The 144,179-nt window shown below is 35.9% G+C and overlaps 8 protein-coding genes and 1 long non-coding RNA gene across 62 annotated transcripts; 4 read left to right on the top strand and 5 right to left on the bottom strand.

Moving 5' to 3' along the window:
• Positions 1-10,095: 10,095 nt before the first annotated feature.
• Positions 10,096-12,433, bottom strand: LOC126690819 (uncharacterized). Its single transcript, XM_050385946.1, has 2 exons — positions 10,836-12,433; positions 10,096-10,747 (listed from the first exon to the last, which is right to left on the bottom strand). The coding sequence occupies exons 1-2, from the start codon at positions 12,431-12,433 to the stop codon at positions 10,096-10,098; spliced, it is 2,250 nt and encodes a 749-aa protein (XP_050241903.1).
• Positions 12,434-17,681: 5,248 nt separating this feature from the next.
• Positions 17,682-27,482, top strand: LOC126691888 (uncharacterized). 5 transcript variants are annotated; one of them, XM_050387203.1, is made up of 3 exons: positions 19,110-19,592; positions 20,326-20,630; positions 25,773-27,482. In XM_050387203.1, exons 1-2 carry the CDS (start codon positions 19,245-19,247, stop codon positions 20,590-20,592), a joined length of 615 nt encoding a protein of 204 aa, XP_050243160.1. In that variant the 5' UTR covers positions 19,110-19,244; the 3' UTR covers positions 20,593-20,630; positions 25,773-27,482. The 5 variants fall into 5 exon arrangements, with proteins under 5 accessions (XP_050243161.1, XP_050243160.1, XP_050243158.1 ...); XM_050387201.1 differs by lacking the exon at positions 25,773-27,482 and adding an exon at positions 21,265-23,672; XM_050387202.1 differs by lacking the exon at positions 25,773-27,482 and adding an exon at positions 21,248-23,672.
• An 11,281-nt stretch (positions 27,483-38,763) lies between these two features.
• LOC126691875 (putative disease resistance protein RGA4) lies at positions 38,764-87,590 on the top strand. 50 transcript variants are annotated; one of them, XM_050387180.1, is made up of 23 exons: positions 71,584-75,443; positions 75,566-75,644; positions 75,762-75,806; positions 76,665-76,859; positions 76,999-77,104; positions 77,666-77,972; positions 78,689-78,874; positions 79,016-79,121; positions 79,225-79,373; positions 79,594-79,690; positions 79,825-80,161; positions 80,876-81,112; positions 81,240-81,366; positions 82,065-82,135; positions 82,264-82,325; positions 82,848-82,899; positions 82,978-83,007; positions 83,790-83,864; positions 84,027-84,093; positions 85,855-85,931; positions 85,964-86,014; positions 86,669-86,780; positions 86,890-87,590. In XM_050387180.1, the coding sequence occupies exon 1, from the start codon at positions 71,730-71,732 to the stop codon at positions 75,429-75,431; it is 3,702 nt and encodes a 1,233-aa protein (XP_050243137.1). In that variant the 5' UTR covers positions 71,584-71,729; the 3' UTR covers positions 75,432-75,443; positions 75,566-75,644; positions 75,762-75,806; positions 76,665-76,859; positions 76,999-77,104; positions 77,666-77,972; positions 78,689-78,874; positions 79,016-79,121; positions 79,225-79,373; positions 79,594-79,690; positions 79,825-80,161; positions 80,876-81,112; positions 81,240-81,366; positions 82,065-82,135; positions 82,264-82,325; positions 82,848-82,899; positions 82,978-83,007; positions 83,790-83,864; positions 84,027-84,093; positions 85,855-85,931; positions 85,964-86,014; positions 86,669-86,780; positions 86,890-87,590. The 50 variants fall into 50 exon arrangements, with proteins under 50 accessions (XP_050243101.1, XP_050243142.1, XP_050243144.1 ...); XM_050387144.1 differs by lacking the exon at positions 86,669-86,780 and adding an exon at positions 38,764-39,253 and having other exon boundaries at positions 72,033-75,443; positions 85,855-86,014; XM_050387185.1 differs by lacking the exon at positions 86,669-86,780 and adding an exon at positions 38,764-41,338 and having other exon boundaries at positions 74,133-75,443; positions 85,855-86,014.
• LOC126691887 (uncharacterized) lies at positions 47,816-48,068 on the bottom strand. The gene is made up of 2 exons (XR_007644858.1): positions 47,907-48,068; positions 47,816-47,874 (listed from the first exon to the last, which is right to left on the bottom strand). It is a non-coding gene; the product is annotated as an uncharacterized LOC126691887 (long non-coding RNA).
• A 9,197-nt stretch (positions 87,591-96,787) lies between the features above and the next one.
• Positions 96,788-97,555, top strand: LOC126691883 (auxin-responsive protein SAUR32). The gene has a single exon (XM_050387197.1). It carries the CDS (start codon positions 96,861-96,863, stop codon positions 97,272-97,274), a length of 414 nt encoding a protein of 137 aa, XP_050243154.1. The 5' UTR covers positions 96,788-96,860; the 3' UTR covers positions 97,275-97,555.
• Positions 97,556-102,235: 4,680 nt separating this feature from the next.
• On the bottom strand, positions 102,236-105,390 carry LOC126691882 (thylakoid lumenal 15.0 kDa protein 2, chloroplastic). Its single transcript, XM_050387196.1, has 6 exons — positions 105,105-105,390; positions 104,745-104,848; positions 103,094-103,184; positions 102,851-102,919; positions 102,663-102,772; positions 102,236-102,527 (listed from the first exon to the last, which is right to left on the bottom strand). Exons 1-6 carry the CDS (start codon positions 105,268-105,270, stop codon positions 102,435-102,437), a joined length of 633 nt encoding a protein of 210 aa, XP_050243153.1. The 5' UTR covers positions 105,271-105,390; the 3' UTR covers positions 102,236-102,434.
• A 2,121-nt stretch (positions 105,391-107,511) lies between these two features.
• Positions 107,512-109,626, bottom strand: LOC126691885 (uncharacterized). The gene is made up of 3 exons (XM_050387199.1): positions 109,391-109,626; positions 107,877-107,955; positions 107,512-107,741 (listed from the first exon to the last, which is right to left on the bottom strand). Exons 1-3 carry the CDS (start codon positions 109,540-109,542, stop codon positions 107,673-107,675), a joined length of 300 nt encoding a protein of 99 aa, XP_050243156.1. The 5' UTR covers positions 109,543-109,626; the 3' UTR covers positions 107,512-107,672.
• A 9,846-nt stretch (positions 109,627-119,472) lies between these two features.
• LOC126691881 (transcription initiation factor TFIID subunit 8) lies at positions 119,473-121,551 on the top strand. The gene has a single exon (XM_050387195.1). The coding sequence runs from the start codon at positions 120,125-120,127 to the stop codon at positions 121,259-121,261; it is 1,137 nt and encodes a 378-aa protein (XP_050243152.1). The 5' UTR covers positions 119,473-120,124; the 3' UTR covers positions 121,262-121,551.
• Positions 121,552-125,102: 3,551 nt separating this feature from the next.
• Positions 125,103-137,143, bottom strand: LOC126691884 (membrane magnesium transporter). Its single transcript, XM_050387198.1, has 4 exons — positions 136,877-137,143; positions 136,689-136,741; positions 136,468-136,568; positions 125,103-125,584 (listed from the first exon to the last, which is right to left on the bottom strand). The coding sequence occupies exons 1-4, from the start codon at positions 136,947-136,949 to the stop codon at positions 125,491-125,493; spliced, it is 321 nt and encodes a 106-aa protein (XP_050243155.1). The 5' UTR covers positions 136,950-137,143; the 3' UTR covers positions 125,103-125,490.
• Between the last annotated feature and the right edge of the window lie 7,036 nt (positions 137,144-144,179).

Raw genomic sequence — 144,179 nt, 5'->3', positions numbered from 1 at the left:
TTCAATGTGGAGGGCATCTATTAAGTATTTATATTTTATAGACATTTTTGTTCATAGAGAAAGAAGAGAATTAATGCTAAGCAATGATCTAGCTCTCTTGAAAGTTGAAACTCCATTTTTTTCCAATTGTTTTAAGTTTTGATATAAAATGTTGAAAATCCATTCTTATTTCTTTTCTAACGTGAGTTATGACTCATACTGACATAACACTTATTTTTTATTCTATTTATTTTAATTAATTTTTTTTATAACAAATTATACACGCGCGTCTTTATTTTTTTAATCCAAAATTTGTTAATAATAAGAGAAGAAAATGTAGACGTAAAGCACATGAATGTCATGTAGCATGCAAAACAGTACCTAATTTATGTCATTTATTTCTTCTCTTTTCCGCTAAAAGATTTGTATTATATGTTAACATACCCCACAAGGTTGATTCTCTAATCATGCCACTAATTCTCAAATCCTCAGAAGTTGAGGAAATAATACACAAAATTGACTTCAAAAACCATTGCCCAATGCCATTGTGGTTTTTACTTTATATTCCACGCAGCCATTGAGTCCCTCTTTCACAGTCCATAGTCTTTTGTTTGAATTGATCTTATCTCTTCCTATAAAATGTTTAATTTGACAAAGTACAAAAGCAAAACTCGGAATATAAGGATTTTACATGTTATAAAACATAAAAAGTCTAAAAGTGGAACCTTGAAAAAAAAAAAGGGCAAGACTGTTCTTATTCATAGTCCACGTGCGTCCATGTTCTTCCTCTTCCATTTGTCATCATTAACATTCAACCCTACGCATTCAAAGACATACTAATTAAATTTGGTTAATACTTTGAATATTTCGGAAAGTTTGTTTGAAATTTTTGAGTAAATTTGACCTTATAGGCATTCCAACATTAGGAAGCAAAGACCATGTCTTGTTTCATTCTGATTTTGACTTTGGGGGCCACATTGTGGATAAGCTTTTGAAGGTTGCTTGCACAACTTGCTTTCTCTTGGTCCCTTTTTAAATAAATGCCTCACAAAATGTGTAGCCACTTGGTCTCCAATTTGGATTATAGGACCATAGATTCACTGCTTGGGGTCTAGTCTAACAATTTTAGGCCTGGAGGTGAGGCCCAATAGCAGCCCACGAATTTTGCATATGAATTATGAATAATTAGAAATGTTTATTTGTGCTTCATAATATTCATGACATCTTGGGTTGAAACTTGTTGTCAACGTCTTAGAATTACCTTCAAGAAATTCTTCTATATAATAACTTTGTGTGTGTAGGATGGAAACTTTACATACCAAGAAAATAGTCAAAGATTCAAAGAAGTTTAGATACTATTATTTGTATTAAAAAAGAAAAAAAATGTTTATTTTAAATAGTTATATGAACCATAATTTTTTTTTCCATGACATAGGTTTTAGCAAAAAAACTGGATGAATACAAGTCCGTATTAAAGAAAAAAGAAAAAGCAAAATAAAACTTATTGTAACAAAATAATGGAAGAAGCAAATGGGGCCACGTGAGAGGGAGGGACACTAACACTATCCCAGTATTGTCACTATTTGAATTTCACATATGAATTATGAACAATTAGAAAGGTTTATTTTGGCTCATGATATCTACGAGATTTTAAGTTCCGAAATCTTTTGTCAATATTTTAGTGTTACTATCAAGGAATTCTTCCGTATAATTACATGGTGTGTGTGGGATGAAAGACAGTACAAATCTAAGACAATAGTCAAATACTTAAAGATGTTTGAATACTCTCGTTTGTAAATTTATATAAAAAAAATATTTGAAATATTTATATGAACCACATATATATATATATATATTTTTTACGGCATATATATAACGTAGGTTAATTACCAAATCAACCTAAAATGGTTCACAACACAGTGAAAAATAAAATGATACAAAAATCAACCGTCCAATCCAATACAAAATATAACCATCCAAAATAATTAAAGATACCATTAGCTACATAATTATAACCCTCATTATGCAGTTTGGGCAGAAAAATGTATTAGAAAATTTTGTATAGCTTTTTAGATCGGTGAGTTTCAATGAGCTCAGTTGGTAAAACCTTTTATAATCATCATGAAACAGATTTTATAGGTTGAATTATCAATCAAACAAAAAATCAAAAAAAGGTTATTTAGAATGTCAAAATCATATAAATCACGTTTTCTTAGTCCTTCGATCCAATAAGAATAAAGACTCATTCATAGAAATAACAATGACATTTGAGTTGTTTTCAAATTTCTAGTAATATTATTTGTTGTTGTTGGATTGAGTAAATTGAGAAGTAACAATGACATTGAGTTGTTTTCAGATTTCTAATAATCTTATTCGTTGTTGGATTGAAAAAATTGATACAATTAGTGTCTTTATTCTTGAAAATAATAATGACATTGAGTTGTTTTCAAATTTCATATAATATTTTTTGTTGTTGGATTGAATAAATCGATACAATTAATATTCTTCATCTCTGTCATCTCCCTCTCTCTCTATCTCACTGTAATTGGAAACTTACTGGGATTGTATGAACATTGTTGAGGTTGAGGCCTGAGGGGCATAGGAATAGGGCTCGTCTCTGGTCTTTAAATTGAGGTTAAAAGCCTGTTTTTTTTTTTTTTTTGGTTGGGCCTTGATTTCCAGGTCCAAGGTCTATTATGATTTTCTTTAGGAGAAAATCGGTTGGGGCTTCAGAGTTTCCACATATGCTAGTTTTGTAGGCCAGAATATTTGTAGAGAACAGTTATTCAACTGGGGCTAGCCTAAGCATATGACTAATTGGCATTGCAATCCATCTCATCTCTCAACTAAGTTTTTCTGAAGCCCTGAGTCGATCTCCTACGTATCTCTGTTTTGTCTTCAATGAATTGATTTCCATTTAACCAAAAAAAAAAAAAAAAAAAACCTGCAACCTTTGCCCTAGCCTTTCCAAAATGTTGAAGTTTATTTCCTTAACTTTCCAAATGTAGCTCTAAAAGGATCAATATTTAAGAAGGAGACTAAAAATATACCCACATACTCATATAAAAGAGCTAGAAGGCCTAGAACTTTCTCTTTTTTTCAATGTGTAAATAGGATAGAATTTAAAGTGATGTCAGTAATGAACCATGTAAAAATCAATGACAATTTGTCATCTCAATAGATTGTAAAAAGGTAATGTCCTCCCCTTGTCCCTTCGGACCATCCCTAGGCATTTTTAGGTATTTTTTGGCATATAAACGTAACTTTATATTGTTATACATGAATGAACTGTAAATCAAGGACAAGTAGCTCAATAGAGATTAGTCATTAGATTAAATTTGGATTAACTTTTTGTTAAGAGTTGGTGAAAGTATAATTGTACATTAAAAAAAAGGTTAAGGTTTTAAAAAGCTTGATAAAGTATCAAACATCACATGATCAACTCAGGATAAGGATGGTTCAACAAAATACCTATGATGATGATAATAATATTACTCAAGGGGGCACCAATGTGATGCTTACTTAAGTTTCTCTAATGTCTAAGTCAATGCTCACAGTACTCTCGACGGTAGGAATATTATGACTGTGAATTTCTCATACCTTGGCTAGATGAGGAAGGGTTGCTTTTATAAGGCTCTTAGGCGCCTTGATTCTAGCCATTACCAACGTTATGAGTTTCATGCCTATAATGGAGTTTATAAGTGTCATATGAGGAGATCACAATAGCTAAGGACACAATTTTAGGTGCTTATCTTGTAATTGTTTGATACCCAAAAAAGTATGTGGCAAATCAAACTTATTCTGTATGATGAATAAATGATGGCTGAATGTATATATTTTTTAAAATATTTTTTGGTTTATTGAAATAACAAAACACTTAGATATTAAAATGATAAATAAGTTCACAACCAAAGCAAACCCAAAGGAATACATATATCACCTCCCAAAGAAATTTAGCTAAGAATACATAATTGAATTGACTCAGCACAATGGGATACAGAATATCACCACCCAAAGAGATTCAAAAACTGAACTTGCCACCCGAGGATAAGAGTTAATTAGAAGAAAGCTAAAAGGATAATTTTTTTAAAACACTATCTTTTTATCTTATTCATTTCAGCGAAATGGCTTAATAGAACAACCCTCTAAGCCTAGGAAAACAAAATTGCAATTTAATTCATCCGCTTGAAGAAGTCACATTAGCAACAATGATGATAGAGCGAAGTGGAAGATTATGTGGCAGCCATGTAGGCAACATGTGTCATCTATTATATGTATCCAAACGTCCTTATATTCAATCAAAAGTAATGTTACAGTCACAAACTATTTAAAACATTTTTATAAACTATTGATGTGGAAAATTCTTATTAGTTCTAATATGGGTTCATCACTAATATCATATTTATGTTTACCAATAATTATTTGAAAAGTACTAAAACCACACCTATAATTTGTAAAAATGTTATAAATTAGTTTGTGTCTGTAGTATTACTCATTCAATCAAAGCTATTTATGGAATTTGTGGGGGGTAAAAGACCTGGGGGCCCATGTTAATGTCTACATTGGGCCAAGAGCCGAGCCCAAAGAAAAACCCCTCCTCGACCATGGGGAGAATCCTCCTCGGCATGGATGTAGCCGAGGATAAAGGAGGCAACCTGCCACTGGCAATGACACTCCAGATCATTCCACGAAACAGGACAAGTACCAAAGCAGAAAAGGACAACGAAGAAAAGGGAAATGTCTGAGGGAAAGGCTGTCATTATTACATTCAGTGCCTTGTGCCTGACATGGCCATACTTTTCTACCTTTACAACCACTCCCAACAACTTGAGGGAAGGCCTGATGAGACAAATACCTACCCTAGGAACCCCATCCAGGAGGAAGGAAACTATTATAAAAGGGAATGGAGGGAAATAGAAGGAAGGGGACCCCTCCCAACACACCGGAGGCACCAGAAAAAGCTCTCCGGACCGTGCCGAGGACCAATCCTCTCTGGTAAACTTAGTCCACCTCAGCTTGATCATGAAGAACACTGTGTTAACTGTTGTCCATACACTAAAACCTAACTCTTTGGCCCATTCTCTACAAATTCATTATACCGGGCTCATTGGTCAAAGGTCTCATACATTTTGGGCCAAGAATGAAAAACGTGACCCTACAATTGGTGCTGTCTGTGGGAAGAGCTTGCGCGTTGGCGAATGCAACGGTTAATCACGGTCAAGTTCCTATCAGCGAGAGTCCCTCGAGAGGACCACCTTGGCGGTGATGCAAGCTACACGAAAGCCACCCCCCATTTTTTCCAAGAACACACTGTCATTGTTGTTACTCAGCTTCCACTTTGGTCTACACTCCGAAACGTTGACTACGTGAAGAGGATTGCTAAACGGAGTACGGTTCTAGGGGCTTCTGATGTCAAATGTGTGCCCCGTGCACTTATCAAGGGGCTAACTCTCACGGGCCTAGTAGTCCGGTTCGCTGAACTTCCTTCGGAGAAAGAAGCTGAGGGCCAAACCAGAATCTTTTGAAGCGGTTAAACAAAACCTTAGCTATGTCGAGTCCACGGACCTCCGGCTTTGGGGAAATTGACGCGCACTGACAACACTCCAAGAGTCTAAGTGCTAGACAGAACCAAGGTCTTGCATGGTCCTCGAATTCAAACCTATGGGAAAACTAGTCACTCCCAAAGTCTAAGTGCTAGACAGAACCAAGGTCTTGCATGATCCTCGGACTCAAACCTATGGGGAAACTAGTCACTCCAAGAGCCCAAGTGCTAGATAGAACTAAGGTCTTACATGGTCTTCGGACTCAAATTTATGGGGAAACTAGACATTCCAGAAGCCTAAGTGCTAGACAAAACCAAGGTCTTGCATGGTCCTTGGACTTAAACCTATGGGGAAACTAGTCACTCCCAAAGCCTAAGTGCTAAACAGAACTAAGGTCTTGCATGGTCCTCGGACTCAAACCTATGGGGAAACTAGACACTCTAGAAGCCTAAGTACTAGACAGAACCAAGATCTTGCATAGTCCTCGGACTCAAACTTATGGGAAAACTAGTCACTCCAAAAGCCTAAGTGCTAGACAAAACCAAGGTCTTGCATGGTCCTCAGACTCAAACCTATAGGGAAACTAGACACTCTAGAAGCCTAAGTGCTAGACAGAACCAAGGTCTTGCATGGTCCTCGAACTCAAACCTATGGGGAAACTAGTCACTCCAGAAGCCTAAGTGCTAGACAGAACCAAGGTCTTGCATGGTCCTCGGACTCAAACCTATGGGAAAACTAGTCACTCTAGAAGCCTAAATGCTAGACAGAACTAAGGTCTTGCATGGTCCTCGGACTCAAACTTATGGGAAAACTAGTCACTCCCAAAACCTATGGGAAAACTAGTCACTCCCAAAGCCTAAGTACTAGACAGAACCAAGGTCTGCATGATCCTCGGACTCAAACCTATGGGGAAACTAGTCACTCTAAGAGCCCAAGTGCTAGACAGAACCAAGGTCTTGCATGGTCCTCGAACTCAAACCTATGGGGAAACTAGACACTCCAGAAGTCTAAGTGCTAAACAGAACCAAGGTCTTGCATGGTCCTCGGACTCAAACTTATAGGAAAACTAGTCACTCCAAAAGCCTAAGTGCTAGACAAAACCAAGATCTTGCATGATCCTCGGACTAAAACCTATGGGGAAACTAGTCACTTCAGAAGCCTAAGTGCTAGACAGAACCAAAGTCTTGCATGGTCCTCAGACTCAAACCTATGGAAAAAATAGTCACTCCCAAAGCCTAAGTGCTAGACAGAACCATGGTCTTGCATGGTCCTCGGACTCAAACCTATGGGAAAACTAGTTACTCCAAAAGCCTAAGTCCTAGACAGAACCAAGGTCTTATATGGTTCTCGAACTCAAATCTTTGGGGAAACTAGTCACTCCAGAAGCCTAAGTGTTAGACAGAACCAAGATCTTGCATGGTCCTCGGACTCAAACTTATGGGAAAACTAGTCACTCCAAAAACCTAAGTGCTAGACAGAACCAAGGTCTTGCATGGTCCTCTGACTCAAACCTATGGGGAAACTAGTCACTCCAGAAGTCTAAGTGCTAGACAGAACCAAGGTCTTGCCTCGGTCCTCGGACCAGACGCCTAAAGCAAGTTAAAACTATAAATATCATCGGAAACATGGAGAGGAACCCTAGTACCCGACGACCCCCTCGGACAGTTTACTTTAGGTTACACGTCCTCGGGCGGTCACCCTATTCGCAGTACAGAACACTCGGTTATTTTCCTGGTTAGTCTTATATAGTTGACTTACTTAAAGTAGACGTTGTTGTGCCTGTCAGTTTTGATAAGTTCAAAGTGACAACTCTTTACTATCAATGGCATCGGTTCTAAGTACTATTCGAAAGAAAAGACACCAGCACATCCATTCACAAAATAATTATTGCAAAAAAGAAAGGATACGCAAAATGAAGTAAAATCGTCTTTTTATTAGATAAAGAAGAAATACAATGTAGATAAAAGGGCTTGGACAAGCCTATATTAGAAGCTAACTATAAAAAACGGTACACGGGAATGATAAATCTTCAATCTTGCTCCATTAGCAATCAAGCAAGTATGGAGGACACCGGCGGTGGAAGAGAAGAAGAAGCGGAGACGCCCAATCCACAATCTTGCTCTAGCAGCAACCAAGCAAGTCTGGATGGCACCGATGGTGGAAGAAAAGAAGAAGCAGGAACGCCAAATCCCCATACTTGCTTTAGCAGCAATCGAGCAAGTATTGCTCTAGCAGCAATCGAGCAAGTATGGATGGTACCGGCGATGGGAAACCCGGACCCTCACATGCGTGACACACGGCATCGGATGAAAGTCCCAATTTTGTCGCACCAAAAATCTGATGCGACCTACACCTGCTTTGGATTTTGGCTGAAAGAAGAGAGACTTCTTTCTCGTCCAATTAAGGAGAAGAAATATCTTTGGCCTTTGTCTCCCTTGCCTTGACTGGGCCATTCTGAATCTCCAAGACACCCGAGGCTTCTGAAGAGGGTTTGGTTCCTTCACCCTTACCCTCACCCTATCCTTGACCATTTCACTCCCTAAATCTCAGTCACTCTCACAGTAGGGACTTTGGGAGCATTTGGAGAGTTAGAAACCTGAAACCTCAAGGGTCTGCGAACAAAGGGGAATGATCTCCCACCATGCGTCTTACATAGGGGCAAACTTGGTGGCAATCAATTCACCCAAATCTCCAAGAAGGAATTACAAGCGAGATAAATCTCGCTCAATTTCCAAAGTAGTCTTCAACCGTTGGATTTATGTCGCCTCATGAAGAGACCCTAATTAAAGCACGCCTCGTGCACCGAAACTACTGGAGCGCGATTTGGATAGACTAAAAGAATGTCTCACAGCTAGGAACGTGCCACAAGCAAGCGAAAAGACTCTGGCATTAATGGAGGACAAAACTTGGCAAGCTGTGACAAAGGCCCAATGCCACCAAAACCCTCATCTCCGTCCGAGGAGCTAAACAATAGGATTTTGAAGGGCTATTGTGGGAGGTAAAAGACCCAGGGGCCCATGTCAATGTCTACATTGAGCCAAGAGCCCAGCCCAAAGAAAAACCCCTCCTTGGCCATAGGGAGAATCCTCCTCGACATGGATGTAGCCGAGGATAAAGGAGGCAACCTGCCATTGGCAATGACACTCCAGATCATTCCACGAAACAGGACAAGTACTAAAGCAAAAAAGGACAACAGAAAAGGACAACGAAGAAAAGGGAAATGTCTAAAGGAAAGGCTGCCATTATTACGTTCAATGCCTTGTGCCTAACATGACCATGCTTTTTTGTCTTTACAACTACTCCCAACAACTGGAGGGAAGGGCTGATAGGACAAGTACCTACCCTAGGAACCCCATCCAGGAGAAAGGAAACTACTATAAAAGGAAGTGGAGGGAAACAAAAGTATGGGGACCCCCCCCCCCCCAACACACCGAAGGCACCAGAAAAAGCTCCCTAGACCGTGCTGAGGACCAATCCTCTCTGGTAAACTCAGTCCATCTCAGCTTGATCGTGAAGAACACCGTGTTAACTGTTATCCATACACTAAAGCCTAGCTCTTTGACCCACTCTCTACAAATTCATTGTACCGGGCTCACTGGTCAAAGGTCCCGTACATTTTGGGCCAATGCTGAAAAACGTGACCCTACAGAATCTTATTGGCAGTTGTTTCAACCATTATAAGTCCAGCAGCCAAAGAAGAGACATCTTTTATTTTGTTTCTACCGGGTCATAGTCAATGATTGATGTGTAATTCAAGATTTGATAAATGTAGATCATTTTACGTAATCGTCCAAGCAATTTTGGCAAGCCACCATCTTTTACCTTATCAAAATTGTATATAAACAAATAAACTAAAAATTTTTTAAAAAATGTATATTTTTTTAAAATTTATTTGACAACAAGAGATTTGACGAATTGAACAAATTGAAACCCAAAAAAAGAAGAAGAAAAAAACATGGCACTTACATTTTGATTTTGAGAGTTTATAAGGAATTAAATGGAATAAGTAAGTAAATTATAAAGGAATGAAATGGAAAAGAAATGAAACATAAAATTGGACACCACACTTTCTATTAACTTATGCTACTTTGCGACCTTGGGGTGGGGGTCTATTGATCAAGCATTTCATCTGCCTCGCTTTAGAGCTTAGGTTTGAGTAGTGCGGGATGCATTAGTACCTTGGTTAGTGAGGTTATCTAACACCGTGGTTTAACTCGTTATGGTGAAAAGTGATTGCTTCTAAGATTCCACATTTTTTATATATATTAAAAGGGTTATGTTAACGATTGCCCTTATGACACTGGTTAAGAATCCAGTTAAAGAAAGTTTTGACAGCACTTTTATGGGAAATGAAAAAAACTGTCAAAACATTAATTGTTTTTTTTCTTCTCCCATAAAAACTTTCTTTAACTAGATTCTTAACCAGTGCTCTAAGGGTACTCGTTAGCATTTCTCATATTAAAATCCAAGCTTCCTCGCTAAAAAAGAAACTACTTGGGCAGCAATAGTCTTCACTTTCCAGCAGCCTCAAGAAAAATGAACACTGATATTATCAGAAGTAAAAGTCATAGCCTCAAGAAAAATGAACACTGATATTATCAACATCAATAGCTTCACTTCGAACTTCACTTTCACTAGTAGTAACACTAGTGTTAGCATTTCCAATAACCATAGCCTCCAACTCTAGCTCATCAAGTGTAAGGGCTGCATTCTCAAGAATGCCAGCTCCTCCATGTATGTCACTCTCATTCCAAGAGTCTCCTGCAATATCCCACATCTTTGTTGATGTATTTACGTACTCCTCATTGCGCCTTGACAAGAGTCGAAGATTAGAATGCACATAGACCAAATCTTCAGCGCGTGCAGGAGCCATTTTGTTTCTTTTTAAGGAATGAATGAATTTGTATGTGCTCCAATTCCTCTCAGCACATGAGGATGAACAAGGTTGTCCAAGAAGTTTAAAGGCAAGGGATTGAAGAATTGGAAATGCGGAGCCATGGTATTGCCACCAAATCAAAGGTAGTAAGTCCCACCTATCTGTCAAGGCATCTGGTGAAGGAAACCTCCCTCCTGAGAATGAAGCAAACTCACACTTCACTGCCTTTAATTCACTCTCATCTTCAAAGTATCGATCCAAACACTTGCTCCTTTCCATAGAAATTTCATGATCCCGATGTGGCGAGATGCGTTTTGGATTCTCCGAAAGCCATTCAATGGAGTAATACCTAGTTAAAGAGTAAAAAAAAAATATAGATGAAACGTATGTTTTACTAGAAGAGGAAACTAAGGAAAATAGAAAATAAATGTACTTACTTAGGATTTAAGGAATGAGCCAAGCAATGTAGTGGTGTACAATTTTTAGTCCATCGATCAATGAGTATATCATACACCACACTCCAAAATGACCTATACTCATCATCTTCCAAGCCTTCGTACCGATATATTGCTGTCTTCACATTCTCTATCATTGAATCCCACATCTCATACACAAGATGAAGACAAGGCTTATCTGTGTCGGCTACTCGTAGCATATCATAAATAGGTGCTGTGAATTCAAGGATATAGTCAACTTTATCCCACCAAAGATCACTTAGAATCATATCTTTCACCTTTACAGCTTTTCCAACATCATCCTCCCTATAAGAAGCCCATTGCTCACTAATAGCCATGGCTTGAAGGCATCTTTTTATCAACTTCAACCTTTTCAGCATTATAACAATTGAAGCAAATCTAGTATCAGCAACTTGGAGCAATTTTAATGGACTAAATTCATTAAACATTGCCAACCTCATTGAATGGTTCATAATAAAAACACGTATGAAAGATGCATCATCAGCAATACGTGTAATCCAACTACATTCCTCATATGTAACTTCATTCTTTTCAGTGTTTTTTGCTGCACAAATATTCTTCAAAGCTAGATTGAGAGTGTGGACAACACAGGGTGTCCAAAATATTTTAGGATACTCACCTTCAATAAGAGCTCCAGCAGATTTCATCACATTAGCATTATCAGTGATGACTTGGACAACTTTTTCATGTCCAATCTCTTTTATAGCATCCCTCAACACCCCAGCAATATAATGCTTGTCTTTGAACTCACCCGACCCATCAATTGCCTTTACAAACACCGGACCCCCATCTGATACAGCCATAATATTAATAAGAGGCCTTCTTTGTGGATCTGACCATCCATCAGAAACTATGCTTACACCATTTTCAAGCCAAGAATCCTTAATTGGCTTCAAGAGTCTTTCAACATGAGCTCTTTCCTTTTGCAAAAGTGTTGTTCTCAAGGCATTGTATCCAGGAGGAACATAACCTGGGATGTTATGAGTAGCAGCATATGCATAGGAATTACGATAATGTGGGTTCCTTGCAAAGTTAAATGGAAGCCCACCAGTGTAAAACATCCTAGCAATTCTACTATCCAATTCATATCTAGTAGTATTCTGGAATGCTTTCTCAATAGGAGAAATCCCAGCCACCTTCCTCCTCTTACCATCAATCGGATTTGTACTATCACTCCCTTCCTGTCTCCGAAATGGGGAAATAGGTATAGGCCCACGGCCTGGGATAGGTGGGGGTAAGGGAATTCGACTTCTCTGTTCACTCTCTAACTTATCCTTCTCAACTTGATCATGCATTCGCTGCATTTCCAACCTATGGCTCGGTGTCACATTAGGACATGCTTTAATACCTTTATTAGTAATTTTTAACAAATGAGCCTTAACCCTAGAATAGGATCCCAAATAAACCACACCACAATAATTGCACTTAAAATATGTGTTTCCCCCTTTTTTAACGGTAGCACCCGGTGGTTTTTCTACTTTAGTCACATACTGCCAAAGAGGACATTCAGCATTTGGCATCTCTTGAGATGAAGTTTCTGAGCTAGTAACTTCATCCATTGAAAATTCAATAGATTCAATTTAACCTACAAATAATAACTATTAAGTATTAAGTATTAATTAAATAAATTATACATAAATCAAACCCAAGTTCATTCACAAAACAGATTCACCATTCACAAAACAGATTCACAAAACATATTCACAAAACAAATTCACAAAACAAATTCACAATGAGTAATAAGTACTAACTTAACTAAGATAAAATCAGTCTCACAAATCAGTCTAAGATTGAAAACTAAGAGTCTAAGATTCACAAATCAGTCTCACAAATTCACAAATCAGTCTCATTGAAATCAAAGATCAAACTAAGATTAAAAGGTACCTGAGTTAAGAATGCGTGAGAGAGAGTTAAAGAAAGAATGAGCTGAAGAACAAAGTCACAGCAACCAGCCAAGCAGAGAGCCAGAGACAGAGGAGAGTCGCAGAGATCAGAGCAAGAGAGAGTGAGACGGAATGAGAGAGAGGTAGTGATGAGAGAAGTCAGAGAACTAACGAAAAAGAAAAAGAGGCAGAGAGGCAGAGAGCTAATGAGAGTGAAAGAAAACCGAGTGAGTAGGGTTTAGTGTTACGGTGCGTTCTGTGTGTTTTTTTTTTTTTTTTTTTAAATTTCGGCCGTTTCGGCCGAATCGGCCTGAATCGGCCGTTTCGGCCGATATCGGCCGATATCTGCCGATACGGCCCGAGTCGGCCCGATTCGGCCCGAATCGGCCCGAGTCGGAGCCGCATCGGCGCGAGTCGGCGTGAGTCGGCTCAGATCTCGAGCCTGCCACGTGGCAGGACTCGGTCGGACACGGCCGGACGCGCGGGCAACGGCGTCCTTCGCGCGACGCCGCGTCCGACGCGGGTGCGGCACCTCCGATGCCGCGTCCGTGCTTCATAGGCCATCACAGAACAACAACAACCAGATTCCTCATATCTCGGAACCTAGCACATAAATGAATCACCACAAACAACAACATAATCATAATCTTCGTTATGTGATTTGGCAGACAACTGTTTTAGAAAATTTTGAATAGTTTTTAGATTAATGAGTTCGAGTGAGCTCAATTGGTAAAATCTCTTACAATCATAGTGAATGTCATAGGTTGAATTATCTACCAAACAAAAAAAACATAAAAAGTTATTTAGAATGTCAGAATCATATAAATCATGTTTTGTTAATCCTTCGGTCCAATAAGAATAAAGACTTATTCGTAGAAATAACAATGACATTTGAGTTGTTTTCAAATTTCTAATAATATTATTTGTTCTTGGATTGAATAAATTGAGAAGAAACAATGACATTAAGTTGTTTTCAGATTTCTAATAATATTATTCGTTGTTGGATTGAATAAATTGATACAATTAACATTCTTCATCTCTGTCATCTCTCTCTCACACTGTAATTGGATACGAACTGGGATGGTATGAACATTTTTGAATTTGAGGTTGAGGCCTGATGGGCATTGGATTAGGGCTCGTCTCTGGTCTTTGAATTGAGGGTAAAAGCCCTTTTTTTTGTTGGGCCTTGGTTTCTAGGTCCAAGGTCTATTATGATTTTCTTTTGTGGGCTAAGCGGCCTGATCAGAAAATCGGTTGGGGCTTCAGAGTTTCCACACCTGCTAGTTTTGTAGGCCAGAACATTATTAGAGAACAACAGCAACTCATCTGGGCCTAGCCTAAGCCCATGACTAATTGGCATTGAAATTCATACGAGTCTCAACTAAGTGCAAGTAAATGTATTTTGAGAGGTGCTTGTTCAACTGGATTCTAAGGGAAGTAAATGTAAGCAGCTCATGAAATTGTTACAAAAATATTGCAGTTCATTTCTTGTCTTTCCAAATGTAGCTCTAAAAGGATCAGTATTTAAGAAAGGGACTAAAAATGTACCCCCATACTCATATAAAAGAGTCAGAACAGTAATTTTTTTAAAGTGTAAATATGATAGACTTTAAAGTGATGTTAGTGATGAATCTTATAAAAATCAATAACAATCTATCACCTCAATGGATTGTAAAAAAGTTGTGTCCTTCTCTTATCCCTATCTGGGTAATTTGTGGCATATCAAACATAGCCTTATACATTAATGAACTACAAATCTAGGACCAAGCAGCTCAATAGAGATTAATCATTAGTGTGAATTTGGATTAACTTTTTGTTGAAAACTTATTTGTTGAAAGTTGGTTAAAGTATGATTATGCATTAAAAAATAGGTTTTAAAAAGCTTGATAAAGTATCGATGATCACATGATCAACTCAGGATAAGGACAATTTAACAAAATACTTACAATGATGAGAATCATATTACTTATGGGGGGCACCAGTGTGATGCCTACCTAAGCTTCTCTAATGCTTAAGTTAATGCTCATAGTATTCTTGACTGTAGGAATATTATGACAGTGGATTTCTCATACCTTGGCTAGATGAGGAGGAGTTGCTTTTATAAGTCTCTTAGGCGCCTTGATTCTAACCATCACCAATGATATGAGTTTCAGGGCTATAATGAGGTTTATAAGTGTCATATGTGGATATCACATTTGTTAAGGACATGATTTTAGGCGCTTATCCTGTAAATGTTTGATACTGAAAAAGTATGGGGTAAATCAAACTTATCCAATATAATGAATAAGGGATGGCTAGATGTGTATATATGTATATATTTTTGGTTTATTGGAATAAGAAAACACTCAAATATTAAAATGATAAATAAGCTCACCATCAAAGCAAACTCAAAAGGATACAAATATCATTGCCCAAAAAAATTTAAATAAGGATACAAAACTGAATTAGCTCACCACTCAATGGGATACAAAATATCACCATAAAAAAGATACAGAAACCGAACTTGCCACCCAAGAATAAGAGTTAATTAGCAGAAAGCACAAAAGTTAATTTTTTGAAAACACTATCTTTTCATCTTATTCATTTCAGTCAAATGGCTTATATAATGCTTAGAACAACCTCTAAGCATAGGAAAACAAATTCACAATTTAATTCATTACATTTTCAAGACTAGAGTCATAGTCCAATTTGACTCATAGAAAGTTAGAAACTAGAAACAAAATAAAAGACGTGTCTTCTTTGGCTATTGGACTAAAATGGCTGAAACAACTACCAATAAGACTTTGTAAATAGCTTTGATTGAATATAAAGACATTTGGACGTATAACATAGATGATACATGACACCTACATAGCTGCCATGTAATCTACCACTTTTCTCCGACATCATTGTTACCAATGCGAATTCTTCAAACCATCCATCAGGTTGTAAGTCGATGATTGACGTGTAATTCAAGATTTGATATACGTAGACCATTTTACATGATCATCCAAGCAATCTTGGCAAGTCATAATCTTTTATCTTATTAAAATTGTATATAAATAAATAAACTAAAAAAAAATTGGTAATTTTTATTTATTTATTCAACAATAACAGTTTTACTGGTTGAACAAATTGAAATCCAAAAAAGCGGAAGAAAAATCTGGCAGTTACATTTTGATTTTGTGAGTTCATAAAAGAATTGAATGGAATGGGTAAGTTAATCATAAAGGAAATAAGATATAATGGAAATGAAACATAAAAGGGAAATGTTAACGAAAACACTATGAACATTTGTTTATGAACTATTTTTAAAAACATTTTATGAAAAAATGATAAAGTAACTAGTAATATTTTTGACAATTTTTTATATCTATATCTACATATATAGATATATATATATATATAGCTGAAGCGTGGCGTTTAATGTTGTTGTGCTCCTATTGAGCTACATTGACACTACATCATCAACTTATTTTTATTATTTTCTCTCTCATTTTTAATTATTTTTCTCCTTATTAATTTTTCACTTTACAATTACACCTTCTCCAACATTTGCTTGTTTCTACCTTTTTATCTCCCCATTACTCTATACTTTAACCTTACAATTTTTCCATCCCTTCATCTTCCTTTTATTTTGACTCTTCTTCTCTCCATTTGTTTAACTATAAAAATTTGTTATTTTCTCTTCCATTCAATCCATATTTTTCTCACACAAAAGGTGAATATTCTCTCTCTCTCTCTCTCTCTGTCTATATATATATATATATATATATATATATTCTTTCTCTTGATGGATTTTTAATTCTTTTAGACTGATGATTTTTTATGATTAACTCTACTTTAGGTTAATATGATTTGGTTATATTTTAATTTTTTTATCTTTTTTATTTTATTTTTGTTGTTTGTTACATGCTATCCGATAAAATTATAGAATGATTCAATGTTATTCTAATACATAACATGACTTGGATAATTTGGTGTTTATAACTATACATTTTCTTTTGAATATTCTTTTACTCATCTTCTTTTATATAATTTTGTTATTGTCTCACATTCTCTTCAAAACAAAGGGTGATTTTTTTTTTCACTCTCTCTCTCTCTCTTATTAATTATTTCTTGCAACTCTACTTTGAATTGATGATTTTTTGTTTTTGCTTTTGTTTTTGTTTTTGTTTTTGTTTTTGTTTTTGTTTTTGTTTTTGTTTTTGTTTTTTTTTTTTTTTTTTTGTCTCTACTTTTGGATGATACACTTTGGTGGTGTGTTTTTTGAGTTATTTATCACATGTACACTCTATCCCTCTTATATTTTTTATTTGAGTTAATTTTTAGATATTTTAGAAGTAGGAATTTGAGTTTATATCAAAACACAATTTACATGATTATGTATTTGAATGTGTCTATAAATTATTTGAGTAATATTAATTGTAAATTTGTGATGAGGTTTGGTAATCATGATAATCTTCTTAAGAGAATGAAAAATTCAAATGATTAGTTGTGGAACTTAAATTGTAAAAAAATAAAAATAAAAAAACCATAACAAACTATAAAAAAGTTTGAATAATATAGATCACTTGAAAAAAAGAATAGCATTTCTATCTTTTATCACCAAAAAAAAAAAAAAAAGGAATAATATCAATCAAATTAATGCACCTAAGTTTTTCCCCAAATTTTTTTTTTTTTTTTTTTTTTTTTTTTAAGAATCAATAGAATGATACATTTGGAAAGATAAATCCTACATTATACTAGGTTACAAAAGTTGTATATTCACAAACATCACATGATTTTGTAACTATTTTTCAATAAAATTGGTGTCAAATCGTAAAATCGGACACCTCACTGCTAAAAAGAAACTAAGTAGGCAGCAATAATCTGCACTTTCCAGAATAAAATTGGTGTCAAATCGTAAAATCGGACACCTCACTGCTAAAAAGAAACTATGTAGGCAGCAATAGTCTGCACTTTCCAGAAACCTCAAGAAAAAATGTTACAGCATCGGAAGTAAAAGTTGGCCCAATCGAATGGCGTCAACAATTCCACAAACACTTAAGGCCACTGTTAAGCCAGCACAGAACAACAACAGCAACAGCCAAATCCCTCATATCCCGCAACCCAGCACATACATGGACCAACACAAACAACAACAACAACAACAACAATGCTCTCAGTTCTCCTAGACTCACCTATTTCCATCGTCCTCATCCTCACCTTATTCCTGATCATCTTCCTCTTTCGCTTTGCCATCGTTTTCTTCTTCTTCGTCATCCTCTTCGTCTTCTGCGCCGGCTTTGTTCACCTCCTTTTAGAATTTCTCTGACCCTTATGACCACTTCTCAGGCCACCGCGTCAGACTCCACACAGCCCTCAAACAAAACGGTATCCCATTTCTCTATCTATATAGCTTTATATTTCATCTGTGAGTAATGGGTCTCTCAAGCTTTGCATAAATTTTTGTGATAATTGGCTAACTCTCTAGAATGTAAACCAAATATGAGGTTTGTTAATCATGATAATTTTATTGAAAGAATGAAAAATTCAAAATAATTAATTATGGAACAAATTCATCATATATATTTAGATTGAGTATGAATTTTGAAAATCTAACCGTTAAATTGTATGTTCTTATCACATATTTATAAAGTTTCAAGAAAATTAAAGATTAATTGTTATGTCATCAAATAAATGTTATAATTTTAAATTTTTGTAATCTAAAGTTATATAAAAAAATTAAGTTAATTGATCAAATAGTAAATAATATCTGATTTGAATAAATGTTATAATTTTAAATTTTTGTAATCTAAAGTTTTATAAAAAAGTTAAGTTAATTGATCAAATAGTAAATAATATCTGATTTGAATGAAATTTGATGTGCATATTAAGAACATAAAAAATATGAAATTTAACTGTTAGATTGTCAAAATTCACAAATATATATATATATATATGAAAAGTTTGGAGAAAAATTTTATTCTTAATTGTGGAACTTAAAAATTTTAGTTGTCTTATACAAAAAAAAATTATTTGTAAAAAAAAAAAACATAATAAACTATAAAAAAGTTTGAATAATATAGATCACTTGAAAAAAATAATAGCATTTCTATCTTTTATCACAAAAAATGGAATAATATCAATCAAATTAATGCACCTAAGTTTTTCAAAAAAAAAAACTCAAAATAATAGAATGATACATTTGTAGAGATAGAGAGATAAAAAAAAATATTTGCAGTAATTTTTGAAAAATAAATCTTACCTTATGCCAGATTACGAAATAGCTGTATATTTACCGAAATTGCGTGATTTTTTAACTAGTTTTCAATAAAATTGTTGTCAAAATTTTTCTAATACAATATATTAACAATTGAGCAAGAGCACCGTCCATCGTAAAATTGGACACCACACTTGCTAAAAAGGAACCAAGTGGGCAGCAATAGTCTTCACTTTCCAGAAACCTCAAGAAAAATGAACACTATGATGTTACAGCATCAGAGATAAAAGTCAGCCCAATCGAATGGCGTCAACAATTCCACAACCACTAAGGCCACTGTTTAGCCAGTACAGAACAACAACAACGACAGCCAAATTCCTCATATCTCGCAACCCAGCACATAAATGGACCAACACAAACAACAACAATAACAACAACAATGCTTATAGTTCTCCTAGACTCACCTATTTCCATCATCCTCACCTTAATCCTGCTCATCTTCCTCTTTCGCTTTGCCATCGTTTTCTTCTTCCTCGTCATCCTCTTCGTCTTCTGCGCCGACTTTGTTCACCTCCTTTTCGACATTCTCTGACCCTTATGACCACTTCTCAGGCCACCGCGTCGGACTCCACACAGCCCTCAAACAAAACGGTATCATATTTCTCTATCTATATAGCTTTATAATTCATCTGTGAATAATGGGTCTCTCAAGCTTTGCATAAATTTTTGTGATAATTGGCTATCTCTCTAGATTGTCAACCAAATATGAGTGATGAGTGATTGTATGTTCATTCAGTAAATTGCTATACTGGGGTTTTCCTGGGCTGTTTTAGGTTTTTCAGTCCTATCTGAGGAATGGGTCACTGTGGAAACCTGAATTTGTTAATCATTTGTGCTAATTTTAGCTGTTTCTCTTGGTCTATCTGTGACGTCACTGATGTGTGTAATAGGTCTCTCTAAATGGACTAATAATGTATGACTATTGGCTGTGCTCTCGGTTTTTAAGTCATATGGGACTATGGGAGTGATGGGTTGCTCTATATTTTATTGATGATAGCCAAAACTTAGGTACAGTTTCATAGGTTCTCAAATTGAATTCAACTATGGTATATGGTTGTATTGACCAATGCAGGAAATAGTCTTTACAAGGACAATTATATTCAATCAGGTGGTTCATTGATATATGGAACCACATGGTTTAATTTAATTGGAACTTAAGGTACAACACGTAAGGAATTGTATTTCTATGAATGATAGCTTTTGATTCAGTCATGCATGCATTGTAGTTCTCTCTTTATTTATCAGCTGCAGCCTGGTGATAAGTTTTATCTGTGCAAATAACTCTCTTGACTTGAGTAATGGGTTTTGGGTTTTGAATGTGCAGGTGAGGGTTGTGATAAAGGGGCGGGTACAGGGGGTGTTTTATAGAAACTGGACAGTGGAGAATGCGACCCAATTGGGGCTGAAAGGTTGGGTGCGGAACAGGAGGGATGGCTCTGTGGAAGCTCTATTCTCTGGGAACCCTGATGTGGTCCAGGAGATGGAGCAAAGGTGTCGCCGAGGTCCACCGGATGCAATGGTTACTGGGCTTGAGGTATTTCCTAGCAGTGATGATCCTGGTTCTGGATTCAAGCGCAAACCAACTGCCTGATCAATCCATTTAAAAACATAGTACCATTTGCTGTGCTAGTATGTATACTCTTTTCCTCTACATAAATTATGCAGCAAAACTATAAAGGAAACATATTTGATTAGTTGTGAATCAGTGGTTATCTTGTTCAATGACATGCTTCTGAATTATTATATTTATATTTATTATACGTCAGCTTGTGAATATTTGGTTTCTGTTCAGATGTGTTTGGTTGATGAGTACTTTGTTTGGACTAAAGATGTGCTTGTATAAGACTGCTGCCCTTACAATACATCTATCATTTAAATCCATTGACATTGAACTCAGATTCACAGAACATGGCTGCTTATTAAACATACTTGTATAGCTTGTATCCTTCTCAGTAGTTGCTTCATTCTTGATGAAGCATATGTTAATAGATAACACTCTAGGAACTTGTGGGGCCTGAATAATATGATGAAAATAAATGGGGGATTTTTTCTTTGCCTTTTTCCTACAGTGGCTTAGTGCAAAATCACCATGCTGAGATCCCAGTTGTGATGAGTTGCCTTCTGATCCTGCTATAGGAAACCACAAGTCTTAATCATAAAATATACTTTCTAAGTCAACTGCCAATCTGAAATGTCTTGTTATGTGATGTCTTAAAACTTGGTGCAAATTTATAATATAATCCCAGATTATTCATACTGTCAGGTTTGGCTGGATATTGTGATTCATCGGTGCAATAATTACCTGGTTGTACAGGGTCCTCTCAGTGCTTATAAAGCATGTAAAAAAGAGGTCTACTTTATTCGATTCTCTCAGTTTGTATATATAAGTTTATGTAACACATATTTTAGTAATTGTTTTAATTCTATATGATATTTATTTGGGTGACATTGCCATCGGTGGATTGGGTGGATCATTTCAGAAATGTGTCTCAAAGGGTACTTCCCTGAGTAGTTTCGGATCACTATCCACTCTTGGTGGAAGCTGGAGGAGTCAGTGAAGGTCGCAGTGCCTTTAAGTTTGAGAATATGTGGTTGAAAGAAGAGGGTTTTGTGGAGAGAGTTCGGTAATGGTGGAATGGGTATTGTTTTTTGGGTTCTCCTAGCTTTATTCTAGCTTGAAAATTAAAAGCTCTTAAGGATGATTTGAAGAAGTTTAATAAGGAGGAATTTGGTGATTTGGCGTTTAGTAAGAAAAGCCTTTTGACTGAGCTTTTGGGTTTGAATGCTAGAGAGGATTTGTTGGGTCTTTTGCATGAGGAACAAACTTGTCGTACTCAAATTAAAGGTGATATTGCTCATTTAGCTTCTTTAGAGGAGATTTCTTGGAGACGAAAGTCTAGGGTTTTTTTTGTGAAGGAGGTTGACAATAATACTCGTTCCTTTCACTGGGTAGCGAACTCCCATAGAAGAACTAATCACATTAGAGGCATAGAGGTGGATGGTGTCCTTTATAAGGATGAGGGCAGATGTATGTTCTCAAGTGGTTCAATTTTATCAAGGTTTGTACACGGAGTCTGATACATGGCACCCTACTTTGGATGGTTTGGAGTTTGCTAGCATTGAAGAAGATGAGCGACTTTCTCTTGAGAGGGATTTTTCTAAGGAGGAGGTGATGCAGGTCCTCCAAGAGATGGAGGGTGATAAAGCTCCTGGTCTTGACGGGTTCACTATGGCTTTTTTTCATAAATGCTGGAGTGTTGTGGAAAATGATGTTATGGCCTTTTCTGATCACTTTTATTGGAGTTCAGAGTTTGAATAGTCTTTGAATGCTTCTTTCCTATCTTTAATTCCTAAGAAAAATAATGCACTAATTATTAAAGATTTTCGCCCTATTAGTTTAGTGGGTAGTGTTTATAAGCTATTATCTAAGGTGTTAGCTAACAGATTGAGGAGGGTGTTGGACAAACTCATCTCTGAATCGCAAAATTCTTTTGTTGGTGGAAGACAGATTTTGGATTCAGTGCTAACGAATGCGTTGATAACAGATTGAAGTATCGTACTCCAGGAGTGGTTTGAAGTTGAACATTGAAAAAGCTTATGATCATGTGAATGGGACACTTTATTCTATTTGTTGGAGAGGATGGGTTTTGGGGTTCGATGGAGGAGATGATTAAAGGCTTGTGTCTCTACTGTTCGTTTTTCAGTTTTGGTTAATGGATCTCCTGCTAGTTTCTTTGAAAGTTCTTGAGGTTTAAGACAAGGTGATCCATTGTCTCCTCTTCTTTTTCTTTTGGTCATGGAGGTTCTTAGTAGGATTTTGAAGAAAACTGAGGAAGGTGGTCTTCTTTAGGGTTTTCATGTGGGACCTGTTAATACTACTGGTATTCGTATTTCACACCTACTTTTTGCTGATGATACCATTCTCTTTTGTGATGCTTCTAGGGAGCAGTTGCTTTCAATTAAGCTGGCTTTGACTTGTTTTCAAGCCTTTACTAGTTTGAAGGTGAATGTGGGGAAAAGTGAGATTGTCCATATTGGGGAGGTGAGTAACATTCAAACTTTTCTAACATTCTTTAATGCAGGGTGTGCAGTTTACCTATGACATATTTGGAAATGCCCTTGGGTACTTCGTATAAGACAGCCTTTATCTAGAACCTTATTCTAGGATGGAGAAGAAGCTTTCAGGCTGGAAGCGTCTTTATTTATCAAAGGGTGGTAGGCTCACTTTGTTGAAAAGTACCATTTCAAACCTTCTAACTTATTATCTTTCTCTATTTACTGTTCCTAAAGCCATGGCTATTAGACTAGAATGTATTCAGAGGAATTTTTGTGGGGTTCCTCAAAGAAGTGTTTCAAATACCCCTTAGTGGCTTGGGAGAAGTTCTGTTTCCTGCTTAAGCAGGGTGGTTTGGGAATTTGGAAATTGGTGCCTTTTAATTAGGCCTTGTTAGGGAAATGGCTTTGGAGATATGGCCATGAAACTACTCATCTTTGGCAGAGAGTTATTGCCATGAAATATGGGGAGGGGAAAGGGGGGTGGAACACTAGAGTTTGTAGGAGGGCTCATGGGTGTGGATTATGGCGAAGTATTAGTGAAGGGTGGGAGAGCTTCTCTAAGCATTTCATTTTTGTGGTGAGAGATGGTTCTTGTATTCTTTTTTGGCATGATAAGTGGATTGGGGATAACTCTTTAAAAACTCTTTATCCTCAATTATTTTTGTGTTTAACCAATAAGGAAGCTTCTATTTCTGATGTTTTAGTGTGGAACTTAAGATTTTATAGGAAATTCAATGCTGGGAGTTAGTAGCTTCTTTCTCCTTTCTTCACTTGATCCAATCTCAAGTTCCTAGGGGTGGTGGAAGTGACAGTCTTTGTTGGAGCCTCAATGGAAGTGGGAAGTTTGACACTCGGTCTTTTGATCATAAGATTCGAGATGTTACTCCTTCTAATTTCCCTTGGAAGGGCATTTGGAAAGTAAAGGTTCCTAAAAGGGTGGCATTTTTTATGTATATAGCAGCCTATGACCAGATTTTCACTTTGGATAATCTTATGCTTTGTGGTTGTCCCTAGGCAAATCGTTGTTGTATGTGTTGTTGTAATGAGAAATCTGTGGATCACCCTTTTTTTTTTTTTTTTTTTTTTTTTTTTTTTTTTTTTTTTTTTTTTTTCTGTTAGCTCATTCTATGTGGATGCATATGCTTCGGCTGTTTGGGATTGATTGGGTCATGCCAGGTTCCGTTGGCACCATTGGCTTGGGAACTATAATTCCGATATTTGGAATTTGGTACGAAGCTGTTTGATGTGGACTAGTTGGATTGAACATAATCGGCGTTCTTTTGAGGATATCAAGAAATCAATGGCCCAGTTGTTAGATTTGTGCTAGCTGACTCTCTTCAATTTGTCTCGGTGTTGGGGTCTTTTGGATTGTTCTACTATTATCGATTTTCTTTCGTCTCTTAGAATAGGATTTTGATTCCTTTATTTCTATTTGTTTCTATGTTGTTCTTTGTTCACTATCATGAACTCTGTGTATCTTTTATTCTTTTCTATTAATAATATTACTTTCTTACCTATCAAAAAAAAGATATTTATTTGACATTAAGAAGTATTGTCATTGTCCAGTTATTTTAGGGCTCCCCAAATCATAGTTTGATTAATGCTCAAGAACGTCCTGCCTGTTATCAAAATTAACACCCCCTCCCCCAAAAAAAAAGTTTTGTGATTTGACAGCTACATTTTAAGATGATTTATCGCCAATGCAGTTATTGTCTTTTTTTTGTCTACTGGCTTTTTTGTTAAAGGTATTGTCCATGCAAGTAGACCCATGACTAGATTGCCACCAAGTTTTGGGCCACAAATGAGAGACTAAGTAGTCATTCTTTTTCTCTGCTCTCTTCAACAAAGTAAGTAAACCCTATTTTCTGGGATAAACATAAACATAATCACGTACTAGTATAGTAGGGAAACCTGGATCCCCCCACCTTCCTTCTCTCCTTTCCAGTAGCGTGTTCAACAAGCTTAAGTGGACAAAGGCATGCATCCTTTAAAAAATATTGATTTTTTCCCCAGTTTTCCAAGTTATTATAAATTATTTTTTATAGGGTAGGAATTCTATTGTTAAATGGTTAGTTGCTTGGAGAAATTTTCTGTGATGAGGGGTCAGTCACATCTCCTACAGAGTATCGATTAAGAGAGTATATGATCTTACCTTGCAAGGTTTTCTTTTGCTAGGCCTAGGTCTTCTAATTTTCAACCTTAAAATTGCTTTGACTTATCAAAAAAAAAAAATTGCTTTGAGGTGTACCTGTTCTCTTCATTTTCTTACGCAACTGTGGCAAGATATAATATGGACACTGAAAAAAGGGGGAATAGGGGGAGAACAACTGAGGGAGAGAGGATTTAGATCATATCTTCAAGCTAAATTGGTCAATCACCAAAGATATTGCCAAAATTAAAGTTGGTTTATCGTTGGAATGTGCAGATTGTGTTTGTAGATAAGTAACTGGAAAACAAGTTTATTTAATTTATTGAATTTGCTTAAAGTTAGTAATGACTAATGAAGAGTGGTTTTTGAATTTTTGGTGGAGGATTTCATACTTGGGTGAGTGTGGTGAGAACTAAACTTAGAACCCTGTGATAAAATGTGAAAGAGTTGAGATGCTGGAAATGTGGTTCACTTTTTGTTACTTTAATATATCTTTAAATGTTTAGAATATAATCAAAGTTGGAGGCTCCCTTTCATCAGCTTACCTGGTTTTGCTGTCCTTGTAGTGTGCAATATTGGCATTCCATAGCACAGCGTGGGAACATCCTCTTCATTGCTCTGATAAAGCAGATATTTGCTACTCCTTTGTAGTAGCTTTACCGGTATACCATGGGCCACGTATAGGAAGGGGTAGCTGTTGTGTAGGCCTTGCTGATTGCAACTTATGTGGTAACCACCATACCAGAATAGGAAAACTGTACTGAAAGTGAAAGATGGGAGCTTACAATGAATTCGAGGTGTTGCACAAGACATGATTTATTCCTTTCAGAATGGCCATGTCTTTTCTTCGCTTAGGCCAATACTATTGATACATAAATCTTATCACCTAGGGCAATCTATGCAAGCAAAACTTTCTAGGCTCTCCATAGGCTCATGTAAGTTCTACTTGGTAGACCTGGCTAGAATGAGAGGTGATGTTGAGTTTTATATGGAAGATACTAATGAGAATCTGAACAATACCAAGAAGATACATCAGTGCTTCAATGGCTGCAGCTCCTGATGATGATAGATATGATTTAGACGTACTAAAACATATAGAGAAGAACTGTCAGAGGATGTGAAGCAGGGAGATTTTGTGGTTCACACCATCGATGATGGTAAACTTGAGAGTTTCATCATCAAATTGGATTATTTAGCTCACCCAGGGTTTATTATGTTGGTAGACAAAGTTGAGTAGGAGTTTGGATTTGAACAGATGGAAGTCCTTCCCCTTTTGCTCCTAATGAACTTTAAAGGATTCTTGAAAACCAGAAAGTGGGAGGTGGAGTTGATAGATGTCCTTGGTTCCATACTGTATGGTAGTTTTTGGAGGTAAAGTATTTGAACATTCTTTAGATTTTCCTCTTCTTTTCTAGTTTCTTGTTTCTCAAGTGTTATGGGTGAATGTAGTTTGTGAAGCACACGGATCAGGATATGGAGAGGGTCAATTTCATGGTTTAGATTTAGTTTTCAAAATTTAGGAGTGTGCGGGTGCCATGTCATTTAAAATTTCATTCCACCAAGTAATGAATGATAACCAATTTTAAATACTGGGGCACTGTATTCACCTTTAGATTTGTTGACTGCCAAATATTGCCATAAAATAGAGTCTCCCTCCATGTTCTTTTCTGCACTGCACCCTTCCACCCCTTCCTTCCACTCAATGTAAGTTTAATCAAATTTCAAAACTGAAGTTTATAGGGTGGTATGTAGGTTTGATAATTTAGTCATTAATATGGTTTAGCCCTGGTACTTGCATCGTACTTTCATTGTTTCTGTTCTTACCTACACATCTCAAATATGTTGTTAAAGAGCACATAATTTTTGAGAAGCAGGTTCTTGCCAATTATTAACTTTTGCTATAAACCGCATAAAGTAATTGTAAAGTGCATTTTCTCTCTTTTTGGATAAAGTGCATCATATATTATGTAAGTGAATCCTGAAGGCTTCAATGATAGGATGATGTGTCCCCATCGACGGGCCCAATAAGAGTCGCTTTTCCCTTTCCAACTCATGATCTCTAGTCCTATGTACTTGAGATGGGACTTTCTGCACTAATGTAAGAGTTGGGATTTTTATGTGACTGACTTGTTTCTTCTAAAGCCTTCCATGCCGCTGTGTTTTTGCTAATCATCTTTTTGTTTTTGTTAATAAATCTTTCAAGTTTCAAGTTTCAACGGCAGAGAACTGACTGAGTTTCTTTTGTTAAACCTAAATGAAGGTTAACTTATCTATCATTCAAGTAATTATATTGTGCAACCCATGTTATTACATAGCTGAAACTCAATTTTTTCTGGTGGGGGATAAGAAATGGGTGGAGAAAGGGGCGTAGCCTTTTGTGTCATATGTACTTTTGTCCTCTCATCTGTCACAAGTGTTTCTTCCCAACCCTATTATTGCAGGTAATGAAAATTGTCATATCCAAGATAACAGCTAATTTAGTCCCAAAAAAGGTGGTACAATGAAATTGACACATTGATGAAGTACCACATGCAATGGCCCTACATTTAATCTCTTTTCTTCCGAATTTTGATCTCATCTGCCCTTCATGCTAGATACCAGATGCATTATATAATAACCATACTGCATGGGGAAGAACTCGAACCAACTTCTTGTTTTGAAGTCCACCTAAACATGGCTAAAACTGGAGATTATAGGAGAGTAAGAAAAGGCATCAATGGAATACTTTGTTCCATTGGGGGAAAGCTGCAAAAAAGCCTTTCACTGTTTAAAGGGGTGAAGCAAGGCTATTTTGTGGTAGTTGCAACACAAGGCTGGAAACCAGAGAGGTTTGTTGTCAAACTGGGTTATCTCAATAATCCAGAGTTTTTGAAATTGTTAAAACAGGCGGAGGTAGAATTTGGGTTTTCCCATGAGGGAGCCCTTGCAATTCCTTGTCAACCGGATGACCTGGAGAGAGTCATTGGAATGAGAAGATCTGAAAGAGAGTAAAAATGGAAGGATCATTTGTTGTATGTTTATGCTTTCTTTGGTTCATTATGCATTCATTAGATTTTTTCGTGCGTCTCCTTTTAGCTATCCCATAGTTTATTATTGTATTGGCAGGGTTGTCCTTGGCGGATAGGTTCGGATTTTTTATTTATTGATAAGTAACATAAGTTACACACGAACTCAATGAGTGTTGAATCTATGGCTTCACTCCATCACATTATTATGGGGGGAGTGGTGGTTGAACTATAAATCATTGGCAATGGCAGTTTGGTTCAGATAGTTTAGATGCCAAAATCTTCTTCATGGTGTAACATTGTGAGTGATGCAACAACAATATGACATATCCAACGCCAATCTTTGTAATTCACATAAATCAACATGATTTGATCATTATAACTCAAATTTGTCTCTTGCTATTTATTATCTTCACTTCCAATAGTAGAATTAGACCATACGTTGTATGAACTCGTACATTCCCTGTGCACATTATATTTTCCGACTTTTGCAAAATAGCACATTAGTGTGAAATACCGTGGAAGAGTTGGCTAAGTAAAACCCTTGATGCCGACTTAATTAATTCTCTGTTTCTAAGTTTGTTGAATTCCAATCCCTTGTCTGTGAGATAATGAGAGCACGTGCACCAGTCGGTGTAAAATAGAAAAAAATGCACAATTTTACACATTATTGCTCGAAATCTACCCACATTAGTCATTTATAAAATTGTGCATATCTATTATTGCTACAGTAATCATGTAAATGTACATGGTTACTGTAACTTTCTATTTGATTTTTTTTTTTCCTCTCTTCTTTGTCACTTGATTCTCTCTCCATTCTCATCCGATTTTCTCTCTTCCCCTACTCTTTCCCTTCTCTATCTTCTCTTGAATCCAACAACATGCTTTGCTAATCTATACAAATCATCAGACCCATATAAATAATCAAACCCAAATTGCAAAAGAACAACATATGGAGAGAGTTTGTTCAGGTGGGGTAGCTGTGAAATTATAAATAAATAAATAAAAAACGAGAAAAATGATTGTAGGGCGTAATAAGTTGTCCTGTCAAGCCAAAGGCCCAATGAAAAATAAAGAAGGCCCAATAAAGAAAGGAGGCCCACTCAAGCCCACCCTGTCAAGCTGCAAATCATACCAAAGAACTTCATTTGACCCAACTACACTTGTCGAGGAGTATTTCACTTGAGTTGGCTTGTTGAGGATAATTTCACCTAAGTTGGCTTGTTGAGGAGAACTTGCCTGAGATACGTGGTCCAGGAACTGTAGTACCTAGGAATGCGCCTTATCCGAATGCATTCCTCAAGGTATAACACTAATTACGAGGAGTAACTGCATTGGCGGCATCAGAAGAGGATAAGAGGTGCCCACACCTTAATTGTTGAAGTGACCAATCTAAATAGTGAGCTAGACACATATTCCCCCTATGATTCTAAAAAAGGGAGATGATGCTAACAGAGTAGGGGCTCTATCATTACAAAGCTCACTATTTGCATTAATATAAATAGGGAAAGACCCCATAGGAGATGGGCTTCAAAAAAATTAGAGAGAGACAGAAAAAATCATTGAGAAGAACCCACTTCCCTATTGTTGCATGTGTAAGCCCGAGGAACAAAATCACCTTTGAGAATCCAATTTCTTAGTTTGCATGTGTGTTTTAGGCATTATTCCTACTTTACCATCCCGTTTTGAGGTCCTTTCTCTTTGGATCTCCCATTGTGACCTATCCTTTCCCATTCCCACATATATATAAATAGATTGTGACTTGCTTCAAGCCCAATCCCATTTGGCCTGACCCCCACAATGAATATTTAAATAAAAGATAATGTATAATAGATAATCTGATGTGGATATTTTTGCAAAGTGTTTGTGTAAAATAGAAATAATAGGTTGTTATACTAAAATAGAGGGAAAATTTTAGACAGACTTATACGAATGCTCTAAAACCGTAAAACTAATACCTAATTTCAAATCTAGAGAAGCAAACTGGGATCATTGATCTAGAAGTTGAATTTGGTGCATAAATTGTTGGTGACATTGCTTAAAAAAAAACAAAACAAAACACAAACTAATAATAGAATTTTACAAGATGTGGTTGATGACTGCAGATCCTTCATTAATCGTTTTGAGAGGAAACATATTCTCTAAAATGTCTGTAGAGAAGCGAACTGATCTACCATTGCCCTTGCCAAACGTTGTTGCAATCAGTTATGACGCCTTTGTATTCATTAGTCCCTATAAAGGGTTTATCAAACTATATTGTGTACTTTTTATTTTCTTGTCACTTTGGTTAATACTAATGTCCATATCTTGGCAAGCCTTACACCTTGTAAACATTGAACTGAATGGCTTTGGACGATGAAATATCAGAGATAAGGACTGCTTGTAACGTTTTTTCTCAGAGATAAATGCACAAAATTGTTGAGAATTCACAAAGAATGAGTCAGAAAGAACAAACAGAATGAATAATAGTATGAAGAAGAAGATGATTCACTGATTCGCTACTCTTTTTACACATATAGCCCCAATCTACAACACCCTTATACTATAAGTTCTCAAGAGTCAAAATCTTACTTAATGCGTCAGTCCATGAGAAGAAAGCAATCCTTGGAGGGATTTTTGAATGCCATACAGGTTCCCAAGGGAATAGAGTATCAGGAGTAGAAGAAAGGGAGAGATAGTATTTACTCACTTTGAAACTCTTATTCCCAACCGGTTTCTAACGGAAAATTATTGCGTACTCTTTGAGTACCATAAATTCGTATTCTCTCCTCTCACATGAATGGTGGGTACTCCATCCTCTCACATGAATGGTGAGTCTCACTAATTAAATTTATAATGGGACCCACCATTCATATGAGAGGAAGAAATACGTATTTATGATACTCTGGGAATACTTAATAATTTTCTGTTTCTAACAAAGTTTGTCCTATCCTTCACCATTAAGAGGCATAATTCTGTCACTTATTTTTTTCTCTATCATTATTAATTACAAAACTCATAACAATGAGAGAGAGATATTTCTTTGCCATGGATGCACAGAAGAGACATCTTCCTAATGAACTTAATATCAAAACATAATTGAAGTTAAAAGTTTTACCTTCTATGACCAACTTACCAACAAGGCCAAGCACTGTGAAACAGAAAATCTCTTACTGACACTAACATCATTCACATGAAGTTACAAAAAAGAGAAATAAACAATAGAGTACTCAATCAAATAGAAGTAAGGCAGTATGATTATTGGAGTATTTCCAACAAATCATTCAAATCTCTTTTTTCATATATATTTTTTTAATAATCTGATGGTTCAAATCTACATCCATTTTTTTGTTAAAAGGCCACTTTTTTTTTCCCTTAGGTAACTAGTAACTGCTCTTACAGAGAAAATTTCCTACGAACTCTCCTTCCTCAACCCAGCCCCAACGACACCAACTCCATTTCTTTGGTTCTTCCACAAGTCCTCCACCCTCCCCCTCAACTTTTTGAGAGCTGTAATCAATAAGAGAAAGAGAAAAAAAAAAACTATAGCATTAAATAGATTAGTTGATTTAGCAAGCTTTAAATATTCGATGCTGACATTGTCAATAGTGTTATTTTGGATCTGTTTGGATTGAATTTATTGTTGTTGAAACTGAAAATTGAAAATACTTTAGCAAAATAATTTTTAAATGTATGAATAGTACCGTGGGATCCATTTTTAATATTTTTTAGTGCGTGAACAGTGTTGTGAACAGTGATAAACAGTGCATAAACAGTGATTTTTGTCCCCTGCACAGTGAACCCATGTGAGGTTACTGTTCACGCGCAAGGAAAAAAAAAGTGGAAAACATGAAACGCAGAAACGCTGGACACAGACTCAGTTCCCAAACGCACACTTTGAGTATTAGATCTATTAGAAATCTATGGTCTAAAAAATGTGTAACTTGAAATACAAACAAATTCTATTCACTACTGATCAAATTTTGATAGTTCAAAATTATTATAAGGGATAATTACAGCAAATCCACCTGAGGTTTGGCCCGTTTACACTTTACCTACCCATGGTTTAAAACTTATCACTTTGCCCACCTGAGGTGCCTTCCGTTAGAGATCTGTTACCCACCTCTCCCTTTGCCGTTAGAAAAACACATTTTTAGAGAAAAACAAACATAACAAAGATAAAAAAGTTAGGGTTTTTTTTTTGCTTAAGAACTTCTTTTAGAAAAAAACACAAACCAACAATATTGCTATTCTCTTGTCCATTGGTTATTCAAACATGTATTCAATCCTTCACCCTTGCATGGAGCTTTGCACCCACCTTTCCTCCCGTAATTTCCACACTACCCTCGTCATTCCCTCCATCTTCGGCACCACCACCACTCATATTTCTTCTTCCTTCTCTCAAAACCCACTCATCTCGGGTCCTCCTATGCGCCCTAGATCTAATCCGACCCGCCAGCAATCTGCCCTCGAACTCCAAGCCTATATCACCACCAACCGCTCTCAATCCCAACCTCCCATCATCTGCACCATCGTCAACTTCCAGATCGGGTGGACCAAAGAGGTCTTCCAAAAATTCAACATCCCCGTTGTCAGCTTCATCACCTTCGGCGCGTGCGTCGCTGCCATGGAGTTGGGCTCGTGGAAAGCCCAGGCCGGTTAGTTCAACCCGGGCGAGGAGGCCTGACTCATTCTCGGGTTACTCGAAGAAATGGCCATTACGCCTTCTTGGGATATTTTTTTTTTGAAATGGCCATTACACTGGCCATAAATCCAGAAAAAAATCATATCTCGCCAGCGCGATCTCGCGAAGGCGAGATATGATTTTTTTCTGGATTTGTGGCTTGTGTTTTCTGGGATTTGGAATTTTTTTTTTTTTTTTTTTTTTTTGGGTTTGGTTTGGTTTGAATAAAAGTTGGAGAGATCTATAAAAAATAAAAATAAAAATAAATAAAACAAATGCTCAATGATATCACTTTTAATCAGGAATAGCATTTGATCTGTGCTATTCCTGTGTTTTGTTCTCAAAGAAGTTCTTAAGCAATAAAAATTCCTAACTTTTTGATCTTTGTTATGTTTGTTTTTCTTTAAAAATGTGTTTTTCTAACGGCAAACGGAGAGGTGGGTAACAGATCCCTAACGGAAGGCACCTCAGGTGGGCAAAGTGATAAGTTTTGAACCACGGGTAGGCACAGTGTAAACGGACCTAACCATATGTGGGTTTACTGTAATTATCCCTTATTATAATCTTTGATAATTTTATTTTATCTCTAAAGATCAGATTTGGTTTCATTTCTTTTTCTCCTTATAAAAATAATATATAAGAGCCTAAGATCATTTAAGCTGGGTTTGGATACAAATTATTTTTCTACGTGTTTGCATTTGGCGTTTCCAAACGGTGGGACCCATGCTATAGTAGCAACACGTTAAAACCTTTTTGTCTGCGTTTCACCTTTTTTTTTTTTTTTTGAGAAGCGTTTCTGTGGCTGTAGTTGTTTTTCAGTAGGTCCATATACTGTTCACGGGACCCACAAACCTCTTTTTTTCACCAAAACTTTCATTAAAAATGAGTTCCACAGTACTATTCACACATTTAAAAATTATTTTGCTACAGTGTTTTCAGTTTTTAGTAAAATAAACTGTATCCAAATGGACCCTAAAAATTTTTGTGATATTGAATTTTAACTTACACACCAGTTGTTTTGACCTAAAATATTTTACATATAAAAAATTTTAAGTAAAATATTTTCAGGTGTTTGATATGACAAGTAAAATTTTTCAAGTAAATCATCAAAACTGGTGGCTTAACCACTAAAACTGCTGGTGTTAGAAGTTCGATGATCAAATTGTCAATGACCACAATTGAAGTGGTGTCATCAATGATCGGACTGCCAGCAGTGATACAAAAATAGCTTATGCTGTCACTAGTTGCACTTGCATGATGCATCTAAAGGCATGCAAACCGCTACTATCATTAGCGCTTCTTCCAAATCTTCTTAGCTTTTCTTGAAAAAAACTGTGTCAGAGTTAGAGAAGTTAATGGAAGTTCTTCATCAATAGTCTCTCTTTGATCAGACCAGCTGTGAAACCACTTTCTTCTTTTGAGTTGCCCCCATTAGATTCTGCAGGTGAGTTAGGGTCTTTAGGTTTGTATATCTCGATACAAGTGTTTTAATATGAAAAGAGCGATATCATGAGGGATGAAGCCAGGATTTTAAGTTAGGGGGTAGATCATAACAACAAAAAAAAGCATGAAATTCCCAATAAACATCTATTAACTATTAACAAACTATTAATATAGACAAAGACACAAAATCATTGTTTCGCAATACATTACAATGCAATCATTTACTAACAAAGACAAAGACACAAAACACCATTGTCTCTTACTACATGAGAGCATTCACATCAACTCATATAAAAATTCCTTTCTATTTTAGTTTAAGAATCTACTTTTTATATTTTACATACTTTTTAAAACACCCAACATCAAATAATTTATTTTACACTGTATTTCATTAAAATACCATTTCCTTATCATTTTTTTTTGTTCTTATCCCAAATCATATCTCTCCCTTCCTTGCCTAAAAACCACCGCCTTCAATCTAAAGAATTATTAAAATTCATTCACATAGCTAGCTACAGTAGCTATGTAAATTTACGCAGTTACTGAGGAGTCCAGAAATGTCACTAAGACGTCCACCTTAATGGACGACCTTTGCTTCATTAGTAGGTCATCAAAGAAAAAGATGTAACTGTTCAAACACATTCAACATATTACATGACAACCATTACTCATCGGCCTTAAACTCCCATCAAGACAATAACCATTACACTCAGGGTAATAACTACCTGCAATTATGTAAAAGAAAACATTTATGAGCACAATGGCTACCCAAGCTACCTATAAAAGGGAGAATCCGCCTCATTTGCTAAGGTTTGGGAAAAGTATTACAAAATATTATCTACATACAAATACAGTATTCATAGAGGGATTCTAACTTAAGCATCAAAGGCTTACCCACTAGATCACAACCCAGTGGTTTCTTCAATCAACTCTCTTTGTCTTGAAGATACTAGAAGATCGTCCAAAGCTCTAGATTTGGACGAGTAACCTAATTGATGATCTTTGGCATCATTAGTTACTATAGCCCAAATGTATTTTTGCACAATAATGCACAGATTGATGTGGGTGTACTTTCAATTTTGGGGTTGATTGAGCAAATTTGAAGTCTTATAGTATTTTACAACAATCAATACAAATGATTTTACAATAAAAACAATGTAAAATTGTAGGAGAGGAGAGCCAATTTTTTTTGAAAAAGGGGTTCAAATATAAAATTATAAAAAAATATGCCTACTTTTTTTTTCCTTAAGGTCAAGGGGCTCAGGTCCCTTTGGGCCTTCACCTAGCTTCGTCTCTAAGACTCATGATCCCTCCGATAGTTTCTGTATACCAAGACTAACAAATTAAAACAAGATCAACGTACGAAAGCAACACAACATGCAAGCCCAAGTTACTTGTCTATTATTACTGGGGATAAATGAGAAGAAAACTATTATGTGGCATTTGATACGGGGTAATATTTTAGGATTCCCAGGAATATTTAAAGATTTTCATGTTTGGTTGCAAATCACGCCAGGGAATCAGATGCCAGGAGAATCTGGATTCCCCCTTTAAACTCCTCTCAGTAGGAATGTAGATTCCCTTTAAAACAGGTGGGTATCTAGATTCCCAAACTTAAAGAAAATTGTATTTTTTATAAATTGACAATTTTAACCATTTTTTTCTTTATCATTTAAGCAATTAAGATACAATATAAAACAAATCATCAATATATTTTCTCGCCAAAATAACATAAACAAGATAGACAACTCTATTGATATATTCTTTAACAAATTCTATTTAGGTTTCACGTGGGGAAAAAAAAAAGTTTGAAGGGGACCTTCCATTATTGCTAGGTATTCACTTTTACTGTTGTGTGTGTGTTGCTCAACAAATTATTAATAGTTTATATTTTGTTTTTCATTATTTATTTAGAGGAAGATTTTTTTTTTTTAAAGACTTGGTAGTTCACATTCAAATCTAAGGATAGAATGAGAAAATTAAATAATTCATTTAAGATTCTTGGGAATAAACCAAATATTATCATCTCACATCCTTAGGAATCTTAAGAGATTCCCAATGAAACCAAACATAGGAATAGCTACATTCCTAGGCATCCAGATTGCAAGAAATTACATTCCTATGAATCTAGATGCCAAGAGTAATGTGGATTTCCCGTACCAAACGCCACATTAAATCATTAAACAAACCCCCCCCCCCCCCCCGGGCGCCCCAAAAATCAAACTCAAAAAAAGAACTTTAAACTTTAAAGTGATACGATTTTAAAAGTTTAGGTTTCAATTTGAAACTAACAAAAGTATGTGGTTTAATTTGTAACTATCCAAAACTTCATGGGTTAGTTTGCAACTATTAAATTGTAGAGTTTAATTTAAAACCACAATTATAGAATTTGGTTTGAAACCGCCCTAAAAATATATGGTTTAAGGTGTAATTTTCTATAATCTTATTCTCCACTTTTGCAACTTTTAATCTCATTCTTCGTGACTATAATTATTGATTTTCGACAATCATTGCCATTTTCTATCAATTTTGCAGTTGTAGGAATGCCGTTCTGTATAATTAGAACGAAAATGAGAGACTTTCTAGATAATTGCCCCCACAAGTCCTCTTTGTAGCCACAGGCAGGGGCGGAGCCAAGGGGGGTGAGAGGGGGCATCTCCAACCCCCCCCCCCCCCTTAGGTACTTCTGTTCCTACCTAATATGGTTATAAATAATAAATAAATAAAAAAACTCCCTTTAGAGAAATAGACCCTGACACCAACCTGACAAAGGAAAAACAATCTCCCTCACGTATCAAAGGATTCAAAGCATGTGACTTTTCACCTACTTCACTATTCTTTTAAAGTAGCTTGTATCTTGTGACAAGATTCTTGTCTCATCACGTATCAAAGGATTCAAAGCATGTGACTTTTCACCTACTTCACTATTCTTTTAAAGTAGCTTGTATCTTGTGACAAGATTCTTGTCTCATGTTTTCACCCATATTACTGTTGTATAATTTTGTTTTGTTTTTTAATTTTTTTAATTCACTATTCATATAATTTTATTCTAGAAATATTACAAATTTTACTTCATTAATCTTATAAAATGACGTATTACTATCACAAAAAATCAATTATATTTATTTATTATTTTGTCTAGTGATACTAATCACGTCCTTACTACATCAATTTGTTAGCTTTTTGTAATAAATTTGTAGCAATTTTAGTATTTTTTTTTTAAAACCTCCATTCTATATCTTGACTTTTTCAATGTTTTAAACTCTGCTTTTATTATAAACCCAAATTTGTTTACAGTTGTTTAATTATTTTTTATTATTATCAATTAATATTTTTAAATTAATTTTAATTTTAATATCAACTTTTAATGTTGGACCCTAGATTGAAATCCTAATTAACTTTACCTCTTGCCACTGGCCCACAGCTATAGACTGGGCAGCACCATTAATGGTACTACACACGAAGTTCGTTCAATTTCCCTTAACCCTAAATCACGAATTCCCACTTCCATTCCAACCTTAATAAATAAATCAAGCAAGTGGGTTGTATCTTTTTCCTAACATTATTTAAGGGCCTTTAGGTAAAGGAGATTGAATAATGTTATTTGTATTTTTTTTAAATATATATCAATAAAAAATATATAAAAATACATATAATATTATTTAAAAATTAAAAATATATTACTAAAATACTCTACTAAACGAAACCTTAAACTAAGAAGCAATAATTCAAATGAAACCAAAATGCAGAGAAGATGCCATTAGCCATGGCCCATGTGACTTTGTAAGAGGAAAAAGCCAAAGTGTGAACTGGCGACATCTTTTTCAACATGTATGACTATTGAAGACCATCTCAAAAGACTCAAATGGTGAAAGAAGCACATGGGCTATCATCTTAACTATCATCTCAAAAGACTCAAATGGTGAACGAAGCACATGGGCTGTCATCTTTTTCCTAATAAATAAATGTAAAAATGCGAAGCAATAATCTAAAAAAAGCTGTGTGAGTACTGTGACAATAATAATTTAAAAAACAGACAAAAAGTGAAAGTCATAAAAGCAGAAAAGCGATTTGCATTTTAAAATCATAAAAGTGAAAAAAGTGAGAATCATTCTACCGTTCGTCCGTCCAGAGGAAAGCGCGAGGAAAAAGCCAAAGTGAAAACAAAAGAAAAAGAAAGTGGCCGACAAGGACTACTTTTTCAAGTCCGTAAAAGTTTACTAAGTTCTGTAATAACTTATTTTGTTTTTTTTAGAAATTTTTTTGTTAAAAATGTATTAAAATATATAGGTATTTTGAAAATGTGAAAAAAAAATTAAAAATTGTATATAAAAATTAAAAAAAGGTAAAAATTTAGCTTATAACTTATCACATAAAAAAATTAAAAAAAAAAAGAAAAAAAAAACTGCACTTTTGGAAATACCATTATGGTTCTTTTCACATATGATAAGCTCCCAAATACGTAAAAGACATGTATTGGACTTTATCTCATGTGTGCAAGTTGATATTTGGGTTCCCTCCTACTTCTCTACATATATCATTGTTGCTGTTTTAGTCTTCGCACATCACAATCCTTCTATTGTTTCCAAATACTTCCAGCTTATTTCTGGCTTATCAGAGCACCAAACCAAAGATGGCTGAGACTATCCTTAGTGTTGTTGCTGAGGAAATAATAGGCAAGCTGATTTCAGTTGCTACTGAGCAGATCAGCCTTGCTTGGGGTTTCGAGGGGGAGTTGACAAAACTTCGTTACTCATTAACCACGATTCAAGCTGTGCTGGCTGATGCGGAGAGAAGGCAAGTGAGCGATGAGGTGGTGAGGCTTTGGCTGCGGAGGCTTAAAGATGTTGCTTATGATGCTGATGACGTGCTGGACGAGTTTGCTTACGAGATTCTCCGGCGAAAGGTAGAGATCCGAAACCAAATGAAGAGAAAGGTATGCTTCTTCTTTTCATTCTCAAACCCCATTGCTTTCCGTCTCAAGATGTCCAACAAGATACAGACCATTCAGGAATCGCTAAAAGAGATTAATGATAAAGCAAATTCATATGGATTTGTTGGTGCGAGTCCAAAGCTAGAGGTTATCCCAAACCCAAAGACAGACTCCTTTCTTGATCATTCAGAAGTTGTAGGAAGGGGAGACCGTGTCTCAGAAATAGTTGACTTGCTAACTGGGGCAACCAAAGAACAACTCTCTGTCATTTCTATAGTAGGAATGGCAGGTCTAGGAAAGACAACTTTAGCAAAACAAGTGTACAACGATGAGCGAGTAAAGAGATATTTTGATTGGACAATATGGGTATGTGTCTCCGAAAATTTTGATGATCAAAGGATCTTGAGAGAGATTCTTGAGCTCGTTAACCCTACCCTAAATAAATTAGAAAATAAGGATGCGATTCTTGTACGCCTTCAAAAAGAGTTGCAAGGAAAAAAATATCTTCTCATACTTGATGATGTATGGAACGAAGATCCAACAAAATGGGATACTTTGAGGAGATGTCTGTTAGGAATTAATTCAAATATGGGAAACATTATTATTGTAACAACCCGTAAAGACAACGTGGCTAAAATTATGGAGACACTTCCTCGATATGATTTAGAAAAACTATCCGATGATGAATGTTGGTCTATAATCATGAAAAAAGTATCTTGTAATGAAATAACTCTAGATTTGGAGGTTATTGGAAGGGAGATTGCTAAAAAATGTGGTGGGGTTCCATTAATTGCGAGAGTTTTAGGAGGGACTATGTCTTGTAAGAAGGAGAAAAGTGAATGGTTGGCCATTCAAAACAGTAAAGTTTGGAATTCTCCACTTGACAACTATGGAATCTTACCAGTACTAAAATTAAGCTTTGATCGTCTTTATCCACCATCTCTAAAAAGTTGTTTCACATATTGTGCAATTTTTCCTAAAGATTATGAAATGAAAAAGGAAGAATTAATTCAACATTGGATGGCTGAAGGGTTCCTTCAATTGTCTCCAGGAAGATCAGTAATGGAGGATATTGGTAATGAGTATTTTAATATTTTGTTGGCAAATTCCTTATTCCAAGATATAAAAAGGGATGGTTATGGTGATATTGTTAGCTGCAAGATGCATGATTGTGTACACGATCTTGCTCTCTCAATTTCAGAAGGGGAAACCTTGCATTTAGATGGCAATTTGGGGGATGTGTCTTATATTCGACGTTTATCTCTTATATCCGATGGCCAAACAACACCAACAATCTCATTATCTAGAGAAGGCATGGGTAGGTTGCGCACATTTTTTTCGTTGCATGCTAATCTTGGTGACAAGTTACTAAACTTAAAATGTGTACGTAGTCTAACTTTATTTGGGAGATGTATAGTAGAGTTGCCCAAGTCAATCGATAGGCTAAGACAATTGAGGCTTCTCAGCATTACAGATACCCTTGTCGAAAAGTTACCCAAATCTCTCACAAAACTCTATAACTTGCAAACTCTAATACTCAAGGTTTGCTTTTTTCTCGAAGAGCTTCCAAAAGACCTACAAAATTTGATTAGTTTGAGACATATTGATATTGGTCATCGAAGCATAAAACAATTGCCGATCAATATGAGGCAATTGACTTGCCTTCAAACATTGCCTTTTTTTGTCGTTGGTCAAGACACTGGTGTTCGAATTGAAGAAATGGGATACTTAAGCCAACTTAGAGGAAAGTTAAGTATCTACAATCTAGAGCACGTGAGAGACAAAGAAGAAGCCAAAAGTGCAAAATTATCGGAAAAGAAAGGACTAAACCAGTTGGGATTCAATTGGAATAGTGAAAGAGAAGGCACCATTAACGATGAAGATGTATTGGAAGGCCTTCAGCCTCACCCATGTTTGAAAAGCTTAAAGATAAAAAACTTCCAGGGTGAGAAGTTCCCATCATGGATATTGGCGCGCAATAACAGTAGTGGTGGTATGTCACTCTTGGACCATTTGTTGGAAATCTTCTTAAAAAATTGTAACAAGTGTGAAAAAATTCCTACACTTGGGCATTTATCTCATCTCAAGGTTCTTAAAATAAAGGGAATGAATAATGTGACATGTATAGGAACAGAGTTTTACGGCAATTATAGTGGTGAGGGATCGGGTAATAGTAGAAAAGCAATGTTCCCGGCTTTGGAAAAACTTGTTTTGGGGGACATGCCCAATCTAGTGGAATGGAAGGATGCGATGGAGCCAACAACAACAAGAACAACAGGAATGGTGTTTCCTTCCCTCAAAGAATTGGAAATTGAAAATTGTGGCCAGCTCATAAGTGCTCCATGTCATTTTCCAGCTCTCGAGCAACTAAAGATTGAGAACACCAAAAGCATTGCATTCAAAAACATTTGTAGTAATCTTAGTACACTTACGAACCTTTCCATAGGGAGAGTATCAGAACTTTCTTGTTTGTCAGAGCAGCTATTGCAAAATAATGCGAGTCTCATGGATCTTAGTATATGGAGTTGTGCTGATTTGGAGTCCATCTCGCCACATGAGGATGTGTGGGCCTTCTGCACCTCTCTCCGATCAATTCAATTACGTGGCTGTGAGAAATTGAGTTATTTAGCGGACACGCTGCACACCCTTCAATCTCTCGAGACGCTAGAAGTATACTCGTGTCCTAATTTGAGGTCTTTTCCAAGTATACAAGGTTTGGCGTCCCTTCAATCATTGCGGATATACAGTTGTGGTGTTGAAGATCTATCGACTGGGCTGCAATCATGTACATCTCTATCATACTTGAAGATCTGCTCATGTCCTCATTTGATATCAATTCCAGATCTAGGAGAATGCTTAAAGACTTTGGATATTGGTGGGTTTTGTGAGGAGCTGGATGCTTTCCCCAGTCTCAATCCCATCCAACACTCGCGCGCCTCCCTTGAAGATCTATCCTTGGGTGGATGGGACAAACTCAACTCTCTTCCGGACGAAATCAAATACTTCACTGCTCTTAAATATCTGCTGATATATGGATTTGGTGGAATGAAAGCTTTGCCCGAGTGGTTGGGCAACCTTTCTTCACTTCAAATTCTGTCTCTTAATGACAACAAGAAATTGATGGAAATGCCGACAGTGCAAGCCATGCGACGCCTCACCAATTTAAAAAAACTGGACATTTTTATTTGCCCCGAATTAAAAGAAAGATGTGCAAAGGGGAGTGGCACAGAGTGGTCCAAAATTGCACATATTCCATATATCAAAATCGACGGTGAAGTTATTAAAGAGGAAGCTTTTTGAAGATGTTATAAAATTTTATTGAAAGAGATGTGCGGTAAGTTAGCTCATACCTCAAATCCTCTTCTCTTATTTTCTCTCGATCATATTCGCTATTCTCAATTTCCCCCAATTTCTTGCTTTCTTTCTTTAATTTTCTCAAAATACGTTTGCTGGATATGCAGGCACTACGAATGGCATAATTTCTGGTAACTTTATGGAATTTAAATCCACTCCCAAGCTAACGTACGGTCATAAACGCAGGTAATTGTATGGAATTTCTATCTATTTTATTTAAATCATCTTAGGATTATATTCTATTTCGTAACTAACCCTAATTTCTTACTTTCTCTCTTTATTTCCTTATATTAATTTGGCTATTTCTTATTTAATATATTGTGTTCAGCTGGAGGAAAAATCAATTAAAGCTAGCGGAAGTCCATAATTGCTGGTAAGTTTTCTATAACCTATCTTCCCTCTCACTTTTCTATAACCTAAAACAAAACAAATTGCAAAAATTGTTAATCCATAATTTTTTTTAGAATAAATATATTTTGGCATGATTAATGTTGGTACTGGGGTATTACTCATTTTGAGTAAACCTTTATGAAATTTAACATTTGAGATATCAAACTTTCAGGGGGTGTTTGGTAGAGGAGTTTGAGTAATATTGTTTGAGTGTTTTTGATACATGTGTGGATGAAAAAGTGTTGGAAAAGTGTGTAATGTTGTTTAAAATGCTCAAAGTCACAACCAACCTCTTTTTTTTTTTTTTTTTTTTTTTCATCTGTTTTTGATATATAACATTGATAACATGTTTCCACTACTCTTTTTGTAATTCTATTATGGGGAATATTTAGCTTTTCCATATTGAAAATTTCAAATCCAACTAATTAAACAAAGAATTATAGATTTTAAGATCATATAAAGTGTATGATTTTATCAAGTCAAAAGAATAAATAATTACGATGTTTTTTTGCTTGATTTGAGAGTGATACTTGCATTTGGATTTTTCTTTATATAAAATTTTCCCAATTTTTATTTTCTGAAGGCTTGAGTGGATGGTTCTTGACTTTGGTTCCAAATGTTGAAAAACTTGTGTGAATTTATATACTGTGGAGATTCGATTAGAGATTTACCTCAAGAAAACAAACTCCCCAAATTTTCTAAATATTAATACCTGGTAACATATGATTTATAACGGAGTACTCATGAATCTTTTGTGTCTGCCTGGTTCTCTGCTGCTGCCCTGTTTCTCATATTGGATAGTTATTAAGAATGATCATTGCATAGCATGATTCTATGTTCATAGCAAAACATCTTGTAGCAGTGTGGAATTAAAACTATGTTATTGATGGCCCTAATATTCTGCTCTAATAGGAAACGAAGGTTCTATTCAAGAGCTGAAAATTGTAATTATGATTACAAAAAGCTAATACATCTGCACAAACACAATGTTTCACCATATTGCGGAAACTGCAAAGTTTTTATCGACCTAAGGAAGGATGTGCCAAGGGAAATGACTAGGTGGTCCAAGATTGTCCATATTTAATACAAATTGAAAGGCAAAGCCCCTAGTAAGTCATCAAGAACAGGCTTTCTTGGCTTTTTCTTCTTTGGTTTGTTTTCTTTCAGTATCAAATACCCAACTTATTCGTAAATGATCTGCTTGTGTTCAGCTTCACGAATAATTAATTGTGTTCAGCTGGATGTGTAGGCACTAGGAATGGCATATCTATTGTGTTCACATGAAGGAAGACTTAATTAATCTTATGGAATTTCAGTCCACTCCCAAGCTAACAGAAATTCATCAGTGCTGGTATTTTTTCTCAAATCTTCTCTTCACTTCTAACATATAAAGTACCAAATCAATCAAATAAATTTATTGTTCTTGCCAAAATGTGTGTTTTTGATATCTGCAGCATGACATTCGAAAACAATTGCAGTAATCATACCACACTCTGTCAGAATTTGATTCTTGCCAAAGTGGTTTTTGCAAAATAATGCAAGTCTCATGCCTATGAAGATAGTGTTTTGTGAGGATTTGGTGTCCCTCTCGGCACATCAGGATGTATGGGCCTTCTAAACCTCTATCCAATCACTCTCTATATTTAACTGTAAGAAATTGAATTATTATTGATGGCCAATATTCTGCTCTAACTGAAAAAGGAAGGTTCTATTATCCTCTCTTCCCTCTCTTTTTCCCCCCACAATATTTACTCAATTGTTACATAGCAAAGGAAAAGAAAAATTTGTTAATACAATTTTTTTTTTTTTAATGAAATTATTTTGGCATAATTTATGTTGATCTGAGTTGTCACTCAAGTGGGGCAACCCTCCATGATCTCATTGTGACGGTATTCCAATCATGCAAAATTACCATTTAGGCATAGAGGTATCTAACTTGCCAAGCCACGATCAACCTTTTCTTCTTTTTTATTGTGCTATTTAATATTGATAACATGTTTCCACTACACATATATTATTTTTTCTGACCATTTGATTATTGGCAATTAATGGGATTTTTTAGGGTAAATTTTGTTGGTGCTGTGTTTGAAGAAATTCAGAAAATTGGTGTTGGTGTAGTGGTATGGGATGAGCATAGGCTGTTCATTGGAGCTTTAAGCTCACTGGAAGATATGGGTACAGATGCTGAGGAGGCTGAAGTTATGGCTGTCATGTGAGCGACTGAATTTGCTGCTACAGTATGCCCTTTTGGAGTAATTATAGAAGGTGGCTCGTTACAGAGATTTTAAGCTCTCAATTCTGCATAACCAAATCTCTCAAAAATTGAACATCTCTTGGACTTGGTTAAACAGAATGGACTTTTTTCAGGGAGATCTCTTTCTCTCATGTCAGTAGGACTGGTAATGGGTTGCACATGTATTAGCTTGAAATGCTAGATCCTTATGCATGGCTAGATCTGATTGTAAATATGCTTTCAGCTAGAAGAGGCTCCTGTGTTTTTGCAAAAAAGCCTCTCTAAAGATGTTTTTCTTTTAGCTAGTTGATGAAATGTTTTTCAGCTTTCCATTAATAAAAAAAAATGATGAGAGAATTTGATATTTTAAGAGCTTATACAGTGAGTATTGGACTTTGTCAAGAAAAACGAAAAAAAACTATTAGTCTTTCGCTTGATTCTACTGTGATAGTTGCATTTGGAAATTTCTTCGCCTAAAATTTTCCCCTTTTCCTTTTTTTGATGGCTTGAGTGGATCATTCTTCACTTTGGGTTTGAATTTTGGAAAACTTTTACGGCTTTATGCTCTTTTATACAGAGGAAATATGATTGGAGATTTACCTCAAGAAATTGAATTCGCCATACCTTTTGGATATTAATACCTGCCCACATACAATTTGTAATTCATGAACGATGAATCTTTTGTGTTTGCCTGGTTCTGTTCTGTTGATTTTTTTTTTTTCATTTTAGATAATAATTCAAAATCATCATTGCATAGCATGATGCTTTGTACATTGTTGAAATGTCTCTTAAAAAGTTAATTTGTTGTAATGTTCTCCAATTCTTTCACTATCCAATTACCACTTCTAAACACAGCATCAATCTGTTGATTTTCAATTTTCAGGATGCTTGAGTGATTTAAAAAATGCAGTAGTGAACAGCTAGCTGAAAACATTGGGGAGCATGAGAAGTCCACTAATGATTGCAAAAAGCCCAGGCATTTGTAGTTCTGCACCCATACTTATCATTGGAAACATCAAGAGTGGTTCGGTGCTAGAAGATTGGCTCTGGTCCAAGAATCACCATTGAGGGAATTTAAAGTTGATTCCAATGCAATTGTTTCATTAAAATTTGTGAGTTCTCAATTTCATATTTAATTTCTCTCTTCAACAAAACCTATTAAGTTTCCTTCCTTTTTATTTTCAACTTTCAATTTTCTATACTATTTACTTAACTAGTTCATATAATATTTACAGATGCTAGTTATCATTGATTTTCCAATTGGAGGTGTACCTCAGCTCAGGATGGTCCAAGATTGCCCCTGTTCCAAATATGTTGATAAACTACTGGTTACTATTCTAAGCTCAAAATAGTCTAAAATTGGTATTCTCTCAAATATCCTTTTGTCTAATGTTTTGCTTTAAAATAGACCAATTGTTCTTTATTTCCTCACTTACCAAATTTCTTATCCTCTTATCTTTCCTGATTCCTATAAATTTTTGTTTCAAAACTGTCCATGATGAAGACCATCTTTGAGATTCTAATCAAATTGAATAAGACCCTGATTGCAATTTTTCTTTTTCTTTTTTCTCTTTTTTTTTTGGGGTTGGGGGGGGGGGGGGGGTGGATCAAATTCTAATACCGGATAAGCCATGTTACCATTAATTAAGATTACTTCAAGAATGCATTGAAATTAGGTTGATTAATTTTATTATCTTTGAGTTTTCTTTATTTTTAAGTTTTTTTTCTTAGAAATTTCTGTATTTTTGGTCAACCAAAGCCATGTTATATATGTATTTGCAAGTGTTGATCAGTGTACTATACTTGGAAACACTACCGGTAAGTTAGGTGAGGCAGAGGTTAACCAGTGCTTTCACAATCATTGCTTCCATCTTCTGTCTAGAATACAGATTCCTGACAATTCTTCCACCTTCCATATCAAAAGTAGATTTGTTATGTTTTCCTAACTTGAAGCCTCTGTGCCTGTGACTTCAACACTTTACTGGATTATGGGGTAGACATCTATAGTTGTCCGTATTACTTGTTAATTTTATCCAAAATCACTTGTAGTCTTGTACATAATTCTGTAAGAACGTATTAAAATAGTATCTCAAATTAAGGTTTTCCATCCATAATGGTGTTCTCTTCTTGTAAGCTTTGTATTATTGACTTCCCCAACAGGTGACCTCTATACTCAATGGTCTAGATTGTGCAAATGTTCAGCAGACAGTTCCTAATCGCTTGCATATAAGGTAATGGGTATATCTCTATAAACTAAAACCAATTAGTTAGTATTTGATAATGTAAGTACAATTTGCTTTAGAATTTGGTTTAAATAAGATTTTGATGGCTGCTTCCATGATTTAAAAAAAAAGGAAAGATGCAGCACATTCTCTAAGCATGTGATAGATGACAACTTTCTTGTTTCTTTTGACACAGCAGGTAGAGAACTTACCCCTAAGTAGTTGGATAAATGCATACTATTACACATACAAAACACACAAACATACGTACGTATGTATATGCAATAGCACACACATATAAAACAAATGGATAAGTTTTGATTCTCGTCAATGAGTTTGATGCCTTCCTTTTCTTTTTCTTCAAAAAAAAAAATTATGAGTTTGATGTCATTGGTTATTGAGGATGCTAACAGAAAACAACTGACCTCTATTTAGGATGGATGTTCAAGAAACTGACCTCTATTTAGGTCTTCCCAAGATTGTTTGAGGACACCTTTGAGTCAATCAATCACACTTATTCTTCACTCCTAATTTCTTTGTTCCAATATTCAGTTTTCTAGAGTCTTTTCCTTTTTCAAATTTTTTCTTATTCTATCATAAAAATTAATATTCTAATCTGTTATAGGCAGCCAACTCCAAAATTTTTGGGACTAAGGCATGATTGTTGTTGTTGTTGTATATGTTATAGGCACTTGACACAATATATCTATTGTTTCTGGCTAGAGGAATAATTGATTATAATCAGAAGCTGACAGAATCTGTTTAAAGTTGGTAAGTTCTCTAAAATATTCTCCTCTTTTCCTCTCTTTATTCTCTTTCTTATACTCAACCAGTATATTGTTTATGCAGGTATTCTCTCGTCAACTACTATCAACTTTTCCTGTAAGTTCTCTTTTCTTATGCAGTTGTCATCCTTCATATTTCTTGAAATGATTTTGCATGATTAAGGTTTAGAGAATATTTATCTATTAGTTAGCTGGAGTAAGAACTTACGAAATCTAATATTGCTTATAGTTATATTCCAGCATTTTAGATCATAAATTATAAGCTACCAAATTTAAGTTCCTCTGTTTTTTCTCTCTAAAAATCAATAAACTTTTTTTTTTTTAATTTTTAATAAGTAACAAAAAAATCAATAAACTTTTACCAATTGAACATTTAAAATATAGCTTATAAAATCCATAATTTGAGATTTTAAAATATTTCTTCATGTAAATAGAGCTTCAAATTTTGGCAACCAATGTGCACTGATTTGATTGTTAATTTTTAGTTGTTCTTTCTCATTTTCATTTCGATATGCATGCATAAACGTTTTGGTGACTTCCAATAAATTTTCCAAAAAAATTGCTTATTAATCATGGTCACACCCCTTAGTTGCCATAAGCTCTCCTAAATTTTTCATAATGTCGTGGATGATGTGTTTTGTATTTTTCCTTGAATTTAAAAACATTCAGAGCCATTGCTGTTGTAGTATAAGGCCTTGGTACGTTTAAAGTGTGCTAAACATCTTTTTAGCTGTTTTGAAATTTAAATAAGTTTTATATTTTATAGGAGCCCTCATATTTTCCCAACAAAAGAAAAAGGAAAATTCTTTTCAAGTGCTGCACACATACTTATAATTTCAAGAAGCTGATCTGCGTCCTTACAATGACTTATCAAATTGCATATGCTGCTGATTGTTTTTTTCCCTCATATGTAAGGACAAGCCAATGGAAACAGTTCCCAGTGTTCCTGGATTGCTCATATTCAAAAGATAGGGATATCATATTATAGAAAGCAAGTGATAAGTCCCTCCAAACTTGAAGTCTAACTCTCTTCTGTTTTCTTTTTTCTTTAAAATCAAATACCAAATATATATACGTTTATTATAACTGATCTTGAATGTCTTTGCTAATATAATCATTGTCACTAAGTCATTAATGTAGGGCATAATGTCTCCGTAGGACTATTCTATTTTTACATTTCAACTGGGAGAAGAGCTGAAATTCATTGGTGTGGGCAACATGTTCAGGTAATTCTTGTTGCTAAGATTTTTTTCTCTTCAACTTGGCATAATGCATGAGACACTCAGTTTTTTTAATAATTCTTTACACTTATCTTTTCTTCATTATCCTAAAATAAATAATAAGAATACAAGGATATGACTGGAATTTTATAAATCTTATACAATTGAAAGGGATTCAAGCAAACTAAGGTTTTTGTCCTTCTCAATAGTTTTCCTAATAATTGCTTCTTTTTTTCTTTTCTTTTTTTATCATAGATCTACCTTTAGAATTGCTGTCCAAGGTCCTCGTATTACATTTATAGAAAGTAGCTCATTGCTAAAAATTGTACATATACAAATATAGAAATGGTATTGGTGATGATCCAACAACTATATTGTAATTGGAGCTCTGTTTTGTAAACCATGACGCATCATGAACCCTTACACAACACTTTAGTTTCTTACCAACAACAAACAATTAGAATATCTCATATGGGAGAAAATATTTTGTGATATAAAAGGAAAAGTATAAGAATCAGTCTTCTTGCTAGTCAATGACATGTGATTGTGATAAATAGGCTATCATGTCAATGGGTTTAATCTTAAGTCTTTGCTTCATCTATATGGTAACTGGGGACCTTTTCATTTCTACATAAGTTATACATTTGCAGGAAGCTACAGAATCTAACTATGGTGGAAGTGGGACATTTGAAAAATGCTAATTACACTCTAGCACAATTTAGAACCCGTAACCATTTTATTGGCTTAATCACTTTTAGTCTAAAACTAACAATTAGTCAAATGTATGATTAACCAAATTATATAGCAAGCACAAAGCAATTGATAGCTAAAGCAAGTAAATAGCAATATAGAAATGCAGAAAATAAATGCAAAGTGAAAGCTAAACACAAAGAAGTATTTAGAAAGATGAAAATCTAAGCCTTTTGGTGGAAAAACCTCTCCCTCGACCACACTGTCGGAAAATCTCCACTAGTTAAATCGTTGCAATACAATAAAATTTATGAACCCTCCAAGTCCATATCCCTAATGTACTTGAGCCCTCCAAGCTCTAGATAGCAACCGACTCCCTTGAGTTCTTTCTTCAAACTAGCTTGTTGGATATAGCGGTGGTAGAGCCACGTTGGGACCGAAGGGAGCCATGGCCCCCCAAAAGTTTTGGAAAAAAATTTGTAGATGTATATACATTTTGGAGTTATGCTAACCAATTTGAAATTTTTTTTAAGGAACTCTTATCATTTTGGCCCCCCATACCCAAATAATATATATATATGAAAGAAAGTCTAAAATTACATATAAATTTTATTTAAATAGGATACAATCCAATTAGTGATAAATATATATGTCAAAAAATTGACATTTTTTTAGCATTTTAAGATGAACACATAATTATTTTAACAAATATCTCACCAAATAAAAGGGAAAAAATTCTAATTTTCATCCTAACACTTCTAGGCTTACTTGCCCACAACAACAGAAAGATTGAAGATCAGAGGCTTTGATTCGCCACACCAACACATAGTTGCAAACATTTTGCTCATCATTTAACAGGATACAGGTGACTCTCTCTTGCTCTCTTTGTTTGAACTATCTCTCTCTGTGGCGTCTCAACTCTCATTCTCTCAAGTGCTCCATCTGCCTTCTTCTTTTTCTTTCTGTTCTGTTTTTCTCTCTTCTAGGCTCTAGTTTCCATCATTTACAATGTAACAAATCTTCTGTGTGAATAATAATTGCAGACAACAGACTATACAACCACGTGTCTCAGTGTAGGATTAAAATCTTCTGTAGAATCTCTACAAAAGCAAGTGGGTAGGTTGTAGCTGTGTTGGCCCTATGTAGCATTCCCACAATTCCACTTTCCCAGGTACTTTTTCTTTCATCTTCTTATAATTTGACTTTTCTTTATCATAAATTTATTGGCTATTAAAATAATCAATATATCATATAACATTATATGTACCAATTAAAATATAATACTATTTATCATTGATTATTAAGTAGTATGTGCATTACCATTTTTAATTTTATATGTAGTATGGATGTAATTAATTTGACAGTGCTTAATTTTTCTCTTTGTTTCTTGATTGTACTTCTTTTCCAGTTGAATGAAGTGAGTTTACCATTAAAAAATATTGATGTAATTAATATATACACAGAAAAAAAAAAAAATTTAGCTGTCTAAATTTATGTGTGACCCCCCAAAGATAAATTTCTGGCTCTGCCATTGGGATATACCACTGTTAAACCACCAACAGAAAGTCAACAATGATATTGGATTTGAGGTGACAGCCTAAGTTTCCAAACCTTCACTCATAGCTCACAAAGTCAGATGTGTATCAATGAGATGAATGGAATAAAATTTCTCTCACTAGGATGATAATGGTAAGAGAAATGGAGAAGATATGTTGAGAATGTTTTAGACTTACTCTTTGTAGATAAACAGCTGACTGTTGCTTGGTGCACCCCACTATGAAAAACATGCATTTACAGGCGTTTATGATGCCTTTTAATCTTCATGTGTAGGTATTCTTGCATGTCTGGATGGGTATATGAATATAGCAGTGGAGCAAAAAAAAAACCGTCAAAGGGCAGTTGAAAATTAACTATGAATATGCTTTCGTTTGAGAAACAATGGTAATTAAGCATTGTCTTGTTGTTTTACTATTATTATTCATCTCTCTTTTTTTGGTCCACCCCATAAATTTTTGGACAGACAATGATTGGGTTATCTATTCTGATGCAGTTCTCTACATTAATAAACATAGAGTACACTGGCAGACTAGGGTTACTTTTGAACTTTTATCAAGTCATGTAGATCATCTGCAGTCATACATTTGATGTAAAATATTGTGGATTTTGGAAATGAGGACTAGAAGAGCTTCTCCAATGAGGATTAGCAGAGCTACTCCAACTTGGACAAATGGAACTTTTGTTATCTATTATGTGCAAATGCAATGGAATGAGCTATCAAATGTTTGCTTTAAAGAGTGGTGCCTTATGGTTACTGTGATGAATTCATGGCCATCATTGTCTTAACGGTATATTCAATGATGATGATGATGACTACTTAACAGATAAATTTATATATTGAAGCTTGTTGCGTAACTTTTAGAGGCATCTTTTGTTTTGGTGGTGTTGTACCATAGTGAATTTGTTTTTAGATGGTTTTAATTTGCAAGAAACTACTTTAAATTGTACTTTGAATTTTTACTCAAATTGTACTTGAACCAAGAGAAGCATTATAGCTTGTTGCAAAAAAAGTAGTGAGATGATTTAGGCCCTGTTTTTTATTTTCAAATTTATTGTTCTCTAGCTTATCAAAAAAAAAATTTTTATTGTTCTCTATTTGGTTGAGGGGAAATGGTTTCAAAAATCACATTTGGTGTTACATTCAAGACTTGGGAAGAATGGTTTGAGAATGTTTAATCATAGGTGACTAACTAGCTCTTGGCTACTCCCCCTCCACCTATCCTTTGACCTAAAGCCAGTTGATGGGTAACTTTTTAGTTGCTTTTACTAATTTCCTGTTATATTAGCTGCTAACTTTGATGGTTAAATCTCATAGTCAACAGTTAAAAATTTATCAGGTAGAATATTTTTGTTTATGCTGATTAGTTGAAACAGGTCATTTTCACATAAGGAGAAAAATAAAAGTATCTTGGACTTATATTCATCTTCTACCAGGAAGTTACTTTCTTTGAAACAAACGGAAGTCTTAAAGGATATGTTTTGATTCATATTAAATTGTTAGAGAAGTATACAATTTATTTATTTTGGTGTTTGAATATTCTTTATCAAACCATAAGATTGTTACAAAGAATTTCTTAGTCTTACGAAGACTTAATCATTTTTTTAACTAAGGATGTTTTTATTATTTTAAAGATAAGCTTTCCTGTTAGGCAATCCGTGGTTTTGTTGCTATAGGGGCCAAAGCTAACTTAAAGCCAAGATGTTTGTCATGATCCTTCTTTTTTTCTTTTTTCTTTTTTTTTATAGAAGCAAGTTAAAATGTTTTAGGTGTTAAAGATTATTGTATACATGGACAATCTATGGATCATTGGCTGTACTAATCAAAATTCTCTTTACTCTATGCTCATCTATTTTCACATACATTGACTGTAAATAAATCAATAAATCGCATACTTATCTTATTCATTTATTAGTTAATGTGACGAGGGCCACCAGTTAAGGGCCTTGCAACCGTGTTATCATATAGCTAATGTTGTTAGTAGGGCTGTCCAGATTGATCCAAATACCCGACCCACCCGAAGAACTGACCGGATCCGACCTGAAGTCGGCCGACCCGACTACTCTGGCAAGTCGGTAGCAGGTCTTCACCACTAGTAATCGATTCCAGCGGGTTGGTTTTTGTTTTCCTCCCTTAAAACCCGAACCAACCGAAATATTTTTAGATTTCGGCCAAAATTTTCAAATCCCAGCCAAAATTTCTAGATTTTGATGTAAATTTTCCAAAATCCGACGAAGAAACCTAGATTCCGGCGATAGTTTTCCAGATTCCGGCGATATTTCCCTTAGATCCAATGAGATTTTGATCAAATTTGGCAAAATCTCATCGAATCCAATGAGATTTTTGTTGGATCTGGCGAAATCTCATAGAATTCAATGAGATTTTCGCTAGATTTGTGTTTTTTTCACCGTTTTCTTGCCGTCTTCTCAGATCTTTGACTCCGACTGACTCGCCCACCACCCGTTGATGGTCTAAACCGCCCAACCCGATTACTCCAGTGGGTCAGCGGCGGGTGCATTTTTTTCCCACCCGATTTCGGCGGGTTAGTTCCAAGTTGGGCACAAACCTGACCCGAACTGACCCGTGGACAGCCCTACTTGTTAGGGTATTAGTCTGGTGGTTTTAAGTAATAAGTAAAGCATTTGAGTTTGTTTATCATGCAGCTTGTAGCTTATTCATATTGGATTCAGGATTTATGGCTTATTTGGATTGAGGTGTGGAGGGAAGGGGAGCAAGGGGGACTAGAGTAGAGTTAGCCAGAAATTAGGCTAATTTCCAGTCAACTCTACTCTACTTTGCCTCTTTCCTCCTCAATCCAAATGGACTATTAGTGTGTTTCGCACAGTTTTTTAATTATAACTAGTCGCAGACCCACGCGATACATAGGAATAAATAATTATTTTGTATTGTAATATAATGTATAATTTTTTCTCTAAAATTTGTAGAAGATAATTTTTTCTCCATAAAAATTAAACAGTTTCTATTTGGTCCAATTAGGTCTACTCAGTCAATTTTAGTCCCCTTCACTCCATTTTAGACTAATTGAGCCTTAAATTGATTCTTTTTGTAGATTGTCTTTTCAAGTTTAGCTCAAAAATTCCTTTTTTTTCCTTAATTTTTGGGTTGAAAAGTATAAAATTATATTATATTTGGGCTAAACTCTTTAGTTTTGAGTTCAAAAATACAAATAAAATAGACATTAGAAATTAGAAATATAAGCCCTAAAAATGCAATAAAAATGATAAATATTTAAAAGTCTTATTTGGTCCACATTGGATCTATTAGGTCCATTTTGTCCTCTTCAATTCAATTTGGTTTTTGTGGGTCCATACAGTCCTATTCGGTCCATTCGGTCCTATTTAGTACATTCTATTTACTAAAGTTTTATTCGGTCTTATTCAGGTCACTTCGGTCCTATTTGCTCCATTCGGTCCACATTAGTCATATTCTGTCCACTTCAGTTTTATTCGGTCCACATTGGTTCTATTTAGTTAATTATATTCACTTTGGTCCTATTCGGTTGACTTTGGTCCTTTTCGGTCTATTCTATCCAATTTGGTTCTATTTGGTCCTATTTAGGCTATTTTGTACACTTTAGTCCATTTCAGTCCTATTTGGGCTATTTAGTCCACTCTGGTCCTATTCAGTTCATTTTGTCCACTTTGGTTCTATTCGGTCCATTCTGTCCACTTAGGTTCTATTCAGTCAACATTGTTCCTATTTAGTCCACAATGCCCACTTCGATCTTATTCAGTCCAATTTGATCTCGTTCGGCCCATTCTGTCCACTTTGGTCCTAATTTGTCCATTCGCTCCACTTTGTCCACTCTTAGTTTCACCACCCCCGCCCCTCTCTCATCTAACAAGCACTGCTGGCATCATCACCTCATTTTAGCAGGTCTCTTTCTCTCTAGTCACTCAAATCTAGGGCACGAATCAATCACTTGAACCATGAATGTTCTTTAGGTTCGTTGTTCGCCATTGATATGACATTGAATTCAATCACAAGGGATCAAGTGGTTTTTTCAAGACAAAGTCATGCACATATCATACGATCATATTAATTAACCAGTTTCACATAAAAGGATCTACCCCAAAATAAAACATATTATAATTACAAATGTTATCAATCTAAACTTCAATAATCGAACAAATGTCCATATTTCCAATGTCTCAAAAGAATTAAAATGTATGTAGTTTAGATCAATAAGCATCAATTGTTGCACTCAGTATATCAAAGTTTATGCAATCACAATAATTTTGATCATAATGACAGGGAATATGCTGGGAGGCTAATTATTTATTGGCTCATTATAGTTATTTCTTAGAGATTACATCAATTTATCCAAAAATTTGACCATTACACAGTTTGACCATTACATAAAATGATTTCTTTACATCATTTTCATAACCAGAAAGGGAAAAAAAACAAACTAATATGGAAGACTTCAAATTGAGACACATTTATAGGGAAGAACCCTCATAAATTCATGGGCCTTCAAAGCAACAATAGGAAGATGCGTGCCAGAGTACATATTAGTCTTATTGCTTCCAATCCATTCACATTTTGCACCTGAAATAATAAGCAAAATACAAAATCTGCTATGTAGAAATGAAAGGCATTATTATGTATCTGCAAAATTTTCTCAAAGCAATCTTTAAACACATGGAAAAAACTTGTTATAGCTTGAAAATTGAAATACTAGGAAGTAGTCAGCACACGACCATATAGTTGAGTTACCCCTGGGAAGTCAATCAGTTTGGGCAGATCATAGCAGATACAAGGTTTATAGTTTTTAATTCCAAAATTTTCCATCAGATTATGAGTTACCAAAGATGAGAGAGAGAGAGAGAGAGAGAGAGCAACTGTGACTATCAACTAGAGCAAATAGGGAAAGCTAGAGCAGGGAGTTGATCAGTGGTTTGTTTAAAAGAAGTTCTCTTTTATTATGTTATAGGACTTGAGTGTATTTGCGGTTAATAGAAGTGGGGTCTTACTCTGTCACTGATATTTGAGTGTTTTTTTTTTTTGTAAGTAAAAAAGATATACATTCAAAAGGTTACTTTGTGCAGAAAAAGTACAAGGCAAACCAAAAATTACAAAGAAGAGATGGAAATACAGAGAAAGAAAACAAAGAAGAAGCAGACTGAGTGTGTTTTCAGGGAGCTTTAAGCTATTCCTCTGGTTATAGTTGATCTAGTCTCTGTAGAGTGCTGTACAAAGAGTGCAGTGTTATTAAAGATCTGTTTGGTGTTATACTTTGTTTTTTGTTAATAACATATCTCTTACCCATAAAGGAAAAAAGAAGAAAAAAAGAAGTAAAGAATACTAATGCACTAACAAAACATGTAAATCTGCTATAGCCTGAAACAGATGATAGAGTGAACTAAATCCATTTAGTTGAATTTAAAACTACTAGCTAACAAAGAACCCATATAGTTTACGATGCTGCTTTGTCACAACTAAGAAAACATTAGCAATGTCAATGATATTAATCAACCAGGTTGTTTCTATTTTTTCCTCTCCATTTTGGCACAATTACATTGTTCTTATCATGCCATTCACACACATAATTTATCATGTATTGCAAACTGTGGATGATTCCAATTTGTTTTCATTCCATTATTTTCACTTTGTCAGAGACTTGCATCCATATGCATTTTTATGAATACATCAATGAGGAAAAATCTAAAATAAAGTTGCTTAATACCCATTAAAGTTCCAGAATCAAGAAAGAATATGAACAACAAACGCAAAAAGAATTGCGAAAATTACATTTAGCTGCCCTATCTAAAAAGAAAAAGAAGTTTTATTGGCCCCCCAATTTAACAGAGTAGTCCTCAACTTCACAGAAGCCACAAGAAAAACGAAGACCATATCAAATAGATAGAGAGCACTGAAGTGATATCAACACGTTAACAAAGAAAAATGGAAACAAAGCAAACATGCTAATCATTAATTAAAGAGATTTCACAATTTGCGGTGAAATTAGAGTTTGTCTTTTTGATCTTTCTCAGAAACCTTCTATTCCTTTCTATGCTTTTTTTTTTTTTTTTTAGCTATTATACGTTACCTGCTTGACCGGTAACTGGTGTCTCCTTAAAATTAAATTAACCGCCAGCAGCCCAAAGACTCTCTCTGGAATGGAACGCTCTCTCTCTCTCGAGGAACAAGCGGAACTTGCCCGCAGCAATAAAAAAGTTAAAAATGTGACTCATGCGGGTTTTTGTGAAGGCCAAAGCTCGGGGTCTGCATCTCCTAGTTTCGCTGGGGGCCATGGCAGCCAGAATGTTTCATTCAGAGACAAACTTTTGGGTGAAATACCAGGTGCATACACACAGGCATTTTGTTTTGAGGAGTTTATGGATGATGATGCCGAGTCGGATGACGAAGTGGAGACTCTTAGACAAGGTATGGTAGCTGTAAAGTTCTTGAAAGAGCTTAAAACAGAGATTCGAAGACCTTGGGTGAGAGCTTTGATTGTGAAATTATATGGTAGAACTATTGGATTAAATTTTCTCCAAGCTAGATTATTATCCTTGTGGAAGCCAGCAGGGCGTATGGATGTTGTTGACCTTGAACAGGGGTTCTTTCTAGTAAGGTTGTCATTGAAAGAGGATGTGGAGACTGTGTTGAAGAAAGGTCCTTGGTTTTTAGGAGAACATTTCCTATCGGTTAGACCATGGGAACCGGATTTCAAGCCCGAATCAGCCAAGGTCTCTTCCATTGCAGTTTGGGTTAGACTCAGTGGGTTACCTATTGAATATTACAATGCTAAGGCTCTTCAACACATTGGGAAGGCTATTGGCAATGTGTTAAGGATTGATACTTTTACGGCGGCTGAATCAAGAGGAAAGTTTGCAAGGTTGTGTATCCAAGTCGATGTGGACAAGCCGCTTATTACTACGGTGATGATAGGTAAACTCCAGCAAACTGTCACTTATGAGGGGTTCCATAACTTATGCTTTGAGTGTGGAAGATTGGGCCATAAAAGAGAGGCTTGTCCATTTGTTATTAGGCCGGTGCCGCCGTGTGAGGAAGAGGAGAAGGGAGGTGCAGGTGACAGGGAGGCAAGCACACACGGTGTGCATGATTCTGACACTGCTGAGATAAATTTGGGACCACATGGAAAGGACAATGCCGTGCGAGAGGACGTGCATGAGGGATCGTATGGACCTTGGATGGTCGTGGCACGCAGAAAGAAAGAGAAAAAAATTCAGAGGAGTGGTGGGTCCTTACCTGGCCACGGTTTTGCTGTGGAGCAGAGGAGTAACGGTCAGAGGAAGAACTGGGCTGCTGTGGAGATGAATGAGGACTCCAATGGGCTTAGCAGGGAGGCAAAAAGAAAGCTGGCTCCTTTAAAAATGCTGGATAAAGCCCAAGTGGAACAAGCCCTCCAAAAGATTGGGAGAGAGGCCCATGTGGGTTCGGCCCTTAATGCAGAAAATAAAGATGGGAGAGAGGCCCATGTGGGTTCGGAGGCCCATGTGGGTTCGGCCCTTAATGCAGAAAATAAATTTGGGAGAGAGGCCCATGTGGGTTCGGCCCATAATGCAGAAAATAAAATTTTTATGCCCAAAGCTACTTAAGGCCGTAAGACTGGTTCAGTGAAAGGGATGAAGGCGGAGGCTCGTGCAAAGGGTGGAAGCCATCTTGTGATCGGTGCTGCTGGGGAAGTTAAGCCAACAGACAGATCGCCGGCACGCAAGATGAGCCAAGCCGGTGTCGTCGCACGGGCGGAGCTGAGGCAGAGAGCTGTGCCGTCGATGGATAAAGACTTCTAGTTCGCTGCGGTGGACGATTCTGAGATGGGACAGGTTCGAAGAGGTGGAACCGGAGGAAAACATGGTGCCAGTGCCGTCGCAGGGGAGGAGCTGACGCAGATCCGTCTAGCCAAGCCGGTGCAGTCGCGGGATGGAGATCTCCGTTTCGCTGCTGTTGCTGATTCTGAGGCGGTGCAGGGTTATACAGGTGAACATGGTGCTCGAAGTGATTTTGAGGCGAGCACGATGAGCTGGGATTGTGGGATGGCTGGTGATGGGTCTGGCAATGGTGAGGGTTTTCAGGGAGAGTGTTCTGACATTGGCTCTTTAAGTGTTGAGAGTAGGGGCTGTGTTGATCAGTGTGCGGATTTGATGGTTTTGGAAGGCAGAAGTGATGGTGGGTCTGCCCATTGAGTGTTGTGTTGTCCCAGTTTTTGGTGTCTTTATGAATTACATTATTTGGAATTGTAGAGGTGCTTCTAAGCCCTCTTTTCAGAAGCGTGTTAAGGAGATGGTGCAGGAATATAATCTAGATATTTTAGTGGTTATGGAAACTCGTGTTGGGGTTAATAAAGCAAGGGATATCATTGAGAGACTCCCTTTTGATGATGCTATTCGCTCTGATGCAGTTGGTTTTATTGGTGGAATATGGGTGCTATGGAATTCTGGAAAAATTGAAGTTGCTCATTTGGCTAGTACTGAGCAAGAAATTCATTTTACGGTTAAGGTACGTAATTCTAATGTTGTTTGGCTTTTTTCTGCTGTGTATGCTAGTCCTAGATGTGCTGAAAGACACATTTTGTGGAATAACCTTATGAAAGTAGCGGACCTTCACAATATGCCTTGGGTTATAGCAGGGGATTTTAATGAACCTTTGGTTAATGATGATAAGTTTGGTGGTAGAACGGTTAGTGTAAATAGCTCTCTTTTGTTCAAGGAGTGTTTAGATAAATGCAATATGATAGACATCGGCTTTGCGGGTCCTCGTTACACTTGGACTAATAGAAGGGAAATTCAAGGTTTGATTCAGGAGAGAATAGACAGATTCTTTGTAAACCCTCAGTGGTGTTTGCTCTACCCGGATGCCAAAGTTACCCATCTACCTAGGTATCACTCTGATCATTGCCCTGTTCTATTAGAGTTGCAACCGAGTGTAAGTAGGGGGAAGAAGAGGCCGTTTAGATTCCAAACTTGCTGGTTGCTTGACCCTACCTTCCCTGATATTGTTTCTCAAGCTTGGGGAGGTGCAAATAATTTGGTTGAGGCCGTTGATAGCTTCACAAAAAATGTTGTGGTTTGGAATAAAAATCAGTTCGGGAATATTTTTACAAGGAAGAAAATTCTGATGGCTAGGATCAGTGGTATTTAGAAGGCTATTGCTTGTAAACCTTCTAATTTTCTTCTTAAGTTGGAAGTGGATCTCCTTAGGGATCTTGATCTTGTTCTTAGTCAAGAAGAGGAGTTATGGGCTATGAAATCTCGGGTTAATTGGTTGGTTCAAGGGGACCGTAATTCAGCTTTCTTCCATGTTTCAACCTTGGTTAGGAGAAAAAGGAATCAAATCATGGCTATTAAAAATTCAGTGGGGGAGTGGATCCTTGAGGAGAATGATATTAAAGAGGTTATTAGAAGCGGTTTTAAAGGGATATACGCAACATCTCATGAGGTTGCTTCTAGGGATGATCCTAGTTTTGTTCAGTACCAGGCTAGCCTTTCGGATGGGGAGAGGGAGAGCATTGGTGGAGAGGTTACTGAAGAAGAAATCAAGGCTGCCTTGTGGTCTTTAAAGCCTTTTAAAGCCCCGGGTCCGGATGAACTTCATGCGGGTTTCTTCCAAAAATTTTGGCCGATAGTGGGAGACTCTATGATTGAGGAAGTTAAGCGGATTTTTAGGAATGGGAAAGTGCCTGAGCATCTGAACAAGACTCTTATTGCTTTGATTCCTAAGATCCAAGGACCAGAGACTTTAGGTAACTACAGACCTATTAGTCTGTGTAATACGGTGTATAAAGTGGTGACCAAGATCATTGTGGCTAGGCTGAGACCTTTCTTGGATAAGCTTATTGCACCTTTACAGACAGCTTTTGTGCCGGGTAGGAAGGGTGTTGATAATGTCATCATTGCCCAAGAAGTAATTCATTCACTTGGGAAAAAGAAGGGGAAGACAGGGTACATGGCTTTAAAGATAGATTTGGAGAAGGCATATGACAAGCTTGAGTGGGGGTTTATTCGGAACATGCTTAGGAGGATTAACCTTCCCACACAGCTCATAGATGTTATAATGAGTTGTGTGTCGACGGTCTCCACCTCTATATTGTTTAATGGAGAAGTTTTGGAGCCGATCTTTCCTTCGAGAGGGATAAGGCAGGGTGATCCGCTCTCTCCGTATCTTTTCATCATTTGCATGGATTTTCTTGGTCAGTTAATTGAAGAGAAGTGCAATATGAAAACATGGCAGCCAGTTAAAGCCTCTCAAAGTGGTCCTGACTTCTCTCACCTTTTCTTTGCGGATGACCTCATTCTTTTTGCTAAGGCAGATTGGGTTAATTGTGCCGCTATTAGAGATGTTCTTGATGATTTTTGTGAGTTATCTGGGCAATCCATTAGTGAAGCTAAGTCGAGGGTGTATTTCTCTCCTAATGTCGACCGTGACACAAGGGAATCTCTTTGTGACATTCTTGGGTTTGCTTCCACCCCTTTCTTGGGGAAGTATCTTGGATTCCCTCTCAAGCATCCTGGTTCTTCTACTCAGGAATACAATTTCATCCTTGATAGAGCAAAACAAAAGCTTTCGGGTTGGAAGGCTAACATGCTCTCTTTGGCAGGGCGGAATGTTCTCATTCAAGCCTCTTTAGCTGCTGTTCCTTCTTATGTTATGCAGTGTAATTTTTTGCCTGGTAGAGTTTTGAATGGGTTAGACAGATTGAATCGAAATTTCCTGTGGGGTTCTTCTGAGGCTGCCAAGAAGATTCACTGGGTTGGTTGGGATAAGGTGATAAAGTCTAAAGAGGAAGGGGGGCTTGGGTTGCAATCTGCTAAGGGAAAGAATATTGCTCTCCTTTCTAAGCTTAATTGGAGGTTCCATACTGAAAAGGAGGCTCCTTGGGCTAGAGTTTTGAGTATGAAATATTGTAATCCGAGAAGAAGAGTGGCTACCAATGCTAATAGGCTTCCTTGCTCTCACATTTGGGCTGCGATGAAGAAAGGTATGGATACTTTCAATAAGGGTAGTAGGTGGATGGTTGGTAGGGATAGTGGGCTTAATGTGTGGCAGAGCAATTGGAGTAATGGAGGTTCTCTTAGAGGTTTGATTCAGGGTCCTATCACGAGGGAGGCTAGTCAGTTAAAAGTTAAAGATTTTATGATAGACACTGGTTGGGATTGGGGGAAGATTCCCTTTGAACTTCCTGTTGAGGTTAGAAGATTGATTCAAGCAACCCCAGTGAATTTGTTGAGTAGAGGTGCTGATAAGTTGGCTTGGTCGGGGTCTCCTAAAGGCACTTTTGATTTGAAGAGTGCCTATAGGATTGCCATGGGGGATGAAGGGATAGATCTTTTTCCAGCTCGTTGGATTTGGAAAGTGAATACTCTTCCAAGGATTAGAACTTTTCTTTGGAAGTGTGCCCATAACAGCATTGGTGTTAAGGTTTGCCTTGAGAAGAGGGGTGTTAGCCTTGACACTACTTGTCCTTTATGCCAGGAAGGAGCTGAAAGCATTTTACATGCCCTAAGAGATTGCCCTCTTTTAAGAGGCCTGTGGAATCAGTTGGGGGTGTTACCCTCTAATCAAGACTTTTGGAGGAGCAACCTTCAAGATTGGTTGATGTTAAATAGTAAATTTAAGCACAGTTTAGGTGCTACTCAACCTCCTTGGAATGTTGTTTTTCCTTTTGCTGTGTGGAATGTCTGGAAGAGTAGGAACAATGCGGTCTTCAATGGCAAATGTAGGAATCCGAAGCTTGATTTGGTGATTGTAAACCAAGCAGTGGAATTCTTTCATTGCCTTTCTTCTCCAAGGCAATTGACCCAAAAAATTGTAAGGAGGATTAGGTGGGAGAAGCCTCTTCAAGGATGGTGGAAGCTCAACACAGATGGCTCTTATTGTGGTAACACAGGTTTGGCAGGCTGTGGAGGGGTGATTAGAGATGATGCAGGTAGGTGGATTATGGGTTTTAGCAGGAGTATTGGCACGACCAACAGCTTTGCCGCTGAGCTATGGGGCTTAAGGGAGGGTCTTCTTCTATGCAACAACCTTAACATTAGTGCTCTTGAAGTTGAACTTGATGCCAAATCTATTGTGGATGCCTTAGATAATCCTTCTTATGTGAATAATGTCATATCGCCTCTGTTGGATGATTGCAAATTATTGATTTCTCGCATTCCGCAGTTTTGTATTAAGCATTGCTTCCGTCAGGCCAATAGGTGTGCGGATAGTCTTGCTAGATTGAGCTTTTGTCTTGATGCTGATTTTTCTACCTTTGATAGTCCGCCTGTGGACCTTGTAGATGTGTTTGAGGATGACCTCAATGGGTTGTTTTGTAATAGAGTCTGCTCTGTTTGTATTGTTGCTGCTTAGTTTTTAATGAAGATCTTTTTTCACCAAAAAATAAAAATAAAAATATGAAGGGTACTGTAGAATGACCTTTTGTTTAGTTCTTAGTTTTGAATAAAAAAATAACGGTTAATTTAAAACCTTAGTTTTTCCATGATGAAACTCCCACCCAATTAATCGATATAAACAAAAGAAATTCAAGAAGTGAGAGAGCTAAAATCTAGAGAGAGAAAGAGTGTATTTTCAAAACTTATCTCATTATAATATCGGGTTGAGGAATAAAAATTTAAAGATAGATTATTTATATATATTTGAGATAGACTTTTACTCTAACCTAATTAAAGTAGGGATTAAATTCTATAAGGATGTGGTAAAAATCCATACTTTATCCCTCCAATCCAAACATGTTACATTATCTTATCACATATTTAAGAATAATCATTACCACACTCAATAAATTCTAATACCCATATATAAATCCAACGAAATTAAGTGTTTATTAAGATGTTATTAGATGTGGTAAGATGTATTAAATTTTAAGTAAAATGTTGATGTAACAATTTCTTATTAGATGATCCAAAACATGAGTTTTACATCTCATCCTTACCAAAATCGGACTCAATTTAAGTGTACATATATGTAAAGTTCCTTTCTAAAGACTTAAACTCCAAAATAAAATTTTATGAAACTAAACCCAAAATAAATAAAAATGCTAGTTATAAGGGATCATAACAAATCAAAGCGCTAACCTAAGAATGGCCTAGTGAATTCTTTACAATTATTACTTTGCTGACCAACAGTTTCCACTTGGCATCATCTTTCTATGTCTGCTGCTGCACTTTCTCCTTGAAATGCTTTGAAGCAAGAGGGAAATGTTGGGAATATATGTGTGACCGAAGTGTTATTCTTATTCTCTACTTTTGCAACTTTAATCTCATTCTTCGTGACCATAATTATTGATTTGCAACAATCTTTGCCATTGCCTATCAATTTGCAGTTGTAGCAAGCGGGTTGTATCTTTTTCCTTACATTATGTAAAAATATGAAGCAGTAATTCAGATGAAACCAAAATGCAGAGAAGAAGCCATGTGACTTTGTAAGAGGAAAAAGCCAAGTGACTATTTCCAATTCTCATATGAAAAAAAGGAAAATAGGAGACATTTGTCAACTTCAAGTGTGAACTGGGGACATCTATCTACTAACTATATAAAAAGGGCGAATAGCTCTTTCTACGGTACCAATTTGGTTTAGCCTATTTGGTGAGTTTTTCAAAACTCACCGTTTTGCATATTACTTGAGCTGTTTTTATTTTTATTTTTTGTCATTTTCTTTTCTTTTAAATGTTTAGAGACATGATACGTTCACAACATTTTTACAACAAATTCTAGATAAATAGGTTGTTATTTGTTATTATGGATTTACAAAAAAAGTATTTAATTTATTGATTTATATTAGAACCAATAACAACTTACCACCTATAATTTGTTGTGAAATTATTGTAGACATAACACTTCACAAATATTTATATGTGTTTACACGGTATATGTGAAAATGCTGTAACAGCATGTTGTTGTTACAATATTTTCACAATTGCCGAAATCTTAGTTCCTTATAGATAAAAAAAAAATGTGAAGTCCACAACATTTTTACATTAATTTCACAACAAATCCTAGGTGCCAAGTTACTAATACTGTTGATACATAAAAAATAAAAAAATAAAAAAACTACCACTAGAGTTAGAGAAATTTAAGGGTCATTTTTGCATTTAATTGATATATATATATATATATATATAAAATTCTATAAGGATGCGGTAAAAACTCATGTTTTACCCCTCCAATCCCACTTGACACATCATCTTATCATATATTTAAGAATAATCACTACTACACTCAATAAAATCTAATACCCATATATAAATCCAACAAAATTGAAAGTTTATTAAGATGTTATTAAGTATGGTAACATGTATTGAATTTTAAGGAAAATATTGATGTGAGAATCTCTTATTAGATGGTGTAAAACATGGGTTTTACATCTCATTCTTACCAGATTCAGACTCAATTTAAGTGCATAAATATATATATATATATATATATATATATATATGTGAAGTTCCATTCTAGAGACTTAAAATCCAAAGTAAAAATTTATGAAACTAAACCAAAAATAAATGAAAATGCTGGTTATTAGGGATCATAAAAAATCAAAGCGCTAACCCGAGAATGGCCTAGTGAATTCTTTACAATTATTACTTTGCTGACCAACAGTTTCCACTTAGCAGTTAGCATCATCTTTCTATGTCTACTGCTGCACTTTCTCCTTGAAATGCTTTGAAGCAAGAGGGAAATGTTGGGAATAAATGTGTGAACGAAATGTTATTCTTATTCTCTACTTTTGCAACTTTAATCTCATTCTTCGTGGCTATAATTTTTGATTTGCGACAATCTTTGCCATTGCCTATCAATTTTGCCGTTGTAGCAAGTGGGTTGTATCTTTTTCCTCACATTATGTAAAAATGTGAACAAATAATTCAGATGAAACCAAAATGCAGAGAAGAAGCCATGTGACTTTGGAAGAGGAAAAAGCCTTAGCCAAGTGACTCTTTTCAAGTCTCATACGAAAAAAGGAATATAAGACAATTTGTCAACTTCAACTCTTCAAGTGTGAACTGGTGACATCTTTTTCAACATATTTTTAAATGACTATTGAAGAGAATCTCAAAAGACTCAAATGGTGAATGTAGCACATGGGCTGTCATCTTTTTCCTAAATAAATGTAAAAAAGTGAAGCAATAATCTAAAAAAAGCTGTGTGACCATAATAATTCAAAAAAGAAAATTTCCGCGAATGTTAAAGGCATTAGTTTAAGAACAATTTTAAAAATATTTTATAAAAAAATGAAAAAATTATTAATTTTTTTACAACATTTTATATTTTTTATAAAAGTAGTATTAAAAACTTTTCTGATATAGTTTATTAACAATAATCTTAAGAGCATCTGTTAAAAATACCTGTTCAAACATGCAATTTAGGGCCCGTTTAGAGCATTCACATTAGTTTTTTTAAATTTTCTGTCTATTTTACACGAAAAAACCTACTTTTTCTATTTTACACATCCACTTTTACAAAACACCCACATCAGTTTATCTATTCTACACATTTATTCAATAAAATATTCATTATTTTACTAATTTTTATTATTCACTCCCTTACTGCCCCTCTCTCTCACAGACCCACAACCACCATCACCACCACCATCACCACCCAGCCACCATCATCAGAAACCAAAGAAAAATCAAATCAACCCACATATCGATCAACCCACACGAAAAATCAGATTCAACATTAGATCAACCAACACCAATCAACCCACACAAAGAAAAATCAACGCCAATCAAAACGCCATCGTCTCCACGCCTCCACACATACCCAAATCAACCCACAACCCAAATCAACCCAAACCAAGCAAACCCACACAAACCAAGACCAACCCACACCATAAACTCAAATTAAACCACCATCAAGACCTCCCCATATCGCCGCCATCGATCATCGACCCAAACCCACACCACCACCATCGAGACCACGCCACATGCCACGTGCCGATCTCGCCACGCTGTGAACTCCGGTGGCATGCTTTGAACGAGAGAGAGAGATGTGAGAGAGGGAGAGAGAACTGAGGATGAAAGGATGGGGTGGGTTTTTTGTGAGAGAAAGAGAGAGCGCATAGCACCTGAGAGAGAGGTGAGAGTCAGGTGGAGAGGAGAGAGAAAAAACTGTTAAAAAACTAAATACACATGCTACAATGCCGTGTAAATTTACACGGGTACTGTAGCTCGTTGAAAAATTTAGAAGACTTTACACATTTTTAAACGGATTGATGTGGAGTGTTTTTTGGTTCAAAATGTGTAAAAGTGGCCAAAATGTGTATTTTACACATTTATACAAGAGCTGATGTGAATGCTCTTAGTAGAGTAGTTTGAGTAATGTTGTTTGTAATTTTTTGAAATACGTATGAATGAAAAAGTGTGTAAAAATATATATAATATTGTTTAAAAACTAAAAATGAGTTATTTAATAACTCTACCAAACGGGGTCTTAAGCATTTAATAAAAGAAAAAAAGTGAAGAATCATTCTGCAGACCAGAGGAAAGCGTGAGGAAAAAGCCAAGTGAAAACAAAATAAAAAGAAAGTGGCAGTTTGTCTAGAAATAATTTATTTAATTTTTTGCTAAAAATTTTTTATTGTGAAAAAAATATAAAATTTTAAAAACTGTATGTAAAAATTAAAAAGGTGAAAATTACTTACAGCCTGTTTGGATTGCCAATTTTGGTAACTCAATTCTCAGTTTCCATAACTCATAACTCAAAAATGGTGGGACCCATAACTCAATATCCGTTTGGCAAATAATAACTCTGTTTCCATCACTCAATTCTCTGATTTTTGAGTTATGAGTTATGGAAACTGAAAACAACCAAAGGCTGTTTTCAGTTTCCATAACTCATAACTCAATGACAATATTGTAATTAAACACACATAAGAGACCCACAGCCGCAACTTTTGACCACCTTTTGACTTCTTTTTTTCTTTCTTCTCCTGGGTTGGTTGTTCGTTTTTTTTTTTTTTTTTTTTTTTTTAGCTTCAGTGAGTTTGGGTACTGAAAAAAAAAAAAAAAAAAAAAAAAAAAAAGAAGAAGAAGAAGAGAAAAAGCTGCAACGGCTGACAGGTATGGGCCTACAAATAGTGTGAAAAATATTGAGTGATGGAAATTTGGTGATGATGCCAAACGGGTGTGAAAAATTGAGTGATCAAAAAAATGAAACCAAATAGCCCCTTATTACCTAGCTCATAAAAGAAAAAAAACACTGCACTTTTGGAAATACACAATTATGGTTATGTTCGCATATGATAAGTTCCCATATGCGGTGGGTTCCAATTAGCTCAACTGGTAAAGTCTCTGATAGTTGTATAAGAGATCTGGGGTTCAATCCCCACCTACACCAAAAACTGAATGGTGTCTTGGCCTGATGATAAAGAGCTATCATCAGGAGACTCTCTCAAAAAAAAAAAAAAAAGTTCCCACATGCGTAAAAGACACGAATTGGACCTTATCTCTTGCCGTGCCCTTCTCAAAAAAAAAAAAAAAAAAAAAAAATTCTCTTGCGTGCAAGTTGATATTTGGGTTCCCTCCTACTTCTCTACATATATCATCGTTGCTGTTTTAGTCTTTCTACATCACAATCCTTCTATTGTTTCCAAATACATTTTTTACTTTTTACTTTTTACTTCTTATAAAATTTTTCTTAATTTTTTTTAATCATTAATTGAGAATGAAAGTTATTTTTTACAACGATTAATCTTAGCCATTAAAAGCATAAGGTGTAATACCCTAAATATTGCTCTGACCTCAACCAAAATGCAGAGAAGATGCCATTAGCCATGTGACTTTGTAAGAGGAAAAAGCCAAAGTGTGAACTGGTGACATCTTTTTCAACATATATGACTATTGAAGACCATCACATGGGCTGTCATCTTTTTCCTAATAAATAAATCTAAAAATGCGAAGCAATAAACTAAAAAAAGCTGTGTGAGTACTGTGACACATGGAACTTAGACCCGGACCGGACCGTACGGTTGGACCGTAAAACCCTCGAACCGTTCACATCTACGGTCCATTTAAGGTGAAGAACCGTTCCCTGCGAAAAAAGCATGGAACCGTACGGACCGCGGTCCGACCGTCCGGTTCTGTGAACCGTGAACGGTTCGGACGGTTCAAACGGGCTGCCTTGTTTTGTCTCAAAACGGCGCCGTTTCGTCCCTTTTTTTTTTTTTTTTTTTTTTCCCTAATACGGCGTCGTTTTGGGCTTTCTGAATACTGATTGAATAACCCTCAATCCCTTTACCCTTAAACAAAACCCTCATTCGTTTCTGCCTCTTCCTCACTCTCTCAATCATTCTCTCGTCTCTGCCTCCCTCCGTCGTCGACGTCGCCGTCGCGCTCAGCTCAGCCCACTCTCAATCGCGCCAACTCTCACTCCCACTCCCAATCCCAATCCACCACCACCACCACCATCAACAACAACAACGGTGGCTCTCGCCTCATCCTCTGCCGGTGGACACCTCTCTCTCCCACCCCCGCTGCTGCCGCCGCCGCCACCACCGACTCCGGCTCCGGCTCTGCTGACGAGCCCCCCAGAAGAAAGTTCCGCTACACCCCAGTAAATGTGTATATGTTTGTGCATGTATTTGTGGACATGGGGATTTGGGTTTGTGTCGGTGTTTGAGGACTTTCTGTGGGTTCTTCAGTGAAAATAAAAGGTGGGTTTTGATTCTTTTGAGCAAAGGTGGACTCTATGACTTGTTATATGTTGTGTGGTTTAGGGCCTTTAGGCTAGTAGTTTTAGTTTAGCAAAAAAAGTTTTGATTTTGAATATGAGTATTGAGTTCATATCTGCAATTTTTTTGAAGGGTTAGGTTCCTGTAAAGTTTCACTCTTTTAGTATAGTTTCATTTCCATGATTTTGTTGGTATGTGCATTCTTCAATTTTAAGAGCTTCGTTGAGAGTGTTTACTAAAAAGTATGAGAAATTTTGATCAATTTTATTTTTCATTCATAAAATTGGATAATTCTTTGCTTAATGAGAAATGAGAAATTCTGGGATTTTTTGTCTTTGAAAGTGGGGGTTTATGTTACTGTGGGGCTTGAAAGTCGAATCTGGGTGAGTTTGTGATCACAGTTTTACTAATGAGAAATGTTTCTGTTCAAATTTGTGTTCGTGTTGTCTGAAACTGTATTCTTAGTAATGCAGAAATTGCAGAAATTATAATCTGATTAAGGTTTATTCTTCCATTGTATAATCTTAGCGGTATGAGTTGCTTCCTAACTATTAATGCAGTATCGTCACAAGATTAGGATCTTTCCTTATTAATTTAATGTTTTTATATATATTTAAAATAATTATTAAATTAATTATGACGTCATCACGGTTCGACCCCGGTTCGACCTCGGTTCGACCTTGAAAATCTTGAACCTCTCCCTTTTACGGTTCAATGAACGGTCCGGATCTGAAAACCATGCTCTGACAACAATAATTTAAAAAAGGGACAAAAAAGTGAAAGTCATAAAAGCAGAAAAGCAATTTAAGCATTTTAAAATCATAAAAGTCAAAAAAGTGAGAATCATTCTACCGTAACGTCCAGAGGAAAGCGCGAGGAAAAAGCCAAAGTGAAAACAAAAGAAAAAGAACGTGGCCCACAAGGACTACTTTTTCAAGTCCGTAAAAGTTTACTAAGTTCTGTAATAACTTATTTTGTTTTTTTTGGAAAATTTTTTTGTTAAAAATGTATTAAAATATATAAGTATTTTGAAAATGTGAAAAAAAAAATTAATTAAAAAATTTTATATAAAAAATATAAAAAATAAAATTCTAGCTTATAACATATCACATAAAAAAATTAAAAAAAAAAAAAACACTGCACTTTTGAAAATACACAATTATGGTTCTTTTCGCATATGAATTATATGATAAGCTCCCAAATACGTAAAAGACATGTATTGGACTTTATCTCATGTGTGCAAGTTGATATTTGGGTTCCCTCCTACTTCTCTACATATATCATTGTTGCTGTTTTAGCCTTTGTACATCAGAGTCCATTTATTGTTTCCAAATACTTCCAGCTTATTTCTGGCTTATCAGAGCATCAAACCAAAGATGGCTGAGACTATCCTCAGTGTTGTTGCTGAGGAAATAATAGGCAAGCTGATTTCAGTTGCTACTGAGCAGATCAGCCTTGCTTGGGGTTTCAAGGAGGAGTTGACAAAACTTCGTGGCTTATTAACTACGATTCAAGCTGTGCTGGCTGATGCGGAGAGAAGGCAAGGGAGCGAAGAGGTCGTGAGGCTTTGGCTGTGGAGGCTTAAAGATGTTGCTTATGATGCTGATTACGTGCTGGACGAGTTTGCTTATGAGATTCTCCGGCGGAAGGTAGAGATACGAAACCAAATGAAGAGAAAGGTATGCTACTTCTTTTCATTCTCAAACCCCATTGCTTTTCGTCTCAAGATGGCCAACAAGATTAAGATCATTCATGAATTGCTTAAAAAGATTAATGATGAAGCAAATTCATTTGGACTTGCTAGAGCGAGTCCAGTAAATTCAAATCCAGAGATTATACCAAACCGAGAGACAGACTCCTTTCTTAATCATTCAGAAGTTGTAGGAAGGAGAGATCATGTCTCAAAAATAGTTGATTTGCTAACTAGGGAAACCAAAGAACAACTCTCTGTCTTTCCAATAGTAGGAATGGCAGGTTTGGGAAAAACAACTTTAGCAAAGCAAGTTTACAATGATGAGCGAGTAAAGAGACATTTTGATAGGACAATATGGGTATGTGTCTCCGATAATTTTGATGATAAAAGGATCTTGAGAGAGATTCTTGAGCTTGTTACCCATACCTCAAATAAATTAGAAAATAAGACTGCGATTCTTGAATGCCTTCAAAAAGAGTTGAGAGGAAAAACATATCTTCTCATACTTGATGATGTATGGAACGAAGATCTGACGAAATGGGATACTTTGAGGAATTGTCTGTTAGGAATTAATTCAAATATGGGAAGCATTATTATTGTAACAACCCGCAAAGATAAGGTGGCTAAAATTATGGAGACACTTCCTCGATGTGATTTAGAAAAACTATCAGATGATGAATGTTGGTCTATAATCATGAAAAAAGTATCTTGTAATGAAATAACTCCAGATTTGGAAGTTATTGGAAGGGAGATTGCTAAAAAATGTGGTGGGGTTCCATTAGTTGCAAGAGTTTTAGGAGGGACGATGTCTTATAAGAAGAAGAAAAATGAATGGTTGGCAATTCAAAATAGTAAAGTTTGGAATTCTCCACTTGACAACTATGAAATCTTACCAATACTTAAATTAAGCTTTGATCGTCTTTATCCACCATCTCTAAAAAGTTGTTTCACATATTGTGCAATTTTTCCTAAAGATTATAAAATGGAAAAGGAAGAATTAATTCAACATTGGATGGCTGAAGGGTTCCTTCAATTGTATCCAGGAAGATCCATAATGGAGGATATTGGTAACGAGTATTTTAATATTTTGTTGGGGAATTCCTTATTCCAAGATATAGAAAGGGATGATTATGGTGATATTTTTAGCTGCAAGATGCACGATTGTGTACACGATCTTGCCCTCTCAATTTCAAAATGGGAAACCTTGCATTTAGAGGGAAATTTGGGGGGTGACATTGGCATGTCTCATATTCGACGTTTATCTCTTATATCCAATGACCAAACAACACCAACGATCCCATTATCTAGAGAAGGCATGAGTAGGTTGCGCACAATTTTTTCGATTCATGTTAATCTTGGTGACAAGTTATTAAACTTAAAATGTGTACGTGGCCTAACTTTATTTGGGGGATGTATAGTAGAGTTGCCCAAGTCAATCAATAGGCTAAGACAATTGCGGCTTCTTCGCATTATAAGGACCAATGTCAAAGAATTACCCAATTCTCTCACAAAATTCTATAACTTGCAAACTCTAATAATCAAGTATTGCCCTTGTCTCAAAGAGCTTCCAAAAAATCTACAAAATTTGATTAATTTGAGACATATTGATATTGATCTTCAATACATAGAACAATTGCCGATCAATATGAGGCAATTGACTTGCCTTCAAACATTGCCTTTTTTTGTCGTTGGTCAAGACACTGGTGGTCGAATTGAAGAAATGGGATACTTAAGCCAACTTAGAGGAAAGCTAAGTATCTACAATCTAGAGCATGTGAGAGACAAAGAAGAAGCCAAAAGTGCAAAATTATCGGAAAAGAAAGGACTAAACAAGTTGGGATTCCATTGGAATAGTCAAAGAGAAGGCACCATTAACGATGAAGATATACTGGAAGGCCTTCAGCCTCACCCATGTTTGCAAAGCTTAAAGATTGAAAATTTTCGGGGTGAGAAGTTCCCTTCATGGATATTGGGCAAAAACAGGAGTGGTGGTTTGTTTCTTTGGGACCATTTGTTGGAAATCTTCTTAAAAAACTGTAACGAGTGCGAACAAATTCCTACACTAGGGCATTTATCTCATCTCAAGGTTCTTGAAATTGAGAAAATGAATAAGGTGACATGTATAGGAACAGAATTTTACGGCAATTATAGTGGTGAGGGATCTAGTAATAGTAGAGGTGATAATGGTAGAAATGCAATGTTCCCGGCTTTGGAAAAACTTGTTTTGAAGCACATGCCCAAGCTAGTGGAATGGAAGGATGCAATGGAGCCAACAACAACAACAACAACAAGAGGAACGGTGTTTCCTTCCCTCAAAAAATTGGTTATTGGATACTGTGACCAGCTCATAAGTGCTCCATGTCATTTTCCAGTTCTCGAGCAACTAGTTATTGACAGCACCAAAAGCACTGCATTCAAAAACATTAGTAGTAATCTTACTACACTCATGTCCCTCACTATAGGGAGAGTATCAGAACTTTCTTGTTTGCCAGAGCAGCTATTGCAAAATAATGCGGGTCTCTTGAAGCTTTATATACATGATTGTGCTGATTTGGAGTCCATCTTGCCACGTGAGGATGTATGGGCCTTCTGCATCTCTCTCCGAAACATTTTTATATGTGGATGTGTGAAATTGAGCTATATACCGGACACACTGCACACCCTTCAATCTCTCGAGACATTTGGAGTATCCAGCTGTCCTAATTTGAGGTCTTTTCCAAGTATACAAGGTGTGGCGTCGCTTCGAAACTTGACGATATCGTGCGGTGTTAAAGTTCTACCGAATGGGCTACAATCATGTACATCTCTTTCGGAATTGGGTATTTGGTCATGTCCTAATTTGATATCAATTCCAGATCTAGGAGAATTGCACTCTCTTAGCAGTTTAACAATTCGGGACTGTCGAAAGTTGACTCGTCTGCCAGGAGGGTTATCAGAATGCTTAAAGATTTTGGAGATTGGTGAGTTTTGTGAGGAGCTGGATGCTTTCCCCAGTCTCAGTTTCATCCAACACTTGCACGCGTCCCTTGAAAAACTAAACTTGTATGGGTGGTCCAAACTCAACTCTCTTCCGGACGAAATTCAACGCTTCACTGCCATTATATATCTGCATATATGTGATTTTAAGGGAATGAAAGCTTTGCCTGAGTGGTTGGGCGACCTTTCTTCACTTCAAACTCTGCTTCTTAATGGCAACGAGAACTTGATGGAAATGCCGACAGTGCAAGCCATGCGACGCCTCACCAAATTAAAAAAACTGTACATTAATGGTTCCCCCGAATTAAATAAAAGTTGTGCAAAGGAGAAAGGCGTAGAGTGGTCCAAAATTGCACATATTCCATATATCAGAATCGACCGTATTGTTATTAAAGATGAAAATTTGTGAAGATCATGTTTGGTAAGTTTGCTCATACCTCAAATCCTCTCTCTTATTTTTCTCTCATATTCTCTATTCTTAATTTCCCGCAATTTTTGCTAACTTTCTTTAGTTTTCTCAAAATACGTTTGCTGGATATGCAGGCACTACGAATGGCATAATTTCTGGAAACTTTATGGAATTTCAATCCACTCCCAGCCTAACGTAAGGTCATAAACACAGGTAATTGTATGGAATTTCTATTTTATAACCCAAATTTCTTACTTTCTCTCTTTATTTCTTTTTCTTTTTTTTTTAATTTTTAATTTGGCTATTTCTTATTTAATATATTGTGTTCAGCTGGAGGAAAAATCAATTAAAGCTAGTGGAAGCCCATAATTGCTGGTAAATTTTCTATAACCTATCTTCCCTCTCAATTTTCTATAACCTAAAACAAAACAAATAGCAAAAATTGTTAATCCATAGTTTTTTTTAGTATAAATATATTTTGGCATGATTAGTGCTGGTACTGGGCTGTTACTCAATTTGGGTAAACCTTTATGAAATCTAACATTTGAGATAGTATGGTAATAATGCAATACAGTTTACAATGTAGGTGTGAAGATATCAAACTTTCAAAGTCACCACCAACCTCTTTTTTTTTTTTCATCTGTTTTTGATATATAACATTGATAACATGTTTCCACTACTCTTTTGTAATTCTATTATGGGGAATATTTAGCTTTTCCATATTGAAAACTTCAAATCCAACTAATTAAACAAAGAATTTTAGATTTTAAGATCATATAATGTGTATGATTTTATCAAGTCAAAAGAATAAATAATTACGATGTTCTTTTGCTTGATTTGAGAGCAATACTTGCATTTGGATTTTTCTTTATATAAAATTTTCCCAATTTTCATTTTCTGAAGGCTTGAGTGGATGGTTCTTCACTTTGGTTCCAAATTTTGAAAAACTTGTGTGAATTTATATACTGTAGAGATTTGATTAGAGATTTACCTTAAGAAAACAAACTCCCCTAATTTTCTAAATATTAATACCTGGTAATATATGATTTAAAGCGGACAACTCATGAATCTTTTGTGTCTGCCTGGTTCTCTGCTACTGCCCTGTTTCTCATATTGGATAGTTATTAAGAATAATCATTGCATAGCATCATTCTATGTTCATAGCGAAAACATCTTGTAGCAGTGTGGAATTAAAACTATGTTACTGATGGCCCTAATATTCTGCTCTAACAGGAAATGAAGGTTCTATTCAAGAGCTGAAAAATGTAATAATGATTACAAAAAGTTGATGAATCTGCACAAACACAATGTTTCACCATATTGTGGAAACTGCAAAGTTTTTATTGACCTAAGGAAGGATGTGCCAAGGAAAATGACTAGGTGGTCCAAGATTGCATATTTAACACAAATAGAAAGGCAAAGCCACTAGTAAGTCATCAAGAACAGGCTTTCTTGGCTTTTTCTTCTTTGATTATTTTCTTTCAGTATCAAATACCCAGCTTATTTGTAAATGATCAGCTTGTGTTCAGCCGCACGAATAATTAATTGTGTTCAGCTGGATGTGTAGGCAGTAGCTAGGAATGGCATATCTATTGTGTTCACATGAAGGAAGACTTAATTAATCTTATGGAATTTCAGTCCACTCCCAAGCTAACAGAAATTCATCAGTGCTGGTATTTTTTTCTCAAATCTTCTCTTCACTTCTAACATATAAAGTACCAAATCAATCAAATAAATTTATTATTCATGCCAAAATGTGTGTTTTTGAAATCTGCAGCATGACATTTGAAAACATTATCAGTAATTGTACCTCACTCTGTCAGAACTTGACTCTTGCCAAAGTGGTTTTTGCAAAATAATACGAGTCTCATGCCCATGAAGATAGTGTTTTGTGAGGATTTGGTGTCCCTCTCGGCACGTCAGGGTTAATCCAATTTCTTTTAATAAATTATTTTGGCATAATTTATGTTGACCTGAGTTGTCACTCAAGTGGGGCAACCCTCCAATCCATGATCTTAATGTGACGGTATCCTAATTATGCAAAATTACCATTTAGGCATACAGGTACCTAACTTGCCAAGCCACGATCAACCTTTTTTTTTCTTTTTTATTGTGCTATTTAATATTGATAACATGTTTCCACTACACTTAATTATATGACTTTTTCTAACCATTTGATTATTGGCAATTAATGGGATTTTTTAGGGTACATTTTGATGCTTCTGTGTTTGTAGAAATTCAGAAAATTGGTGTTGGTGTAGTGGTATGGGAGGAGAATAGGCTGTTCATTGGAGCTTTAAGCTCACTGGAAGATATGAGTACTGATGCTGAGGAGGCTGAAGTTATGGCTGTCATGCAAGTGACTGAATTTGCTGCTACGGTATGCCCTTTTGGAGTAATTATAAACGGTGGCTTGTTACAGAGATTTCAAGCTCTCAATTCTGCTGAACCAAATCTCTCAAAAATTGAACATCTCTTGGACTTGGTTAAACAGAATGGACTTTTTCAGGGAGAAATCTTTCTCACATGTCAGTAAGACTGGTAATGAGGTTGCACATGTATTAGCTTGAAATGCTAGATCCTTATGCATGTCTAGATCTGATTGTAAATATGCTTTTTGGCTAGAGAGGCTCCTGTGTTTCTGCAAAAAAGCCTCTCTAAAGATGTTTTTCTTTTTGCCAGTTGATGAAATATTTTTCAGTTTTCCATTTAAAAAAAAATAAAAAATGACGAGAGAATTTGATATTTTAAGAGCTTATACAGTGAGTATAGGACTTTGTCAAGAAAAACGAAAAAACTATTAGTCTTTCGCTTGATTCTGCTGTGATAGTTGCATTTGGAATTTTCTTTACCTAAAATTTTCCCCTTTCCTTTTTTTGATGGCTTGAGTGGATCATTCTTCACTTTGGGTTTGAATTTTGAAAAACTTGTATGGCTTTATGCTCTTTTATACAGAGGAAATATGAGTAGAGATTTACCTCAAGAAAATGAATTCGCCATACCTTTTGGATATTAATACCTACCCACATACAATTTGTAATGGTTAATTCATGAACGATGAATCTTTTGTGTTTGCCTGGTTCTATTCTGTTGATTTGTTTTCATTTTAGATAATAATTCAAAATCATCATTGCATAGCATGATGCTTTGTACATGTTGGGAATGAAGGTAATATTTTCAATCCACATGTAATAAATGTAATATTCAATGATGGTTTATTTTTCCATTGCTGATGGCCCAATATTCTGCTCTAATAGGGAATGAAGGTTCTATTCAAGAGCTGAAAATTGTAATTATGATTACAAAAAGCTGATGCATCTGCACAATCACAACATTTCACCATATTGCGGAAACTGCAAAGTTTTTATCGGATGTGCCAAGGGAAATGACTAGATGGTCCAAGATTGTCCATATTTAATACAAATAGAAAGGCAAAGCCACTAGTAAGTCATCAAAAACAGGCTTTCTTGGCTTTTTCTTCTTTTGAGTAGTTTTCTTTCGGTATCAAATACCTAGCTTATTTGTAAATGATCAGCTTGTGTTCAGCCGCACGAATAATTAATTGTGTTCAGCTGGATGTGTAGGCAGTAGCTAGGAATGGCATATCTATTGTGTTCACATGAAGGAAGACTTAATTAATCTTATGGAATTTCAGTCCACTCCCAAGCTAACAGAAATTCATCAGTGCTGGTATTTTTTCTCAAATCTTCTCTTCACTTCTAACATATAAAGTACCAAATCAATCAAATAAATTTATTATTCATGCCAAAATGTGTGTTTTTGAAATCTACAGCATGACATTCGAAAACATTAGCAGTAATCGTACCACACTCTGTCAGAACTTGATTCTTGCCAAAGTGGTTATTGCAAAATAATACAAGTCTCATGCCTATGAAGATAGTGTTTTGTGAGGATTTGGTGTCCCTCTCAGCACATCAGGATGTATGGGCCTCTACACCTCTCTCCAATCACTCTCTATTTTTAACTGTAAGAAATTGAATTACTATTGATGGCCCTAATAATCTGCTCTAATTAAAAGAGGAAGGTTCTGTTATTCTCTCTTCCCTCTCTTTTTCCCCCCACAATATTATTCAATTGTTACATAGAAAAGGAGAAGAAAAATTTGTTAATCCATTTTTTTTATGATATTGTTTTGGCATAGTTCATGTTGATCTGAGTTGTCACTCAAGTGGGGCAACCCTTCATGATCTCATTGTGATGGTATCCTAATGATGCAAAATTACCATTTAGGCATAGAGGTATCTAACTGCCAAGCCACGATCAACCTTTGTTTCTTTTTTATTGTGCTATTTAATATTGATAACATGTTTCCACTACACTTATATGATTTTTTCTAACCATTTGATTATTGGCAATAAATGGGATTTTTTAGGGTAAATTTTGATGTTGCTGTGTTTGAAGAAATTCAGAAAATTAGTGATGATGCAGTGGTATGGGATGAGAATGGGGTGTTCACTGGAGCTTTAAGATCACTGGAAGATATGGGTACTGATGCTGAGGAGGCTGAAGTTATGGCTGTCATGAGAGCGACTGAATTTGCTGCTACAGTATGCCCTTTTGCAGTAATTATAGAAGGTGGCTCGTTACAGAGATTTCAAGCTCTCAATTCGGCAGAACCAAATCTCTCAAAAATTGAACATCTCTTGGACTTGGTTAAACAGAATGGACTTTTATCAGGGAGATCTCTTTCTCACATGTCAGTAGGACTGGTAATGAGGTTGCACAAGTATTAGCTTGAATGCTAAATCCTTATGTATGGCTAGATCTGATTGTAAATATGCTGCTTGGCTAGAAGAGGCTCCTGTGTTTCTGCAGGAAAGCCTCTCTAAAGATGTTTTTCTTTTAGCTAGTTGATGAAATATTTTTCAGCTTTCCATTAAAAAAAATGATGAGAGAATTTGATATTTTAAGAGCTTATACAGTGAGTATAGGACTTCGTGAAGACAAATGAAAAAACTATTAGTCTTTCGCTTGATTCTGCTGTGATAGTTGCATTTGGAATTTTCTTTACCTAAAATTTTCCCCTTTCCTTTTTTTGATGGCTTGAGTGGATCATTCTTCACTTTGGGTTTGAATTTTGAAAAACTTGTATGGCTTTATGCTCTTTTATACAGAGGAAATATGGTTAGAGATTTACCTCAAGAAAATGAATTTGCCATACCTTTTGGATATTAATACCTGCCCACATACAATTTGTAATACTTAACTCATGAACAATGAATCTTTTGTGTTTGCCTGGTTCTGTTCTGTTGATTTGTTTTCATTTTAGATAATAATTCAAAATCATGATTGCATAGCATGATGATTTGTACATTGTAGAAATGTCTCTTAAAAAGTTAATTTGTTGTAATGTTCTCCAATTTTTTCACTAGCGAATTACAACTTCTAAACATGGCATCAATCTTTTGATTTTCAATTTTCAGGATGCTTCAGTGATTTAACAAACACAGTAATGAACAGCTAGCTGAAAACATTGGGGAGCATGAGAAGTCCACTAATGATTGCAAAAAGCCCAGGCATTTCTAGTTTTGCACCCATACTTATCATTGGAAGGAGCAAGAGTGGCTCAGTGGTAGAAGATTGGCTGTGGACCTGTGGTCCAAGAATCACCCTTGAGGGAATTTAAAGTTGATTCCAATGCAATTTTTTTATTAAAATTTGTGAGTGCTCTCAATTTCGTATTTAATTTCTCTCTTCTCAAAACCTAATAAGTTTCCTTCGTTTTTATATTCTACTTTCAATTTTCTATACTATTTACTAAACTAGTTGTTCATATAATATTTACAGACTCTAGTTGTCATTGATTTTCCAATTGGAGGTGCACCTCAGCACAAGATAGTCCAAGATTGCCCCTGTTCCAAATATCATGATAAACTTCTTGTTACTATTCTAAGCTCAAAGCAATCTAAAATTGGTATTTTCTCTCAAATATCCTTTTGTCTAATGTTTTGCTTTAAAATAGACCAGTTGTTCTCTATTTCCTCACTTACCAAATTTCTTATCCTCTTATTTTTCCTGATTCCTATAAATTTTTGTTTCAAAACTGTTCATAATGAAAAGCATCTTTGAGATTCTAATCAAATTGAATGAGACCCAAATTGCAATTTTTCTTTTTCTTTTATCTGTTTTTTCTGGGGATCAAATTCTAACACTGGACAAGCCATGTTACCATTAATTAAGATTACTTCAAGAATGCATTGAAATTAGGTTGATTAATTTTATTATCTTTTTCTTTATTTTTAATTTTTTTTCTTAGAAATTTATGTATTTTTGGTCAACTGGACCCATATTATATATGTATTGCACGGGTTGATCAGTGCACTATACTTGGAAACATTATTGGTAATGCATTAGGTGAGGTAGAGGTTTTTCCAATGCTTTCACAATCACTGCCTCTATGCCTGTGACTTCAGCACTTTACTGGATTATGGGGTAGATATCTATAGTTGTCCGTTTTACTTGTTAATTTTATCCAAACATTTCACTAAAAATCACTTGTAGTCTTGTACGTATCTCTATAATAACGTATTAAAATACTATCTCGAATTAAGGTTTTTCATCCATAATGGTGTTCTCTTCTTGTAAGCTTTGTATCATTGACTTGCCCAACAGGTGACCTCTATACTGGATGGTCTAGATCATGCAAATGTTCAGCGGATAGTTCCTAATCACTTACATGTAAGGTAATGGTCCTATCTCTATAAACTAAAACTGATTGGTTAGTATTTGATAATGTAATTACAATTTGCTTTAGAATTTGGTTTAAATAAGATTTTGATGACTGCTTCCATGATTTTAAAAAAATAGAAAGATGCAGCACATTCTCCAAGCATGTGATAGATGGCAAATTTCTTGTTTCTTTTGACACAGCAGGTAGAGAACTTACCCCTAAGTAGTTGGATAAATGCATACTATTACATATACATACACACAAACATACGTACATATGTATATGTAATTTCATGCATATATAAAACAAATGGGTAAGTTTTGATTCTTCTCAATGAGTTAGATGCCTTCTTTCTTTTTCTTTCTTTTTTCTTCAAATTTTTTTTTTGAGTTTGATGTCATTGGTTATTGAGGATGCTAACAGAAAACAACCGACCTCTATTTAGGATGGATGTTCAAGAATCTGACCTCTATTTAGGTCTTCTCAAGATTGTTCAAGGACACCTTTGAGTCAATCAATCACACTTATTCTTCACTCCTAATTTCTTTGTTCCAGTATTAAGTTTTCCCGAGTCTTTTCATTTTTCAAAATTTTTAATATTCTATCATAAAAATTAATATTGTAATATGTTATAGGCAGCCTACCCCAAACATTTTGGGACTAGGCATGATTGTTGTTGTTGTATATGTTATAGGCACTTGACACAATATATCTATTGTTTCCAGCTGGAGGAATAATTGACTATAATTGGAAGCTGACAGAATCCTTTTAAAGTCGGTAAGTTCTCTAAAATATTCTCCTCTTTTCCTCCCTTTATTCTCTTTCTTATACTCAACCAGTATATTGTTTATGCAGGTATTCTCTCGTCAACAATCAACTTTTCCTGTAAGTTCTCTTTTCTTATGCAGTTGTCATTCTTCATATTTCTTGAAATGATTTTTCAAGATTAAGGTTTAGAGAATATTTATCTATTAGTTAACTGGAGCAAGAACTTATGAAATCTAATATTTCTTGTAGTTTTATTCCAGCAATTTCGATCATAAATTATAAGCTACAAAATTTAAGTTCCTCTGTTTTTTCTCTCTAAAAATCAATAAACTTTTCCCTATTGAACATTTAAAATATGGCTAATAAAATCCATAATTTGAGGTTTTAAAATATTTCTTCATGTAAATAGAGCTTCAAATTTTGGTAACCAATGTGCACTAAATTGATTGTTAATTTTTCGTTGTTCTTTCTAATTTTCATTTCAATATGCATGCACAAACGTTTTGGTGACTTCCAATAGATTTTCCAAAAAAATTGCTTATTAATCATAGCCATATACCTTAGTTGCCATAAGCTCTCCTAAATTCTTCATATTGTCGATGGATGATGTGTTTTGTATTTTTCCTTGAATTTAAAAACTTTCAGAACCATTGCTGTTGTAGTATAAGGCCTTGGTAAGTTAATTAAGTAGTGCTAAACATCTTTTTAGCAGTTTTGAAATTTAAATAAGTTTTATATTTTATAGGAGCCCTCATATTTTCACAAGAAGAGAAAAAGGAAAATTCTCTTTGAGTGCTGCACACATACTTATGATTTCAAGAAGCTGATCTGCTTCCTTACAATGACTTATCAAATTACATATGCTGCTGATTGTTTTTTTCCCTCATATATAAGGACAGGCCAATGTAAACAGTTTCCAGTGTTCCTGGATTGCTCGCATTCAAAAGATAGGGATATCATATCATAGAAAGCAAGTGATAAGTCCCTCCAAACTTGAAGTCTAACTCTCTTCTGTTTTCTTTTTTCTTTAAAATCAAATACCAAATATATACGTTTATTATAACTTATCTTGAATGTCTTTGCTAATATAATCATTGTCATTAAGTCATTAATGTTTGGGCATAATGTCTTTGTAGGGCATTCTATATTTACATTTCAACTGGGAGAAGAGTTGAAATTCATTAGTGTGGGCAACATGTTCAGGTAATTCTTTTTGCTGAGATTTTTTTCTCTTCAACTTGACATAATGCATGAGACACTCAGTTTTTTTAATAATTCTTTACACTTATCTTTTCTTCATTATCCTAAAATAAATAGTAATAATACAAGGATATGACTGGAATTTTATAAATCTTATACAATTAAAAGGGGTTCAAGCAAACTAAGGTTTTTGTCGTTCTCAATAGTTTTCCTAATAATTGCATCTTCTTTTTTTTTTCTTTTTTTTTTTTTAATCATAGATCTACCTTTAGAATTGTTGTCCAAGGTCCTCATATTACATTTATAGAAAGTAGCTCATTGCTAAAAATTGTACATATACAAATATAGAAATGTTATTGGTGATGATCCAACAACTATATTGTAACTGGAGCTTTGTTTTGTAAACCATGACGCATCATGAACCCTTACACGACACTTTAGTTTCTTACCAACAACAAACAATTAGAATATCTCATATGGGAGAAAATCTTTTGTGATATAAAAGGAAAAGTATAAGAATCAGTCTTCTTGCTAGTCAATGACATGTGATTGTGATAAATAGGCTATCATGTTGATGGGTTAATCTTAAGTCTTTGCTTCATCTATATGGTAACTGGGGACCTTTTCATTTCTACATAAGTTATACATTTGCAAGAAGCTATAGTATCTAAATATGGTGGAAGTGGGACATTTGAAAAATGCTAATTACACTCTAGCACAATTTAGAACCCATAAACCATTTTTATCGGCTTAATCACTTTTAGTCTAAAACTAACAATTAGTCAAATGTAAATGATTAACCAAATTATATAGCAAGCACAAAGCAACTAATAGCTAAAGGAAGTAAATAGCAATATAGAAATGCAGAAAATAAATGCAAACTGAAAGCTAAACACAAAGAAGTGTTTAGAAAGAGGAAAATCTAAGCCTCTTGGTGGAAAAACCTCTCCCTCGACCACACTGTTGGAAAATTTCCACTAGTTAAATCATTGCAATACAATAAAAATTATGAACCCTCCAAGTCCATATCTCTAATGTACTTGAGTCCTTCAAGCTCTAGATAACAACCGACTCCCTCGAGTTCTTTCTTCAAACTAGCTTGCTGGGGATAGCAGTGGCAGAGCCATGTTGGGACTGAAGGGAGCATGGCCCCCCAAAAGTTTTGGAAAAAAATTTGTAGATGTATATACATTTTGGAGTTATACTAACCTATTTGAAATTTTGAAATTTTTTTTAACTCTTATCATTTTGGCCCCCATCCCCAGATAATATATATATATATATATATATGAAAGAAAGTCTAAAATTACATACAAATTTTATTTAAATAGGATATAATCCAATTAATGATAAATATATATATGTCAAAAAGTTACAATAATTAGACATTTTTTAGCATTTTAAGATGAACACATAGTTATTTTAACAAATATCTCACCAAATAAAAGGGAAAAAAATTCTAATTTTCACCCTAACACTTCTAGGCTTACTTGCGCCACAACAGTAGAAAGATTGAAGATCAGAGGCTTTGATTTGCCACAGCAACACATAGTTGCAAACATTTTGCTCATCATTTGACAGGACACAGATGACTCTCTCTCGCTCTCTCTGTCTGAACTCTCTCTCCGTAGCATCTCAACTCTCATTCTCTCAACTGCTCCATCGGCCTTCTTCTTTTTCTTTCTGTTCTGTTTTTCTTTCCTCTAGGCTCTAGTTTCCATCATTTACAATGTAACAAATCTTCTATGTGAATAATAATTGCAGACAGCAGACTATACAATCACGTGTATCAGTGTATGATTAAAATCTTCTCTAGAATCTCTACAAAAGCAAGTGGGTAGGTGTGGGCACAAGCGGTTGGTGTCTACAGTAGGTTGTAGCCGTGTTGGCCCAGTATAGCATTCCCACAATTCCACTTTTCCAGGTACTTTTTCTTTCATCTTTTTATAATTTGACTTTTCTTTATCATAAATTTATTTGTTATTAAAATAATCCATATATCATATAACATTATATGTACCAATTAAAATATAATACTATTTATCATTGATTATTAAATTGTATGTGCATTGCCATTTTTAATATTATATGTAGTATGGATGTAATTAATTTGACGGTGCTTAATGTTTCTCTTTCTTTCTTGATTGTACTTCTTTTCCGGTTGAATGAAGTTAGTTTATCATTAAAAAACATTGATGTAATTAATATATACACTCAAAAAATAATTAGCTGTCTAATTTTATGTGTGGCCCCCCAAAGATAAATTTCTGGCTCTGCCACTGGGATATAACACCGTCAAACCACCAACAGAAAGTCAACAATGATATTGGATTTGAGGTGACAGCCTAAGTTTCCAAACCTTCACTCATAGCTCACAAAGTCAGATGTGTATCAATGAGATGAATGGAATAAAATTTCTCTCACTAGGATGATAATGCTGAGAGAAATGGAAAAGATATGTTGAGAATGTTTTAGACTTACTCTTTGTAGATAAACAGTTGACGGTTGCTTGTTGCACCCCACTATGAAAAATATGCATTTACAGGCATTTATGGTGCCTTTTAATCTTCATGCGTAGGTATTCTTGCATGTCTGGATGGGTATATGAATATAGCAATGAAGCAAACATAAAAAAATGTCAAAGGGCAGTTGAAAAATAACTATGAATATGCTTTCGTTTGAGAACAATGGTAATTAAGCATTGTCTTGTTGTTTTACTATTATTATTCATCTCTCTTTTTTTGGTCCACCCCATATTCTTTTGGACAAGCAATGATTGGGATATCTATTCTGATGCAGTTCTCTACATTAGTATACATAGAGTACACTGGCAGACTAGGATTACTTTTGAACTTTTATCATCAACTCATGTAGATCATCTGCGGTCATGCATTTGATGTAAAATATTGTGGATTTTGGAAATGAGGACTAGAAGAGCTTCTCCAATGAGGATTAGAAGAGCTACTCCAACTTGGACAAACGGAACTTTTGTTATCTATAATATGCAAATGCAATGGAATGAGCTATCAAATGTTTGATTTAAAGAGTGGTGCCTTATGGTTACTGTGACGAATTAATGGCCATCATTGTCTTAACAGTTCATTTGGGTTCAAATCCTACTGAGAGGTCCTATTAGAAGTAGAAGGCGCCCTGGTGGGATCCTCACGGACATTCCTTTGGAAACCAAAAACAATAAACTATTCAAGGTAGAAATGCGAGATATTTTGTTCAATGATGATGATGATGACTACTTAACAGATAAATTTTATACATTGAAGCTTGCTGCATCACTACTTTTAGAGGCATCTTTTGTTTTGGTGGTGTTGTACCATAGTGAATTTATTTCTAGATGGTTTTAATTTGCAAGAAACTACTTTAAATTGTACTTGCATTTTTACTCAAATTGTACTTGAACCAAGAGAAGCATAATAGCTTGTTGCAAAAAAAGTTGTGAGATGATGTTTTTTATTTTCAAATTTATTGTTCTCTATTTGGTCGAAGGGAAATGGTTTCAAAAATCACATTTGGTTTCATATTCAAGGCTTGGGAAGAATAATTTGAGAATGTTTAATCATAGGCGACTAACTAGCTCTTGGCTACTCCCCCTCCACCTGTCCTCGGACCTAAAACCGGTTGATGGATAACCTTTAGTTACTTCTACTAATCACCTGTTATATTAGCTGCTAACTTTGATGGTTAAATCTCATAGTCAACGGTTAAAAAATTATCAGGTAGAATATTTTTGTTTATGTTGATTAGTTAAAACAAGTCATTTTCACAAAAGGAGAAAAATAAAAGTATCTTGGACTTATATTCATCTTTTTCCAGGAAGTTACCTTCTTTGAAGCAAATGGAAGTCTTTCAAGAATATATTTTGATTCATATTTAATTGCTAGAGAAGTATACAATTTATTTATTTTGGTGTTTGAATATTCTTTATCAAACCATAAGATTGTTACAAAGAATTTCTTAATCTTACGAAGACTTACTAAATCATTTTTTTGACTAAGGATATTTTTATTATTTTAAAGATATGCTTTCCTGTTAGGCAATCCGTGGTTTTGCTGCTATAGGGGCCAAGCTAACTTAAAGCCAAGATGTTTGTCATGATCCTATTTTTTTTCTATAGAAGCAAGTTAAAATGTTTTTGGTGTTAAAGATTATCGTATACAAGGACAATCTATGGATCATGTGCTGTACTAATTAAAATTCTCTTTACTCTCAAGTCTCATCTCAACTATTTCCACATACATTGACTGTAAATAAATCAATAAGCCACATACTTCCCTTATTCATTTTCTTATTCATTTATTAGTTAATGTGACAAGGACCACAGTTGAGGGCCTTGCAACCGTGTCATCAGATAGCTAATGTCGTTAGGGTATTAGCCCGGTGGTTTTACGTAATAAGTAAAGCATTTGAGTTTGTTTATCATGTGGCTTGTGGGCTATTGATATTGGATTTAGGATTTATAGTCTGTTTGGGATTGAGGAGGGAGGGAGGGAGAGTAAAGGGGACTAGAGTAGAGTTGGCCAAAAATTAAGTTAATGTCCAACCAACTATACTCTACTCACTTTGCTTCCCCCCGTTCCAAACGGACCATTAGTGTCACTAGTTATTAACTCGTGTTTCACACGGTTTTTTAATTATAATTTGTAAATATTATACTCTTTAATTATAATTTATAAATATTAGAAGTAAAAATGTTTTTTAAAAAGTATTATATATTATTATATAGATTTTTTTTTAATCAGTATTTTGTGTAGGCCTCTTTTATTTTTTGGTTGAATTTGATTATAATTCTAATTCTAATTATATTTATATATATACACACACATACATACATACATACATATATATATATATATATGTTGTAAAATTCCAAAATGTATCATGCATGTTATGGGTAGCTTTTGTTTAATAAGATGTAATTTTCATGTTTTAAATTGATTTGATTTTTCTAAATATTGTATGAGAATTTCTCAAGGTTGCTATTTGAAGCATGTACTTCATTGCTTTTTTTTTTTTATTTAAAACAATACAATGAGACTTCAAGTACATGTTTAGACGATTCTCAAAAAAAAAAAAAGTACACGTTTAGACAAAAAGTATTATTATGATCATTATTATATAAAAAAAGCTCTAACATTTCCCCCCCCCCCCCCCCCAAACTATTCCCCATATTATATTTTGTACCTTAAACTTTGCAAATGCATGTTTTGCATCTTAAATTATGACTCATGTTACATTTTGCACCTCTAATATTCAGTTTGCTGTTAACTTGGACAAAAATTCAAAGTTTAGGGTGTAAAGTGTAATCAAGAGTATAGATTAGGGTGGTAAAGTATAATTTATCTTCTTTTTAAAAAAAAGAATTGAGAAGAAGGATAATTAGGTCTCTTGGCGTGGTGCCATATTTTTCCTTTTTCCATCAAAGTTAATAGCAAACTTGATGTTAGGGTTCAAAGTGTAACATGAATCATAATTTATGGTGCAAAATATGCACTCGAAAAGTTTATTATGCAAAGTATAATTAGATGTATAGTTTAGGATGGTAAAATGTAATTTCTCTTTTAAAAAAGTAACGTCTGATATAAAACATTATAGTTTTAATCTTAGAATATATATCATTAGAAATTTTACCACGATTAAAATCAATTGATAATAGTGGTGATTGATTTTTTAGTATGGTAATGAGTATTATTTTGGGTGCTTACGTCGGATCTTTTGTTAGGCAGACTAACGTTTACTGATTATATGTGTTTTTTTTGTTTTTTTTTTTTGGATTTTCTGAGCTTATGATTGAACGTAGAAGAAAATTCTAATTAGAAATATATTATTTTAGTTGGCTTTCCTATATTGTAATTTTCTCTTTGCTCTGTTTTCTTTTTAGTTTCCTTTTGTAACCATCAAAGTTTTAATTTGTTTAGTTCTTAGTTTTGAATAGAAAAATAATGATTAATCAAAAACCTCAGTTTTTCCATGATGAAAACTCCTCTCCAGGGACGGAACCAGGACTTGGAGTTAGGAGGGTGGTTTTATTGTTAGCTACATGCAGTGTCTTTGGCTTTTGACTCTATCACTTAGCTGGTGTTAATACCCATTTTCGTGACACATTTTTTTTACAAGCCCGATTCATGTATTATGTTTTATTTTATTCTTTTAAAGCATGGCCCAAGCCCATGCGACTTATTGGGGAAATTAAGGAAGTGTGGTTTTTCGGACCTCTTGCATGAGCCTAGTCCATGCGTGCTACCAAGTGGGTAAGGGACACTAGTAGCACCTCGGGCTCATGGAGGAGGTCTTGTATCCAAAATTTCCACCTCAAAAGAGCTTTCATGCTCTAGGTGACTGTGCCCCTAATTTTCAGCCCATCTCCATTTTCCACACCAAAACACAGCTGACCCTAAGAAAAAGGCTGAACAACCTAGCCCACTTAGCCACCCAAATGCAGCTATCAAAAGCCTACAATGACAAGGAAAGAATAGCTAATGGAGTCAGCCACTTTATTTCCAAAATCATGTAAAAAGCAAGTCAACTCTCTTACCCAATTAAAGCAAATCTGACCATAACCTCTTTGATTGAGACCTTGGGGTTCAAAGTCTCTTCTATTGACCATAAACCAGTCACTTAGAGCACCCCAAGTTCAATACAAAAGGCCCCAATCAGATTCAAAAGAAAGAGGCCACGTTCTACCTAAGGAGCTGAAACTTCAGAGCAAAAAACTCATTTAGCCAGCCAACAATCTCACAATTCCGAAGCTTGGGGGTGGAAATATGGGTACAGGGGAACCTTCCCTCTCTTCCTCACAACCTCCCTTAATTTCATCTTCTGTGTGACTGTGGGTCGAAGTTTCAGACCTGTTAAACCACGTTTTCCCTATAGACCTGAAACTTCAGAGCAAAAACCCACTGAGCCAAAAGACATTCTCACAATTCTGAACCTTAGGGTTGGAAATATGGGTACAGGGGAACCTTCCCTCTGTTCCTCACGACCTTCCTCAATTTCTTCTTCTGTGTGACTGTGGGTCGAAATTTCAGACCTATTATGTTTTTATGCTTTTTCTGCATTTTCATTATTAGCATTTTGATTTTCTCTTGTCAAAGTACCATTAGCCTTTTGTTCATTATACATTTGGAATTTTGGGCTTGATTCTCCACAAATAAACACTTCTAAAGAACCCAAGGGGAGATTTGGGTCATTCTCGCATTTTCGGCCCTTGTCGCCAAAACGTCCCCGACAACTGGCAAAGGTTTTCTTTTATTATTATTATTATTTTTATGTGTGTGTAGAGCGTGTCTTTTGTTGGTAATGACAAAATTATTTTGTTTAAAGTTTTTTAAAGGGCTAAGTTGTTTGTTTTGTTAAAATTGGTTGATTAGTCTCAAATTTGTTTTTTAGCTTTGCTATTGCCTATCAGTAATTTTTCTTATTGGGCTTATATTTTGGGCTTGTATATTTTTCTTTTAGATTTTAGATTTATAAATTATTTTATGGACTTTAAAAGGAGGAAAATACTAGATCTACAAATTTATTTACAAATTGTTGTTGTAATTAGTGGTTATTAGTAAGTAAAAAAGTGATGTAAGTCGTGGACCAAAATGCAAACCAATAAAAATTTGCTACCTCAATAGTCTATAAAAATGTTACAAAAAAATTTGTAGTTGTAGCATTTCTCTTATAACGATCAATAAGGGAGTCAAAATGTAATTTTATTGAACGAAGTTGCTAAAATTAGTACCTAAATATATAGTTATATAATTATATTATTTTTCAAAAAAATTAGGGGGGGCCATTGCCCCCCTATTCCAGCTCCGTCCATATCCCTCTCCTAATTTATTGATATAAACAAAAGAAAATCAAGAAGTGAGCAAGCTAAAATCTAGAGAGAGAAAGAGAGTATTTTCGAGACTTATCCCACTATAATATTGGGTTGAAGAATAAAAATTTAAAGAGAGATTATTTACGTAAATGATATTGAAACAATGTCATTTGTGACACCTATAAGAAGTTTGAAGGTCGATAATTTAGGTAAATTGACCCAAGCATCCATGATTAAGGGTTCTAAAAATCAGTAAACAGACAAATCAGTAAATGGAAATCATTCGTAAAAAGAAATATTAGAGCAATTTAAGGGTCATTTTTGCATTTAATTGATATAAAGTTTAAGGGGTCATTTTTGCATTTTTGCATTTAAGGGTGTACTCTAACCTAATCTAAGTGGTATATGTAAAGTTTCCTTCTGGATACTTAAACTCAAAAATAAAAAATTATGATACTAAACCCTAAAATTAAAAATTAAAAAAAGTTTCATCGCATATGTGAGGGTGTGTGATAAGGCTAGTTATAAGGGGCCAAAAAAAAAAAAAAAAAAAACCTGAGAATGGCCATAGTAAATTCTTTGCAACTATTACTTTGCAGACCAACAGTTTCCACTTAGCCTTATCTCTCTATGTCTGTGGCTGCACTAATGTTGGGAACCATGCGAATGAAATCCTATATTGAATATAAGAATAATAAGAGAGAGTAGTAGCTTCTCAAAAAAAAAAAAAAAACAGAAAGAGTAGTAAATATAACATAGTTGGGCCCAAACTCAAAGGTTTAAAGTCTTTTCGGTCAAATGAAGTCCTTATATATTATATTAACTACTCAATGAGTCTCATAATGTCTTGAAATAAGAACATGACAAAGTTTGACTTCAAACTTGGTTGTAGCATAATATTACAACTCCACTCAATATCTTTTTATTTTATGTAAATTTTAACAAATCAACCATTGGATTATATTTTCTTCTTATATTTTTATTTGATGTAAATTTTAACAAATCAAATATTTAAATTTGAAGTTTTTGTAATATAAAATTATGCTTAAAAAATAAATTTATGTATTGAATAATAAATAACATTTCATTGACACAAAATTTGATATGTGTATTAAGAACATAAAGAACATGAAATCCAATGGTTAGATTTTCAAAATATTTAGTCATGTTAATTTTTTTTAGTGGGAGTTGTAGCCTAAGGCTACAACTAAGTTAATAGCCAAACTTTGTTAAAAAGAAAATCTTTTTAACATAATCATCAAATTTATCATATATATGAGTGTCTTTCTCTTTATTATAAATATATTATATATATGTGTGTGTGTATGAGTGTATGTCTCATACAAACTGTGGGCGTTTTTATTTTTATTTTGGTTATAATGTTATTTGTGTGAATTTTTGTGTGTGTGAATATGTGCATATATAGTATAAATATAATATTACTTTATATAAATTAATAATTAGGAAATACATAGGTTTGGTTACATCTCTGTTAGCTTTGTGTTCACAATGCATGTAATTGTTTAATGAATGTTAAGTTGTTTTATACAATGCCTCAAACTGATTTAGAGACTTGGAATGGAATGCTTTCTGGATGTGTATAAAATGATTTCATGGGTGAGGCTTCACATTTGTTTGGTGAGATGTTGGTGTCAAAATAGGCTTGATCTCACTTTGCGAGTTTCTTTTCGTCAATTGCCTAATCAGCATGTGACAAACAAGGCCAGAAAATTCATGGTCAAATAGTCAGTGTAAGAGGTGGGATTTTTTAAACAAGGGAAGACTGTCGAATCAAGGATGATCTTTGCATTAATGTCTCCTGCACAAACACTAAGAAATATATGGGTGAGGTTGGCTCTCCTCTAAGGGGTTTACCAATGATGCTCTGATGGTAAATTCAGTGAATTGGAGTTTTAAGTCCTTAGCTCTTGTATATAGTATGTTTTAGATCATATTTCATACCTTATTTCTAAGGTTCAACTCCTATTTATACTTGCTAGTCATCCTCTTTTCCGCCCAAAAGTCTTCCCTAGATTCAAGCTTTTGAGTTGATATGATGCATGTCATTCCAACATATGGGTCTATAGGGTACAAAAGGGCTCCCATAGCCATAGGAAACACACCATATCACATTTAATGTAATGTGAAGTAGTTGGGATGCAATAAATGCAAAAGTGACCACATCTCTGAACGGCTGACGCTTCTTTTTAGATGACAACATTAGCGTCCGGTAGATTTTCTTAAGCATGAAGTCTCATCTCTAACCAATGCCCTCTAGGGATGGTCTCGATTTGGTTCTCTTTTTTTTTTTTTTTGTGATGACGGATTTTGGTCCAACCCCATGGTAAGATAGGATGTGCCTTTAGAAGCATTCTTGAAGATATATACTTCAAGTGCATTGATCGGAGATGGTCCGAAAGATTTTCAGCCAAAGCAATAGATGTTGTTAGAGTACACAGCTATGTATTCAGGGTTTGCACTTAATAGAATGAATAGTGACGTTGAGAATGAATTGAAATAATAGGGGGGGGGGGGGGGAAATCAAGTCTTGAGTCCCATGAGTGCATGATAAACACCGTCAAAGCCCAATATTGCAGAGCAAAATAAGTGAAATATTTCAAAATTGAGAATCCAGACACAATATTTGGAAAATTTTATTTGTATCTTCCCCAACAAGACCTAATCCTCAATCTAGAATGACAAGGTAGGGAAATAAAATTAATCCTTGTTCACTAATGGGGTTTTTAATATTAAATGAGCTACCTCAATCAAGTTCATTTCTACAACATAGAATTCAATTAGCTTGACATGAACTTCCGGCCTTCTTCCTCCCTTCTCTCTCCTCCTTTCTCTTAATCCAAATATAGGTAGAGTTTTTTAACCACTTTTTTTTAAAAAAATATATATATATTAATAAGGTAGAGAACCTTTTTAAAAAAGAGCCCTTGGACTCTTCTCTACCTAGCAAAATCTATTGACAACTAACCATACCGTCAAAACCATTTGCTAAATAGTTAATGCTCATACCCAAGAGCACACTCAACAATTTCAATTCACCGGCTTCTTCATTTTCAAACACAGTCATATCTATCACTTAAATATAGTTTCTCTCATCAAGCATTTTGTCTCATCAAAATATGTTATGAGGATGACATTTTGAAGGCATCATGTAGCTCATATTCCAGATCTTTTCTGAGCATCTTCATGACACCATCTCAGTAATATTAACCAGTAGCAACCTATATCTCAGGAGTATATTCATGCCTCCCATGCATTAATGTTCACCTGGGAAAAACTTATCACTTCACTCAGACTAACTCCACCAGGTGTTCAGTGTTCACCCTTATCTCTATAATGTTCAGATAAGGCCCGCTTATGTAGTATTAAAACAGGAGAAAAAATATGTACCACTAATTCTTCAATATTTCTTGCTACACGTACTTGCTAGTGTGCAACATGAATTTGAACACGTAGACGTCTACTTCTTACCGACACTATAAGAGACCATGGCTGATTCTTCAATATTTCTTGCTACACAAGTACTTGCTAGTACAACATGAATTTGAACACGTAGACGTCTACTTCTTGCCGACACTTTTAAGAGACCTTGGTTTGCCAACTTGAAGTTCGGACCATTGTCCCCTTAAGGTCTTAACAAACGCTGCAAGTCGGCAACCAATAACTGATGCTCCTACACCACGAATAATGCAACTTAGTTTTAAGTTTTAACACTTGAGCAGCATTTCTTGTTTTAATTATGGTCTGAAGTGAACCACCAACGCATATTTTAGCTTGATGAGTTTCATTTTGGCCATTTTGCTGCTCAGCTCTGCTCTTCAAGCTTCCAACTTGAAACTGTACCTGGTTCATGAATATCAATGAACAGTCTATTTTAAGGTAAAGAAGGCAGGCTCTTCTTAGGCTAGTATGCCACTATTTGACTCAGTTTCGTTTGGACAATGCTGAAATATCTTGCTGTGAGAATTCCTTTCCAACCATAAATTCCTAGGAAGGATATATCTGAATGACTCCCAAAAGTTAGGTACCAAGAATAGCGTGATTCAAACCCAATCATTGGGTGAGAATAATGAATCAATGAAGTACTCATTCACTACTCATATTAGAATTAGAATTAGTGTCAAGAGCCTTGTAATTTAGCTGATACATCTCTATGCACAAAGTGCTTGAAAGTTTAGAGGGGGAAAGGATTCAAGTCGCGGATTAACAGCATATTGTAACTAGCTCAAAAAAATAAAGTTAGAATTAAGTGTTAGTTTGGGTCAACTACTTGAAAATGTGTGTTAAAATAGTAATTTTAAAAGTTTTGTTTTAAAAATATGATTTTTTTTTTTTTTAAATGCTATTGAGCATTTGGAAAAATTTGTGAATAGTATTGTTATTGTAAAAATAAATAAATAAAGACGATTTTAGCTCAAAAAATGAGTATGTAACAGTGTGTGTAACAAACACTACCCAAAGAAAAACTATGATACAAAAACACAGTTTTTTATGATTTTAAGAAAGCACTCTAGAAAATAATTCCACTATGGAATTCCTAAAATGTTATTCATTCATGGTGGAGTTGCAAGTTACGATAATTTCTAAATTCTTTCAAACAAGACAAAGAAAACTCAATTTTACCATGAACTCCATTGTAGAGTTACCTTAAGGATCCTAATCCTATGGAATACCGCGTTCACTACAGGTGACCTGTCAAATGTTGTTTTAAACGACATAACGCTGCAATCACATGTAGTGGCTCCACAATGACCCTTTGAGAAATTTCCGTGCGTATGCTTTATGCTCCCCATCTTGTCCATGGCCTCGTATAAATTCCCATGCAAGCTCAAAGAAAGATTCGTGAGTTCCAAAGAAGTTCTTAAAGTTCACTTTGTCTTCCAAGAAGAATAAGGGAAAAAGAAAAGAGAAGAAAAGAAATAGAGGTTTAATGTCTTTAAAGAAGAATAGGGATGAGAGAAATAAAGCCTTGGTGATGCTCAGGCTCTTCAATGTTCTCATTGAAAAACTTCAGAAGAGTATCTCAGTCTCGGCACCTAGAGAACCTGATCAATTAAAAAAAGCACTAGAAGCAGCAGCAGTGGTGCCAGATGATGTAACTGAAGGACATTTTGCTGTTTTCGCAATCAAGGGTGAGGAAACAAAGAGGTTTGTTGTTGAACTGGACTACTTAACTAACCCTGCATTCTTGAGATTACTGGAGCAGGCTAAGGAAGAATATGGCTTCAGTCAAAAAGGAGCTCTTTCAGTCCCTTGTCGACCTGCGGAATTGCAGAAGATTATCGATGACAAAATGGAGAAGAGCACTGGTGCTGGATTGTGTCTTACCAGTATAAAGTGTTAGGAGAGTAAACAGATGTTAATGTTTTCTGTTATTAGTAATTGCCTTTTCTAGGATAGTTTTTCCAAGTTAATCACCTATGTTACACTGTCATATGCAGCTGAGATGTGTTACTTACCTAATTCCTACTTGTTTCTCATTATAGCATTGGGTAGTAACAATACTTGTGGCAGGAAAAAATGTCAGTATCTATGCAATTTCTTTGGCCATGGCTACTTTGGGAGGGTTGTTAGTTGTTCAAGGAGTTTCAAATGTGTTTATATGATAAAAACATATTTTATTAAGCCTTTTTCCTATTCCTTCTGAGCTGTACTATTATATATCCTATCAAGCCTTCAATCTTCCAAACAATAACATCCTTCACTGTAATGAGCTACAGTGTAAGAAAAAGGAGGAATCCGCACTATATACACACACAAAATGGTGTAGGCGTAGGAATCGGTTCATTGGGATTAACTTTTCTTATCTCTGTCATGTACTCATGTTGCTTGACAATGAATAGCTAATAAGTCCAATGATGCATTCCAACCAAAGCATAGAACAGAAAAACACTGAATCAACGAATTCCTACAATGTTACATTACCACTTCTGGAATCTACACACAAGGCGATATATGAAATGACTAGAGGAATAGCAGCAGGAACCATATTCAAAAAGGTGCTCTAATCTTGTCATCCGTATGAAGTAATTAGTAGAGCTATCAATGCTGATACTGGACAATTAATAAGAACAGTATATATAATCTATATCTATATATATCTAAAAGTCGAGACATAGAATTTAATATTACTGTACTCTTGTTGAGCCACCTCATTAATCACGTCATACAATTTTTTTTAATTCCTTTATGATTTATTTTATTTTATATAAAAAAATTAAATATAGTTCATAGATAAACCTGTTAATACACTCTATTACTATTCAACTTGTTACTATTTATTCCTTTTAAATGCAAATATTTTACTATTCAGCTACCCAACTTGATTTCAACTTTTCATTTTCTTCTTTCTAATTTCAAGTAATTGTTAAACTTAAATAATTCATTATCATTTTAGTGGATATATGCACATGTTTGACTATTCATTACAAACATTACTATTCATTAGATGCAAATGTTTAACTATATTCAACTATCTAAATTGATTTCAATTTTTTGTTTTCTTCTTTCTAATTTCAAGTAATTTTTAAAATTGAATATTTAAACTTTTCATCTTCCTATTCTATTAAAAATAAAAAATAAAAAAATTCTTTTTTCTTTCTCCAATATTTCCCCTCCCTCTTTTCCTCTTTATCTCCCTACTATTCTTTACTTTACCATAAACTTCCTTCATCATTTCCTCTTTCTTATATTTTAACTCTTCTTCTCCCCCATCTTATTTTGTATAAATTTGATATCATTTATTCCATTCAATCCATATTTTTCCACACAAAAACTGTGAGTACTCTCTCTCTCTTTCTCTTGATTTTTGTTCTTTCTTATAACTCTAATTTAGGTTGATGGTTTTTTTATTTAATTTTTTTGTGTTGTATTTTTTAAATTCCCATCACAAATCACTCTTATAGCTTTGGTTGAATTTTGGTTTGAGTTAATACGTAGTTTTTTTTAATAGAAATTTGAATTTATATCAAAACAAAATATATATGGCTATGGATTTGAATGTGCCTACCAATGGACTTCCACTTAACAGAGATGTATTCACAATGTTTTTAGCTTCATATATTTTTTGGTAATGTGAATTTGAGAAAGAGAAAAGGGTAGGCAAAGGATGTGTGATCTTTCATAATTCTCTATGTCTTGAAGAAAGTGGAGGGCCTATTAGTCTCCCTTCTACTGGAATTTTGTATAAAAAGTCTTTTGCTATAATGAAATGGGACTAAAAGTTTTCCTCTGCCTAACTAAACAACTAGAGATAGATATACAAATACTTTTGGAGAAGGCTGATATGGCTCTTAAAAAGTACAAGATGCATATGGTTGTGGCAAATGAGCTTTTAACTCACAAAGACGAGGTTGTAGTTGTTACAAGCAATGAAAAGATATTAGTTTGTCGTTACAAGACTCAAGTTGGTGATGTTGTGGAGAATCCCCTAATTAGACTTATTGTGGAGAGACATTCAGCTTATGTTGAGAAGCTGGATCTATGATATCTAAGGCTAAAATATCATCAAATGTTTGATATAACAGAAATTTACCAAAAATTGCTCTATGGTAGCAGGTCCTTATGATAATCATTTGGATTATCTGGTAGGTTGACTTGCCTTTGGGCAAAAAATAAATAGCATATTTTGATTTCAATCAAAGTGCTTATAACCTCCGCACGCGCAGGGGGGGGGTGGGGGGGGGGGGGGGAGATTATAATAAACATTGTAATCGCTTTATAGTTTATAATGTGACAAAAAGTGAATAAAGTTGTTTTATTTGTAGAGTATCAAAAAAATAAAAAAATATTAAGTGTAGTAATTTTGTATTGTAGCATCCCATGTGTTTGGTAAAATTTCTTTTAGAAATCTTATGTGTTTTTCTCAAATCTATTTGTTATTTTTATTTTGTTCATTTTATTACAAATAATTAGCATCTCCACCATCAAATTTTAGTTAATTTGAACTTTCTTAGTAAGCTTTTACTTTGCTTAGTTGATCATCTTTACTAAAAATGCCAAAAAGAGAATAAGATAAAACATAATTTACTTTAGAGCATCATTATGCTATTAATGTTTTTATGTATAGATACTTAAGGAACTTTTTCTTTTTGCATTTTATTTTATTTTATATTTCCACTTTATGATATATGATTTATTGATAATGATCTATTGCATAGTTATCTTTATTTACTTTTTCACTTGGTTTCAATTGTGAGAAAGAAAGAGATGTGGATCTATGTTTTGGAGAAAAATATCTATAAGAGTTGAATCGCATACATTTGTATAGTAATAAACAAAGTATACATAATTACAACTTGGTTTAATAGTTCTCATCACACTATCAATTTTTTAAATAAAAAAAATATTGCATTGTGTTTTTATACATATCTCACTATGTATAATACCTGATGAATACAAAAAACTTCTAATTTAAAACATAATTTCAAATAACACATATTGAATTTTTAAAAATATACAATCTAATATATTAATTCAATAATTATCCAATAAAAAATAATCATATCATATTTTTCCAAGTATCGCGCGGGTCTGCGACTAGTAATAAATAAAACACAGAAATCACCATATGAAACTGTCCACATCAAGTGCCTTTACACATAAAATAGTACCAATTTGGATGCTAAATATGACATATACCTATTCGTGTCATGACGTCTTATTAAATTATTTTAACAATGTACAACAAATCAATTATATCAGGATAAGCTTTTACTCATCTTTGTTAAGTGTTTTGAGATCTGTGGTGATTGACAACCTAATTTGAGCCCCCTGTACTTCAAATTTGTAACCGAGAGTTTCAGAGGATTACTCTTGAAATCTTGAGGCAAGAAACTCAAGATAATTTAAGCTTGAATGTGAAAATTCTTATTGAATTAGGCAATCTGAAATGCTCACAGTAAACCAAGCTATCATGCAAGTTTTGCTAGTTATATTCATGCTAGCTCATTTTGTCTCCACTGGGCCTATGAAATTGAGCTTTTGTCGACCACGCAAAAAACTTTCACCAGCAATTATTCCTGACTTTGTCTTCTTTCATTATCAAGATTACGAGCCCAAAAAAGGCCCCAACCCCAGCAGACAGGCCCAGGTCTTTTACCCATGCATTTTGCTGCCACCCAACCATCAGACAACTACTGCAAAAGTCCAAATAGCAAAGGGTTGTCTTACATTGGCTGTTCACCAATATTTAGAATCAATGAGTTTTCACACTCAAAATATCTAGTGCAAGAAGCAGGACGATGAGTACATATATCTGACTTGAATTTTATGATTTATTACATGATTGAGGATAAGTATGACACAAAAAAGAGCCAAATTGCTTTTGAGATGCTACACACGCGTAATTGACTCAACCCCAGGTCTTCTACACATGAATCTTAGCTGTTGTCCAACTATCAGACAACTACACTAAAAATCAATAATAGTAATAGAGGGTCTTGCTACATTTGCACTTCACCATTATATAGCATCAATGAATGTTTTAAGTCTTTTCAAAAAAAAAAAAAAAAAAAAAAAAATGTTTTAAGTCTAGCATGAAGCAGGACAATAGGCACATTTAGGAGCTACAAATATCTGACTTAAATTTATGATCGATTATATAACTGTACGGATAAGTAAGACAAGAGGAGACATGGCATTTGAGATGCTAATCATGGCTTTTGACTTAAATTTACACATGTATAGGAGTAGAACTTTTAGTTTCATATTATTCCATTCTGTCTAAAGTGACATATATGGCATTTGTCAATTATACATATGTTAGGTAAAGACAATAAAGTTTATTACTTATCTAATTTATCATTGGTGATCGGAAAAAGTCAATAAAAAAATTATATTGTTATTGTATACAGAAAAATAATAAATGTGAAATATAGCCTTAAAATTATTTGAAAGCTTAAATATGCTATCTTAAGTGGGACAAGGTATCTCAAATATTAAATATATACATCATTACTCTCACACTTGTACTGTTGTGAGATCCACCAAGTTACAAAGGGAAGACGCCTATATCAAATGAATTAGGTAATTGTTGCTTAAGTGAGTAAGCAAACAAAGTATTGTTCTAAAAAGAACTAATTAGCATTCTTGTTACTAGGCCTAGCACAAATGTAAGTTTGCGTAAACCAAAGATGTGCCTTTTGCATCTAGAACCCTGCAGAAATTGAGTGTGCAAAGCTGAAACTTGTAGCTTTCTCCCTAGCCTCCCTCCAGACAATCCTTAAAGCTCAGAGTCAGATCCTACCCGTCCTTTTCAGAATATTGATAACAAAATGCATTTTAAAAGTCTAGAATCAGTAGTGATTAGATTACAGAACAGGATGCTGCTCACTCTGTGGCCCTCTTGTTATTAAATGACTATGTAAATACAGTGTGTGTTGACTGATTCAACATGACATAGAAGAACATGAATTCAAATTTCTTTATCACCTTTTACATCGTGTGTTGCAAATTTTTTGCAGACTACAGCTGAGAGAACATTGTTACTGTAGCCATTGTTGTACTATTTTACCTCAGAGCAATTATTTGGGCCTACAGGTTCTCTCAAGCAATTAGATATTGCCATTACAGCTGCTTCAATTGATGCATCTTCCCCCTATATTAGCCAAAAGAAAATACAATATTCATTTTCAACAAAACCTTGCACAACCCATACAAAATCAAGCTCAACCACAGGAAATATAATCAACCCAAAAGAATAAAGTGATTCAGGAAACAACAAAAACTTTACCTTCTCTTTCCAATAAAAAATATTTCCATATTTCCCTGCCAATCGGCTCCAGAAACTACGTGGAATGTCTAGATCAACAGAAGCCCCAACATTGAAGTTTAATATATTGCCTGGTCAAACAGACCCATAAACATAAATCACCTATGCCAGAGGTATTCAAAAGTAGATAATATGTTTGAAACCTTTACCAAACGTGGGGTCAGCAACAAAGACAATAGTTCTATCATCCACTTGCCAAAAATCTTTAATCGCCAGCCCTACGAAAATGTTGGTTTTGATAATGATTAGTCATTTTTTGTTTGGCTAGCAAGGATGTCTTCAGATTTAGATAAGGAAGCCATCAATTTAAAAGAAAAGAACATTAAGAGTCCACAAGTGGATCAAAGAAGCAGACCATCTAACTACCAAAAGATCAAGAAGATTAAGCATACCTGGTGTTTCAGGATAATTCTGCGCTAGAACTCTCAACTTGAACCCAGTATCATTTTCAATATCAGCAATTTCTTGTGCAAGTCTTTTCTCCTGCAAATTAACCTCATGACATTAGCAATTTATCATATATTTTCTTTCCTTTATCAAATGGTTCAAAAGTGGCGCCATTACTTGTATCTGAATTTAAAGAACACCATTTGCGTATCTATAAGGCTCATATAGATGTAGGAATTCTCATTTATCAATCTTAGAACTAAAAAGATGAATGTAAACACACACAAAAAAAAAGGGTAGGGCAAAAAGACTTTTAAAGCTATCAAGGTCCAACCCTAATCAAGGCCTAAGTCTATTATCCATGTTCATTCTCACTAATCTTACTTGGAGTTCAAGCAAAGCCATCCTAATCTTAGTTGGAATGCAACAAGAAAAATTATAACCCTACTTATTTTTCAAGTACTGTAATCCTTGATTAATGTATGGTCAATCTAGGATTTAACTTATCATAAATATCATTCAAATGAGTTCATTGTAATAAACATTGACTAATAAGAAAGATGTAGCCATCGAAGGCTTTCTGCTATGGATGTAGGCCTCTAAGGTCAAACTACGTTAACTCTCTCTCTCTCTCTCTCTCAGGGCCGGCCCAAGATAGTTTGAGGCCTAAGGCGAAAATTTTAAAGGGGCCTTTTTATATCTAAATATCACTTAAATAATATTTAGTTTATTTTTTTAATTTCAAATCTATTATTAATTCTTACTAATTAATAAGACTAAGTCACTGTGAGTGAGCTAGAGATACTTACTATGTAGGTTTTACAAATTGACGTGTCACCAATAAATAAAAAAACTATTCAAAACATTCAATTTATTATATTGTTTGAGTGGCACCAATCATATTCCTTCCATATCAGTTTATTAATTTTTGTCTTAAAATTTGTATTAGTTTTAACATTTTTCATTCATTTAATGGTGAATTGGTGATTGTGCTGTATTTCTATTAATTCATAAATTTTTTTTTTGTGTGTGAAAAACACGCTATAGTTAATACAAATTTTATTATAAAAAACTTACAAATTGACGTGGCATTTCAATAAAAGAATAAATGGGTATTGAATTACTTATTGTGATCAGTGATATATCCATTTATAAAACCTATAAGATAAAAAATAAAAAATAAATAAATAAAAACACTTACTGCCCCATATTAACTTGGGGGCCTTTCTATGTTAGGGGGCCTTAGGCCATGGCCTAGGGCCAACCTCTCTCTCTCTCTCTCTCTCTCTCTATATATATATATATATATATATTCTTCATATTTTCTCATATTACATCAATTTAATTTTACTCTCTTTCTACATTGTATCAAAGTTATGTTCAATCTTTTCCAATATGGCATTTATAGTCATGTCTCATTTTTTTTAAATAGGGTTCGGTTAATGTGTGTCCTAAGTTATCTATTTTTGAAAATATTTTCTCAGAATTTAAAAAAGTTGTCAATACTTTTTCAATTTCCGAGAAAATTTTTTCCAAAAATGAAAATTATTGCTTAAAATCCTTTCTAATACAGAGAATGAATGAACTGAGTTACCATTAACTAACAAAAGGCTATAGTAAATGCTAAATCAAAGACAAGAAGAAAGGAAACCACACCTGGCCATCAGAGAGGAACCCCCCAACATCAATGACAGGACTAAACTCTTTGGGAAGCAATTCTGGCTTGTTGACTCCAACTTTTGCCTCAGCAACTCCAACTCCTACAAAGTTAAAGTTTTGTCTTTTTCTCTGTTATAATTCTGCCCTCTTATCATATCATATCCCATAACAAAATCATGTCTAGCATCACAATTCGGAATATTGGAATGACATTTTGCCATTTTCGCAATTAAGACTGCCTAACTTTTACAAGCTAGAATTTGAAGAGGCCAACAAAATCACATACAATGAAGTCCAGCAAAAGATTGCATTTTGCTGATTACTTTTACTTTAAAGAGGAAAAAGAAAGAAACTTGCCAGAGAGAGAGAGTCCGAGCGTGAGAGCCCCAGAGAGCACGAAATTGAAAGACTTGGATCGAACCCAGTTGGTGAATTTGGTTGAGTTTAGAATTGGAGTCTCAAAGGATGGCAGAGACACTGGAGACGATGGTGGCGCTGTGATAGGAAGACGAAGAAATGCCATCACTTCCTCTTGTCTTGTCGAACACTGTTACCCACCCAGCAAACTTCCAAACGGTATATTTTCCTTAGTTTGGATAAGACGAAAAGACTAAAGTTTGAAAATGTTATTTTATTTTATTTTATATAGCAGTGTTTTCAGAGTACTTTTGTCTAATTTCATTCCAATTCTTGAAATATATTGCGAGTATTCAATTGATTTTTAATGAAATTAAAATTTTCCACAACAATTTTTTGTTTACAACTTTGAGGATTTATTAATATATAATAAAAAAATAAAAAAACCAGAAACAAGTCTACATATATAAAAGTGATATTCATCAATCTTAATTTATCACCACAAAAATGATACAATCTTTTTGGGTTTATAGCAATAATATTGTTGGCATTCTCCTATTGTTTTTTTATCCCCGGTAATAATTTTTGTAATGAATTTTCTAAGTGCTATATGATTTGGTGATTTGTTAAAGACCAGTACTATTCCAAACTTCCCTATATTTTTTTTTCAAGGTTTGAGAGAAGTAGGAGCTAAATGGCTGATAATGTTCCACCTCATCTGGATTCTAAAGTCTATCCCCATGTCCATAAACAACCCACGTTAGCAAGTATGACTGTTGTCTGTGGATCACTTGATCTTATTGCTTGCTTTATCTTGTTTAGCTGGCTGCTTCAGGTTCAGAGGCTCAGAGCTTTTTTTCCTTTTTACTTTTCTCCCTCCATTTGCTGAACTACTGAACTGCATCCAACACATTGCTCTTTAGCAATTTTAAGAACCCTTTAATGAGCATTGCCACATTAATGCATTAGTACCAGCTAGACATTGGGCAACCTGCCATATTTGGCTGCGTCTGAAAAATCTACAAGTGATAATTATATTTTAGAGCTGCTCTTAAAATGTTCAGGGTGTATTTGATTACCGTTTATTTTGCTAAAACTGAAAAATTATTACTGAAAATACTGTAAATAAGTGTAAAAATTAGTTGAAATAATACAGTAAGACCCATAAATAGTGTCAAATAGTGCAGTAAAACTCATGAATAGTGCCAAAATAAGCTGAATAATAAAATAATTTTAATTTTTCATTTCAATTCAATTGCACACTCAGTCTTTTTTGGGTCTTAAGACCCAAATTGGATCGAAGTGAATTCAAAATTCTACACTGATGTGATGTGATGGGGCTTAACATTGATTCAAGGACTGCCGTTTATCCTTAAAAAAAAAAAAAAAAAACATTTATTCAAGGACTATGTAAGTGAGGAAGCTACATCTTTTTTAGCTTTGAAGCCTTCGATTGCTCAACAAATGTAGGCAGAGTTCCGGGAAGCCCCAAATATTCTAAATCCAAACACAAATGACAATACTACCAAGAAAACACCTCAACAACAAACATAATTCTTTAAAAGCCCACGATTGAATAAAAAAGCCTAGAGGACAGCAATTAAGCCATGTTTTGACATTTTGTTTCTCAATAATTCGTAGAATGCTGCAAAATTTTATCCATTCACTGGTGAAGCAGAATAAAAAAATGGAGATTATAAGATCAAAACTGACTTGCAACAAGGGGTCTGTTGGCCCCCAAAACAAATTCGCATTTACTTAAGAAATACTCCATGATTGACTTAAAAAGGCTTCTAAAAATAAGATCAAGCTGATTTTGATTGCCAAAATTAGTCCAGCAAAGGAGCCTTCTGGCTAAGCCCGTTTACACCCCTTAACGTAAATATATTATATATGCAATTTTTATAAAATAGGCACATGAGCCATAGAAAGAATAATATTGAACGTCTGAGCTGGAATTTCTTGCTCAAGCTTCTCAACCTGGAAAGGAACTGCTCACTACTACTATGAGTCTATGATGCACTATTGAAAGGCTTGACCCAGCCTGGATGAGTGATCCAGGCATTTTGAAATCATGATCCAATAAGCAACCAAATAAGAAATATCTGGTATAGATGCATGTCTTCAACTCAGACATTCAATTTAACTATATTATAGGGATCATGTAATAGAAGTATAGAGCTGCACTTAAAATGTTCAGCCACCATCTGACCTCTAAAAGAAGAGCTATTGGAGCCAGAACTCATACACACCCAGTAGCTTTTGAGTTCACAACCTCACCCTTTACCCATTCATGCGTGAGGATGAAGTGCTATTTGAGCTAAAACTCATTACCAAGTTCCAAATCATCCTTCAAACAATATAAAAACAACCAACACTAACACATAATAATGGCTGCAAAGGTCAATAGAATCAAATGAAGCGATAAAATTAAAAACCAGAAATACTGCTATTAGTTTGAGTCTTTGAATCCATGGGAAGAAAAGGGTGGGGCAATCCAGGCTACATGAGTCTCATTCTCAACATTTATTACAAAAGAGCACAAGTATGCTTATGTAGAAGAAGAGCCTAAGGGAAGTAAACAGGCCAATTAAAATAATATGAATCACGGTGGTCCTTGTCCATGCGCTGATTCCACTGCAGCAATGTAAAGTTTCAAGAAAACATTTTTCAAATGGTCACAGCATAACAAGCATAAGAATAAAAATTATCATCAGTAGTTAGCCTAAAGAATTTGTAAAATCCCAGATATCAAAAAGTTAAACAATATACCAAGAAGTCATAAGGCTGCTTCTTCTCCATTGCCTTTTTCCAGTGGTACTGCTCAAATAACATAGCTCTGTCATGCCAACTGCATATCCAAGTATTTCAAAATGAGGAGAACATGGGATAAATAAAGGACCAAAAAATTTGCAAGAACAAGGAAAGTGATAGGTCTAATCATCAAAGCAGCCAATCAGAGATCACAAGAGGGACATGTGTGTACTACCTTTATGACTGAGAATGGGACAAACAAGCAAAAAAACTTCAACTATTTGCCATTGAATTTGTATCATGCATATTGCATCCTTAGCAATGAATTCAGCACCCCCCCCCCCCCCCCCCTCCCCCACATTTTGATTTTGATTATAGAGATATTCTAGAATTCACGCACAATATCATGAAAGTCAAAAGCAATAACTCTGTCAAAGTGCATCATCAAAGAAATTGGTTAAGACATGCTTGCTGCATTAAAACTTGTGCTTTAACGATGTGTCATACAGTAATGAAACTTAGATTATTAAGAATATCAGCACTTAACCTGTAAAATATTTTCCCCCTGATAAGTGACTACACATTCAGAGCCAAGTAGGAACATCAGTAGCTCACGCGCACATGTGTGTATAAGAATAGCATGTGTTGAAACAACAAAATTCCTCTTATTTTGAGATGCTTTAAAATAAAGTAGTATAGAGAAAAAGGAACAAGGACATCAAAAAAATCAGACCAATATTTTCATCTCAAAGCTAAAGATCTTTCAAGGCTAAAAATAGCTGATAGGATATATGTAAACTTTCAATTTCACAAATACTCAACAAATGTATGCAGAATCTAATTATACATGCAGAATGGCAGAAGCAAAGAGACCCCAACGTGTTGGGAGGCAGGGTGTGACAGCAATTTTCTGGTTTGAACACGCACACGCACACAAAGATTCGATAAGTTCTATACTTGAATGGCCCTCGCGCAATGTAAAAAGAAAACATAAGGAATAAGCAATCACATGACTGCACACCACAAAACCAAGTTATTTGGGGGTTCTGAGTTCGAATGTACACAAATCATAGTATCACAATACACATTTCAGCTGCAACATCGCGCCTTGGCCAAAGTAGAAGCATGTTAGCTCAGTCAACACTTGCGGAAACACAAGACAATGAACATATGATATCAGTATCACAACGTACAAAGGGGCCACAGGAACACACATGTTTCTTAATACTTGCCCAATAGCACACAAAAAACCCACAAAGAACTGGCCTTTAAACTTCATTTGGTTAGCAAAAGCATTTTTACCTGTACATCCATCCAATGTTGCATTTAAAACAAAGGGATAATAGGCAATTTACTCCAATTCTAAGCACCCAATTCACCCACTACTTCCTTTTTCAACCCAACAAGCCCAATGGATAGTAACCCAACAACAAAAACAAAAAACCCATATTGAAGAAAGCAAAAAAATCATTTCTTGTTACAGCAGACAGATAAACCCTAAATTTTGAGAGAGAGAGAGAAAGAGAGAGTACTTGAACTGATTGGTGAGGTGCCACATGTAAGGGTTGAACCAGGTGAGAACAGAGAAGGCAGCAGAGCCGATCCAAATGTTGACGAATCGGTCCGGGTCGGCGTGTGGCACTCCTGGGTCTCCTCTGTACGCGTTCCCGAAATACTTCTCCATTTTCCTCTCGCTCTGAGCTTTTCCTATGTGTATCTTTGTTGTTGTGAGAGTAAACTTATCCACTGGTAGAGTACTGGGTTATCCGCTAAAATTTGCAAGTATGCCAATCGGGTCGGTTTGTACCCAAAAGACAACCCACTCTAGTTAATTTCTTTTTTCTTTTTTTGGGTGTGGAAAAAGGAATTTTATTTAAAAGAAAACATGTAACGCATGTGCAGACACTTCTCTATGAGTTCATATTTGAAAACTATCCCTAATATACTACTCGTATACAAATATAGGGCAGGTTTCATAAATAAAAACTATGTTTTCTTATGAATCTCCTTTTTTTTTGTTAGTCTGTCTGCTACCATGTTGACCTTAAGCTTGAGAAAATGGACAATCCAATATCGCCCGATAAGATTCCTGCAATCATCAATTAAAGAAACAAAATGTGATGTCTATTGACCGTCTTTTGTTAGCCATTGTATAACCAAAGTAGAATCAAAATTCAAAATAAAAAATTTAAAAGCCCAAATTCCAAGCTAACATAAACTATATCTAACTGTTGGTGATGTGGTCAGGCTTAGCTCATTTTTTTAATTAAGCCTAAATGCAAAAGCACCCCTTGGGTTTAGGTCAGTTGCAAAAACACTCTCTTAAGGTTTCAATTCTTTCTTATAATTCGTGAAGTTTCTATATTCATCAAATTGATTCTTGCAACTAACTTTTGTTAGCTCTTTTGGACAAAAAATTATGTTGCTATCACGTGAACAATGACACATACCAATATTTTGATAATTTGATAGTTGACACATACCAATATTGAGTATTTTTAATGTGGTCACATGATTTTTTTGCCCAATAAAAGTTAATAAAGTTAGTCCCATGGAAGAATTTGGGGATATGGAAACCTCATGGAGCCAGGGACGAAGTCAAAAATTGAAGTTAGGGGGTAGCTTTGCTACTGGTTGCGTGTGGCGGCTCCAGCCTACGACTCTGTTGCTTAATCGATAAGAGTTTTATTTATTTATTATAATTTATTTGTGTTGTTTATGTGTACGTCTGTTTCTGGGTAAGGACAAAATTATTTTATTTAAACTTTTTAAAGGACTTAGTTGTTTGTTTTGAGTAAATTTAGTTGATCGAGCTTAATTTATTTTAGCTTTACTATTGATAATTTTTGTTATTGGGTTAATTTTTTTTGGCTTGTATATTTTGTTTTAGATTTTAGATCTATATATTTATTTATGGCCCTTAAAAAGGGAAAAATGCTAGAGTTACAAAGTTGTTTACAATTTGCTAATATGGTGAGTGGTTATTAGTAAGTAAAAAAGTGATATAAGTGGTGAGCTTATATGCAAACTGTAGGGTCTCGTTTTTCAGCCCAATACCACACGGTGGGTGGGATCTTGGACCAGCAGGTCCAATACAATGAATTTGTAGAGAGTGGGCTAAAAGGCTAGGCCTTGGTGAACGGACAGTCGTTAGTCATGCTGTTCATGATGATCGCACAGAGGTGAACTGAGCTTATCCAAGAAGACTTTCTCCTCAGCACAGCCTGGGTGGCTCCGGTTCTTGGACCTGGTCCCAGTCCCCTTTCTGGACTGCTTCTTCCTCCTTTTATACTAGCTTTTTCCCCCCTCTCGAACGTCCACGTGTAAGTTCAGATTTATAGGGCTGATACTTGTCCCATCAGCTCATACCCAAAGTGGTTAGGGGTGGTTGTAAAAATTAAAAAGCATGGCTCTGTTAGGTGTAGGATACTTAATTATAGTAATGACAGTCTTTCCCTTATTCTTTGTCGTTTTAGTACTTTTCCTGTTCGGCAAAATAACCCGGAATGTCATCACCAGGACCGAGTTGCTCCATTTGCCCTCGGCTATATTTATGGCCGAGGAGGGTCCTTCCCATGGCCGAGGAGGATCCTTCCCATGGCCAAGGGGTGGGCCTTCCTTGGGTTGGGCCTTGGGCCTAGCGCAGACATTGACATGGGCTTCCCGGTTTTATACCCCCCCACAATAACCTCTCAAAATCCTGCTGTCTGGCTCCTCGGACGGAGATGAGGGTTTTGGTGACGTCGGGCCTATGTCATGGCTTGCCAAGTCTTGTTCTTCATTAATGTCGGAGCCTCTTCGTTTACCAGGGGCACGTTCCTGGTTGTGAGACATTCTTTTAGTTTACCCACGCCACGTTCCTGCCATTTCGGTACACGAGGCGCGCCTTTATTAAGGTCTCTTTACGAGGCAATGCAAATCCAACGATTGAAGATTGCTTTGGGAATTGAGCGGGACTTATCTCGTTTGTAGTTTTTCTTGGAGATTTCTACAGATTAAATGCCACCAGGCTTGCCCCCAATATAAGAAGCATGGTGGGAGGTCATTCCCTTTATTTGCAGACCCTTTAAGTTTTTCAAATTCCTAACCCTTCAATTGTGCCCAAAGTCCCCATTACCAGTGTGACTGAGCCTTAAGGGGTGACATGGTCAAGGCCAGGATGAGGGTGAAGGGACCTGTAATAACCCAAAGAAAAGCGCTAGCCACATCTGCGCTATACCTCAAAAGGACTAGTCACAATTGAAACACCTTATAGTTATTAATAAAGCCCAGTTTAACCTAGTAAATACCCGATGTGGAACTCATCACACACCCACACACATCACACAATCAATCAAATTGGGGTATCACAATCTCCCCCACTTAAATCCCTAACGTCCTCGTTAGGGCCCACTTTGTGGGGTAGTGTCTCTGAGCCCAGACGGGATTACTGGGCCGGCTCTGATACCATATGTAACGACTCAAGGAAAAGCGCTAGCCACATCTGCGCTATACCTCAAAAGGACTAGTCACAATTGAGGCTCCTTGTAATTGTTAATAAAGCCTATATCTACCCAGTAAATACCCGATGTGGAACTCATCACACACCCAATTTGATTGATTGTGTGATGTGTGTGGGTTTGTGATGAGTCCCACATCGGGTATTTACTGGGTAGATCTGGGCTTTATTAACAAGTACAAGGAGCCTCAATTGTGACTAATCCTTTTGAGGTATAGCGCAGATGTGGCTAGCGCTTTTCCTTGAGTCGTTACATATGGTATCAGAACCGGCCCGGTAATCCCGTCTGGGCTCAGAGACACTACCCCACAAAGTGGGCCCTAACGAGGACGTTAGGGATTTAAGTGGGGGAGATTGTGATACCCCAATTTGATTGATTGTGTGATGTGTGTGGGTGTGTGATGAGTCCCACATCGGGTATTTACTGGGTTAAACTGGGCTTTATTAACAACTACAAGGAGTTTCAATTGTGACTAGTCATTTTGAGGTATAGCGCAGACGTGGCTAGCGCTTTTCTTTGGGTTGTTACATATGGTATCAGAGCCGGCCCAGTAATCCCGTGTGGGCTCAGAGACACTACCCCACAAAGTGGGCCCTAACGAGGACGTTAGGGATTTAAGTGGGGAAGATTGTGATGCCCCGATTTGATTAATTGATTGTGTGATGTGTGTGGGTGTGTGATGAGTCCCACATCGGGTATTTACTGGATTGAACTGGGCTTTATTAACAACAACCAGGAGTCTCAATTGTGACTAGTCCTTTTGAGGTATAGCGTAGATGTGGCTAGCGCTTTTCTTTGGGTTGTTACATATGGTATCAGAGCCGGTCCGATAATCCCGTGTGGGCTCAGAGACACTACCCCACAAAGTGGGCCCTAACGAGGACGTTAGGGATTTAAGTGGGGGAGATTGTGATGCCCCGATTTGATTGATTGATTGTGTGATGTGTGTGGGTGTGTGATGAGTCCCACATCGGGTATTTACTGGGTTGAACTGGGCTTTATTAACAACTACAAGGAGCCTCAATTGTGACTAGTCCTTTTGAGGTATAACGCAGATGTGGCTAGCGCTTTTCCTTGGGTCGTTATATATGGTATCAGAGCCAGCCCGGTAATCCCGTGTGGGCTCAGAGACACTACCCCACAAAGTGGGCCCTAACAAGGACGTTAGGGATTTAAGTGGGGGAGATTGTGATACCCCAATTTGATTGATTGTGTGATGTGTGTGGGTGTGTGATGAATCCCACATCGGGTATTTACTGGGTAAATCTGGGTTTTATTAGCAACTACAAGGAGCCTCAATTGTGACTAGTCCTTTTGAGGTATAGCGCAGATATGGCTAGCGCAGATGTGGCTAGCGCTTTTCCTTGAGTCGTTACATATGGTATCAGAGCCGGCCCGGTAATCCCGTGTGGGCTCAGAGACACTACCCCACAAAGTGGGCCCTAACGAGGACGTTAGGGATTTAAGTGGGGGAGATTGTGATACCCCAATTTGATTGATTGTGTGATGTGTGTGGGTGTGTGATGAGTCCCACATCGGATATTTACTGGGTTAAACTGGGCTTTATTAACAACTACAAGGAGTTTCAATTGTGACTAGTCCTTTTGAGGTATAGCGCAAATATGGCTCGCGCTTTTCTTTGGGTTGTTACAGGACCACACCCTCTTCAGAAGCCTTGGGCATCTTCGAGATTCAAAATGGCCCAGTCAGGGTAAGGGAGACAAAGACTCAAGATATTTCCTCTCCTCGATAAGACAAGAAATGAGCCTCTTCTTCCTTTAGCCAAAATTCGAAGCAGGTGGAGGTCGCATCAGATTTTTGGTGTGACAGCACTGAGATTTCCCATCGCTGGTACCATCTGTTCTCGCTCGATTGCTGCTAATACGATACTTGCTCGATTGCTGTTAGAGCTGGTATGGGGATTTGGCATCCCCACTTCTTCCATCACTGGTGCCATCCAGACTTACTTAGTCGCTGCTAGAGCAAGGCTGTGGACTAGGTGCCTCCGCTTCTTCTTCTCTTCCAGCACTGGTGCCATCCAGACTTGTTTTGTCGCTGCTAGAGCAAAATTGAAGAATCTATCGTTCCCGTGTATCCCCCCCCCCTTTTTTTTTTTTTTGTAGTTAGCTTCTGGTATAGGCTTGTCTAAGCCCCTTTTTTGTATGCTGTACTACTTCTTTGTCAAATAAAAGATGACTTTATCCCATTTTGCGTGTTCTTTCTTTTCTGCAATAATTATTTTGCGAATGGATGTGCTGGTGTCCTTTTCTTTCGAACAGTACTTAGGGCCGATGCCCTTGTTAGCAAAGAGTTATCACTTTGAACTTATCAAAACTGACGGGCACAACAATGCCGACTTCAAGTAGGTTAACCATATGAGACTAAGTGCCCGTTTGTTTGGGCGTTTTGAGCCCAAAAGTTGGCTTTTTAAAAAAGCCAGCCCAAGTTTAGTGTTTGGTGAGTATAAACGCAACTTTTTTCTTAAAGTTGCGTTTTATATTTGTGAAGAAATGCGCGTTTGAAAAATGGACGTGTTTTGGTCCATAATTGTAAAAGCTGGTGTGGACGTTTGATAAATATCCGTTGAGTGACTTCAATTACCAAAATTTCCCTTCAATAAATGGCAAGGTGTCTTCTTCAAATCACGCACAGCCTCAGCAAATTCATCTCACCTGAAGCTCACTCACGCAATAAAATTAATCAAACCACAACAATAAAAGCAAAAAAAATTCTTGCTCTCATAAAACTGATATAATTTAAACAACAAATCTAAAATCAAAACAAATAGAAAGAGTGAGGAGCTTCTGAAAAAAAAAAAAAAAAAAAAAAAAAAAAAAAAAAAAAAAAAAAAAAAAAAAAAAAAACCGATAGAAGAAAAGAGAGTTGGAGAAAGAAAGAGTGAAAAATATAGAAAGAGTGAGGAGCTTCTGGAAAAAAAAAATAGAAGCCGATAGAAGAAAAAAAAAAGAGTGAGGAGCCGATAGAAAAAAAATAGAAGTCGATAGAAGAAAAAAAAAGAGAGTAGAAAGACCTCAGAGAGCTAGAGAAAGAAAGAGTGAGGAGTTTCTGGAATCAAGTGAAAGTAAAGGAAAAAAAAAGGAGAGGATGTACTAATATGGGTATACGTGTGTGGTTGACAAAATGCAAGAGAAAAAAAAAAAAAAAAAAAAAGGAAACGTATGGATGAAATAAAAGGCAAAGAAGAAGAAATCACAATTTAAAAATAATACCACAATATTTTCACAATATTTTTACAATAAATTTTAAGTAATTAATTAATATTGGTGAGTAAAAATATAATTTCAGTAATGAGTTCAAATTAGAACTAGAAACAACTTTCCATATAAGATTTTGTTATGATTCTTGTGAAAGTATTGCAAAAAATATTGTGGATATAACATTTTTTGTTGAAAAATATAATTGTTGAGAATGAATAGAAAAAGAATAAATAAAGATTAAAAAAGAATAAATTTAATTAAAAAATAAAGATTAAAAAAGTGGGTAGGCAAAAGATAAATGTCACTGTTGATTGTCCAAACAGTACAAAAATTTGTCTAACCTGCTGGAGATGCTCTTATATATACATTGTCCTTTTTAGTAATTTATCCCTCAAACTACCACTTTTATAAGTGCTAACCAAACACTCAGCTTTTTCAAAAAACATTTTTTAACAGTTTTTACCAAACACTTAGTTTTTTGAAAATGCACTTTTTCATTATGCACTTTTTCATTATGCACTTTTTGAAAACTCTACTTTTTTATTATACACTTTTACAAAAAACTGAACCAAACTCACCCTAATCGGGATAACAGCTGAATGTTCTGTATTGCGTATAGGGTGATCATCCGAGGACGTGTAACCTAAAATGAACTGTCCGAGGGGGTCGCCGGGCACTAGGGTGCTTTGCCACGTTTCAGATGATATTCATAGCCTTAACTTGTTTTGGGCATCCAATCCGAGGACCGACGCATGACTGTACCGGGTCTAAACACTTAATTATGTTAGATTCCTTAGAGCTGGGGGTTCGAGGACCGCGTGGGATTTCCATTCTGTCTAGGACTTAAACCTTTCTTGATATAATTAGTTTCTCGTAGGTTTGAGTCCGAGGACCATGCAAGACCTTGGTTCTGTCTAGCACTTTCTTCTTGAAGTAACTGGTTTCCCCGTAGGTTTGAATCCGAGGACCATGCAAGACCTTGGTTCTGTCCAATACTTATAGGAATTCGATGAATCGGGCTGCTGGACCCGCGAGGATTAGCCCCTTGGCAAATGTGTGGGGGCATAGACTTGATGTTAGAAGCCCCTAGAACTGCCCGTGCCATTGGCACTTCGAAGTGTAGCCCTGAGTGGGAGCTGAGTTAGGGCAACAACTGCGTACTACTGGAAATGATGGAGAGGCTTTCGCATAACTTGCACCACTGCCAAAATTATTTCCTTCGAGGGACCCTTGTTGACAGGGGCTTGATCTTACCATAACTAATCGCCATCTGCGCTAACGCACAAGCCTTCCCACAGACGGCGCCAATTGTAGGGTCTCGTTTTTCAGCCCAATACCACATGGTGGGTGGCATTTTGGACCAACGGGCCCAATATAATGAATTTGTAGAGAGTGGGCTAAAAGGCTAGGCCTTGGTGAACGGACAGTCATTAGTCATGGTGTTCATGATGATCGCACAGAGGTGAACTGAGTTTATCCAAGAAGACTTTTTCCTCGGCACTGCCTGGGTGGCTCCGGTTCTTGGACCTGGTCCCAGTCCCCTTTCTGGACTGCTTCTTCCTCCTTTTATACTAGCTTTTTCCCCCCCCTCTTGAACGTCCACGTGTAGGTTCAGCTTTATAGGGCTGATACTTGTCCCATCAGCCCATACCCAAAGTGGTTGGGGGTGGTTGTAAAAGCTGAAAAGTATGGCTCTGTTAGGTGCAGGGTACTTAATTGCAATAATGGCAGCCTTTCCCTTGTTCTTTGTCGTTTTAGTACTTTTCCTGTTCGGCGAAATAACCCGGAATGTCATCACCAGGACCGAGTTGCTCCCTTTGCCCTCGGCTACATTTATGGCCGAGGAGGGTCCTTCCCATGGCCGAGGAGGATCCTTCCCATGGCCAAGGGGTGGGCCTTCCTTAGGTTGGGCCTTGGGCCCAGCGCAGATATTGACATGGACTTCCCGGTTTTATACCCCCCACACAAACTAATATGAATTTACTGTTTCAGCTGTTTGTAAAAATTTTGTGATTATTAATAAGTAAAAAAGTGATGTAAGTGATCATGAGATTGAATACAAACTAATAAGAATTTACTACCTTGACAGTTTGTAAAATATCGTAGAAAAGTTTGTGGTAATAACATTATTATGCTTAAAATAATCAATGATATTTTCAAATGGAGCATAATATAATTTATAGGACAAAATTGTTAAAATTAGTACCTATGTATATACTAATATATATATATATATATATATATATTTAAAAAAAAATTTGAGGCCAAAGTCTCCCTCCGCCTCTACTTAGAGTTACAAGAAAGAATTGAAACCTCATGAGGTGTTTTTACATTTTGACCATAAAACTATATAAACTCATCACGAACTTAAAATACTCGACTCAACTATTGGACCTAGTAGGAAAACTCACAATTAACCACCTAAAAAAGGATTATATATATGTACAGGAAACCAGCTCCTAGTGTGAACCTAGAACATGTTGCCATACTCCCATGGGTTGTCTTGCATGTATTGACGAAACCGCATCAATTTTCACTTTGGTAAAGATGGGAAGATTATAGAGGCGATAATGAAGCAAGCATTTGAATACCGCTAGCTCCATCATGGTGAGGAACCCCACGTTCCAAACCCTGAAGAAAACTCAGTGGCACTCCCACAAGTCAAATTTAGATGGAGCAAAGTTCGCTTAAGACAAATGAGGTAGGAATAGGAATATTCCTTAAAGATGCAAAGGGAGACACCGTTGCTGCTCCATGCAAGAACATGAAAACCTCATTAGATTGGCTTGAAGCTGAACCAATGACAACGGAGCATGCAACAAAATTTGTTGGAATAATTTGCTTATCTATAGACTTGTGTATAGAAAGTTAAAAACAACTCTATTTTAACCGAGTTTCAACAAATAAACAATTATAATTGGGTTACAATTCAATAGCAGTGGTATATTATTATGTTATCTACTTAAATTTACGGGTAAGGCTTGAGAAACCAATTTTGACACAATTTTGTGCCACAACTCGTCACATGGTGAATTGTGATTAGTGAGGGGGTGTCTTCACATGGCCCACTAACACACCATTACTAATCACAATTCATCATATGACAATTTATGGCACAAAGTTGTGTCAAAGTTGATGTCCCAGCATTACTCTCTACACACACAATTACACAATCATTCATTTAAATTTAATTATAAAACCTATATTGCAACCAAAAATTATACTCCTAAATTTTGCCCTTTCCTCCCTGCCCTAAGGGTCAAGTTCCTCAAAAAAAAAAAAAAAAAAAGCCCCTTCCATTTATATAATATTTAAAAATTGAAATGTAATATTTATTATTATTACGCTACTATTAAACCACATCAACATAGTATTTCAATCCACATTGGTCAATTTGATCCATTTTAATCTACTTTAGTCCACTTTGAACCATTTGTAAGGAATGTCAAAAACAAATTCCAACAACATATTATATTATTTACAAAATATATCGTCTTATATAATAACTTAATGTAAAATGCTAAAATGCATTATGATTCATTAAAAAAATTTATTTAAAAAATTAAAAAAAAAAAAAACTTAAAACACTTTTGGACTCAGCAGGTCACCATCAGTATTTATAGTTGTCAAAAAAAATTGAGGGAGAAAGGCCTAAAGGCAGTGAATAGGCCCACCAACCAAATGCCTGGCTCCCAAGCCCAACACAAGTTCCACAACCACACCACACCAAACCGAGACAGACACATACCATAGGGCCTAGAGCGAGTACAATCTCACAACACACACGTGAGAGTGGGCGTAGTAGACACTTCACGCTCTCTCAGGTCTCAGCCTGTTTCTTATTGGCCAAAACAAAATAAAAAGGGTCTATAAATATAGACACAAATCTCACCCATTTTCGCTCACAATCGATCTTTGCCTCAATTCAAAAAAACACACACCTATCTCCTTCCTTTAGATCCCATCTCCTAGGGTCTTACCAGGGTTTATCTTTAAAATCCCACCTTTTTTTTTTTTTCTTTTTTTTTTTCCCATTTTTCTTTTTTTGAATTCCTATAATTCCCTCTCTGTCCCTAACGTTCTTCACTTTTTTCCCCAAAACCCTAATTTCCTCAATTTTCCACTCTCTCTTAGTTCCTAGATCCGAATCTCTGGTCGATTGAGGCTACGATTCGTTTCTGAAAGTCTCTGATTTACTTGCAAGACCCCGAAAGATTCTTCCTTTCTCACCAATTCTTGTTCTTTTCGTCATTTCCTGATTTTTAGGGTTTCTGGGTCTTGTTTGTTTCCCGAGAAACTTCAGGGAAATTAAAAAGAAAGGGAATTTGGGTTTTTAAAGCTTGGAATTTTCCCACCCAATTTTGAAGGGTGGTTAGTCTGAGTCAGAGCTGAATTTCGAGTTTTCCTCTGTTTTCTTGGGAAATAAGAGATTTGGTTTTGGGGATGAGTGGTAATGAATGTTTGGGGGAATAATTGTTGGTGGTGGAGATTTATGGGTTGAATAATGCGGGGTTGGTGAAAACCCTAAATTGATTATGAGGGTTTGAATATGAGCCATGGAGGTGTAAGAGATACGAGAGGGAATGAACCACCACCACCACCACCACGACAACAAGAAGAGCGTGATGCGCCGAGAGGAGCTGGAGCTGGAGCCAATGGATATGGGCGAGCGGTTTCGAAGGTTGCGGTGGCGCAGATATGTGAGAGTGTGGGGTTTCATGGCGTCAAAGACTCTGCTTTGGAAGCTCTCACTGACGTTGCCATTCGATACCTCTGTGACTTAGGAAAGACTGGGAGTTACTATGCTAACTTAGCTGGTAGGACAGAATGTAATGTGTTTGATATTGTTAGAGGGTTGGAGGATTTGGAAGCTTCACAAGGTTTTTCGGGTGCTGCTGAGGTTAAGAATTGTCTTGCTGGTTCGGGTACGGTGAGAGGGATTGTTGAGTATGTGGATTCTGTAGAGGAGATTCAGTTTGCTCAGCCATTGCCACGGTTTCCTGTGATTAAAAGTCGGAAATTGATTCCAAGCTTTGTACAAATGGGTGAAACACCGCCTGGCAAGCATATACCGGATTGGTTGCCAGCTTTTCCTGATCCACATACGTATATCCATACACCTGTCTGGAATGAGAGGGTGTCAGATCCACGTGCCGATAAGATTGAGCAAGCACGGCAACGGAGAAAGGCAGAGAGGTCTTTGTTAAGTTTGCAGCAACGGTTGTTGGTCAATGGTTCGGTGGGAACTTCAGCCTCTTGTAGTGATGTAAAGGAAACGGACGGGTTTGAAACAAACCCATTTCTTCAGCCTCCGTTGAAACCAGGGGAGAAAGATGTTTCCCCAGTTGTCATACCGCGTATGCCTTCAGATGAAACTGGGGGAAGGAACCATATGTCTGTGCTAGAGGCATTTGCTCCTGCCATTGAAGCAGTGAAAGATAGGTTTTCTGATGATGGTGAAGATGGGAACAGGGTTCTTCCTAATGTGAGGCCTGCTGTTCAATTAAAGTTCAGAAGTGGCAAGAAATTTCTAGGTGAATCATTAGATTTGAGCATTCAGAAGAAGGGTATTGAGAGGGCAGCATCGTGGGTTGCCCGGGATGATGAGAGGGATGACAAGAAGAGGAGAGCTGAGTTTATTCTTAGACAATCTACAGAATACCCACAGGAACTCAATCAGTTGTAAACTAGTTAGTTTAGAAGTCGGCATTAGCAGTGGGCTATGGGTGCTCAAAAATTGAGGGCATGCTCTTGTACCGGTATGGATATTGTTAGAATCTAGTTGTGAGTTTCTTATGGTCCACTTGACAATTTTTTTAGAGGCATGTCAATGTATGTTTCGTTGTTACTCTGACATCTGCTTATGATTCTTTGAAAATGATTTTCTTTCTTCGTCTTGCACCATCTCATATTTGTATTGATACACTGAGTTCTAATGTTTGAATTGATATACTGAATTCTGTTCTCCTGGGGTCATGAACTTCCTTCGCTTTCTGTTGCAATAATGTGGAACTATATAATAGATTTCACAGAGCAATGTATGTAGCATCACTAGTTATGTTATTGTCATAAGGTTCCCCCACCCCCCAAAAAAAAAAAAAAATTAAGGTGTAGTGCCCCTTTTATAAGGAAACTTTCTTTGGATAAATAATTGATTTGCAGCAAACTTATTCTTTTCCTTACTTTAACAAAGATTTTAGCTTTACCCTTTTTCAACTATTAATCACACAAATAGACCTTTTAGCATCACTAGTTAGCATATAAGACAAGGATGGAAGTACAGCAAAGAGCTAATTGAGTAAGATGGTTTCTCATGTGCACTTAGGACCTATAGATACTAATAAGCATTATTCTGCTCCTTGTTTATTTGTAACTATGTGTTTTCTACTTTCAAATGTCATATTGATTGAATTATAAAAAATTTGGAGCATGAAATGTAATTAAATTATATTTATTTTTTTGGAAGGGTATCCAGAATAAGAACCCAAAGGCAGAATCCCATTTATTTCATCTCCACTCTAAGCAAGTAGGGGTCTATAAAAAAAAAACAGATAGTTTAAGATCCAACTGATAACCACGTATATTTAGTTACAAATAATCCAGTAATAGGAATTTATTTCCCCATAATTCAGTAGTGACAATGTGGGAGGGGAGATTTGAATCCTGGACATTTCCATTGGAAACACTAGGAGATGCCAGTTGAGCTACAAGGCTCATTGCTCCAATAATAGGAACTAGACCCAAGACAATTGCAAATAAAAAAAAACTTCATTCATTTCAATTTGTTTGAGAGAGGAAAAGGAGAGGTAATATTTAAGAGTGGGCAATGTAGTGGTAATGCTACTACATTGCTCATGATTTTTGATCTATGGTGTTTGGTTGATTTGGTATAGCATGGGTTATGCCTTAGAATGTTTTGGCTTTGTTGGAGTATTGAACAGGGGGATTTGGTCGGCAGAGTATGGTGGATGTTTGGGGTGCTATTCCAATATGCCTTATGTAATTTATTTGGAAAGAGTGTAATGATCGCATATTTGAAGGGATAGAAGGCTTGCCCCCAAATATGAAGATGTTCTTTCTCCACTCTGTATGATTGGATGCTGTCTTAAGTCGTTATTCTTTCTCTGATATGCTAGAATTTTTGGATTTATGTACTTTCATTTAGTTTTTTAACGACCCCCATACAATTCCCGTGTAATGTGGTTGTGCTGTACTCTTTTTTTTTCACTGAATAAAATTTGCCATTTACTGATTTTTTTTTTTTTTTTTTTTAAAGGGTGGGCAAGTGGCCACTCTAAGGGCCATATGAGTTGGCAACAACTAATGTGTCTTTTATTACTTATCAGTAAAGCTATTTTAATTTTCTGAACACAATTATTTCTAGTTTGTAGTGTTATGCTTATAATTATATGTCATGAAATAATACCTTGTGGTCTTGCTTGCTGATGTTGCATGCCATTTGGTCCTTGTGAGATCATCCTAGGCAAAGAAGCAAGTGTCCAAGGTATGTCCTGCTTCTTGCTATCTTCATATTTCTTTGAAGTGAAATTGCTTATTTGTCTAGAATAGAGTTTTTTCCCCCATTTGCATTTTGTTATTATATTTATCCTCTTGCTGTCATTCTGGCTAAATGATCTCCTTGCTTTAGGAATTTGTGATGCAATGTGAACATTTTGGAAATTTATTTAGTAGTATTTGAGAAGTTTTCTTGCAACTTCAGTCTTATAAACTTCATTGGAAAAATGACATTAATCGCATTCTAAAAGAAAATCATATTGGTAAATACAGGTTATGACTGGCATTATGTGTATGTATCTAGTAACATTATGTGTGGCAGTGTAGTCAAAGGCAAGCCGGGCGCTCGCCTGGGCGTCCGGGCAATACAAGGCCTTGGTGCCTGAAGGTCGCCTTTCGCCTTTGACTACCTTGATGTGTGGTGTATATGCAAGAAATTTTAATGCAACCACGGCACTCCCTTGCTGAGTGCAAGACTGGAAACTGCCCTTTCTTCATAGATATCATGTAATCGGCTATATTGACTGGATTGCAGTCTCTAGTTTCTGAGCTTAGAAGGGAGTTGTTTTTCCTCAAGTTGATTTTAGACAAGATCTAAGTACTTTAGGCTTCTCAATTGCATGGTTGTTCTTTCACCAAAGCTAAATGCTTGGTTCCCTTTGAAATCCCCTTTGGAATTTTTTTATTTTTTAGAAATAGAGAATCAGGGAGATTTTAATTTTAACACTTCTCAATGCATGCTGCACATGTAGATTTCACCAAAACTAAACAAAAATAGTGCTGCAGAAAAGAAAAGTGGGGGGGGGGGGGGGGGGGGGGGGGGGGGGGAGGGCAGAGAGAGAGAGAGAGGAATGGAAATGGCTTTTTGGTGATAATTCAGTACGTCTTTGAATTCCCTTTTCTTCCTCCTATTTGGTTTCTATTGGTAGTGTTGGAAGAAATGTGGCCTCCTCTTGTCTTTACCATTAGTAGTTGACAGTTTTGCTATTTAGCTATCTGCCTGTCCAAAGCCAAATATAGAAAGTTGGCTGCCGTATGAAGAGGAAAAGGACTAATGATTAGTTTTGTTGGATGTTGGCTAGTACTAAAAGCCTAATAGACAGATATGTGTCTACATGCAGGAAAAAGCCATGTGCAACAGTGAATGCCTCCAATTGTCAATACATTGTTGTTTTCATAAAACTAACTCGGATTGCAGATTGGCCAGACTCACACTAGTGATTCTCTTGTCAACTCTTTTCCTCATTGGAAATTACTAATGGCAAAAAAATTTTAAGGTATAAAGGTGATGGAGAACCTAGGGTACTCCATCACCTAAGTTTTGCCTACATTTATATGGCATTTAAGTAAATTGCCCCCCAAAACAGAACCACAATGCACAATCTGCAATTGCAACGCCATCCCCTGCTTCTTTACAATTACAGCTCTCTGCCAGACCCCAGGAAAATATGGCAACAGAACGTGAAACATGACATCCACTGAGTTTGGCTTTGCAAAGCAGCAATTTTAAGAGACCTTTAAATAAGTAATTACTTGATTACCAAGCAGGGCCTGGCTAAGACCATTGCTAGTAACACGAGGAAACAAGAGTGATTAAAATTTCAGTGCAGCACCAATAAGATAACTCTTTGGGAAAGGATCCCCTCTAATTCAATCATCAAATTCCCTCCCATTTTTTGTTGAACGACGAACATGTGGCTCTTATTTGATCTTTAAAGATCAATGTCATATACTCGTGTCTTATGTCTAAATAAAAATTGGAGGATTGAACTACCTCTTTTACCATTCCTTGATGTTTTCTCAGTACAACGGTACAACCAAAAAGCAGCTTTACAAGATTGTTGTGCTTGTTAGCAAGTCTTATTAGTTGGATATGCAAACGAGTATATTGGTCTCTTTTCTGAAAAATATGGATGTTTCGTCCTCAACCAAATGCTATGTATGACCGAATGGAAAACTAATATTGATGATTTTTGTCCACTCAATTTAAGATGGACATAAAGTCATAAACCTAGAACCAGTAAACACCAGCATTTTTCATTTCAGAGTGCATCTCAAAAACCTCCCATGAAAAAGTAAGATTTGAGTTGTCTATTTGCCAATGTTCATTCATTGTCCACAGGCCGGCCTAGCTGTCATGGGTAATGCTAACAAACCTCATTTAGATTATCAATAAATACATTAAAAATTTCGAAGTTTAAATTGCTAGACCAAGGTAGCCAATGGAGACAAGAAATTCTTGTAATAAGTTGAAAAATGATGATACACTAACATCATCTAAACAGCAAAAACACAGAACAGCATAGTGGTAGGCCACATGCCACCATTTTTCTTTTTCCAAGTTCTAAAGAGACTGGAAAATGATTCTCATGAGGGGAGATCCTGTTAATTCATAGAAACTCAATGTTTCAGCTTCACATCCATTTCCAAAGGAAAGACTTTGCCCCGATGGTTGAAAATCATGAAGTCTGAATTGGCTGGTAAAGAAACTATCCTGCATCCAAAATACACAAATCTTGATGTCAATGATCCAGATAATAATCCTAAAGTCAATATTACATGGTGAGGCACATTAGCCATCATTCAACACTTTTAAAAAAAAAAATAATAATAATAATTCGATAGTTGGGAAAAGGGAGATTTGAACCCTAGATATCTCTTAGAAAGTGCCTATTGAGCTACAAAGCTATTGGCATCATCAACACTTCTGACTCAAAAGTATTAATACAAAGCTATTCAACTGAGCAGTTCTCTACTGAAACAACTTTCTTTAGAATGATGTATAAATAGATTCAGTAAAAGAACAGTAGCCAGAATTTGCTGGTGTATCTTAGTCCCCTCATGCACATGCAAGCTCTCATTTTCTAGAACAATTAATATCTAACTTTGGAGGAAATTAAATAAAAAGGATGTACAGCGGAGCTAAATTCAGAAGTGATAGAGAAAACAGTGAAGTTAATCTGGAGTCAGATAAACCTTCTAGGTCTATCTGTACAAGCAGAACACCCAGTGATATGTTTCCAATTCAGCATTTATAATTTAAAATCAAATGATACAAGGTCAATGGGCCCATGTTGTCTTGTTACTACTTACTATTGTATGTTAACTATGCTGCATGTGTGAAGGCTAAGATGTGCATTTACTACACTATTAGATCAGTGGGTAGAGGAGCTACTATGATCATGCCTAGGTAGTATAGTCACACTGATCGGCCCCCTCACCCTTTTTTAGCACAAAAGAAAAGGAAAAAAAAAAAAAAAAAAAAAAAACCATAGAACAGCATGGAAATAACTAACTAACCTGTTTCATCCTCACAATGCAAAAAACTTCATGGTTTAGTTTTTCAACTTTTTTTTTTGATAAGTAAGAATGTTATATATACGAATGGCTACTCTATGCATAAAAAACATAGAGCAAACCCAGAAAGTACAAGGAGGAAACAACGAAAAAGCAAAAAGAAAACCAAACCACAAATTAATTACAAAGAGAGAGAGAGATAATGAAAGAAGGGAGAGAATCACTAGTCGTGAGTCCCCAAGCCCGAGACCAATCAAAAAGAATCCCACTGAAAGAAGCCAGCATCTGATCACCAGAGCTAATCAAATCCTCAAAAGTCCGCCGATTCCGTTCCTTCCAAATACACCAAAAGATGCACAACGGAACTAAATTCCATATCTGAGACGAGTGTTTCCCCAACCAATTCCACCAGCCAAAAAGCAAGTCTGGGATCGAACTAGGTACAACCCAAGACAAGCCAAAAGTTATAAAGACAAAGCTCCATAACCGATAAGCCATCTCACAATGAAGAAGTAAATGATCTACCGACTCTCCACAATGTCTACACATAATGCACCAGTCCACAAAATGCACCAGTCTCCTCAATCTTAGGTTATCACCCGTTAGGATCTTATTCCAAGCTACACACCAAACAAAAAAGGAAACTCGCCTAGGGGCCTTTACTTTCCAAATAGCTTTCCACGGAAAAACAATTGAAGGAGAATTCCTTAATTTGTTATAATATGACCGGATATCAAAATCCCCATTAACCTTCAACTTCCACCTCATCCGGTCTCCCACATCCATAGGAGGAGTATTAGCTCCCAACATACAGAGAAAATGTAGCCCTTCCTCCATCTCCCAATCATTAAATTCTCAAGTAAAACGAACATCCCAAGTTCGTCTATCCTCCTCCCCTTGCCTTGACAAGGAGGCTTCAACAGATATCTCCTTATCAATAGCAATACCATACAACCTTGGGAAGGCCAAGTGAAAAGGTTGACCCCCACACCACCCATCCTGCCAAAACCTCACTCTATTCCCCAACCCAACAACAAATTGACAATTCTTACTAAAATCCTCCCAACCCATGCGAATGCCTCTCCACAAACCACACCCATGAACTCCCCTACCCAGTTTTGAGGTCCACCCCCCCCACTCTTCCCCATATTTTGAAGCCACCACCCTCCTCCATAGCCGATCCTCTTCCTTCCCAAACCACCACAACCATTTCCCCAATAAGGCCTTATTGAAAGTAGTAATTTTCCTTATCCCCAAGCCACCATTAGCTATAGGCGCACAAACTTTGTCCCATCCTACCAGATGAGTTCTGCTACCACCCCAAAGAAAATCCCTTTGTAGTTTTTCAATTCTATTAGCCACATGAGTAGGAATTGTGAAAAGCGATAGAAAATAGGTAGGAAGACTAGATAATGTACTCTTGAGTAACATCAACCGACCCCCCTTAGACAAATACAGCTTCTTCCACCCAGCTAATCTCCGCTCAAATTTTTCCAGAATAGGATTCCAAATTGAAGGGGAATTATGTGAAGCCCCTAAAGGCATGTCAAGATAAGTCATAGGTAACTTACCGACTTTACAACCCAAAATTTCAGCAAGGGCATGCACATCATCAACCACCACTATTGGAACCATTTCACTCTTATGCACATTAACCTTCAAACTTGTTACCGCCTGCAAACTAAGTAACAACAACCGAATATGAAGGATTTGCTCCACATCCGCATCACAAAATAGGATAGTATCGTCTGCAAACAGAAGATGTGTAACACATTCCCCACCACCCCTCCTACCTTCAACTTTAAAGCCACGAATCAAACCGGCTTCCTCCACTCTTCTCAACATCCTACTAAACACCTCCATCATAATCAAAAACAGCATAGGAGATAGCGGATCCCCTTGTCTTAAACCTCTTGAACTACCAAAGAAATCAGCTGGAGACCCGTTAATCAAAACAGAGAACTGAACTGTGGATATACAAGTACGGATCCATTTACACCACTTCACTCCAAAGCCCATTCTATGCAACAAATTCAACAAAGTCTCCCAATTCACATGATCGTAGGCTTTCTCAATATCAAGTTTACAAATGACTCCAGGAACCCTACTCTTCCCTCGACTATCCACACACTCATTGGCAATAAGAACCGAGTCAAGAATTTGTCTCCCACCCACAAAGCTATTCTGAGACTCAGAGATCAACTGATCTAATACCACTCTCAATCGATTTGCCAAAACCTTAGACAAGATTTTATACACACTCCCCACCAAGCTAATAGGTCGGAAATCTCTAATATTAGAAGCATCATTCTTTTTAGGAATTAATGTAATGAAGGTAGCATTAAGGGATTTTTCAAACTTACAATGTTGAAAAAACTCTTCAAAGACCGCTAAGACGTCTTTCACCACTACTCTCCAACAGAGATGATAAAAAGCCATAATAAACCCATCCGGACCTGGAGTTTTGTACCCTTCCAAATCACGTACAACTTGAAGTATCTCCTCCCTCTCAAACTTCCTTTCAAGCCAAACCCTCTCCACATCCCCAATACGATCAAATTCCAAACCCTCCACAAAAGGCCTCCAACTCTCAGTCTCCTTGTACAAAGTTTTATAAAATTGTACTACCTGATTAGACACCTCGGATTCCTCCTCAAAAACCACCCCATCCACCTCCAAACTCCTTAGATGATTTAACCTTCTATGAGAATTAGCCATTTTGTGAAAAAACTTGGTGTTATTATCCCCTTCCTTGATACATAATATCCTAGATTTTTGTCTCCAGGAAATCTCTTCCAAAGAAAGAAGATGTTTCACCTAGGACCTCAAAGCTACCCTATGGCCTTTCTCCCCATCAGTGAGACCAAAATCCCCCTCCTTGGCGTCTAATTTTTTTAGTTCCTCCAATAGTTGTTTCTTCTGACGCTCTACATTACCAAACTCTCGGCGATTCCATTGCACAATATCCTCTTTCAGAGCCTTCAATTTTTTTGCAAGCACAAAACTAGGTGTACCCACAAAAGAATGCCGATTCCACCAGAACTGAACTCTATCCACAAATCCCTCCGTCTTCAACCACATATTTTCAAATCTGAACGGACTTTTCCCCTTTGCCATTCCCCCTGCCTCCAAAAGAATTGGACTATGATCTGAGATAGGACGTGGTAAAATCTTTTGAAGAACATCAGGGAAGTGGTCCTCCCAATCTGGAGTGACCAATGCTCTATCAATCCTAGACATCGCTGGTTGATCGGTGCCACTGGACCATGTGTATCTACCTCCGTCTAAAGGCAAATCTACCAAGTTAAGATCCTCAATAAATTCAGAAAATTTTTCCATAGCCAATGTCAAACGTGCCTCACCCCTACGCTCACTAGGAAAGCGAACAATGTTAAAATCGCCAAAGCAACACCATGGTAACCTCCAATACTGCTGAATACCCACCAACTCATCCCACATGTGACTGTGTCATGGAACCCAAAAAAATCCATGGGAAATTACTCTTTTTTTTCAATCGCTAGGGACCTTTATTTGAAAATCTCCTATAGTGGCTATGTGGACAATAAATTGAATCATGAACCCCACCTCAAGAATCTACACATTCAATCTTCACAAGTCGCAACCAACATATTTTATTAAAAGAAAGGAGAGCTCGAAACAGCAGGCTTCCTTAGAGCATTACAAAACAAAAGATACAAAGTAACTCTTTAACCATGCAAGAAATAGCATGAGTGTTTACATCAGTCTCGTTGATGAAAAGAGCTAAAAAAATTCATAGAAATAGGTACTTCAACTGGGAAATTTTAGGTGTAAAATGAACAAGATTTACTGTAACCTAACTCAATTAATGCAAGGATCTGGATTACTTACTATACTTGTCAAGCAGAACAAGTTTGGGGGGAAAGTGATCTTGGATTAAGACATGTATAAGCACAATGCATTTCTCAGTATTGGTCAATGGTACTCCATCAGGTTTCTTTAGTAGTTCCAGAGATTTGAGGCAAGGCGTTCCCTTTTTACCTTTGCTTTTCATTCATGTATTGGAAATTCTAAGTAGAATGCTAGTGAGAACTGTGGAGGGTGGTTACCCATCAAGATTTATAATGAGAAATGATTTTGCTACTGGCTTGTTTTCATATGGATTTTGCAGATGACACCATACTGTTTTGTAAAGCAAACAAAGAACATCTTTATCTCATACATATGTGCTTTCACATGATTTTTGGTTTGAAACTGAAATTGGGTAATAGTGAGATACTTCAAATTGGGGAAGTTGAAATATTAGAAGACATGGCAGAAGTTATGTGCTGTTAAAGCTAGGAAGTACAGACGCTTCATTTAGGGTTCAGTACCCATGTCATACTGGTCTCATACCGGTCATGTCATGTTATAATTTTTTCAAAAATTGCTCGTGCACCCATACCCGTACCGATACCAATACCTTGTCATTGCTTCTTAGTGTAAAATTGATAGTCTTCCAATAAATTATCTAGGTATTTCTCTGGGATCATCCTTTTAGGCAAGATCTTTTTAGAATCCTATTATTTTTAATTATTTTTTTGATTGGTAAGTTACACATACACCCAATGGGTCTTGAACCCACAACCTCACCCTCCACCTAGAACTTAGGGGAGGAGGTGCTAGTTGAGCTATGGCTTATTGGCAGTATAGAATCCTATTATTGTAGAACTACAATTTATTCACCAATAACAAAATAGTGGGTTGGGGCTGAGGAAATTGGACACTTTCAATCAAGTATTATTGGGGAAATAGCTTTGGTGAATTGGGCAAGAAATCATGTATTTGTGGAGACAGGTTACTGCTTTGAAATATGGATAGGAGTGGGGAGAATGGTCCACGAAGGGGGTCTGGAGTACCCATGGCTGTGGCTTATGGAGAAGTAGACAGGATGGGAGAAAGATATTGTCTTGGTACATACTTGGATCTCTAAGTATGTTTAGGGCGTGATTAGTGTAATATAATAAAATGGGCAAAGCATGTTACACACCTAGCGTGTCATAAACTGAAATCGTGAGTTTAACTCACGTTTTTAGTTATTGAAATACACTATATGTTTAACACGTTGTGTGCAACAACTATTACCCTAATAAAATTATATCAAAAGTAAGTTTATGTAGAAGTAATATTAGGCCAATTAAACTTATAGTTTCAATAAATTGTGAAGTAGGTCCAAGAAAAGTTGTATCATAACATTGTTTGATCTATGAAGTAGGTCCAAAAAAAAGTTGTACCATAACATTGTTTGATCTGCTTAAGGAGTGGAAGTGTGATATAGTTTGTTTTCAAGAAACTAAGATGTCTTCTATAAATTCTTTTGTGGTTCGAAGCCTTTGGGGTAGCCCTTTCCTGGATTGGGTTGTTCTTGATGCAGTCAACACTGCAGGGGGGGTATTACTGGTTTGGGACAAGAGAGTTTTTGAAAAAGTTGATTGTGCTGTTGGGCGTTTTTCTGTTAATGTTTTATTCAAGGGGGTAATAGATGATTTTGTTTGGGCCTGTTCAGGAGTGTATGGGCCTAATGAGGATTCTCAACGGGGTGCTTTGTGGGAAGAACTCTCAAGGATGCACTCCAGGTGGAATTCGGCATGGTGTGTTTTTGGAGATTTCAATACCATACGATATCCGAGTGAAAGATTTGGTTGTGAGGCTTTTACTCCGGCTATGTTTGCTTTTTCAGACTTCATTGAGGCGAATTACCTTGTGGACTTACCCCTTGAAGGGGCTTCTTTTACTTGGTTTAGAGATTCGGGTTCTGATTGTATGTCAAGAATTGATAGAACCTTGGCATCGGTGGATTGGGTGGATCACTTTGGAAACGTGTCTCAAAGGGTTCTCCCTCGTGTAGTTTCTGATCATTGCCCTCTGTTGGTGGTGGCGGGAAGTGTTAATAAAGGCCGTAGTGCCTTTAAGTTCGAGAATATGTGGTTGAAAGAAGAGGGTTTTGTAGAGAGGGTTCGGCAATGGTGGAATGGGTATTGCTTTTCGGGTTCTCCTAGCTTTATTCTGGGGCGTAAACTAAAAGCTCTTAAAGAGGACTTGAAAAAGTGGAATAAGGAGGAATTTGGGGATTTGGCCTTTAGGAAGAAATGTCTTTTATCGGAGTTGTTGGGTTTGGATGCTAGGGAGGATCTATTAGGCCTTTCTCATGAGGATCAAATTCGTCGTACTCAGATTAAAGGAGAGATTGCACATCTTGCCTCTTTGGAGGAAATTTCTTGGAGACAAAAGTCCCGGTTCTTATTTCTGAAGGAGGGAGACAACAATACTCGTTTTTTTCATCGGGTTGCAAACTCTCATAGAAGAACTAATTACCTTCGGGGTATAGAGGTGGATGGTGTCCTATATGAGGATGAGGAAGAGGTGCGGTCTAAGATGGTCCACTTCTATCAGAGTTTGTACACTGAGTCAGATACTTGGCGCCCTTCTATGGATGGATTAGAGTTTTCTAGCATTGGAGAGGACGAGTGTCTTGAATTAGAGAGGGTTTTTTCCAAGGAGGAGGTGGTAAAGGTTCTTCAAGAGATGGAGGGTGATAAAGCCCCAGGTCCTGATGGTTTCACTATGGCTTTTTTTCAAAAATGTTGGAATGTTGTGGAAATAGATGTCATGGCTTTCTTTGATCATTTTCATAGGAGTGCAGAGTTTGTACGGTCTCTAAATGCTTCTTTTCTATCTCTGATTCCCAAAAAGAATAATGCTTTGAATATTAAAGATTTTAGACCTATTAGCTTAATAGGCAGTGTGTATAAGCTTTTGTCCAAGGTCTTAGCTAATAGATTGAGACGGGTGTTGGATAATCTTATTTCGGAGTCTCAAAATTCTTTTGTTGGTGGCAGACAGATTTTGGATTCAGTGCTTATTGCCAATGAATGTTTAGACAGTAGACTTAAAGGTCGCACTTCGGGGGTGGTGTGTAAGTTAGATATTGAGAAAGCTTATGACCATGTGAATTGGGACACTTTGTTTTATCTGCTGGAGAGGATGGGATTGGGAGAGAGATGGAGGAGATGGATAAAGACTTGTGTCTCTACCGTTCGCTTTTCTGTTTTGGTTAATGGATCTCCTGCTGGCTTCTTCGGTAGCTCTAGAGGTCTTAGACAAGGCGATCCTTTGTCTCCCCTTCTTTTTCTTTTGATCATGGAGGTCTTAAGTCGTATCATGAAGAAAACTGAGGAAGGTGGTTTCATTCATGGTTTTCATGTGGGTTCTATTAATTCTACTGGTATCCGTGTTTCTCATCTTTATTTGCTGATGATACCATTCTTTTCTGTGATGCCTCTAGAGAGCAGATTTTATCTATTAGACTAGCCTTGACTTGTTTTCAAGCTTTTACTGGTCTGAAGGTGAACGTAGGGAAAAGTGAAACTGTCCCGGTTAGGGAGGTGCGTAACATCCAGTCTTTGGCTAATATCCTTCAGTGTAGAGTGGGCAATTTGCCTATGACTTACTTGGGTATGCCGTTGGGAACTCTGTATAAAACGCCCTCCATATGGAATCCGATCCTAGAGAGGATGGAAAAGAAGCTTTCAGGTTGGAAGCGGCTTTATTTGTCAAAGGGTGGTAGACTCACCTTGCTGAGGAGTACCCTTTCAAGCCTTCCGACTTATTACCTTTCCCTTTTCACTATCCCCAAAGCTGTGGCAACTAGATTGGAACGCATTCAAAGGAACTTCTTATGGGGTTTATCAGTTGAGTGTTTCAAATATCCCTTGGTGGCTTGGGAAAAGGTTTGCTTACCCCGCGAGATGGGTGGTTTAGGAATTCGGAAATTGGTGCCTTTTAATCAGGCCCTCTTAGGGAAATGGCTTTGGAGGTATGGTCATGAAACCTATCATCTGTGGCGTAGGGTCATAGCCATGAAATACGGGGAGGGAAAAGGGGGTTGGTGCACTAGAGCTTGTAGTAGGGCTCATGGTTGTGGGTTATGGCGGAGTATTAGTGAAGGGTGGGAAACTTTTGCTAATCATTTCTCTGTTGTGGTGGGGGATGGATCTCGTACTCTTTTTTGGCATGATAAATGGACTGGGGATGTCCCTCTTAAAAGTCTTTATCCTCAATTATTTCTATGTTCAGCTAATAAGGAGGCTTGTATTTCTAATGTGTTAAGCCCTTCAGTGGGTGATAATGACAGAGTGTGGAGTTTAAGATTTCAGAGGGATTTCAATGATTGGGAGTTGGCGGCCTCCTATTCTCTTCTTCATTTCATCCAAACCCGAATCCCTAGGGGTGGAGGGTGTGATAGGCTTTGTTGGGATCTTAATGGCAGTGGGAAGTTTGATGCTCGATCTTTCTATCATAAGATTCGTAATGCAGCTCACTCCACCTTCCCTTGGAAGGGTATTTGGAAAGTTAAGGTTCCTAAAAGGGTGGCTTTTTTTATGTGGACAGCGGCTCATGGTCAAATTCTAACATTGGATAACCTTATGCTTCGTGGGCGCCCTATGGTGAATCAATGTTATTTGTGCTGTTGTGATGCGGAATCTGTGGATCACTTGTTACTTTCTTGTCCGATAACTCATTCTTTGTGGATGCATATGCTTCGGTTGTTTGGGATCGCTTGGGTCATGCCAGGTTCAGTTGAGGACTTATTATTCTGTTGGTTTCATTGGCTTGGGAAGCATAGTTCTGATATATGGGATTTGGTCCCAGGCTGTTTAATGTGGACTATTTGGTCTAAACGGAATCGGCGGGCCTTTGAGGATGAGGAGAAAACGGTGGTTCAGTTATTTGAGTTTTGCCAGAGGACCCTCTTCGATTGGTCTCATTGTTGGGGTTTCTCGGATTGTTCTACCCTTACGGATTTTATTTCTTCTATTAGAATAGTTTAGGGGCTGCTTTTTGTCTTGCTGTTTTGTTTTTCCATTGTTCACTACCGTGAACTCTTTTTGTTTCTCTTACTTTTCTTTTCTATTAATATTCTCTTCTTACTTATCAAAAAAAAAGAGAAAAGGCTAACAGGATGGAGGGAGTTTTATCTATGGTGTTGATGAAAAATCCATCTTGTAGAATGGAATACAATTTATTCACCAATAACAAAATAGTGGGTTGGGGCTGAGGAAATTGGACACTTTCAATCAAGTATTATTGGGGAAATAGCTTTGGTGAATTGGGCAAGAAATCATGTATTTGTGGAGACAGGTTACTGCTTTGAAATATGGATAGGAGTGGGGAGAATGGTCCACGAAGGGGGTCTGGAGTACCCATGGCTGTGGCTTATGGAGAAGTAGACAGGATGGGAGAGATTCATGGATCGTCTGCACTTTAAGGCAGGGAAGGGCAACTGTGATGTTTTGGCATGATAAATGGTATGGAAATCAATCTTTGAAGGAGATGTACATGTACCCAAAATTGAGATGCCTCAATTAACTCTATCTTCAGCATCAAAATGAAGGAACTATGCGCAGATGGAACATTCAGTTTGTTAGAGATTTCAACGATTAGGAATTAGAGTAAGTTGATTTGTCTTGGATATGTTGTAATCTAATATCCCTAGGAGAGACATCCTTGATTGTTTGATGTGGAAAATTAATGCTGGACTACAGCATGCACCTCATTGGATCAATTTGCAAGAGGCATGGGGCTGATACTTTGCCTCTAAGAGGACAATTCAACATAGCTATTATTTTTATTGGCAGTTACCAGCGGGTCTAGAACCCAAGGCTTCACTCTCCAGCCTCCACCCTATCTTAGAGGGGGAAGAGGTGCAATTTGATGTACAGCTGATCAGCCTTAGAAGACTATTGAACGCTGATTACTGATGCATCCAGTTCTAAGCTTATATAAAAGTGTCAATATCACAAAATAATCATGTAAGTAGCTCCTTATATGGCAACATCAGACACCCATATTACCAGATGGAATGAAACTTGATCCTTTTCAATTTTAACATTTACCACAGCTTTTGTCAGGCATAAGATTAATGCTACAGACATTGCCTAATACTGAACTAATCTAATGTCAGTGATCTCAGCATTCAATCTAACTATGAATAATAAAACCTTCCATCAAAATCAAACAGAATCTCTTAAATTTTAATGAACACACAGAGAGAAACCATACCTATTCTCTTCAGAATAGGGTTGAATGGAAAGAAACTTCCCCGGCACGGTCAGAGCTGCCCAGATACAGAACACTAACCCTAAAAGCAACTCAGCCACAACCTGTACTCCCAATAAACACCCCCAGATTCATATCAAAACACCACAAACACACCAAAATAAATCAAACCCAGAATTCAATATTGAAAGAAAAAGCACAATTGTAATCATTATTGTACTCACATTCATTGGAGGTCCTGAAAACTCTTCCTCCATAATCTTCAACAAACCCCTATCTGCAACCAAAAATCAAATCTTTCAGCAAAGCAAAGCAAAATACTCAATACCCAGAAAACTAAACTTCAAATTCATGAATTTCAGATGCATAAAATAACTATATTTGTATGTATGAGTGTGTGTTGGGGGCTAACACTGAATGGTTGAATAAGCGGCATGGAAGAGAATTAGGACCCCAAACACGCCAACTGCGAAGCCTAAAGCCATTTCAACTGAGACCCTTTTCCGATCTCCGGCAGGAAATAGCTCCGGGATCGGTTCCGACGAAGGTTGCACGGATCGCTTACCGTAGACCTTCGGAGAAAGCAAAGCACTCAAAGCCAAAGTTCGTCTGTGCAAAACTCTCTCTCTCTCTCTCTTCCCCCGTCTCACTTGGAGCTTCTTTGTTTTTGTCCTAGTACACCACGAAATCTAACCCAACGATGTCGTTTGGTTTCACTTTTAGTACCTGGCCAATGAGCAATGAGTAATCTTCCTTGCATTACAAATAAGAGAAAAATAAAAATTCTCAAAAAAAAAAGTTCAATAATATATAAATCTTTGAATTTATTATTTGATAATAAAAGAAAAAATAGAGATCTTAAAGGTTTATTATTCGTAATAACAATAATTTATCAATTTCTAATATTTTCAAATTTATAGATGCAAATGTTGTCACTGTGATTTACCTAACAAAATAGAAAAATTTGCTAATGATCTTTAAGTTAAATGGCATATTTTGTGTGCATTTTCAAGATAATTTTTAGGTTCAAATCTCCTCCTCCACTTACATTGTATATAAAAAAAAAAAAAAAAAAAAAAAAAAAACCTATCAAAAAAATTAAAATGAAATATAACATTCCTTGTTGGCATTTGGAATTGAAAGTTTGAATTTTTTTATGGAAAAAAAAAAGTTGATACAACTTAAATACAATTCTAAGAAATACAAAACATTTCAATGATTGAAATTTCCAACATTTCAAAATTCACCCCTAAAAATATATCATTGTCGGTTTAAGTAAGAGTTGTGCAGGATATCAAATAATTTTTAAAATTTTTAGAAGTGTTTCAAGAAAGAAGGTGTTAGGGTACTTTTTTTACACCTAACTTTATTTGAGTACCACCTATTTATACCACTAATAAGTTATTGGGTTTTCCCAAACATTTTTTGGCTCTATTATTATGTTAATCACAAATATTTCATATCTCATTATCTAAATTGGGTCTTGATATAAACTATCACAAAAAGCCCAAAAACTCCTATTTTATCCAATTTTATTAACATTATTTAGCTAAACCCAAAACCGGCCCTATAAACCCAATACACACATCCTATTCTATTTAAAGCCCAAGAATACTTATGCTTAGCAATATTTGAAAGGCTCATGATTCAAATCCATGGTAAAACAATTTTACCAATGGAATTCAAATCCATAATCAAAACCCGTGATTTAAACCCATGGCAGTTTATTTATCCAAAACCCAATTCACATTGGCAATATCAAAACCCAATTCTTATTGGCAATATCAAAACTCAATTCTCATTGGCAATATCAAAAGCTCAACTTACGTTGACACTATTAAAAGCTCAAGCTAACTGTTAGGATTAGTCCCATTAAATCTTATTGTATGATGCTATGTATGACATTATGCATGACTTAATGTTGTAATTAATAAAGTTGTTTTATTATTATATAAAATAATGATAACATGAATATTTGGACATTATCATATAGTCCATGAAATACATAGTATGTGATTTATGTGAAAGGTCACAGAAAATATAAATCACAAGTTCTTTATAAATTCAGAATTATAGTTCGTAGTCGGTAATGAAATTGGGCATTTCATCTGCGAAGACTATAATATATCAATTAAGATGATTTGTCTTGATCATGAAAGTGGAGACTTCTAGTTGGTATGTTAATATGTATTAAGAGTTAAGACATATTAAACTAGACCGTTGTGAGATTTATTATTCTCCTAACGATTGTCAAATGAATAATAAATCTCACGACTTCTATTTGCATGAACTCTTAATCCTGAGAGAATAATGGACATGATCATGAGGTATAGGTTACTTTGATATATTAGGAGTGAGATCTAAAATTACGATCAAAACCTCAGTATATTGGGTAGCCACATTTAGTGTTGATAGAACATATATTCTTAAGATGGAATTCAGAATCTCTTAACGAATATATAAAATATTCCCTTGAAATAAGTTTAATGGGTTTGGTTATTTAGAGTGTTAGGCCTAACCAGTTTAATAAGGAATTACTAAAGTATATATTTATAAAATTGGATTTCATAAATATATGATGAATAACTTAAAAGATTAAACCGGACACTCAAGGATTAAGATGTAGTAATCTTTAAAGTGGCAGTCTACATTCGTGACTTTGTATTACTACGAATATTTTACGAAGAAGTTGCATGTTAAATAAAGTCTTGGGATATAATTTATTAATAAAGCCTAGAGTGCAATTATATTTATATAATAGTATTAAATATAATTAATGGTAACTTTGGACTTGTCAAGAGTTGACAGAAAAGCGCAAGGTCCATTGGAGCTAGTGTCTTTTTGGTCCCTTTTGATCCCACTCCTAGCCACACACTAAAATCCAATTGGAAAAACCCAATAGGCCAGCCCAATTAGATAATCAATTAGTTATAAAGGGAGAAACATGCAAAATTTTATTTTAAGAGAGACACCATTGTGAAATGGTGTGTATGTGTGAGTGAAGCCACTCGATTATTCTATCTTGGAAACTGATTGAGAGACCACACTTCTTGGGCGTAAAGTGGAATTGGAGTGAAGATTAAAAGTGTTCCCAAGTACTTCTAATCTTTTATTTTGAATTTCACCACACCAAGGTACGCTATCTTGTTCTTAAATTCTGAAATTTACACAATGCATGTTATCAATCATGAATGAAATAGATCCATGTTTGTTACTTTCGCTATGTGTTTTGTATGAGATACAAAACCAAATTTTCCAACACTAACTAATTGGTACTATTTTATCGAAAGTCCAAGGTTATCAATACTTGGCAAAATACTATATCATAATTATTTCACTTAAAAGTCTAATAATGAACAATATTTTAAACTCTTAAACCTATTACTATAATATTATAAGCTCATAGAATTTATGAATTATTTACTCTTAAAACCTATGGCGATCATCTTATAAAAACCCATGGAAAGATATGATTATTAGACTCATGACATTTATTTCATATTATAAACTTATGTTCATTATCTATCTTACATCACAACATTCATAATATTTATTAGCAAAACTCATGGTAATTATTCATCCTACATGTTCATTATGATTATCTATAAAGAAACTCATGAGAACATCACATTATTTCATTATAGTGGTTGTTACCATATTTATTTAAAACTCATGGTAAATATCATTCTCAAGAAAAATATTGGAGGTCATTATTTATAAAAGCCCCAAAGAAAATATCATTTACAAAGTAATCTATAGTAAAAATTATGAGAAACTATACAAGTTATTATTTAAAGCCCATAGGAATTAATACCCAAAATCTATCATAAATATTTATTAAAGCTCATGGATTCATTTTATTTCTACTAACAACTAAAGCCCACAAGGAGTAAAAAACCCATGGCAAAGCATGTCTTTAATGCCCATTTTGTAGGCCCAAGAATCTCGTGGCGTAGGGAACAAGCCCAAGCAAAGAAAGGGTCATGTGGCCTAACTAAAAGTGTTAAAATGGAGCAAAGTTCCAACCCAAAAAGGTCCCAGCCAGAGGCTTGAAAGTGGGCAACCAGCCCTTGTTCATCCCTAACCAAAGAACAAATGGAGACCCCTACAAGAAAACCAAGTCTTTGAGGATGAACTAAGGGCTGTCCCATCAACTTTCTGTCACCCTCTACCTGACGTGAATAGTGCCCGAGGGCTGTCATATTAGCTGAGGTCTAAAGGATGATGGAACTCTATTGAGGTAAAAAATAAAAAAATCATGACACCAAGGCCAAAAGAAATAACACAATGGACCAACCCCATGACAAGTAATCATAAAAGAGATGAACTCACCACAAAGAAAAAGGATGGTAAGCCCAAAAGATTTGAAGCCCAAAAATCCACGGAAGAAAAAGCTTAGCCTGTCAAGATCAGGGGATCGAGGAGAGTCCAGCAGAAAAACTTGGGCCGGGATCCCCAGGGGCTGCCGAAGGCTCGGGATCCCTAGGATGCGTAGCACAGTTGAGGAAGGATTGAGACAGCTCAAAGGAAGTATCAAAAAGGCATAAGGAACGAAGGATAGACATGTCCTTCTCAAGCACCCAGTGATACAGCAAGGAATCAGAAGGCATAAAGTTTCGTGAACAAAGGGGATGGTACTTCAGGGAAGCCAGAATGAAGAGTTATAAGGGAAGTGGCTAGAAAAACCTTCAACCCAGCAGGAAAGGATTCTGATCACTTGGGAAAAATGACAAGAAAAGGGACAGCCAAAAACTAAACAAGTAAGGAGCCAAAAGCTGAGGTCAGCTACCTAAGGGCACCTTGGAATGGAAAGTCAGCAAGGGACTTTTAGGGAGACGGCACCAAAAGGAGAAAATTATGAGGAAAGGACCAGCCCTTTAAGTGACTGGCACAACACGAGCTCTGGTGCCTAGGGGAGCAAAAGAGAGAAATTAGCGGTACCTCGGAACCTTACCATGACACTATAAAAGGGGAAGACAGCCAGCATTGAAGGGGCAATTGGGCAGTAGTGAACCATAACAGAATCATTGAGAAAACTCTGTCAAAACTTAGAGAAAGTAATAAAAGAAAAGAAATACTCCCTGGTATCCTAACACGGCCACTGTAGAACATACTCGGATTCAAAGAGATTCAAACTTTGCAAGTCTCTTGAATAACCATCTAAGTCTGTAATTTTTGAGCTTATTTGGACCTTCTAACACGTCTTAGTGAGCACATTGTAATCCATAATTAAGAAAATAATCAAATATTTCATATTGACTTGAGGATCCCTAACAATCATTATGTGCTTTTTCTTTGTCACATTGTTTTCCTTTTGCTATTTTTTTTCTTCTTGCTGTTCAATACATATATTCTTGATTGCTAGTGTATATGTGTTGTAGGATCCTTGCCTTGTGCACCACTTGGTTTGTAAGTAGCTTGTTTAACTGCAGTGAACCAAGCTCAGTCCACCAAACCATAAGTATTTGGCCTAAGATCCTTGGGCTTGTGTGCTAAGAAAAAGGCACCCACATAAACTCCATCACCTTCCTCAAGATTGTACTTCCAACGGAAGGAGAGCTGAAACCAAGTTATCCAAACCTCAACAAATTGATGCTATAAATGTTAAAAACGTTCAAGACATGATTCATATGCTAAACTCATGAATCCTAAAGGGAAAAATTTGGGAACATATGGTTTGGAAGGCATAAAGGGATCTCCAGTGGAACCGTCTGAAGTGGACTTAAACTTTGACACCTGGCTTAGGGTGTTGAATCCTACTTCCTAGGGTCTAAATCTCAGTTGCAACACTAGGATTCTTCCTTAATACTTGCCTTAATCTCATTAGCTGAACACAATCTCAGCAATCTAAGCATTTAATGCAAGATTACCCCAAATACTACCCATGTGTGACATTGCCCAAAGAAGCAAAACAGCCCCATAAGCAAATCTCCCATTTTTAGGCCAAATCCAGGTTATTAATTCAGCCAACCTGCTTCCCTGAATCACACCTACATTTTTTTGGATTCTTGTTAATTAATACTTCTCTAAACTCCATTATAAAAGTATAAGCACCTCAGCCCACAAGGGGGAGCCACTCCCTCTGAAACTCTTGATTTGTTTGCCATTTTGTTTGTGATTTAGCTCACCACTCATTCCTCTTAGGCCACACTCACTTAACCTCAGATATTCCTTTCCCCCCTCTACACAATTACAACTTATAAATATCTTCCAATTAGTCACAGACAGCCCACCACTCATTAAAACCTTAACCTCAGTATTAATCCTATCCCACTCACTCAAAATAGCCCACATTACCCCATTCATGTCTTATGCACACATACTCACCAAAATCTTAGTTTAATACTGGTTGCACTGAGCTGAGATCTCTCTCTCCCTTCATACCATGCTAAATAACTCATTTTTAATCACTATGCAGCCATTAATATTTACTTATTGTTTTACTATGGGAGGCTATAATGTATTTGAGACTTTTTGGAATTTTTTCTTCATATTAATGTAATGATGGCTGAGAGTATTGTGGACCGTATTGAACAAAATACACAAAAATTTCCTGAAGTTAATGCTTTATTAAATTTATTTAATAATTGAATATAGTTTACCCTACTGCTAGAGGACTAATTTGAACTATGATGTTGTAAGAGAACTAATAATATAACAAACTAACAACAATAACGTGTTTATTGGGCTTTATTGTTGTCTTCTTGTTAGGGTGCAGCCTCTATCTCTTGCTTGGGCGGGCTTACACAACACCGAAAGCCTTTGAGTTTTATTTCAAGAGCCTATTGTCAAGTTTCGACTTAACTACCCCATATTCTATTTGGGAACATCAAAATTTTCCCCTCAATAGAAAGTAATATCTGATATTTATAAAATATTTATCATAATTAATATAATTTTTTTATAAATAGTAATTCTACAAAATATTTTTTAATATATATATATATTAAATAAGAATATTTGAGTGCTAGGGTCCTCAAGAAAGTGAGAATGAGAGAAAGAAAGGTTTAAGAGTGGAGTGAAAAAACTTAGAGAGTGAGACTACGTTCATTGGAATGTAGGCACTAACATAATGGAAAGAGTGGGTTAGTGGTACCAAGATCATCGGGTTCAATGTCCCATACTTGGTGGGTACAAAATTGTAGGAGGACCTTCTAGTGTGATGTGTGGTAGCTTTCACATGTGTATAGATGTAGCGTAAAATGTTTGTTCAAGGAGCTATGTCCTCACTTGTCCGTCCATGTAGGTGACGAACAAGCACCCTAAGATAAACAACTCATATGGCAAGGTGATGATTCAATCATTCAACTAGCGCACATGTCAAATGAGGAAGCCATGTCAGACGAGTGCCATGTCTAACAAGCGAAGGGTGTCAAACGAGACATGTGGAAAAGCTCCCTATCAAGTAGGTGACGAATGAGCATGTACCACAGATACTTGTAAAAATGTTCCTTATCACTAAGAATGTTTTGCATTTGTGATAGCATAATAGCGTCCTCTCTCTCTCTCTCTCTCTCTCTCTTAACTTCTTCATTATGTTTTTTTTTTAAAGAGTTTTAACTTATAGTTTTTGGTCTTAATGATAGTTTTATATTACTAGACCAAGATACCAGTCGATTTTTGGTATAGGTGGAGATTGAACTTTGGATCTCTTATTCAATCATTAAAGACTTTATCAGTTATACAAATCATTAAAAAATAAAGGCATTATTTAT

Source organism: Quercus robur, chromosome 7 (genome assembly GCF_932294415.1).
Source record: "Quercus robur chromosome 7, dhQueRobu3.1, whole genome shotgun sequence".
Classification (NCBI taxonomy): domain Eukaryota; kingdom Viridiplantae; phylum Streptophyta; class Magnoliopsida; order Fagales; family Fagaceae; genus Quercus; species Quercus robur.
Note: the sequence above shows the minus strand (reverse complement) of the source record. Positions and strands in the feature narration are given on the sequence as shown.

Bases quoted from the DNA above. Each gene is read 5' to 3' on its own strand.
- LOC126691882 (XM_050387196.1), bottom strand. From the start codon at position 105,270: ATGGCATTTCTTCGTCTTCCTATCACAGCGCCACCATCGTCTCCAGTG. The intron at 103,185-104,744 runs GTGTGGTTTCCT...GTTAATTTGCAG, and splicing joins GGTTCCTCTCTGATGGCCAG to GAGAAAAGACTTGCACAAGA. The intron at 102,773-102,850 runs GTAAAGGTTTCA...CTGTTTGACCAG, and splicing joins TGTTGCTGACCCCACGTTTG to GCAATATATTAAACTTCAAT.
- LOC126691881 (XM_050387195.1), top strand. From the start codon at position 120,125: ATGAGCCATGGAGGTGTAAGAGATACGAGAGGGAATGAACCACCACCA.
- LOC126691885 (XM_050387199.1), bottom strand. From the start codon at position 109,542: ATGGAGAAGTATTTCGGGAACGCGTACAGAGGAGACCCAGGAGTGCCA. The intron at 107,956-109,390 runs GTACTCTCTCTT...TTGGATATGCAG, and splicing joins CACCTCACCAATCAGTTCAA to TTGGCATGACAGAGCTATGT. The intron at 107,742-107,876 runs GTATATTGTTTA...ACATTGCTGCAG, and splicing joins AGCAGCCTTATGACTTCTTG to TGGAATCAGCGCATGGACAA.
- LOC126691875 (XM_050387144.1), top strand. From the start codon at position 38,951: ATGGCTGAGACTATCCTTAGTGTTGTTGCTGAGGAAATAATAGGCAAG. The intron at 39,254-72,032 runs GTATGCTTCTTC...ATGAAGAGAAAG, and splicing joins GAAACCAAATGAAGAGAAAG to GTATGCTACTTCTTTTCATT.
- LOC126690819 (XM_050385946.1), bottom strand. From the start codon at position 12,433: ATGGATGAAGTTACTAGCTCAGAAACTTCATCTCAAGAGATGCCAAAT. The intron at 10,748-10,835 runs GTAAGTACATTT...CTCTTTAACTAG, and splicing joins GCTCATTCCTTAAATCCTAA to GTATTACTCCATTGAATGGC.
- LOC126691884 (XM_050387198.1), bottom strand. From the start codon at position 136,949: ATGGCTTTAGGCTTCGCAGTTGGCGTGTTTGGGGTCCTAATTCTCTTC. The intron at 136,569-136,688 runs GTGAGTACAATA...TTGGGAGTACAG, and splicing joins TTTCAGGACCTCCAATGAAT to GTTGTGGCTGAGTTGCTTTT. The intron at 125,585-136,467 runs GTATGGTTTCTC...TTTTGGATGCAG, and splicing joins CCCTATTCTGAAGAGAATAG to GATAGTTTCTTTACCAGCCA.
- LOC126691888 (XM_050387203.1), top strand. From the start codon at position 19,245: ATGGCGTCAACAATTCCACAACCACTAAGGCCACTGTTTAGCCAGTAC. The intron at 19,593-20,325 runs GTATCATATTTC...TTGAATGTGCAG, and splicing joins CACAGCCCTCAAACAAAACG to GTGAGGGTTGTGATAAAGGG.
- LOC126691883 (XM_050387197.1), top strand. From the start codon at position 96,861: ATGTCTTTAAAGAAGAATAGGGATGAGAGAAATAAAGCCTTGGTGATG.